The sequence below is a fragment of the Barbus barbus genome (genome assembly GCF_936440315.1).
Source record: "Barbus barbus genome assembly, chromosome: 25".
Taxonomy (NCBI): Eukaryota; Metazoa; Chordata; class Actinopteri; order Cypriniformes; family Cyprinidae; genus Barbus; species Barbus barbus.
The window spans coordinates 23,898,400-24,042,578 of NC_136753.1; the positions used below are offsets into that span (position 1 = coordinate 23,898,400).

At 36.7% G+C, this 144,179-nt stretch overlaps 1 protein-coding gene across 6 annotated transcripts; it reads left to right on the forward strand.

The window, feature by feature from the left end:
- Nucleotides 1-4,970: 4,970 nt before the first annotated feature.
- LOC306844655 (neural cell adhesion molecule L1-like protein) lies at nt 4,971-91,765 on the forward strand (the record flags this gene model as incomplete). 6 transcript variants are annotated; one of them, XM_079376950.1, is made up of 30 exons in its annotated part: nt 55,830-55,923; nt 57,094-57,111; nt 58,023-58,131; nt 59,241-59,431; nt 59,967-60,089; nt 60,963-61,133; nt 61,440-61,484; nt 61,880-61,991; nt 62,327-62,511; nt 63,067-63,198; nt 63,517-63,660; nt 64,626-64,737; nt 65,800-65,966; nt 66,085-66,244; nt 66,325-66,449; nt 66,868-66,969; nt 67,954-68,151; nt 68,382-68,452; nt 74,654-74,876; nt 76,602-76,717; nt 76,911-77,115; nt 78,433-78,555; nt 82,225-82,401; nt 83,922-83,951; nt 84,422-84,496; nt 86,935-87,042; nt 87,446-87,607; nt 87,964-88,095; nt 89,226-89,298; nt 90,531-91,765. In XM_079376950.1, the coding sequence occupies 30 exons, from the start codon at nt 55,830-55,832 to the stop codon at nt 90,730-90,732; spliced, it is 3,885 nt and encodes a 1,294-aa protein (XP_079233076.1). In that variant the 3' UTR covers nt 90,733-91,765. The 6 variants fall into 6 exon arrangements, with proteins under 6 accessions (XP_079233073.1, XP_079233071.1, XP_079233072.1 ...); XM_079376946.1 differs by lacking the exons at nt 57,094-57,111; nt 83,922-83,951; nt 84,422-84,496; nt 86,935-87,042; nt 87,446-87,607 and adding exons at nt 43,252-43,422; nt 45,605-45,661 and having other exon boundaries at nt 55,729-55,923; XM_079376949.1 differs by lacking the exons at nt 57,094-57,111; nt 83,922-83,951; nt 84,422-84,496; ... (1 more) ...; nt 87,446-87,607; nt 90,531-91,765 and adding exons at nt 43,264-43,422; nt 45,605-45,661; nt 89,405-90,193 and having other exon boundaries at nt 55,729-55,923.
- Between the last annotated feature and the right edge of the window lie 52,414 nt (nt 91,766-144,179).

Sequence of the window (144,179 nt, forward strand, 5' to 3'; positions counted from 1 at the left end):
GGAGGGGGGAGGATTACAGGAAGGAGCATATGAAATGGTGATAAAGGTATTATGTGGTTATTAAGAGAACCTCTAGTCAATAGCCTGCCATATGAGAATCTCATAATCTGGTTGTAATCAGATGAGCATGCTGGAGCAAACGGACATTACATGGTGTTTCAGCAGGAAGATGATGTGAGATGATTATGTGGTATGAAATATGGTTATATTGGTTTTCAACCTTTCATTTTTTCAGTAAGCACAGACACATCCCAATATTCTGAAGTAGAATGTTTGACAGTATGTGTTTTTTGTTTTTATCTTTTTGTGTCTCCAGGTAATGGAGGATTTGACATCCACCCAGGGAACCAACAAGCTTTTAGCCTGATGAATCAGAAATCCTGCCTTGATCTACAACATACTCAGAGGGAATGAGAGGAAGAGACCATAGGTCTACTTAAAACCCTTCAAAGCTTCCTAATGGCAGATGAAAACAATAGAGTAATCCCTTTTACAAACCAGACATGCATGTTCTGCCAGTTGAGGCAAAGATACGTGATTATTTGTTAATTATGTGTGTAAAGACTCAGGGACAAATATTCAGTCCTGTGTTTTTGTATTACTGGATTTATAGAGACTAGGGGCTATTCTAATGGTGAATTATAAAGAGAGAGAAACTAGGCTATTGTAAATGTGAAATATATATATATATATATATATATATATATATATATATAGATAGATATTATATTATATTTTATTATATACATATAGGGTAAACGTACCAATTAAGTTCATGTACCCACACTTTCGTGAGCACTCTTTCATTTTTGAGCTCAGATTATAAAAATAAAAAATAATTTATTATCTGACTTGATGTCTTAACCAGTTGATATGTTTGTTACTATATACCTCTTATAATTTCAAGTCAATCAGATCATTGCACACTGAGATATGACTCTCCATGTGTTCACGCGGTCTGGCGGCCATTTTGAAAGCTGTCTAAAAACTTTCACCAAAACAGGAGCCCTTTAAATGTGCATTTTTTAGATGTTTAAGCCTTTATTTTGGGTAAGTTTCACTACTTACTGTAAAATTAAGAGATTAATGTTTAGCCGTTTGCATATTATAACCTGGAACTTGGATGTGGGAAATAATTACATTAGATCCAAAAGAGAGTTTTAGCAACATAGCGCAGATGCTACAGAATACAGTTAGCTGACTAGCTGTATAAGATTGTGTGCTACGCTAATATATTACTTCACAGGCATTACTGGCTTTTACTTTTACATCCATAATATTATACATTGACAGTTTATTGCTGTGGTTTTACACTGCTGTGATTTTTAAAGGTTTTCATATTATTTTAAGGTGAGCTTAAAGGGTGCACTACTATGAAAATCACACAGCTTCAGTGTGACATCAATAAGAAAAAGTATAATTTCATAGATATTGTTAGTAATAGTTGTTCATATTAAAATTTGTATGAACTTAATACATGAACTAAATTATTTATTTAGCAAAATCTTGTAATTTTAATAAATATTACATGAAATGTATTAAACATTGTTGCTGCTCCAATTAAGCTCAGTGTGCTCTCTTTAAGATCGTAAACGCTTCATAAACAGACTTTAAATATTAACTGATGGTTATCACTTTAAGTTAATCTTTATAAAATGTCTAATAACTTATTTTAACAGCTTTAAGTTGACAAAATTGAGACATAACTATAGTTTATGCCCAAAGGTGAAAGAGGCATGTCATCCATCAGTCATCGTATCTGTCCAGGAAACAAACAACTAAAGGCTGGAATAAACTACACAACTATTCAAATGTGAACAGATTTTTAAAACACCAGGCATCATACACTTAACGACGATGAATATTTAACTGATCAAATTGAATGCCCTGTTGCTTGATTTTAGTTTTTAGTGTTTTTATTTATTTATTTAATTTTTATTTTTCGATTGACTTTGTACCTTCAAATAAAACATTTTTTCAATTATTCTTTAAAAAGTTTTTTTTTTTAAATAAACAAGAATTTTTAATAAAACATGATGTGAGCTTAATGGGAACAGGGGTGTGCTTAAAGGGTACACAAATGTACCCATTAAGCGCAGCCAGACTTTTTGCATTAAATGATGTATATCTTAATCAAAATTAGTTTGTCATTTAAAATAAAAATAAATATTTTTATGTGAGAGATTAATATTTTCTTTTAACATAACTTTTTGTACCGAAACCAATATCTTGTGCACTAAAAATGTCTCAGTGTAGATTTTGGTGAGCTTAATAGGTACATTTACCCAATATATATATATATATATATATATATATATATATATATATATATATATATATATATATATATATATATATATATATATATTAGGCTCCCCTGTTACAAATGTAAAATATTGATGTCTAATTGCAGTATACCTCCAGGGTCACATATAACCGTCTTTAAAGTCCAGCATTTTCTTTACTTCAGATGGAAATGCATATTCAGACCTAGCATACGGTCAGCAGACCGCAAACAGGCTGCATATTTATTTCCACATCATTTATTCTCATTACACAGTCCTCAGGATGTCAATGGAGCCATTTCTGCTCCATTGATACACCAGTGTGTGAGAGAGGGAGGGAGAGAGAGAGAGGCAAGATAAAAGGTATTATTGTGTTCAGGTTGAACTGGTGAACTCTGACACTTTTGAAAGCGGTTGTAACTATTTGCTAGCCCAGCGATGATTGTTCATTTCTCCATTTGTCACTGGAAAAATCTCTAAAAGATGTTTTAATTTGGCAATTGATACTGGAATAGTAGAAAACAGATATGTTAATAGTACAATTTAAATGTTTGACTCATATATGCTGTATATCAGTATTTCAGGTTGTTCATTTTACTTTACACACCCTCTAAATCCACAGCGATATTCACACCGCAATTAAGCTTGACTAACAAAAACCCTACTGAGATACTGTTACCAATCTGCTTCCAGCTGAGCAACATGTTCTACTACATTGGCCATAAGTCTAACCTTTTAGTCATCACATGTCTGATACTCATCACTATAGATTGGTGTAGTGCAAGCACTTTCCTGCCCCTGCAGTAGATGCTTAGATGTGACAGGTGTCCGCCGGCTGACAATAAATCAATTTGGATTTAAGAGAGCACCTACTGAGGAGCAGTGGGCCTCATAAAACGATCCAATTACATTTTGTGCTGGGTGAATCTATGATCTTGTAAGCCTCTCAATTAGATTAGATCGGCCCAAATTAGATTAGTTTAGATTTTCACTGGTCATTTGCTGCCTTTGAGGGGATCCACCAGAATGAGCTAGGCACTCATTTACCAGTTTAGCAGGTATGAATTTCCTCTGTTAATTCTGATGTGTTGGCTATAATAAATAAACTCAACTAAATGGGTTCAAATAGGGGTATAACTGACAAAAACTGTCAACACCAGTGTTAGCAAGGTAAACTGTAAGGGTATGGGCCGTGGCTTGTAGATATTACTACAATGGCCCATTTTAGACATTTAATATCTATTTTGTAAAGAAAGATAGATAGATAGATAGATAGATAGATAGATAGATAGATAGATAGATAGATAGATAGATAGATAGATAGATAACAAATGTAATGCTACACCAAAAATCACAGTTCAGTTTGTACCTTTGACTTTTCTTTTAATAAGTGATAAGTGATAAGTGAAGTGACATTCAGCCAAGTATGGTGACCCATACTCGGAATTCGTGCTCTGCATTTAACCCATCCAACGTGCACACACACAGCAGTGAACACACACACACCGTGAACATACACCCGGAGCAGTGGGCAGCCATTTTATGCTGCGGCGCCCGGGGAGCAGTTGGGGGTTCGGTGCCTTGCTCAAGGGCACCTCAGTCGTGGTATTGAGGGTGGAGAGAGCGCTGGACATTCACTCCCCCCACCTACAATTCCTGCCGGCCGGAGACTCGAACCCGCAACCTTTGGATCACGAGTCCAACTCTCTAACCATTAGGCCACGACTTCCCCACGACTTAAAGTCACTGTTCAGGAAAAACTAAATAAACTATATGAAAAACTATAGATTTAGATTTATAAATATATATATATATACAGTATATATGTATTAAACAGTGCTTTACTAAAATAATTGTGGCCCTGTAGCCTATTTAAATAAACTATATTATAAATAATATTTACCAGGGTAAAAAACTATTTCAGCTAATGTTGTAAACTATAGGGAGTCATACTTGTGCATTACCATGATATTGTCTGTTTATAAACGTATATATGTTTCTGCTCCAATTTGTTGTTGAAATATAATCATTTAAAATTCAGCTATATACAATAAGTGTTATTGTGTTATCTTTCTTTATAAATGTCACTTGGTTCAATATTTTTTGTAATGCAAATTAAATTTAGCATTTTAATTGTCCTTCTTGAGACTTTATTCACTGTATGTAACCTTAAACCTTAAATTTCCATGACAATATAGTGCTCTTAAATGTTAAGGCACACTAGACATAATCCAGAAGCCACCAATTGTGCTGCTGTCTAAGGTGCTGAAAACACAACAGGGGCATTTTTTTAAGTACTTTCCATTAACATAACAGTATTTTGACTCTGCTGGTCTTAGCTGGTTTAAGCAGGTCTCCCAGCTTGGTCAAGCTGGTCTTCAGGCACTCCCATCCTGAAAAGCCCCTCTAAAACCAACCAACCAGCTACTGTAAGACCAAACAAGCTTTAAACTGTTTTTTTTTTTTTTTTTTTTAAAGCAACAGCATTTTAAGTTATGTTTTATTCCCATTTGATTTAATAAAAGTGTATATATTTATACATATTAGAACTGTAATAACCGTTTAACACAAAAGTGAGGAAAGAGGAGCATTATACAGTGATTCAGTGCACTATTAATACCCCTAAGTCTTCTGAGAAATTCATAGTCAATTGGCATATTGTCGGCGAGTAGAGTCACTGTCATTGAGGAAGGGGGTGTGTTAACCCCGGTCACAGTGTAGCGAAGTTGTGGAGGGTTTTCTCGGTTGCCATGGATTTGTAAAAGCTATTGACTGCGTTCAGCCTTTCACTGAACGCATTTGTAAGAGAAACGCACCACTGAAGGGAAAGCATCATCGCGCGAGACATTCCGCTGTCTAACAGCTCGAGCTCTGCGCGTTTCGCACACAAACTACAGCGAAAGGTAAGCATTTCTTTATTTCTTGGCGAGGCGAGGTCATAAGATACGCGTGTTTAAACACTTTGAAAACCTGTTATGGGATGTTTGAGAGTTATAGCAAAGCGCATCTGACAGGTGAAATCAAATCTGGTTATTTCCTATTCCGACGAGGAGCGTACTTGCTCTGGAGTCCAGCTGTTATAGGAAACCCTACTGTTAGTCTTTTTTGATATAACGTGTGCTTTAACGGATATTAAGGATGTTTAGATGATTCAGATATGGAGACAGAACTATGTTTGATGTGTCTGGCATCGTTTCAGTGTAGTAGGTATTATAGTCAGAATTGCATCATGTGTACTTAAAGATGGATTTAAGTGGCCGTATGCATATTGTAAATTGCATTGCTTTTTGCTTGAGCCATACAGATGTATAGAGAATGAAGCTATTAGATTCGCAACTCTTTTTCTCTTGGTTTATAGCATAACAGTGTATCTCATGAGACTTAAGGATGTAGTACAATCTGTGAATCTAAAATTGATGCTGGCTTGCAGTTCTTTTTATGCGGCACATGTAGTACTTTCATTGCACTTGTGGTGCTTTAAGCATATTGTGCTTTTGAAAACATGCCCTTGGTAGCCCTTGACATCCTTACCACCAACATTAGATCTTGAATAGATGCTAATTTTCCTCTACAGGATTGATCTCTTGTGTTTTTGGAGTGCTTGGCTTCCTCTCGGGTTCTTACTTAACCCCAGGCTATATATGGTCTTAAAATAAACGTTTCGGTTAAAAGGAAAAAGGGTTTTAGAGCAAGCTGGTGAAGTTCCACAGTGTTTTTTTTTTCTATTCTCTAGTTGAGAAAATCATCTACAGAATGTATTGCAGTGGCATATGGTGATCTTATGATTCCATTTGATGGTGAAATGATTTCCAGGTTAATGAAACAGGTTATGAAATAACATTTATATTACATTACATTATAAAACAGTGAGCTTTTTGAGTGAATAGTCATCAAACCCTCCGCAGGTGGATGCCATTTATATAGTAAGTAATTTCAGATCAATTTTGATTCAGATGTGCCCAAAAGTGAAGATTGGGTAAGTTGTTTTCATTGTCTATTTTTGCCAGTATCAGGCTGATATGCACACCTTTTTTGAACAACATAGGCAGGTATTATTAAGCTGACAGTGTGATTAATAACCAACTCGTTATCCATTCTTATTAGATTCTTTTAGAGAAGGCAACACTACCTTTTCTTCCTTTGAGAAACCCTTGATGTATTGGTATTTTCAAGAACACAGAAACTAATATGTTGTTTGAAAGAACTTATAACCTGATAAAACATCAAAAACCATTGAAGAAATTTTAAGACTTTAGTTATACAGAATCCATTTACATAACATGTAGGCTTTGTGAACTCCTCAAGTAGTCTCTTTAATGTAAAACATATTGAATGCAGCCTTCAGAGTTGAATTTTGATGTGATTATGAAGCCTTTCTGCCTATTATGAAAATCAGATTCTTTCTAAATCTGTGTCATGACAGCAAGATAAGTTACTCTACAGTAATGAAAACAATTAAAGTCGCATTAGAGACAGAGGGCAGCCTCGCGTGCTTTGAGACTTCACAAGTGAATTTGGTAGGATGAATTAGCACAATGATTGGTCTCTTCTTCGGTCCACAGTAAAAAGTGTGGAAAAACTAGATAAGAAATGAGTTGGATGTTCCTCCATTGAGACAGTGGGTGTGATTTGCTTCTAATGAGTGGTGGCAGAGGAATGAATATTGTGCTCATCTGAGCTTGTGAGAACACCATAGATTGCTGGTTTTCTATTAAACATTTTTAAAATCCCACTTCCAGGAACAATAGGCCTCATTTATTTCAAATTCAAATCTTGCTTATGTATGATATCCAGTAGGGCTGATTATCATTATTATGCAACAGATAAATTGGGTTGGGTCACACATTTGTGTGTTTATTTACTGGGTGATTTAACTGCAAAATTATAAATCATTAGGCCTGCACATAGTTTGAAAGCATTATGATTCATTTTATGAAATATATTTTACAATAGCAAAGTTCAGTGCACTTTATAGTAACAAAGTTCAAGGTTTCAGAGCTCATAAGAAGTTCTAATGAACATTATCAACCTTTTGAACCAATGGGTGATGTTTCTTTTTGGATTTGTTAACCAAGAATTATCATACCCATTTAAGTAATTCAAATTTTAATGGAAAAGATTAAATGTTGAGATTAAAAGAAACAGTTGATTAAATGATCAAATGTTGTTACTTTTTATGTTCATAATGTCTTATCTAAGTCTAAACTGGAATTCTTTTATGGCATAATGGCCAATTATTTGCCACATTATGCCAATTGAGGCCACTGTGAGGAAACTAGGGCAAATTCCTCTCACCAACAGTCCACAAATAGAACAATGCAGGACGCCATCATTATTCTGTGCCTATCAGATGCCTGCCATCCAATAAAATGATTTTCAGTGCATACAGTTTATGTGAGGATCAAGTAGTGTCGCTTGTTGAGGAGAGGTGTGCTGTTTTTTAAACATTCAGATTTATGATTTACCCTGGCGGATGATAAAATTACTAGAGAAGAAAGTACTTAAGCATTTCTAGGGACCAGAACACCTTAGCAACTGCATAGGAACCACCCTAGTTTCATGCTAGCGGGTCGTGGGGTCAAGCACCAGAAATCTAGTTCTTTATACTCTTTGAGGATCACTGTAAATCGATGTGTGATAAGACCTTTTTCTTATTCATAACAAACTTTTATCTTATTCAAAGGTTGCAAAAACAATCCAGATTTCATTTTGTGTGGGAGATAACCTCTGTGGCCGAGCGCAGTCTAGGCTAACTGATTTTCACTGTGGATTCGAACCATCGCAGCAAGGCCTCTCATCTCCATATGTGATGCCATATTCACTCAATTCATTCAATTGAGGAACACCTGCGCCCTAAGCTAAAAAATATGCTGGATCTTGCTTTTCATTTTCATGCAAGCTTAATGCAGGCGCCAAAGTTTTCTAAAGCAGAATGACACTAAATAAATAAATAAATGAATGAGGGTGGCATGCCTGAAAAGAAGTGCAGCTATGATGTGAATCCGTGTGAAAGGGAATATGAGAGGGAGGAAAAGTTATTCAGAATGAGCTTTTTAGTCTGGTTTGCAAATGTAACATTACTGGAAATGTCACAGAGTTGACATTTGCAAACTTTGCAAATTGGATTTGGTTTGAAAGTGAAAGTGTCGTGACATACGGCCAAGTATGGTGACCCATACTCGGAATTCGGACCCATACTCGGAATTCGTGCTCTGCATTTACCCATCCAAAGTGCACACACACAGCAGTGAACACACACACACACCGTGAACACACACCCGGAGCAGTGGGCAGCCATTTATGCTGCGGCGCCCGGGGAGCAGTTGGGGGTTCGGTACCTTGCTCAAGGGCACCTCAGTCGTGGTATTGAGGGTGGAGAGAGCGCTGTGCATTCACTCCCCCCCACCTACAATCCCTGCCGGCCCGAGACTCGAACTTGCAACTTTTGGATTACAAGTCTGAGTCTCTAGCCATTAGGCCACAACTGTTTTTCTCAGGGACTAAGTTAGAGAGTATTGTTAATTAACATTCTGTCATTACTTATTTATCCTCAAGAATAAATCTGTATGACTTTAAGCATATAGTGGACTCTCCAAAAAAGTAACAAAATACTCTGAATGACATGCTCACTGTGTGTGGAAACGAAATTTAAATATTAACCAAATTTAAATATTTATTCACTATTTGTTGTCATTGGCTTGAAATCTGTTTTTTATATATTAATATATAATATATTCAAACAAAGTTTGAATATATTAAGGCATGAAAAAATTTAAGAGATACAGCTCGTAAAAAAAATAATGGTTTATTTATAAAGTACCTTTTAAAACCATGTTTAAAAGAGTTTTATAAAAAAAATTAAACGAGTAAAAACAAAATATGATTAATATAAGATGTTTTTTTAACGTTATTAAATTTTATAAAAAAAAAAAATATATATATGCATATATACATATATATATATATATATATATATATATATATATATATATATATATATATATGTGTATATATATATATATATATATATATATATATTTCCATTTTATAATGGCATTACTACATATCTTGAAGATTTAAAAAATAATATTAATTTATTAAAATTAATTCAAAATAATATTTTTTGTAATAATATTATAATATTCTATATTCTATATATTTAATTATTGTGCTTTTTTGTACTTCAGAATTTGGTTTATCAGTAGAAAAGAGAAAGTCCTATAGGTTTGAAACATGACACAAGAGGGTCATAAATTGTGACTGAATTTTTAATTTTTTACTATCCCTTTCATAATTAGAACACCTTGAACCTATGCTATACATAAGCCTTTGCTTAAGGTTTTCTATTGCATGAAATTACAATATAAGCTTCAGTTGTCAATTCTGAAAACATTCCTCACAGTGGCAGCACCTTTAGAAACTATTTTTCTTGATTACTAGCTTGAAGCCTGAATCTCTGAGATCCACTTATTTTTTATTAAATTATTTTCTCTGAAGGAGTGGGCAGCGCCTGTGTGTTTGTGTGTAGCCTGTGTGTTCTGTGGTTTTGAATTTGGGTGTGAAATAGATCAATTCTGTCTGTTCAGCATTGGGGGAGGGGAGTAACGGTAGCTGTAGTAAAGATGCGGTGATTATAGGGATGGAGATTCTCCCCCATACCTTATTTAACTGGTTGGTTGTCATTGGAGTTGCTCGGTCACCGTCATCAGTTACACCAAAAGGATAATTAATATGATGAGGTAATACTGAAGGACAAACCTGAAAAGGAGGTCAGCCTTATCAGACATGTTCAGGGTTCCCTTTATCCATCCTTTCCCAAGAGGTAAACAGAAAGCAGGGAGAAAACCAGGCCTGAACATTTCTGAAATGCCTAAGGCAGTAGGAAAGCACAGTTTCTGTACAATTCATCTAGCGGTAGATGTTGTTTGATCATTCAGATCATTAACTATTGGAGATAACAGTTTTTTATGATTGTGAGGAAATGCCCTTTGGCTGTTTGTGTATTTAAGTAATATAAGTAATATAATATATTCTGCACACAGACTGTATTTCAGAGAAATTTCTTTTTTTTTAGTTTGAAGTCAACATACAATTATAATCGACCCTGTTTACTTCTCTTTAATGCACATTCCTGGTCTTATTGTGCACGTTTAATCATAATTTAACATAATCATCTTTTATTAATCATAAAAGCCTATAATCATAATTTTCCAAATGTAACAATTACTTTTTCTTTTTTTACATTAATGCTAGTCAAGATCAAAATAGAGTGCTGCAGCCATGATGTCATAACCCAGAAGACAAATTTGCCATAGGTTCCCTCAAAATTTTCCTATGGGTTTTTATAATGCGCTTTTTCAGTTTATGAGTAAAACAAGGTCTGTGGAAAATATAAACTGACAATACTTGAATGTTTTGTAAATTACGCACACCTATATTAAAAATGTAAACACTGAAGCAGTTGCTACATAAGAATGTTTGAGTGTGAGTGTGTGCAGTTTATGTTGTACAACAAATGATCCAAGTATTGTCAAGTTCTGTTTACCACTGAACTTATTTTACTCATGAATTTAAAAACCCAAATGAAAAGCTGGCGAATTAATCAACTAGGTTTTGATAATTTAATTTAATTTAATTTTATATAGCTTTTTTTATGGATGTTTATTTATTTATTCTAGTGTAGAATGCCCATTATTCATTAATATCCAGTCAGTTCTCGATTGATAAAATGTCCCTGTATATATACTTTTTTTATCTGAAGATCCCATTTCATTCAGACTTATGCCACAAGTATGTTTCTTGTAATTTCAACTTTATATCTAGCAATTGGGATTTTTAGCTCTTAGTGTAAAATATATCTCAATAAGAATTTATTACTGATTTCAAACTTTTTTTTTACTATTATTTTTTATGTGTTTTACCAACCATACCTCTCAACAGTATAATTGGAGTCAAGTAAAAAAAAAGAGAGAGAGATTTGCCTAGAATGAATAAGGGTAACGAAAAAGGCAATAGCTTCCTATTAATGTCATGGCTTTGCATTCTTATTCATGTGTAACCTTATCAAGCTTGGACATAGGAAGTTGAAAGATCAGCATCTTTTTAAAAATAAAACATCACATTGTTGCACAGGGCAGTGAGGCAAAATAACGCCAGCGGCAACATTTCCTGCAGGTGCCCATCCCCCTGCATGCCTGTGGTCAGAGTATGATTAATGGTCCTATCTCTTTCACAAATCTCCACTTCCATAGATGCACTTTAAATCTTATTCATGAGGCAGGACATATCAGTTAAACAACAGGAGATCCAATTCTGAACTTTTCAAGACAGATCTCGTACTGCACCGCAGGGTGCTGCATTAAAAAATCATGCTAGTATATGTCCCATAACATGGTGTGAAATATAGCATGCTCTTGATGTCTACAATATAATGTTCCCTGTGATAGAGATATGAAACGCAAAGCATGTGACACTGATGGAATTTATTATGATGGAGCCATTATTCAAATCAGCAAGATCCAAACTGTTAAGGGAGCGGATTATATAAATAAAGACAAAAAAAATAATAAAATGATGAATGGGTTTTAACCGCTTATGGAATAGCGACATCTTTGTCCCTGGGGTTCTCATAAAGGAGGTTGTGTTTCAGGGAATGGGCAAGCCTGGAAAGACACTGCAAAAATGGAGTGGAGGGAAAGAAAGGATGAAGGAGGATAGATGTGACAGCCATGGGGACCTAAAAGTTCATGGCAGTGAAAAGGCTCATTGTGTCCGGGGACGTGATATGAAACATGCAGAGGTTTGCTTTTGCGCCAGTTTGTCCCTCTCGCTATGTAAACAAGGATGTACCAGTCACAGGACCTGCAAGAAGACCTTTAATGAAGAAACATTTAGCTCTTGGGTTAACAAGCTCCTTTATAAATTTAAATGGACAGATCACCCCAAAATGAAAATTCTGTCATGTTCTTCCAAATCTGTATGGATTTTTTTCTTCTGTATAACACATTGTAAATAGCATTTGTAAGTTAAAATAAAATGTGCACTAAGTAGAAATGTATGCACTACTAATTATTTGAGAGTTTAACTTAAATGAAACATTTAAACAAAAACAAAAAAAAAACATTCAATAAACATTTTTTAACTCTGTTTTTCTTTTTCTTGTACACCGTAACCCATATACAATTTTTCGATCACTAATCAGTTAAAACACATCAACTTAACATTTCATACAGGTATAGAATAACACAAGGGTGAATAAATTATGAAAAGATAATTTTTTTAAGCATGGCTGCTATTTAAATCGACAGAGCAGCCAAAACTAAGCTAAATAATTTAGCAAGGGCTTGTGGGTCATTAACTTGTTTTATTGTCTGAGGTCAACCTTCATGCCAGAGCTAAGGACTTCAGCTTGTCTTGCATCACATTGTAAATCAGTTCTAATGGGTATGAACTCTACATGTGCACACATAAACAAAAAAAAGACCAGCAGGTGCATTCCCCATGTTAATGAAGCCATTTCTGCCTTCTCTAATGCCCACTTCAATTTGTTTAGCATGCGCTATGGTCTTAACAAGCCTCTCTATACAGTATATCCAACTCGGAAAACATGTCTATGAGAATGACAGAGTGTGAGACCCATATATACCACCCCCACTGGGACCCATTACATTGAAGGTGTTACAAAGAGACACGTAAATGCACAAAAAAAAAGCACAACACAAATACTGCTAATATATGTGCATGCCCTGCATAGAGAGAAGATTTTTACTGGCTAAGAGCAGTAAAATGCTATTAGCCGGGCATCAGAGGGTTGATGAGCATTGATTAGAAAGAAGCATGGAAGGCATAATAAATGGCTCACAAAATGAACTTCAGTCTCTGTCAGTCTCTCAATGTGCACTTAAACCTTAAAGACACTGTTGCAAAGAAAAGCGTCTTAAAGTAATTAGATTCAGCCTTTTATACGTGAAGTGTTGCACAAATCTCAACATATGGCCAAAGTTTGTGTGGAAATGTAATTGGATTTAACCCAACACTAATCGAATTAGCTAGTTAAATTATCTAAATAATTACATTTGAGTCATTCGGGAAACGTAGATGTGAAAAGAACTTGCATCAGTCTTCAAAACATGATGAAACTACATGCATCCCAATAAAGCCATAAAAGCATTATCTTGAATGTAAATTTGTGTTTTTAACCAACCAACCAGAACATTTTGTCGATATCTATCTGTCTAGCTATTGCTCTGTCTGTCTGTTGTTCTGTACGTCTATCTATCTATCTATCTATCTATCTATCTATCTATCTATCTATCTATCTATCTATCTATCTATCTATCTATCTATCTATCTATCTATCTATCTATCTATCTATCTATCTATCTATCTATCTATCTATCTATCAACATTCAAATTTGAAAGCTTTAAAAAAACAAAATTCCTAAAAAAAACAACTTTCAAACAAGGCTTTGTTTTGTAAAAAAACAAAAACAAAAAAGCATTGCTTTTTCTAGTTAATAATTGCAGTCATAAGAATTTATTTTAATAATAAAAAAAGAAAATTACATTTAAATTTGAATTGCAATTCAACATCCTGTTTGATACCTCAATCTGAATAATTTCATAATACAGCAATAGAATCGTAATGTAAAAGACATTCTTTATGTGACAAATTTCTCTGGAAATTTACTTTGTTCCTCCTTGTTAGGACACCGTTTAATCTCTGACAAAGAGTTTGCGGAAGGATAAGACAATCTTTGTGTCTGTCCTTGGCACTGTGCACACCTAATCGTGCTTAGGGCCAGAAGCACAGCGATATTCAAGATCTCAATGTTCACATCCTGCAGGAACAGCAACTGTTGTACAAGAACGCTGCCAAACCTATAATTCAACACTGCATTCTGGGACCAAAACCCCATGTCCCTTACTGACCCCTCTGAGAGCCCACAGCCCTGTGACCTCATTACGATTTCTTCTGCAGGTCCCAGTGAAATCCCTTAAATTCAAGACAGATTCCAATTTGTTCAATTTATCTTTGTATTTAGAGGAAATACAGATGTGCTGTTAGTTCCCATATGGGTGATTGGTCGCTAATTTGGGAAGCCTTGCAAAATACGGAAACTGGGTTCTTGAGTTACTTGGGTAACAAGCTTTTGCTTGCAGTTAATTGTGATGAAAAATGATGTCTTTGCTTTAATTTCCTACATCCCATTCCTGTAGCTCAACTGGTGCTATAGCTTGATTTTAATCCACAAACTGATAAAATATATATTTTTTATGCACTTGAACAAAAGCATGTAAATATACATCTCAAAAGCTTAAACCCTGCTGCAGTTACCTTATTTCAAATGTCATTATTGCAGAACTCAGGAGGTGATAGCATTCAATGTAGACTTTATTTGAAGAAATGTAATCACTATGCTTAGTGGCAATTGCTGCATGGCAGATTTAGGTACATAAAGTACCAGAAAACAGAGCATAAGTGATGGTAATTTCATCTTAATTGTTTTAGCTAATTACAGACATGCAGGTACATCAGCAGAATGCTTTAGTACAAACAAAGTGTACTGATGCAAGATGTTCACATTTGACATAACTGTACAGTTGCTAACTTTGCAGTAGTGCTTTCATAGGCTACAAATAGAGACAGAATGATGTAAGCAAAAGCAGGAGACTCAGGTTTAGTTTCTTTTTTTGTGTTTTTAGAAATATACTATTGTGTTTAAGAAGCACATTTCCATCGCATAGGGAAAAAAATATACATTTGGTACAATAATTTTGAAATTATGATTTCATCTCACGATTTTGCCTTATTTTTTACTTTTTGTAAATTAATTATTACTCAGTATATCATTATGATGATTTATCATAGCATGCTTTTTTTAATTATGTGGCAGAAATGGGCTTAATGTTTACATGCAAAATTTTACTTTTATGTAGTTCTTTTGTAAAAATGACTTTGAAGTGTGTTGAAATGTGGAAAATTCGAAGGCTCCAAAAACATCTGAAGAAGCTGAAAATCTGAAGATACTTCAGACTGTTTTGGCTCAAGAGACGTTAAATGGTAAAAACAGTTCAGAGTTACATTTAATGTTATGTATCCTGGGAAACGATTGTCCTACTTTAGACTGAGAATATATTTGAACTATTATCAGACACAATGGCAATGAAATAAGTTGCTTAGAAGCAGAAACTATGGCATGCTGAGTGCCAAGTCTTGTTTGTTGTTGTGTTGTTTACTAGTAGGCTAGTAGTAGCTACTCAGCTGTTGTGTTCAACCTTGTGTGAACACCCCTTAGCAGTCAGATTTAAGTGTGAACGACCATGTTTGTATGGTTATTTTAAGAAACGTATAGAATACTAACTGCTTCTTTATCACTCTCAGGCCAAGAAAATGACAAAAAAGAGAGCTATAATTGGTTTTCATTACGTGCTGTCCCTGACAAAATAATTTCAAGCAAAACATCTCACAATTAACCCTAATTAGTGCATACTGATCCTTTTTTGCCATTCTGCAATACATCTTCTCTTTTTCTTCGACGCTTTAGCTGTCTACCCATTACCTGTGTCTTGCGGAGGTTTCCTAATTAGCATCTAGCTGGGAAAGCGAGCGCAGATGCGTTACTGTTAGCTCCGAAGCCCCTCAGAGACCTGCTGTTATATGACTCACCTCAAATATGGCTGCCAAAGTGGTTTCACTTCTTTGTCAGTCATTGTACCGGTTGACATGGATGAGAAGAGACACGAACAAAGCAGTTTTGCACACTTCTTTCCCACTAACGATGTTTGAGGAGAATGGTTATGTTAGCTTTCAACATAGTCTTTTTCTATATGCTCATGTGTCTACATGCATAGAGAGGCTTTTTGTTGGGCTAAATGTGTATGACAGCATAACAATAACCGTTAGGCATTTCGTCAACATCATTTGCATAGATTGTTCAGATCAAAAAAAGGTCTTTTGTGTCACTGACAAGCGTCATTGTAACCGTCGATTTATATTTTAATTATTTATATAATTACTAAATAGTTTTTCTTTTCTTTTTTCTTTTTCCATAATTACAAACCAGTTTCTGCCTGTCGTATAGTGTATGTTTCAAACATTCAGCAAAGGTTATCCGAACCCCCCTTGTTTAGAAATGTCACAGATCCAGAACTGTCAACAAACCCAGTGGTAAATTGCACGATGCAGGTGTTCTTCCTGCACCCGAGGTCTGTTAAATGCGACCCTTGTGGTGATCTGGCAGCGTGTGGTGGTAATTGGACGACGGGGCTGTCCATCATACAAATGGGGTCGAGAATCAAAAAAAGACCTGCTTACGTTTTCACAGACCATCAGCTATGATTGACACGTTGAGCTCTGCTGTGTAATAACAGCCTCGAGCGGTTTGTATCTGATTCATTACATCCACTAACTGAATCTTTCAAGACTGCTGTGTTTGAAGTTGTTTTCACTACTCTTTAATGTATTATTTTCCATTGACTGCAGCTAAGCCGGTTACTATGGGCAACCTGTGTCACATGGGACCCTTGATAGAACTACTAGCGTGTGAGGTGCCTGTGGCGTAAATACACCGTTTCTCCACACGTGCACGCAACAGAAGGAGAGGAACACTATTTCATCTGGCTGCTACCATGAGAGAGAATTCATAATTTAAGTATTGTTCAATAATATTGATAAGAGCTGTTTGTATTGATAAGAGTTTTGGCAATTTAGTGCCATTTTGGAGCAAAAATTATAATTCTTTCATCTTTTATTCACCCTCGTGTTGCTTCTAATCCATATGAATTTCTTTCTTCTATGCAACCCTAATAGGAAAAAATTCTGCACTACAAAAAAATATTTTTCAAAGTTAAAAAAACCCCCAAAGATTATTGCTATTACTTCAGAATTTCATGTTTAATCAAATGTGTTACTTGCTGTTTTTGTAATAATTTATGAAATGTAGTAGCAATTTCTGAATAAAAAATGTCCATTCTACACCAAATATTTTTTTCTGTGTGGAAACTGTGCCAGTCACTCTTTTCCAAGTGTGTATAATCAGGACTGGAGCTTTTCAGCTTCTAAAAATGATGCAAAATCTCCATAAAAATTGCCTAAAATTGCTATTTTTAAGTCTTTTGAAGTCATATGATAAATTTGTGTGATATACTGACTCAAATTTGCATCATTTTTCACTGATAATCTTCCCTTCCAGCTGTTAACGACTGTAATCGGATCATTGAGTGATTCAGAACTACTAACCAGATTAGTCAGGTTTCCTGAAAGAATTGAGCAAACTGAATTATTTTGTGAATTAAATCATTCGTTCAAGAACTCAAAGAATGAATCATTCACAAATTAAACATTGCTACCTCGCTCATGAACATACCTATAGGATAGGAGAAATAGGGCAGATGTAAATGATTTTAAGCTCATGGCTTTAGAAGATTTTGAATGTAAGATGAATTTGTGCAGATTTTGCATCATTTTTTGAAGTTTGAATAGTCTAGTCAATTTTAATTGCATGGAAAGAGTTGTTGCATGGACCTGTTGTGTCCTACAGTAAAAAAAAAAAAAAAAAAAAGTCCATGGATTTGGGTGAAATGGGTTGATTAAATAATGTAATAATTTTCTTTTTAAGACTTCCATGATCAACATGCCATCACACAGTAACCCAAAATGGTCACCAACTAAAAACAAAGAAATAAAGAAGGAGAGATTGGAAGTGGAAGGCATAAGAATAGTGAGGGAACATACTCGTGTTCATCTCCCGCTGATCCGTATCTAATGTCATTACCATCATACAACAGCACCATATATAATATCACTTTTTGTTTGGACAAAGACAGAAAAACAATCCCGCTCCAATGTCCCCCTCCCTCCACCTGTGGCAGGAGAGGCTTTGAGCTCCGGTGTGCCAGCTCATCCATTAAAACTCACATTCCACTAAGTCTTTTATGCCACCTTATAAAGGGCACTTGGGCAAGCTCTTCTCCATTCACTCCCAAGTGCTCAGCATTCCTCTCACTTGACATGAACATCCTTTGCTGGACCCAAGCGGCCTTTTATTTGAATTGTGTCTTCAAACAGAAGCTACGCTGTTATGGTCTTGTTAGTAACTTTCTCAACCAGCCTAATTTGGAATAGATGCACTTCTACTTGCTTTCCATCAAAGGCATTCTGAAGAACTTCAATATTCTTGAAACATTTTCAGTATTCCAATTTGCAACCAAATTAGCAACCAAAAACCCCACTAAAATTAATGTTAGTTGACATTTGCAACCCATTTTACTGCAGCAATATGACATAAAAAGAAAGAAAGAAAGATAAATAACCAGAAAGGACCATCATTTTAGAGGTAGATAAAGTTAATAAAGTACATGTAATGATAACAATATTTCCATTCACATAACGCTATGTCATTTTGGGAGTGTTGGATAAAAAGGCTGGATGGAAACAGTAATATGCATATCATATTGCAAAATTCATATGGAAAATATAAAAAACAAAAAACGTGCATAAACCATGATGAAATCACATTTACGAATACATTTCTAGATGTGAATCAGAAAGGTCATTTGACTGAATAATTCACTCAAAGAAGATATTGATGTTAGCAATATTCATTTTTTTATTAAAATTTCTACTTGTATTTAATGAAATGTGCACAGTAATTGAGGTATGGTTAGCAACCTGTTTGTCAAGTGTGAAATCACAGAGTATGTGATTGTGTTTATGATATTCTATTCATAAGTATCAGTCTATTAATAATGTAGAAAGTGCTCTATAATGATAAATTATGTATTGACTTAAACATAGTTATTGTATGTGCTGTGGTAGTCAGAATGACCTCTTTTGTGACTGCAGTATAAATAATAGAAAATGGCCTTGTTGCTGTACACTGCTGTGAGTAATTTATCATTAGCAGTGGAGTCACGTCACCAAATTGCTTTTGTGCTGTGAAGTGTGGATGACATACAGTGAGCTTAACCAAACCTAGCAGTGAATGCTAACAACAGACTTCACCTTCACTAGACCGTTGAACACAAATATCATCCGTTTGCAGAGCGAAACCACAGTTTTTGGGATACAACAGCTTTAGCAGATTAGCATAGCGACACCTAGCAGATCAGTGTAAAGACTTCAGTCTTAAGGTTATCGCTCCATGCATTACTAGTATGATTGTTGCCATTTTAACCCCCACTTCACATATTATCACATACACAGTTTCTTTGGTACTAAAGCTGAAGGAGATGTGGCATTGCAAATGGATTTGTCTTAAATCTACTAGCAGTTCAGAACAAAGTAAAAAGGAGTGTGTCAAAAAGGGCAAGATATGATTTTTTTCATGTTTTTATGTAGTGAACGTACATATTTGTCCACTTGGTCTTGTCCACCCTGCACAGACCGTGAGGGGGAATGATAATGGTTTGAAAGAACTGTGTCTACCTGACGTTATCAATGGAAGACAGCTGGTGTGAGGAGATACGCTGGGAATTCATAAAGGTCCCAAGCTTGGCAAGATGATTGCTCTCCACACTGCCTGAAATGAAACCCCTCCCCCTTGTATTATTTTATACAGACATGTACATCTGTAAAGGAAATTGAATTTGAGAATGCAGCTGGCAAGATCCGGTGTGATTTCAGCAAAACAATCATATCTTTAGGTAAAATTGGGAAAATGACTAATTCTGAGAACAGATGTTCATAACAAAATGGCAGTACTTGAGTCTTTCTACAAAACAGTCTTTCTACATTTGCTAATGTAACAATATTACAACATTGTATTTAAAGACCCGATCAAATGGAACCTGTTTCATATAGTGACTCATTTTGATCTTCAGAATGATTTCTGCCATTGTCATTACAAAAAAAAAAGCCATATTCAGTAGATCTTGATGTGTCAGCTAATTGGTTAAACATTGAACGGGTGCACAATTAACTGGTCTGATCAATTCTCTTTCACAAAATGAGAAGAATACTTAATCATGTGAAGTGCACCAGTGACCAGAGGCATGAAATCTGTCTCATGTGGCACAAAAACTAGAGGCCTATCAATACTAGCTGAACATGCAAAGATGAAAAAGACAGGCAGCGAGAATGCGCCCAATGCGTGTAGCATCACAGACATTTAGGGACAGTTTCCTGTTTCCCTGCATGCTTAAAGCTTGAATTAAGACAGGCAGCACAATCAGCAACCTTGCTCGCCAGGAGTGGAGGGATGCAATCCCAAGGCTACCACGAAGTAGAAACTCTACAGCCATCATCATTAAAACGCCACCAAAGGCCCAGAGACCATAATGCGTCCTTTCTGCAAGCGCTGCAGTTTTATCTGGCTCATTTGAGACCGAGGAGACCATAGCACTATGAATTATCGGCTATGGGATGTTCCTTCCCGCTAGCTCTTGGTGGTATCCAGGAACAACCACAAGAAGGAAGCATGTCATCCTACTGCAGCAGTTTTTTGCCCTTTCTTTTCAACCCTACCACCCGTCAGCCATCTAATAGGGGTTTTAGTCTTCATTTATCTTCATTTAGGGTGGGGAGAGGGGATGGTTTTGTTTACTGTTCGAAATATTATGCGTTTGGACAAGGGAGGAGGGGTGGCCAATGTAGGCTGTGTTTGATTGGGGGGGAAGGGTGCTTTCGAGAGACACCTAGACTCGCTTTTCCCCCAGACTCCTAATTACTCTGAAACATTCTTCCATCGTCTCATAGTCAGTGCTGACAACGGTTCAGAATTAAAGATCCTGGATGCCCACAAATGGTATTAACATGTAGATACAACAATGCTGTGTGCATTTATCATGCTGTCGACAGTGCTATTGAAAATGGAGTTGGAAATGGAGTCAGTGCAATAAGATGACAATACACATTAATCAATTTATATATATATAAATTTAAAATACTATTATATTATATTATATTTGCATAAGTTTTGTTGCAGTTGCTCATTGCAAACCGTAGATCCTACCAAAGTTTGTTTGTTTGATCCTACCAAAGTTTGTCAAATAAAACCTTGGATCCTACCAAAGGTTTTAGTTGACCACAAACAAATAGTTAATTGGTCCCCAGTTCTACCCTCCCCCATCCAATTGAATCCCACACAATCAATGACAGTTTGATTTAACACTTGCAGCTCCAGAAGCTATGAGGGAGCTTTGGCCTGTCCTGTACGGCTGATCAATTCAAGCAGCTATAGTGCACAGAGTGTGTCAGATATTGACAGTGTATTTCAAGCTGAGGCAGACTCTTAAACAAATTAAATGTGCTCATATGGATCTCTTGCTTAGCATTAGAAGTATTGGAGTAACTCTTTATTTCGGCCCACTTCGATCAGACCATGGATTCCTCATCAAATGCTTAGATAAGAGACATTGCAGAGTTCAAGTGAACAGTTCCACTTGCACACATTCCTTTGGCTATTTCCTGTCTTGGCTTGTAATCGATAAGCTGTATATCAATTCCTAGATGGACCCTGTTCCTTTAAAACCCTTTCAGGTTCAGTAGTGAAAACTGTTTTAAACTGTTTATTTGAGGAAACTTTTGATTTGTTAAGTAAAGTGCACATGAGGTGATGGCAAACAATGCAAAAATACATTCCTTATAAGTTGTTCTGTCTGATTTTTCACTTAAAATGTTTAAAAAATCTTTGCAATATTACATAAGATATTAGATTTATTTACAGATATATGCATCTTTATTATGAGTGTGTTTTCTCTTACTGTACTGGCAGACTTTTTCACCTTTACGTATAAACAAGTAAAAAGCAGAGAATCTGCGATTATAGAGCAGTAAAAAAACATACTAAATATTTAATATACTATATATGAAAACATCTTAATGTCTTGTGCAATTTTGCCTCTGAAGTAAATGTATATAGTTTAAGGATTTTTAGATTAAAAACTAAAAAGTTTGTTTTATTAAAAAGTAGCCTCTAAAAATAGTTTACCAGTAGAAGTAGGCTGATTTTTCACATTCAATGGAAGTGTTATTGAAGGTAACACTTTAGAAGGGGAGTTTATAAATATTGAAGCAAGAACTACAAGATATTACACGTTTGATAATTTAAAAATAAGTGGTTTGGTAATAATATAGGAAAAGTACAGGAAATACAAAATTACATAGCAAAAATATTAGAAACCATTCTGTGTTTAATGAAAACACATCTTTGCAGTACACAAAATATGGTGATACGTATCATATTGACAAATGAGTTTAATAAGTCGGAGCTGTACTGTTTACAACACAGTTGGAAGACTGATAGTTTCCCACTACTTAAGAGATTAAAATTTTATGCTAATCAGTGCACCAAATAAATGCACACTAAGTGCACTGTGATGGTCAAAACCACCTCAAAATCATCTATACATTACTGTATACTGTAATGCTTAAACATTAAGTCTGTGTCTGTGCCTGAAAGGGATAACTGAAGCTATGAGCCATCAATTATGATTAGCCTGTGGCTGCTCATTGTCACTAATCGATATATATTTTTTTCCTAATCAACAAGCGGCTTTGCCATGCAGAACGAGGCCTGACAGTGCGCCAGTAATGGCACTCGCTCCTTTGATTCGTGACCCCTCGTTTTGTGTTATCGTATCAGAGACATAATGCCTTTCTGTGGTTTCGCTTCATTGGTGCTTCTGTTTTGTACCAACAAACGGTGATTGCTCATTTGTTCCTGTCCTTTCTCTGTGTTGTCGCTCATTTCTCATATCGTTCTCCTTCAGGACATATGTTTGGTTGGAAAATGCATAACCCTGTGATGGACTGGCCACCTGTCCAGGGTGTTTCCCTGCCTTTGGCCGAGATTCTAGAGTAGGATCCAGGAACCATGTGACCCTACAGATGAGAAGCAGTATAGAGAATAGATAGATGGATTGATGGACAATGTCTATTTGGTTAGGAATTGTTCAAGGAATAGTTCAACCCAAAATGAAAATTCGCTCATTATTCATGCCCTCATGCTGTAAAATCTTTTTCTTTTTTTTTGAAAGACAAAAGCAGACATATTTAAAGAATTGTTATGCACTTCTATTTTCAGGTTTGTGCAAAATTCAAAACTGAATTGAGAATGCGTTTAAAATTCAGATAAATTCCTTAATTTGAGTTGAATTTGAATTCAAATTGGAAGTTGAATGTAAGTTAGTATAATTAATTGAACTGAAGTTGAAAGAAAGGCAGCGGCTATTTGCACTAAGTGTAAATAGCGACAGATGCTATAAGTGAAAATAACATTTTTTTTTTAGCAATAGATACTATTTACACCAAGTGCAAATAGTTATAGATTCTATTTACACTATTAAAATACTTATTGTAAATATTGGCAATTATCTGCACCTCAGTATTGTAGTACATTATAAAACAGTACACAATAATAACGTATTGAGTGTAAATTATAGTTTTAATTCAAATTATTAAATGGATGCCACCTTATTGGGACAATAAAGGCCTCCCTACACCTACCCTAACACTACTCAATACTTTTATTTTTATCTTTTTGATCATTTCCTTAATTTTTATTGAAAATAAATGCCTTTCTGATGCGATATGAGATTTGAAAAGGGAGAAAAAAAAAGTTTGGCAAAAGGCGAACTCGAACTCGGGTTGATCGCGCCAAAAAGTACTCACTTTACCATCTAAGCCACTGAAACTGATGCTAAATAAGCGTCTTTTTTCAGTATTGACTAACCCAATCACACATTAGTGGGCGGAGTTAGTGTAAATAGCCTTTGCCAACAAGGTGGGCTATTTGCACTTAGTGTAAATAGACACTCTGTAAAATAAATTTCAGTAACGCTTTATTTTAAGGAGTCCTTGTTGCACATGTTTACATGTACTTATTATTAGAATAACATAACATTTTGCATAATTGCAATCAAGTAAACCCAAGCCAAACCCTAAACCCCGCTCACACCAAGAACAATAACTATAATGATAACAATAAAGATAAAAAATATTAGCATCCACACCTGCAGACAATATCGTCAGTTTATTCTAAGTGCACATGCGTCTGCCGCTTTAAATTCTCGAGCTCATGATGGTAGGATTGATTGATTCTGATTGGGTGTCAATGATTTTTATCATTCATCAGCTGAAAAATGAAAGTGATTCCAACAATGTTGTTTCTCTGTGCCTTTATTGTTATAGCTGTGGTGTGAATTCTGCTATTCTTTAATATTGAGAACGATTTTTTGAACTATATCTTTATTGTTATCTTAATTGTTATCGTCCTTGGTGTGAACAGGCCTTAATCCTAACCCTAACCATGTAGTAAGTGCATTATAACTCAGTACTTGTATAAATGTATAATTGCACTGCAACAAGGACACCTTAAAATAAAGTGTAATCAAAATGTATGACTGTATTTTCAAATACTATAAAAGCCCTTTATAATAAGGTTCCATTAGTTGTCTAATTAGCCCATTATTATCTAATAATGAATGATACTTTTGTTACAGTATTTATGTATTCATGTTTGTAAATTTTAATAAAAATACAAATTGTTAGTCATGTTTGCTCAAGTCCACTAAATAATATTAACAGATGTAATAGTAACTGTTGAAATTAACATTTACTAAGATTAATAAATGCTTTAGAAGTTTATTGTTGTTTCATGTTATCTAATATTTATTAAATATGTTATCTAAAGTTACATAACTAATTAAATAATACAACTTATTGTAAAGTCAAAAGTAGGTTCAGACTTCAAGTCTTCAAAGTCTTGTTTAAAAGTGTGGTAGATGGATGAATGGATGGATTAATTTTTGTATTAAATATCTCTTTAAAATGCAACACGGCCATGCTGTACTTTACCAACATGCTGACTAAAACAGAGCAAACTGTGCACAAAAAAAGATGTCACCTTAAGGGTAAATCCCCATTTTCTTTTATTTAATACACCTGTCACATTTGATGGGTGAACAGCTGGGTTTGGGAGATATTAAAACCTGAATGCAGCATCCTCCAAAGAAAGAGTTCCCGTCTATCCTTTAAATGGCTCAGCTCTGGCACAATAAATCTGCTAGACCTCTGTATCACTCTGTAATCTTCTTATCTAAAGAGCAGGGGCCCTACCCTGTCAGCAGTAAAAGATGGACCATTTCCAGAATCACGAGGCTCCTCTCGTAGGTTTCTGGATAAGTCAATAACTAGTCTGCAGCCAATCAATTGTATCTCTCCCACTAACCTCATTTTAGATCTGAGATCATGATGTGAATCAAAGCATCCTCACAAATGTAAATTCAGGTGAATCTCTAACCTTTCATGCCATTATCACTTTGGTTACTAGAGTATGACATACATTATGCATGTTTTGGGGGTAAAACAACAAAGCAGATTTGCTGACTTGAACTTTTGAGTGTTACCGGATGAAAGCTGTGGGCAATATAGGGTGTGACGCGCTGCTCAACTGAACAAACTGTCCCGCTGTGTTACACAGCGTGGGTTTGCATCCCAGGTCAGTAGCAACCATCATTAGTGCCAAAACCAGTCAGATGGGATGCCAGCCTTGTCTCTTTCAGAACTTCCAAAGGATATCGGGATCAAATCCATTAAAAACTACACTGTGGTGGGGTACGTTTTATTCGGTGTGAAAGTGGAATATAATGGGGAAGTGTACCATGCCATCTGAGTGGATGAGTATATTCATAAGCATGGAAATGACATCATGTGTGACTTTCTGCCTGTGCCTTTTCAAGCTTGATAGACTGAAAACACGGTGTGTTGTAGATTTTAGTGTTATTTTAAAATTTGATGTTCAGATTTGTTCAGTTTTTACATTATACATGCAACAAAACGAATTAGATTTGTGGTGATCTGAGTATTTTTGTGTGAGTATGTGTGTTGAAAAGTGGTTGTTCGGTAGCTTACTGCTTTTATCAAGTATTTGACATTCGTGTATTATTTTAAACCTATATATATATATATAGAGAGAGAGAGAGAGAGAGAGAGAGAGAGAGAAATAGAGAGAGAGAAAGAGAGAGAGAGACTAATGTGTGTGTGTGGGTGTGTTATGTATTATGTGTTGCTATGTGGTTGCTAAGGTGTTCAGAGTGTTTTTAGTGTTGCAAAATGGTTGTTTGGTAGTTGCTTACTGGTTTCTACACTGTAAAATTATTTGTAAACAAAACAAAGAATATTGTAGTACATTATACAAGAAAATACTAACTTATTTTTTCTACTTCAAAATTGTTAAATTCAATGTATAGCTTGCCATTTGATTGTTATCATTTATGAAAGTTACTAGTTAATCAATTTTGTGAAATGTTTCTACACCAAGTTTTTTCATTATATGAAGTATTAAGTTATTATTTTATTATTGTATTATGTTAGTACAGTAGTCTAGTTTTAAAAAGATTTAATTTTGTGCATTTGTTTTTTAATTTAAAAAGTACACATAAGATACATTTTTATGTATCATGTTGTGTCTATTGATTCCTGATCAAGTGTGTTAATGTAAATGTAATACTTTCATAATTCCTTCTAACCTATCCTAAATATGTCAAAGACAATGCACTTGCATAGCTTTCTGCACTAACAAGTGCTTTAACTAGCATTAAAGTGGATTTCAAAATACTGCCACCTTGTGAACCTTGAAACTATTTCTATGAAGGGCACGATGAAAAGACCTGACATTTGCATTCATATAAACAGCCAGGAAGTGTTTGTCCTTTTCGCTTGCGATTTTCCCCTTATAATTTTAAGATAAAGCCCCCGTTTCTAGGACACGTCAAGCGACCTGCCAGAGAACGTAATTGACTGATGAACTAATAGGGAGGAAAAGCAGGGGTAAAAACCACAGTGCTTGATTTACTGCCTGACTTTAAAAGTATCACAGAGGCAAACATACATCAATTGTCAGACTTATCATCCTCATAATCCTGACTTCTGAATATAAGCAAGAATCTATAAACCATCTTAGACTTAACGGAGTCTTTCAGTGAGGCGCAGGAAGAACAAATACTTTCATTCAGCGGCTTCCAAAATGCAAATTCCCCTGGCTCTTAACATCTTTTCTTTTTTTTTTATTGGGGTTCCCATGTCACAATATGGCCTCAGTGTGTCCTGCGTGTGGTGCCTCAGTCCTGTGGTAAACATGAATGTGTTTTCAGGGTGAAAACAAGACTCTTGGTTTCCTGTGGTGGTGAGAGGTCTGGTGACATTCTTCACTTGGACAGAGCTGAACTTTTATTCATGCTACAGCAGATAAAGGTAACTTTTTGTTGTTGTTGTTTTTTAAGTGATGCATTTATGATCTGACTTTTTTTTTATTTTTAGGTTTATTTTTTATTTTTTTCATTATCAAATCTTTTGCATCAGCTGTAGGTTTGAGCTGCAATTTCATTACATTTGGTTAATCAACAGATAAATCTGTTATTGCATTTATGGATTTATTGGATTTATGAATGCAGCAATAAAAATGCAGAATGACCAGTGTAGTCCGATTCCAATGAATGACTCTTATGCACTGGATCTTTTATAATAAATCTCAGAAAGACTCATGAATCAGTTTTGAACAGTCTGGAAAAGTGTTTGAATCAGTCAAATTACTCAATTTGAATCAGAGTGGTTCTTGACTTGCTCGCTACACTTGTCTCTGTCTTCTGTTTAATTAGTCTAGGACTTGAAACCAAAATCATTTATGAAACAGTGGAAAAAATGAAACAGAAACTTCAGTGTGGATCTGAACAATACCTGGTGGCTCAGTCACACTCAGGTAGCCTCTTAGTTCATTGTCTCTGACTTTTGAAAACCTTGTCAGGAGAGGTGCTTTGCACGCTTGATGAGAGAACATTCAGTCATGAAATGGAAAGTTAAAGTAATTATGTCCTTATCTGGGACTCTTCAAACCAAGACTTCCTCTTCATTGAAAGGCAGATGTGACTTTAGCATCACAGCCTGACTCTGCTTATTTTTGCTGCCCCAGATTCACGTTTTCCCCTTCCAGCTCTTCATTGAAATGAGCTTAGTAAGTTTTTACATAACTTGATATTCTAAGTGCTAAATGCAAGAGCAAAATCTAATTTCCTACATTATAAAAGGTTGGAACCCTGATAGTAGACTTCAAAGCTATCCGTCTGGAAGTTCTGTGGCCTCTGGTTGCCCTCCAGAGGACATGACTACATTATTTTAATATATGAGTGTGCATTCCCACACTCTAGATCAGGGTTTCCTGAACTTTTATGTCAGCTGAACTCCTGTGATCTCAATGAATTTACTTGAAGTTCCCCAGAGATTTTAAGTCATGTTAACTAAATATAATGAATTTTGCAACCTCTTTGCATATTCACTTTTGAAATCTATTTTTAAGCCAGTACAGTTGTCTACTTTTATATAGACTTAATATTGTACATTTTTATTTTATTCATTTTTTAAAATGAGTTTTATTTAAATAAAATTCAATTTAGTCCCTCACACAAACTTCTATGTAGGGCCTCAGATCAATCAGTGACTCATTTTAGTGAATCATTTAGGCCTGTTTTGACAAAATTTGATTTACATGAACCACCTGAAGGAACTGTTTCATAAATATGAAAAACTATACATTTAGGTTAGTTACTCTCTGTGCCAGCATCATATTTTGCACAAGAATGTGCATACACTGGCCCATATCATATTTTTTTCTTTGTAGCCCTATCTTTTTCATTGTGGCATTAAGCTCCATTTATGTGAAATGGTTCTTCTGAAACAACAACAATGAACATCTGACATCATTGGCAAACACTCAGGAGGAGTGCGCTCACGTGTCATGTGCCTTTCATCTGTCATACGCAAAAACCATGCCAGTCAGTTGTAGAATATAAATACATAAATATTCTAAGCAGGGTATTTACTTTCTGTTTTTCTCCATTCAAATGTCTTTTATTCAATGAACTGAAGTACTCAAAGCTTTCTCTTTCAGCATATATGAATTTTAATGTGTGTCAACAAGGGACCTAACCTATTTTTTTTCTTTTCAATACACCACGTTTTACTCAAGAGGGCAAACATACATTTTTGGGATATTTTGCATTGTTTGAAGATGGAGTACTTAGAAAGTTTAACATGGCTGCTGGGTGTGTCTAGAGTAAGTATTAGACTGTCTGGCGGTTTTAAAGAGTTTTACATCAAGGAAACAATTCACCACGCACATTACCACTGCTCACTTTATCAACAGCCTGCAACAATATGCATTTTTCTGTTTTCCACCATAGACGAACATGTTACTTATGTCTGGTAACATCTGTTCCGTTGCTGTCACTCTTATATTTATTTTGTATATGGCTTTCATCTTTGAAGTCTTTGTTGGAGGGTACACAATGAGCACTTTAGAGAATGCTGGGTAGATGATTGCTCAGCTGAACAGTCCAAATAACTGCACTTAGTCAATGTCCATCTATCCTTTCATTTCCTGACACACTTTGAAAGCAGGAAGTGTGCATGAAGAAGTCTTCATGATATTGCTGAAAACCGTTCAGAAAAAGATCAAATAATTGGTTTTAAATGAATGGCTCGGATTATGAGTGAATGCATATGGGCTGAATGGACTAAAACTGCTTGGCCACATGATGTGTTTAGATCCGTGTTCAGAAACAATGCTTTTATCCATTATTTGAAAATCATTTAAATGATGATTTTCTCGCTAAAAGAAAATTCAGCATACTGCCCATTTTCCACAGCCTTAGTTCCACCAGACAAATAGCGCTTAGTTCTGGGAACAATCTATAATTAATGTAATTTGCATAAAGGAGGCGTGTTTTGGGCTTTAAAAGAATGAGAATTCATTTTTATATGCAGCTTAGTGTAATTGAAATGCATTTAAGGTGCGGTTAAACTGAATTGTGGGTGGTTAGGCAGAAATACCATTCACACAACTCTTCAGTAGATTTATCCCATAATGCCCCTTAAAATCTTGTGTTATTCCAGTGCAATGTCTATCCCCACTATCCCCATGACTGTTATGCATTATTGTAAACATGATTTTTTGATTGTTTTAACATAACGAAGGTTGAGTCAAAACTATTTCCTGTGGTAACCGACATAATAATATAATATAATTATATGACATAATTCTTCTGCAAAATAAACATTACTTCTATTGAATTCTGAACTCTCTTTTAATGTTTGATGGTTGTCTTTTGGTATATCTGTTTTTATTCAAATTGTTATATTTTACAGTTTCTTTCCTGTCATTTGGCACATACTGTAGTTCATAGACTGTTTTGCCACAGGAAACCATTTACACAAATTTCAGTTCCATGTTAATGACATGTAGGCGTAACATCCTATGCTATCATTCATTTCCTAATCAAGTAAATGTGAATTAGTACATGGGAGTGTATATTGTCTTCAGATCAGATTTCAAATGTGATTAACAAACCCTGTGTCTTGTTGGACGTATTGCAAGGACACAATGTCCTTTAAACCAGTAACACAAAGACTCTCGAGAATTCCATTCATTAGCGTCCATTCAGAGTACATGCTAATTGCAGCCAAGATAACCCTTCTTTGCTCTTTAACCTTCTGACCAGCGTTCATCGAATTCATTCAGCACTCCTTAATTCAATCCACACTTTGGTTGAGGATGCAGACGTCACCAAGAAGGGTAATATATTTAGGCTTCACTATCAGGGTTTTAACATCTGCTCTCCAAATGACATTGTATACGAGAGCTGGAGGTCTCATGTTAATAATGAAGAGAGGATATGGTTTGAACTCAATGTGTTGGCAGCAAGCTATAGCCTTAGGCTGAACAATGACAGCACATTCTGAAGGGATGCCAGTTGAAGTGCCCCCATGTGATATTGTCCTCATTTTGGCGAGTAATGTCCATGAATTATACAGTGGGTAATGTGTTGCCACTATGAGACGGGTTTAAGCTTGTGATTTAAAGTTTTAGAAAAAAATTCATTGCGAGTTAGGTTTTGATTAATAAAATGACATGTAGTTTTAATAATAACTGCAGGTATATTAATAATAAAAATATTAATTTAACGAAAAATGCATGTAAAGTGGACAAAAGATCAGTCTGAGGTCCATTGACTAAAAAAATGAAGCCCTATTAAAACAGGAACAGTCTTCCCTGAAGAGGTTGTAATTTTAATTTTAATCCTGACCTAATCATCCATATTTTTAAAAATGCTTTCTGTTAACATTCTTATAACATTGTTATATATAGATGCATATAATATATCAAATCATAGATAACAATTCCAATTCAAGCAGCCATTAGAAAATATTTATTTGCATATTATATTTTATATGTGTGTAAATGTAATATTATTATATATAAAATATAGAAAAGTCGTATATGTCCTATCTTAACAATTCTAGTTTAAAGTAATCCTGTCCAAATAGTGCTTTAGACTTACATTTAAGGTTCTTTAAAGATATCAAACCATGATATCATGCAGTGAGGAACAGTCTTGGTTAAAGAGCCGTAAAATGTTGGAGATTTCCCAATAGCTCTTTCAATAGGGTTAGCTCTGCGTGTACACAGGGATATCTCGACACCACAACAAACTCCCACCCATGCACTGCGAAACACAAAGCTAAACTATTCACTTTCCAGACGCAGCCTTTGATATGAGTTTGACAAAGACGCCTCTGTAAAAGCCCTCTTTTCACTGGGCTCTTTAATGCCGTGGCTCTCCTTTCAAGCATCCCGAAAGATAACTTTCAATGTTCTTGAGTGAAACAGGCACATGTGTCATCTGTGAGACGCCCCGCAGGCCGCCAATGAGAGAGTCTAAAGCCTCTTACATATGTTAAGCTTAGAGATTACTTTACATTATTTGAAATCATCAGGGTGGAGGAGACTGTTGAGATTTGCGGAATAAACTGCATAAAAACACAATCTCTTTTTTATCACACAGTGTGGAGAAGATAAGGTGTTGAATTTCACACTCAGGCTGTTTTAGGGTCATATAATAAACCAAGATGATTTTTTTTTTTTTTTTTGGAGTAGGAGGAATCCAGCATGTGGACCGTAAAACTACATGATACCTTACCCTCTGAAATGGCTTAAGTGGACAATTACAAAGTTATATGTCCATGTCCCATAGTGCTAGTAAGGAAACCTGCACTTTTAGCCCAGGGGGTTCACAAATACCAGATGTGCACTGCAGGTGCTGCTATATTTTCAGTCATGACTTCTCAAATGTATCTGCAGTGTAAAACATAGATGGCTCGGTTACCAAAAGCATTTAAGGATGTCTGAAATGTTGGCAATTCTATCAAATATAGGCTGTTACGAATGTTCAAATGTAGATTTGAATCATGGGTGAATCTCAAGGGGAACATTACTACAAATGAGGGAGATTTCATTACAAGTCTTAACACATTATTGAATTAATTTTAGTACCATAGTTTGTAAAAATAGCAAATTCAGTTTCTTCTGCTAAAATATTTAAATTTTTTATAAACAAATGTTAGGCAGGATTTAAGACCAAGAACATTCTCTTAAAGGGCCAGTCACATATCATATACCAGTGTTTCCCAATCCTAGTCCCCCCACCCCCCCACTCTGCATATTTCGTATGTATCTCTTATCATGTACAACGTTTCTTCTATTCGACCTTAAGTGCCCTGCAAATTGGACATCACTGACTGGATATTTCGCCATGATTCCAGTTCAAAACGAGTGTATATGTTCCATTCAAAGGGCATTAAAGTATGCGAGACGTGAATTTAAATTGTATTTATTTACAAAGGTATATGATGTCCACTCGTCTGTGTGTGAAGACGGCACAGTGTAAATCAGTGAATAAATGTTCCGAAGTGAAGTAAACTTCAACGGATTTCCCCTGCTCAGGGAGTAGGGAGCAATGAACACGGTGTAGGGATCATATCAATCGGAACACAGTTCATGCACGTAGCTCTCTTCTAATGAGTTGGTTATCTGAATCAGGTGTGTTAACTAAGAGAGACATGCAAAATATGCAGAGCAGGGGGGCATGGGGACTGGGATTGGGAACCGCTGCCATATACTGTACCATGATCTGCAGTGACCAGAAGCCATTTTCAGTTCATGTCAATTGCAGTGCTGACTTATAGAGACGGTTAGGAATGCAGTGTAAAATCGCTGTATATGTAAACATGACATAAGGAAGCACTTAACTTTACCACAAATTCTTGTTGTTTAGTGCATCATTAAAATACCTCTGTCGCTCTCACTTTTCAGGTTTTCTGTGAAATTTTTCTTAAACAAGCGTATGCATTAGATTCTGTTGCTTGCAGAGTAATTGATCGATTTAATGAATCTTGGGATGTCAGTAGGTACATTTGCATAGTAATGCAGTTTTCTAAAGCATCTTATAAACTTAGCCTGTGGCTTCTTTCATTCGCTATTTATTAATTGGCTTTGGGGAAGAAAAAAAATTACACCTTGTTGAGAAAGACGAGACTGTAACTTTCCCACCATTAAATTGCACCTGAGGCTAAGAACTACTGGATTTTTTATTTTATTGTTGCTCTGGGCACTTTCACAGGATTCCTAATTATAATTTCATAATTGAATTTGCTGTTTTCTTTATCCTGTTAATAACCTACAGTATGTATCCTATCATTTCATTTTCATTTATATATATACAAATTATTTTTTATATTATATGTTTTAATATAACTGAAGAATATTTTTATAATGTTTACAATATATGAAGTTTTTTAAAAATTATTTCATATGTCAGGCTTTACAGGGTAAATTATTTAATGTTACCAAGATTCCCACGCTGTTCTCACGACAAAGAGTGGGTGTTTATGTAATATTTCAGCTGCATTTCCAAGATATTGAATCTTCTCAAGCATTCTCTCTATAGGCAGAACAAGCTAAATTCTCTGAGGGAAGTTTACATCTTCTCCACACTGTTCCTCTGTAGTCTGACTGAAGAACACGTGTGCATTCCAGAGGCATACACGACTGTGACCCGCATGTCAATGCAACACCTTGCGTTCCTTCTGAGTGTGGAGACCTCCACCTCATCAGGAGAAACTTGCTCATGCGAAGCTGATCCTTGATACATTATCCGTCGCGGGATTAGAGCAGTATTACAACCTGCCCTTCCATTCCCCTGCCGCAACCCCCCGGCCTCCAAAGACAGACCGCTGCTTACCCTCTCCTTAAAAGGCATTAGCTAGATGCTTTGCCTTATCAGGGGCTTACTAACCGCTGTGTTTTATCTTATTAAGGGAAGAGGAAGAGAAGGATTGATATAGAGGCCTCCCAGAAACACGCATCTCACTTGTGAATCTGATTTAACAGGAACTGAGGTGTCTGTAGGAGTGGTATGGATTCCACCTGGAGTGCTTTATGATAGAATTTTTCTGTGATGATAGAGCCTGCAGATTCATTCCATTAAATTACTATCGACCAGCTTTTTTTTTTTTTCTTGTAGGAAACTTGAAAATCAGCCCTTGAAGTTTTTTGTACATGCACAGGCGGTTTAAGTGAGGATAGGTTGCCATGTACACCCATTCGTTTGGAAGAGACATGGTGGTTATTTTAATGAATTTGTCTTTGCAGCTTTGTGTTTGTATTGCACTCAGACGGCTTGTGTACACATTCAGAGTACTTCAGGATGGCAGACCCTCTTCATTGTTGAGCCTGACCCAGGGGGAAATAGTTTATTGATTTCTGGGGTAACATGATTAAAATGGGTTTCAGGAAGACCCTGACTTGTCAACTAGATGAGAGACTTGGGGCAATAAAGAGAGCCACAGAGGAGCTACGTATTAGATAGGACACTACTGACCCTTTTCTTTCCCTTTACGCTTAAAAGTGCTTTGTAAGAAAGTGTTAATACAGGTCCTTCTCAAAAAATTAGCATATTGTGATAAAGTTCATTATTTTCTGTAATGTACTGATAAACATTAGACTTTCATATATTTTAGATTCATTACAACACAACTGAAGTAGTTCAAGCCTTTTATTGTTTTAATATTGATGATTTTGGCATACAGCTCATGAAAACCCAAAATTCCTATCTCAAAAAATTAGCATATTTCATCCAACCAATAAAAGAAAAGTGTTTTTAATACAAAAAAAAAAGTCAACCTTCAAATAATTATGTTCAGTTATGCACTCAATACTTGGTCGGGAATCCTTTTGCAGAAATGACTGCTTCAATGCGGCGTGGCATGGAGGCAATCAGCCTGTGGCACTGCTGAGGTGTTATGGAGGCCCAGGATGCTTCGATAGCGGCCTTAAGCTCATCCAGAGTGTTGGGTCTTGCATCCCACAGATTCTCTATGGGGTTCAGGTCAGGAGAGTTGGCAGGCCAATTGAGCACAGTAATACCATGGTCAGTAAACCATTTACCAGTGGTTTTGGCACTGTGAGCAGGTGCCAGGTCGTGCTGAAAAATGAAATCTTCATCTCCATAAAGCTTTTCAGCAGATGGAAGCATGAAGTGCTCCAAAATCTCCTGATAGCTAGCTGCATTGACCCTGCCCTTGATAAAACACAGTGGACCAACACCAGCATCACTGACTGTGGGTACTTGACACTGGACTTCAGGCATTTTGGCATTTCCCTCTCCCCAGTCTTCCTCTAGACTCTGGCACCTTGATTTCCGAATGACATGCAAAATTTGCTTTCATCCGAAAAAAGTACTTTGGACCACTGAGCAACAGTCCAGTGCTGCTTCTCTGTAGCCCAGGTCAGGCGCTTCTGCCGCTGTTTCTGGTTCAAAAGTGACTTGACCTGGGGAATGCGGCACCTGTAGCCCATTTCCTGCACACGCCTGTACACTAGGCTCTGGATGTTTCTACTCCAGACTCAGTCCACTGCTTCCGCAGGTCCCCCAAGGTCTGGAATCGGTCCTTCTCCACAATCTTCCTCAGGGTCCGGTCACCTCTTCTCGTTGTGCTGCGTTTTCTGCCACACTTTTTCCTTCCCACAGACTTCCCACTGAGGTGCCTTGATACAGCACTCTGGGAACAGCCTATTCGTTCAGAAATTTCTTTCTGTGTCTTACCCTCTTGCTTAAGGGTGTCAATGATGGCCTTCTGGACAGCAGTCAAGTCGGCAGTCTTACCCATGATTGCGGTTTTGAGTAATGAACCAGGCTGGGAGTTTTTAAAAGCCTCAGGAATCTTTTGCAGGTGTTTAGAGTTAATTAGTTGATTCAGATGATTAGGTTAATAGCTCATTTAGAGAACCTTTTCATGATATGCTAATTTTTTGAGATAGGAATTTTGGGTTTTCATGAGCTGTATGCCAAAATCATCAATATTAAAACAATAAAAGGCTTGAACTACTTCAGTTGTGTTGTAATGAATCTAAAATATATGAAAGTCTAATGTTTATCAGTACATTACAGAAAATAATGAACTTTATCACAATATGCAAATTTTTTGAGAAGGACCTGTACATGTAGTCTAATATGTTTAGTTTTTTAGCCACTATACAATATAAAGCTTGCAAAATATAAACTTTTAAATCTCAATTCAAGACATTTTGACAAGTTAACTTGCCTATTTTGACACCCCAACCAGGATATCTCAGCGAAAGACGTTTGTTGAATTGACATATGTTTGCACAAGATTTTTGGTGGGGCGGCTAATCAGGAAGAATGATCACATGCTCACTGATGCCAGTGATTGCAGAGAGTGCCATCTGTGAATAAGGCGGCCAGAAAGAGTCTGAGCTCTCTCGACCTCTCTCTCTCTCTCAGGTTGAGTTATGCTAACCATATGGCACACTAAGCCTCACCAAAACCTCACCGAGCACTTAAACACGCTTAGCTTTGTTAATTCCATTTTGAAGAAGAACATGGCTATGAGTTGATGGCTTTCTAAACAGCTGTGGCGAGCATACTATATATTAGTCTCGGCACACTTGTAGATTGTATAATGAATACCTACAGTAAATTGTGTCCTGTATGTTGCTGCTTCTATAAAGTTGCATCTGGAAACAATTTAGATGCTATCAAAGTGTCAAGGCTAATGGGGAATTGCATATAAACAGGCAATCAAGACAATAGGTATTTTATTAGAACGGCATATGGTGTTAGAGTTCATGGAGTGCTACACATCAGATAAACGATAATTATGACATGTTTGAAAGAGTTCAAAAGGAGGTACTTGGTGGCAAACCAAATGAACTTCTGGAGCTCTGGAGTGAATCAATCTGATAAATTATTTGAGTAAATTGACCTTACTTAAAATAAATACTTAGGAGAGCATTTTCTACAACTCCACAGGAGGCCACTGATCAGTGTTGTTTGATTTCAGTGACTCGATCAATGGTAACTAGAGCATGTCAAACAAGGTAATTCATGCTAACTTTCTTTTGTATCAGCAACTGTTTTACTCTAAAGACTAGCTTGAGAATTAAAATATATTAGGGAAGCACTGAAAACTGGAAGTGCATGAAAACATGTAAAAAGTTATGTGAAGATTATTCAAAGGCATTACAGTACTGTGATGAGTAAATGATACAGAAATTGGCTTTAAAAGTCAATATGTTATTCATTGTTACCTAAAATTATTAATTGCACTATTAAATTACATTATATTTAATTATGTAAATGTAACAATAAAAATGTATATAAATTACATTTTAGCAGCTTAAATGCTTTTACAATGACCGTGCATAAATCTAATTTTCCTCAAAATTAAAACTTGTACACACATGCTGCTCACATATTATTGTAGCGCAGTTTGAGCTGAATCAGACTTGAACTGAATCACACTGTATGTAAGATGTAAGAAATATGTAAGAAACTGAAAAAAGCACAGATGTCAGGGCATGTCAACCCCCCACCCCGAAGATTAAATATGTCTGTTGCACAACATGTCATGACATATGCATAAAGCATTATCAAAAGCAGTGAATATGTCTAATTACTGTTTGTTTAGATTATAAAAGTAGTGTAATTTGGCGGTTCTGTAGGTCTGGAAAGAGTTCAGTTCAGTAATCAGTGCACGCTGGATTAGCGTTCAGTCAGCAGGAGACTGTCCTTATTCGGTCTGGTGAGCTGGGTTCGTCCTGGCACATGCCTTACAGCGGTCTTTATGCCTAAGCCTATATCACCAGCTCTGAGACACATGTAAATGCTGGTGCATATATCATCTTGACATGCGGGAGGGCATTGATCAGGGCCCAGGTGAGCTCATTGTGTCGGTTGTCAGCACTGCCTGAAGGTTACAGGGGGTTATTTCCTATAGAGGAATGCACCTGTGCTTCACTCTTCTGTGCCCTTCACTGTTTTGTGGTTTTTGCAGGTTGTGCATTTTCCCCTCTCTGTCTATACAGTTATGTCTATGGGCAAATGTTAAATGGACTATCCTCAGACAAGGTTTGGACATGCGCATGTTGCTATATATTACTGTATATAGGGGAAGTAAAAATCAAGAATGTTTTCTACACTAATAGATGACAAAAGCCACTTCAGTTACATTTTAAATTGATGATGCAAATTAATCATTGAGTTGATTCATTTGAACCGACACTGGTTTGTGTAAATAAATCTAACTTGCTAACTATGGTATCAAAGTTTAATTAACTTAATGACTAAATCTTAAAACACACACATTTATGTGCTTTTTGGAGCTTGACATTTACAATGACCATTCTCTCATTCCTGTATCATGAATGAAAACGTCATATGACTTCGTGAGCCAAATTTCATAGTTTTTTTTCTTACTGTTCTACATTGAATATGATGTCTGCTACACTTTATTGATACCTTGCATCAGTATTATTAATTTCTGTATATTTATATTACTTTCATAATTGTAATTCTTGTACATTTATACTATGTGTATGCTGCTAAAACTCTAAAAGCAGCAGCCCTAGTAGAAAAATTTAGAAGACATTTTGTGTGTGAGTGCCTAAGTATGTCCATGTGCTCTAACGGTATTGTATGAGCATTATGCTACGTAATCATATTTGCTTCTAAATGGTCTTGTATCAAGTAAAAGCATTTTTAAATAGTCATTGTTACGCCTAGTACAGGCATGTTAACCGCAGCACTCAATGTTGTTTTTGTTTGACTCCTTTTCATAAGTGAGGTTATTCAGTCATTTATAGTTTATTAAATTACAAAGCAAGAAAACAAACAACATAAGTGGGCGTAGAACATGATAATGACAGATCAAACAACCTCAACCGAATCCTCCAAAAGCGGAAAAGCGAGAGAGGTTTCTGACTGAACAGTGAACGAAATTGAGGAGTGGAGGAAAAGAAAAAGAAAGAATGGATGTGATCCCCTAGGCAGTGCCCAAAACAATGTCAGGTTTGTTCGGCCTGGTTGCGTGAAGACTAAGCTTGGTGGAACTGGCAGCTCGCCCTCCCATTCACTCTCTATACTCCCTCCCGCCACTCTTTTCTAACCCTGTTGCTTTCAGGAAGAAGCATTCCTATGAAGTTCATCAGCCGTCTTTCTGTTTGTGTGGCCATAATGGCAGCTTCATCCTCCGAGCACTTAAAAAGGACACGCTGGGGACTGGAAGGGCCCTGTCAGTTCAGCACCGGCACAGTGGCGCTTTGAGTGTTCTCTCTGTCTGGCAATCTGCTCACGCTATCAAACAACACTCTCTTCCTGCCAAAACCTGCCTCTGTCCCTCCTTTAGCCAGTAAAGAGGGGCATTTTAAGGGTCTTGTTCATATTATCGCCCAAGTTCAGATGAATGGCCTCTTTGCAGAACAGCTTAGCATCAATAATAGATGTTATATTTGTTCGCTCTGCTTATTAAGACAAACATTACTGTTATTGCGCATAACTCATTTAACTCAGTACTTAGTATTTAGCCTATCTCTTCCTTGTTTGTGCTGATTGTTTGAATGATAATTTTGATGATTGACAGCCACCCAGAATACTCTAACAACCTTCATAACACCACAGCAACACCATAGCAACATTATAAAACTACTCCAAACAGCAATAGTACCCGACCACTTTTTTAACAACCTTGATTCCGAAAGTATCTTTTCCAGTAATTTTTTTCCAGTAGGGATTTAAAAAAAAAAATCTCATTAAAGAGATAGAAGACATGAACCAGCTATGAGCTGAACCACAATATTATAACCTTTGATTTAAAACAAAAAATATTAGAAAATTAGATGAAACTACAAAGGTGCAAGGCTTTGGTTTTAATGAGGAAAAGAACTACAATCCCATGAAGCACTGCAAATGATATAAAATGCAAATAGATGGCTTCAGCAAAAACATACTGAAAACATTGGTGCAGATCTGTCTTTAAGATTTATAAGTTATTGTCAAAAATATATTAAACCTTATAGAAGTTTTTACAACAGGAACCTGACTGTTGCAATCTATTGGTAGAGATTTTTGCAGAATCATGGGTAATGTAGTTTTTCGCCATGACCTTTTGACATTAAACATGATTATTTAAAAAAAAAATTGAAGTAATACAAATGCGGATTACCAAAACCACATACAATTAAAAAAATAAATAGATAAATATTAAAAAAAGTGATTTTTACTTTCTGAAACCCTAAGTAATCATTCCTTTGTTATCCAATTAAAATTCTGAGCAGGTTAAATAGGAAAGGGGAAATGGTTTTGGCTTAACAAAAACATACTTAAGTGATTAATTATCCTAATTTGAAGCAGATCAAAACATTTGCCAGACACTGAGTAAGAATCTTGCATGGAAAAATGTGTAAAAGTCCTTTATGCATTTCAGATAATCTTGTGCCCTGTAGTGAGTAAGAGTCACAGATAATGAAATTAATGGTACATTTAAACAGCAAGAACATGAAAGAATCAATTTTAATTGAATTTTAATTAGGAATGTTTATGGTGCCTGTACGTTTAATGATGTTTCCTGTAATTGATGGCACATCGTGTGATCTCACCTCACACGGAGAGCACTTGACATATGGAGAGCATCATTTCCTGGAAACCTGAAAGACTAATTATTCCTTTACCTGTATGGGCACTCTTCCATTTGACAGACACGTCAGCGGCACCTACATCAGCATAAGTGAAGCAAACATGTCAAGCCTCCCTGATTTCAAGCTCTCCCCACACCCATTCACCCAATTCCACATCACACATGACGGCGAGCCTGTTCCAACTCAGCACTGCAGGATGGGGTGGGGCTTTTGTGTTTAGATTGTGTGACCATGTCCTGCCCTGTGCTATTTACTCTGTCGGCAAATCTCATGATCCCCAGAGATCCATTCCTATTTGTGAGGTACAAATGAACTGTTGCTGTCCACTGGCTTATATCAATCAAGTGGATTTGAGACAGAGGTTATCATCATTATTTGGTCCAGGGTGACCCATTTTTGAGTTTCAAAATTCTTGCATCCCCCTAATGCAGGAGCTATAGTGTATATGTTATGATCTCACATGCTCTAAATGAATTTATTAAGAATGGAATCTTATTGCTATCTATGATGTAATTTAAAATAGATTTTTCAGCTTCATTTCAGTTATTCAATCCATTAGAATTTTTCTGATTGATTATAGTTGAAAGTGCACAATCTGAATCAAGTAGCAATAAAAGTATGCTGAAAAAAAATATGTATTGTGACGAGTTGGCTGCCTCAACCTTATTACCAGCACCACCCCTCCCTTATTCGCCGCCCTTCACCAGGCTCCCAACGGGAGTGGGTGTGTGAGAGAGGAGGGGCACTGAATCAGCCAGGGCTGGCGACGTGTGATGAGGCGCACCTGAACCAAATAGGGCCTCATCACCGCCTCTGTTTAAATGCCGAGCGCGCCTCTCCTCGAGAGACCGGTCTCTTCCCCGTGCATGCACGCTGGTGTCCTCGTGGGTCTAGAAAGGGAGCGTCGAGGAGGGACCGAGTTCTGCACCCGCGAGACGACTGACGGGCCAGGATGCCGGGCTGTATAACCCCCGGAAGCGCCACGGGCCAAAGGAGGACGAAGCCGCTAAACGAAGTCGCCGCCCCTCGCGTCCCAGACAGAGGGGAGCGCGTGCGACCGCCGGACTCAGCCTCTTACCTGGACCCTTCCTTTCAGAACACTGCCCTCCTTCACAAACCCCGCAGCACAATGAGGACACCAGATCCCCTGTTTATTTTGGACACTTTAACCCCTTTTGGACACTTTATTTTATTATTTTGTTTAATAAAAGCCTCTCCGAGGCCTGACGCCACACCCACTGTTTCTGTCGTTTGCTCTTCCTGCCACAGTATGTACAATAAGCTGGATGCAGTGTATAGAAATCTTCTGCAGTCCCATTTCCATCTCTGGCGACCCTATGTGGGGTCATGACCCCTAAGGTTGTGAACCTATAGGTTAAAGGGGTAGTTCACCAAAACATGAAAATTCTGTGATCATTTACTTAACCTGGTTTTGTTCTATGCCTTTTCATTCTTTTTAGGAACACACACACACACACACTAAAACACAAAAAGATATTTTAACGTTGTGGCCCAACCCATATCTGTAGACCAGCATATCATAGTCTAGGGGGTGGGCCCTTTTGATCACCCAGTACAAGCTAGCAGCCGCATAGCAACTAAAAAACATACTAAACACCTTAGCAACTGCGTAGCAACGCCCTTGCAATCACCCAGAACATCATAATGGCTACTCTTGCACCAGCAAGTACTGCTCACATTGCCTTAAAATATGAAATGTAAAAGACTAAACTAATAGCTTTCTCAAAATATGTATATTTATCCTTTCTTTTTAATATCAAACAATGCTCAAACAAACTTCAGATTAACCCTATTTAACCATACTGACAGCGTTACAAAAGGCAAAACATGGCCCTTGACATCCATGGCACAATACATGGACAAGTCTCCCCATGCATGAGTGCTTTAAATGCAACTTCTTCCATCCAGAATTCCTTCACTATCTTTCATTCTCTCTCACTCATTCATTCATTCATTCTCTCTCTCTCTCTCTCTCTCTGTATCTCTCCTTCTTTGTACACTCCATGTGAAAAGCGCTCAGATCTGGCTTTGTGGGAGTGATTGTCACTCGTTTAATTAGCTTCTTTGCCAGGCGAGAGGCTTTGGCAGCATATGTCTCCCCAGTGCCTCTCTCGCTCCGCACCATTCTGCGCACTAGTGGTGGGGCTTCTCTCCCGCGGCTGCTGTGATAGACGTTTCTCTGGATTTCCTCAGCACTCTCTGTGTTTCACGCCTGTGGGATTAGACTGTGCAGAAGAGGAAGGTTCTTCTGTCTTTTTGAGGACGAGTGGACAAGAATGAAGCAGATTCCTGTGAGTATTTAGGCTTCTGTTTGATGGGTTTGTTTGAGCTTCATATAAAAGTGTGCCGGTAGAGGGAATTACTACTGTAGTAGTGTGTGCTTTGACACCCACACGTGTTACAGAAAGCCTTTGGAGGAACAGTGAAGCAGTGTGTGATATGCAAAATTATTTTATTTTTATCCAGTGCTTATATAGAATTTAAAATTAAGTGCGACCTTTTATATTTTTGCTCTTTATTTTTTTTCTTGCATGTTTCCTGTGACTAATGTCCATGTCAGATGAATTTTACTTTTTATTTCACCCTCATATTAATGTTTTGGCTTATTAGCTCTCGTGTTCTGTTATCTATTAAAAACAAAAATTTAACAGCTAGCATGCTTCAAACATCTTATGTCTGCAACCGTAGAGACCAATTTCTGTAAGTAAATAATTGAATACATATAATTATTTTTCAAATGCTTCTATAAAGATATACTACTGATTTTGATCCCAAATTTCCCTCCAATAGAAAGAATGTTACATTTCTAAATAAGTACATGTCAACTTTGTGGTACAACAGAGGGTTAAAAATTTGAGTAATATCTGCCTAATGGGTTTTGATTCAGTCCAAAAAAACATTTTTGGGGGTGGAAATTATTAGTATTATTATTATTTTGAGGAAAATAAGTGTTTAATTCAAAAACAATACTTTTAATAAATAATTATGCTTATTTGTACACATGCATTCTTAGGGTCTCTGAGACCCCAAAAATAAAAACAGTGAAGTCAATCTTAACAGTACATGAATGTTCAACCTTTTTTTTCTTGATTATTTGAATGCATTTTTCTGTTATTATTATAATGTTGGTTATTTGGTATGATAAGAGTTGCAGAAATGGTTTATTTGCTCTGTAACTTCATTCTTTAATCTTTGGGATTTTCTTAATAAGCATCTGAGGTCATGCAAGTGTGTCCAATATGCACCTTTTTTGGATTTCGCAGTTTTGTGTCAGGTTCTGTTTCATAACATGCTAATAAAAAGGCCAGTAGTTTATTATAGCATTGAAATGTTAAAGAACTCCAGATTGTTTTAGTGCTTCCGACAGAACTGTCAAATAGCTTATTTAAAACAAGATTATCTAGATGTTAAGGAACAAATTGTAACATATTTTACATTGATAGCTCATATGAATCACCTTCTACACACCACAAAAGTCAATAGACACAGGTGTGCCATTGTTTGGAAAATATACAGAGGGGAATTAGTGCTGTATTTACTCTATGACAAACACTTCATATTTCTTTGCCTTAGGAATAAAAAATTCTGCCTACAAGAGGAAAAAAGTAAATTATCTTTAGATTTGTCAGGGGAAGAAGATAATCTTGGGCACAAGTTCCATTTATCTTGTCTGGCTACAGCCAAGTTTCATCCTGGGAGATTGCCAACATCTGTCAGATCTGAATGAACGTAGCCAGGACTCTTGCTGTGTCAGTTCCCACAAAATAACACTCCTGTCCCCCTGGTGTGCCTGTTTCCAATCCCTCTACTTCAGGCCACTCAACACGGATAACAGCCTAATATGATCGCTGTCCAGGGCACGTAGGCTTCCACTCATCTCAAAGACTTCAAAGAAAGAGGGTAATGAAAAAAAAATATTATAAAAGCTGAGACACAAAAGGGAATTTCTCAGTTCCTTCTCACGTGTACTTGAAGTGGCACATATAGGGACATTTTTACGCTCTCTGTCTCTCTCTCTCTCTATCCCTCCCCCTCCTCCCTACTTGACAGCACATCTGTGATTGCCGAGCATTTGAACGATCTCTTTCATTCTTCACAGCCGTCTTCTGTGACCTTAGCTGTGCGGACAATTTGTTTCTTTCTCGCTCTCATATTGGGCTCTTTGCATTTGGACCCAACAACACATGTGTAGAACATTGCATTCTGGTTATGAACTTGTTTTTAAATAGCTGAAATTGTGAAATACTGACTAGCAATGCAAGATGCCTGCTGTATTTCAGGGTACTTGAACTTTACAGCTTTTTGTGTGGATCTGATACTTCACAGTTCAGTTCATTTGGTTAGTAGAAATGCAATCTGGCCTAATTTCCGTTAGTGAATACTGAGTATAATGAATTTCTCATTACTGCTTGTTTTCACTGAAATTGCCTTTCGCAAGCAACATTGTTCGTTTCTTTTTCATTTGTTTTGCAGCAGACAGAAGCGAGTGCCAATCTGTATGTGTTTTGGTTTGGTAGTAAAACCAGTAAGGTAAGAACATGAATAAAACAGTGAAGCTTGTACATTCTCCTGAGTCATTATATATTTACAGCTGTAAAAAGTTGGCAGTTGGACTTGAGTTGATGACGTAAATGTATTGTAATTTGGATACAACAGATACTTGTGAGGGCAGAAGGAGGGAATCTGTTCCAGGAGAGTATAGCTGAGGTCTTTGATTCCTCTAAGTGGCTCTTTTGAATCTGTTTACAAAAAAATTTAGTTCATTAATTCTACAGGTTAAGTCAGTGAGTTATGCCAGTGAGTCTTTTAGCTGTTATGAGTAATGTCAATGAATCATTTACTCAACTGAAAATTGACTCACATGCTTGATCTTGAAAGAACAACATGCCCTACAGATCCCTTGTTCAGTTCGTTCACAAACAAGTTCATTCATTTAGTTCACAAACAAGATTTATTCTCATTCAGTCTCATTCAGTGACTCTCTGAGTCTTGTTTAGTGAAGGGCTGTGATCGTTTGATTGTTCCAACCAATCAAAAGATCCTTCACAACCCACATTTAAAATGTTTGCTCACTTTAAAGTCTTTAAAGACAGGAAAGCAGTCACATGTTTCAAAATTGAGAGACTTCAGTTAACGTTCATTTGATCACTTGTTCAAAAGATTGTTTAGTAGACTATCGACTTATTAGAAAACATTAGTAGATACACTGTATTTAAACCATTCATTTTGAAACGCAGACCTGAACAATGAAAACAATATGGACTATAATTCATATGTCCTTTGGTTATTCATCTGGTGTGTATTTTTGCCCCGACAAGAACATTTATGAGGGGAAGTGAGACCTTTTCCACTAGGGACCCACTCCATAAAATCAAGAACAGCATGTAACAGGTTAATACTCAGGAACTGGTCTTGGTTTGATGGCACTTTTAAAATAAATTGCACTGTTGACCAGGGGCACGTTAATCTCTGTCATAGCAGTTCACAGGGGTTACAAGATCATCCACCATCTCTCCAATGGGGACTTAAGGTTAGGAGCTCATTTCATTGATTATAGCTCTCTCACTCTCTTTTCTCATATTTTTTCACATTTCGTCTTCTCGATAATCCATCTGTACGTCTCGGTCAATACACCTTCACGTCATTCTACGTTTTGCTCATCCACTCTCCCACTCCATCAAAAAACAATCTCTCCACTTCTCCGTATAGCAAGTTCATGATCCACGCCCACAACATTCCTTGCCCCCATCCATCAACGTTCTGTCTCCTTCATTCACTGCCACATCCCTCTCCCATCCCCTGTCAATGACAGAGACGGTTTATGACTTCTGCTTCCCACTATCCTATTCCAAAGCTGTCTTCCACCTGCCCACATCTTTTTCTATTCTTGCCCAAATGCTTGCTTTCTGCCTCTGAGCGCAAAGCATCCCTGCATTCCTTACTCGTCCCCCTGTCCCATTCCCCCCTCGAAGCCTCTTTCAGGCTACTGTATTATTGATGGGCTGGTAATTGAACCGTTTAGTCTCTGGCATGCATGTTAAAGGAAATTGAAGCGGAGTCAAATCTCAGTTAGCTATAGTTATTATTTAATATCGCTTACATGTTTTAATCTCATTTAGAATTATGTCTCTGCTTAGCCAAAACAGAAGTTTTAATAATTTATTTTGTGTAGCTGATGCCTGTTGAAGGTGGTATTTATGCAGTATTTATGCTGATTTATAACAGTTTAGCAGCACCTTGAAGTGTTAGAATTGCAGATATTTTTAAGATTAATAGATATTATATTGTAGAATGATAAGGAGAGACAGGTGCTCATAATTGTTACATGTCGGGTTTTCTGTTTTCCCCTGTGACCTAGTTTTTCCCATTCAGTTTGATTAGTCATTGTGTGCACCTGTCCATCCTCGTTACCTGTCCCTTTATAAGTTCCTGTGTTAGTATGTCTGATTTGTCGGTTATTAGTTCATTTATAGATGTGTGTGCTGTTCCTTCTGTGTATCTGCTCCTGGATTATCTATTAAAAGAGAGTTTAATTGTCTTTGCTCGTCGTGCGCTCCCTGCTCCGCACAGCATCCGTAACAATAATAAAGAAAAAAAATCACAAATCTCTTTTAATAATAACATCTTTGTTTCTCCAAGAGAGTAATGAGATAACATTTTTGTGTTAGTTCCCCACTTCTCTATGAAAAAGCCCCCAGTCAACTCTTCTGAGAAATCTCAACGTCTCAAACTGTGCTCAGGACAAAAAGTCATATTTCCCATAACGTGATTCAGTTCAAATTAGTTGTGCTATGAGCAGCAACATTTACTTGATAGTTCTATACTCTTACTGCAGTCTGCATGCAATGAATAAAAAGTTCAATAGAATTTTTTTTTAAAATTGAAATATTTTGTAACATTTTTGCTGATCTTTCTTTCTTTCTTTGTTTCCACAATATATTCCGCAAAAACTCTTTTCAATATTGATAACAATAAAAACAGTTATTACAATTTAAAGTATATTAAAATAAAGTATACATTTACTATGCTCATTCACATAACATGTGATTGTACCCTAAATGTAACATCTTTATCCATGTTTTTGTTCTCACTGTAATCAAGCTAAGCGAGAGATTAAAGTGACTAAATGGATGAAACACTCTAATTAGAGCACAAAATGAGGTGAATTTGCTAATTGCTCTTCAGTGTGAGTAATCTCACCAATTTTTTTTAAATGTGCTGGAGAGATTAAATCAGAATCGGGGTCTTTTCCAAAGGTTTGAGGAGGATACACAGCCATCAAGACTCTTCAGGCAGCAGAATATATTAATCCAGTTTGACAAGACAGGGATGGAGCTAATCCCATTAGTGGCCTTCACAGTGTGCACACAAAGTTTTCATACTAAAAGGCACTTAAATGCTGAGCTTGTGCTGAATAGCAGATATCTGTCTACTTATTGACAATGCAGTGGTACTGAGACCATTTGAAGTATAATTACTGTAAACAGGCAGCTTTGCTTGCATTGACTCTTTCCTTGCCAGTTGTTAAGAGCGCCACCATTCACTCTTAAAGAGATAGTTCACCCAAAAATTAAAGTTCTGTTACAATTTACTCACTGTTTTGTTGTTCCAAACCTGTATTTGTATTGGATGTCTTATGTCTGATGTAAAAATGTCTTATACAATGAAAGTCAATGGAATCCAATATTGTTTGGACCCCAACTTTTGGCTACACTTTATTTCACAGTACGTGTACTTATGGTGTTTAACCCAAGAAAGTAGTGGGAGGTACAAGGTAATTACATGGGTTAATGTTAGGTTTAGGGGTAGGTTCAGTGTTAGTACCTAGTTATTACCCAGTTATTGTAATTGTTATACACAGTATGTAGTGTACATGCGGAACAGGAATGACAAATAAAGTGCTACCCAGCTTTCTTCACAATGTTTTTGTTCCACACAAGTTAGAAAGTCATGCAGGTTTGGAACAACATCTCTTTAAATTGAAAACACTTTCATAGAATAATAATATTTTCTAATATTTCTCTCTATTACTATATTAGATGCTGGTTTAATCTGGGAATTGGCTGGGCGATAAATATCCAATATAAATTCATTTAAAAAATATAGCTACAAGCAGCAATTACAGGGCCAAGCACATCAGCGACAAAATGAGGAGCTAAGCATAGTAAGGAGCATTAGACCAACTGCAGAAATGAGTAATTGAAGCCATTTAGGATTATTTTAGTCAAAACGGCTGAAAAACCATAAATAAACCTCTAGTAATATGATTTATTGGCGTATCACGTTTGACCAACAGGTGGCACCATTATCAAATCGATGTGGTGTGTTCTGTTTGAGGTGACAATGACACACAGAAAGTTTGGTGTCAATATCCAAAAGCACTGCAGAGATACAGCCTCAAGTGTCATTTTGGCATCATGCCTCAAATTCGTTGTTGTGGTATGTGAAAACTGTTTTGTCTATCAACACAAAATCCATAACTTTTTGTCAGCATGGTCTGAAGCTGATACAAGTCGATTTTGGTGAAAATAAAGGAGGTAAAAAAAAAAGTAGGTTTTTAAAGAAAATCAAAACAGCGGACAGGAAGTTTGGCTGACTACAGCAACATTGGTATCACTGTTCTCAGCATGACCCGAGGAATCTATTAATGCCAATCTCATTATAATAGGCAAAATTCACAGAAAGCTATTAGCATTTATTTGAAATTTCATTATAACTTTTGACCACAAGGTGGCACTGTCTCAAAACGTTTTGAGTACTTTCAGGTCATGGTCTCAATGGTACATATAAAGTTTCGTAATGGTACACCAATGCATTCAAATATCTCGAAAATATCTAGAATATCTAGAAAATATATAGACCTATTTGTATATGAGTAGATGAAAAATGACTGACTGTTGACTTTGTTTGTTCAAAATTTTGGCAACTGGGCATTAGAGTTCAATCGGGATGATATGTTTCCGAATTTCCTACGGTGGTTTCGTGTCGATTGGAGTAACAATTTGTAAGATATTGGCAAATGTTTTTTAAGCGCTAAAATGCAAAGTTGGACAAACCATAAGGCAAAATCTGGCAAATCTGGACTCAGCAAGGATTCAGGAGTCTAAAAAGGTGACTCCCGTGAAATTAAGTTGACCACACCCAAAGTTATAAGCATGTGAATATTTGATTTTACAATTAGGTGGCGCTGTTTCGAAACGTCTCAGTTTCCGTCAGGGCATCGTGCTGATTAACCATACCGAGTTTCTTAACTATACGTCAATGCGTTCATAAATTATAGCATTTTAATACAAAATTCAAAATGGGCTGACGTCCAAAATGGCTGACATGGGAAAGTTGGATATGGTTCGACTCGGCATGATGCACCAAATCTAAAGAGACCAGTATCGTGTATCAAACCACTGAGAAGTTATAAGCAAAAATAGCCATTTTTTTGTATCTCCTGACCACTAGGTGGCACTGCGCTTAAACACTGCAGGTAGCCTCAGGTCATGCTTGTTATAATACACAACAAGTTTGGTCTCAATACTCCAAACTGTTGTGGAGCTATCGCCTCGCATCCATTTTTGCATGCTTTTCGTAGAATTTGTTCGCTCATTATTCGAAAACTGCTAAGCGAATCATCTTGAATTCCATAACTTTTTGCCAGCATTGTCTGAAGATGATCTGAGCCAATTTTGGTGTAAATCGGATGAACCGTCTAGGACGAGTTCAAAAAAGTAGGTTTTACGAACAATTGAAAATAGCGAAAAAACTAAACCTTACGATTTTTGAAAAATTAATTTTTATTTTGTGGCTTACAGTTCAAAAGTTAGTAGCATAAACATGAGTGAAAGTTTGGACAAGTGGTGGCCCTAGAGAGTTTGAGTTAGAGACTCCAAATTTGCTGTGGTTCGTATTGAGACCGTCTTCTATCAGTGTGCCAAATTTTACAACTTTCCCGCAATCGGTTCTATGGGCTGCCATAGACTTCCACAGCGGAATAAAAAAAAAAGAACGCTAATGGATACAATAGGTGCCTTCGCACCTTCGGTGCTTGGCCCCTAAAAACACTGATATTAGTTCATAACCAGCATATGAATTGTGTCTCTCTACATGTAAGCATCAGATGCATTTCTTCTGGTTGTTTATTAAAATACGGGTAGTAATGATCAGATAAATGGCGATGCTTTGGCAGTCACGGATCCTGTTGTGTGAGGAATAGATGTGATTGTTTTTCCTCATAGAGTTGAACAGCCACCTGCTTCCCTTCCACTGCCAGTTTGCTTCCTATTTTTTCACTGTCCAGATTTACGCTTATCCTCCATGCTAAATGAGTCTTCACAGTGGGCGAGGCGAGTGCACGAGGGGCAGGATGCCATCAGTCAATTGGGGAGAAAAGCTTGCTCTTGATTTCTCTCGGCCCGGATTCTACCTTCTCCTCCTCCTCTGGCTCTTACTCTAGACCGCTTTGCCCAGGCAATGCCAGGTCAGAGTTCACACTGGCCTTCCCACGCTGGGCAGCTTTTACGCCTTGCCAGTATCATTAGACTGAGATGTGGGGATTAAGAGTAGGCTGTAGTTGTTAAGAAAGTCCCACTTTGTTGTTTACAGAGTATTTCTTAGGTAGGCTGTATGGGGATGTGCTTTGTTTTGTTTGTTTAAATGTTGCAGACTGAAACATTTAGAGTAGCTCTCTTTGGTTGCAATGTTGTCTTACTGACATTTCCTCACAAATCCACTTACGAGTGGATAGAGTTGATCTGATTCATGCTGATCTATTTGTAAGTGCAAGATTTATGATTTATTTATAACTGAAATGGTCTTTCATAGGCCTTCAGGCAGTCTGGTTTGAATATTCCTATGAAGACATTTAATGACAAGAGGCTCAGTATAATTTGTGATTTACAATGTTAGGAACCAAGCGAAGTAGCAAAGCTACTAACCTTATAATGTATTTTTCAATAGTGTGACTTCAGTTGTTTTTAAAATAAGAAAGTATTACTTTTCGAAACTTAGCTACTTTTTTGGTGAGAGGTGGTGTAGTCTGATTCATTCAAGTGATCGGTTTCTACGACATAACTCTTACACATGTTGCACTTTTACAAATGTTTGTACTAAATGACTCTTTCTTTCACATATAGGAAAATCTGATTCATTCTTGTCAATCGATTCATACTAAATTATTCTCTCTCATATACTGTATGTTGCAATGGAAAGTGTATTCTAGTGAATAGGTTCATACTAAAGTTCCTCACATATTTTACTATGGAAAGACTGGTTTATTTTGCTGAATTAGTTCATACTAAATTACTCTCTCACATATATCGCTACTGTATGGAAAGACCAATGCATTTTAGTGAATCAGTTTATACTAAATTACTTCAATGTTGTGATGGAAAGTCTGATTCATGAAATGTTCTCTCAAACATGTTACTATGGAAAGTAATTCTAGTGAATGAGTTCTAAACAACTCTTTCTTGTTCATTTTTGTGATTGAATCATACTAAGTGACTTTTTTCTTTTGTACGTTGACATGGAAAGTGGTTGTCACAGTTGGTACAAAACAACTCTTTCTCACACGTTGCAATTGAATGTCTGATTCATTCTGGTGAATTGATTAATTATAAAGGACTCTCATATTTTGTGACATAAAGTCATTGTAGTGAATTGTTTTCATCAGATGGTTCATGTAAATGAGTGTAGCACTTCAGGTTTCATTGTGACTAGTGCAGTAGTGAAAATTCTGGGTGTATTGTACCGGATCAGGATGATAAACATATGCCACCAGTAACACATCGCACAGGCCAGTAAATCACAATCCAATTAGCTTAGCGCTTTACCTTTTGATTTTAATCTGGCCTCCAAAGCTAGACACCATCTGTGGGAGATTGAGCAGTCTCGGGGCAAGCAGTAGAGCCTCAGGCATTGTCTTTGGCTCGAAGAAATGCATCCAAGTCCGACAGACCGTAGCCACAAGCCTTTCAGTATGACAGTCAAGGGGTGCAGAAACCCATCCTTTCTAGTGACATCACAGAGGTCATCTCAGAGGTCACCATAACCAGTACTAAATCAGCTCTCCCCGGCAGAGTTAATACCATTATGAAGAAATGCAGGCATGTGGAGCAGAGTTCAAGCCCATCAGAAAACAAGAGCCCCCACTGAGGAATGAAGCGAATCGACTCATTCACACAGTGGTCAATTATTCAATTACTTCTCCGCTTACTGATGTTTGACCTCTGTGTTTCCTATCGGATTTGTTAAGCAGAGGAGAAGATTAAGGGGAGGATGGGCTTCAGAAGTCTGGCAGGAAAAGTTGGTAGGGAGAGGTTAAGATGGAGGGGCAGCGAAGAATGGTTATCTCTCATGACTGGCCCTGAACGCTGAAATAAAGAGAACATAACAGTCCTGCATCAACCAAATCCTTCTTTGGACTTTAATTAGATGCATGAATAAATGACCTCACATGGTATCAAAGAGTCATCAATGGTTTTCTGTGAAAATGTAGCTCCTGAAGGGGTGGGAATGGCTGATAAAGTATTTTGTGAGTTTTGAGCCTCCTTTTTTCCCTCCTTTTCTCTATCTGCCTTCCTCCCTGATACTCTTTTGTTGTCAGAGTTAAGCACGGATCTATTTTATTGTGTGTTTTACTAATTAAAGTAAAAAAGGAAGTGACTTAATGAGCCCGGGGCTCCAACCTACATGAGAACAGCTATTGAGCCATTGCGATAAAGTCTTTGAAAGTAGTCATTAACAGACAATTATATTTAAAGTGACTTCCAGTACAGGGACAATCCCCTGAAGCAAACTCCCCCAGGACTAAGTGCCTTAGGTGCACAATGGTGATGGATCGAGGTTTGGTTCTTAGGGGCCTCAAACTAACGGGTACAGTAATGTATATACTATATCACAATAATTGGGCACAGTGCATTACACACAGTAGTTCAATGTTGAATATGACAAAATATTTTAAAATATGAAATAAGTATATAATATATTGAAGATATTTCATTTCAATTAAGTTGACACTGTATTTGTGTACAGTACTGTATTTTATTTGTCAATAGAATATTTTTTATTTTCAATGTTTTTTCTTTACATTTTTGGCACTGGCATCAGCAACTGGTATGCCCATTATTTCTCATTTACCACACATGCCTTGTCTGCATGTTTGTCTTGCATACAAATCACATTGTATTTTCTTTATTTTAACTGTCAATAAAATAAAATAGTGATTAATCAAATTTTTCATTTTTGTTTACTTTTTTGTACATAATCTGATACTACTATGCCTATTAATCATATTATTGTAATTTTTGTTTATATTTTCCCACATAATCAGCAACTGGTATGCCCATTTTTTGTTATTCATCACACCTTGCCCTGTGTTTTTGCCTTTCATGCAAATGACACTGTCTTATATTGTGCATAATCCACTATTGGTATGCCCTATACACTATTGGTTATTCATCATTCATCACACATTCCCTGTGCTGTGAGTTCAGTAAATAATGTGACAACCAATAGGTGCTCTTTGCTCTGTTTAACATATATGTATATTTATATGAAAAAAAAAATTATATATATATATATATATATATATATATATATATATATATATATAAATTTTTTTTTTTCACAAAATCCCATAGATTTTTCTACCAAACTCACTATAGAAAAAATCTACAGACCAACATGCACCAGATGTCGTATTGTAGTTTTCGAAGTACAAGGCTGATTCCCAGTACACCATGTAAGGTGACCTCCATTAAAGTTACTCCGATCAACTGCAGCATTTTATTGCCAGCGCTCTTATGAATCTGATGGGAAAATGGGCGTGAACTCTATTTGTCTCCAGCCAGATGTCTAGATTCCAAAAGGTTAAAGCAACTACTGATCCCTTACCACACATGACATCACGAGAGACTGCTCAAGATGACTTTAATGGCAGCAAACATGACATTTAACTCAAAGTTCATCCACTTTGATATAACAAAGCGGCACATTTCTTACTGCATATTTAAGCACATCTGCAAGCTTTGTGATTTAACATCCGTGCTGTTCTGCTCTCTCTACTGCATCCAGCTAATCAAAATCTGTCACTGTTATAGTGCCATGAATTCATAATTCATAATAATTTCTGCAACAGCTGCTGCGCATTACCATAACTGCAGGGGGGCTCCATTTATTTTATTTTTTTAAGGTTTCATTTTTTGTATTCAGCGTTACGAAGGAGAAACGGAGGGAAGAAATGTGCCTGCCTCGCATACACCGACAAACAATTTGCAGAAATACAATTCTCATGTCTCCAGGGACTCGGTGATAGAGAGCTTTAATATGGAGATTCCTCTCACAGATGCATTTCAAGTAAATACAAGTTGGGATAGACATTGACGCAAGTTACTCAGCAGGAGACATGCAGAATATGCAAGTCTTTGTGTCTGTGCAGGTGACAGGGTTGTTTTTATATGTGATGTTGTGGGCCAACCGTAAGCATATGGTTACTCGGAAGTCTGTGTATTGTTTATACTCACGTGGGTGTGCATGTGTGTGGCAATGATTTCTTGTTTGCAGCTGACGTCTGGGTGCCAGTAAGATCTGTGTTGTGTTTTGTGCAGGTAGATAGACCCCAGACTGTGTTGGAGTGAGATGCACTGACTCCTGGCAAACTGCAGCGTTCCTTGTCATCCTCCGCTCTCCTCCGAGGCTTTGGCCAGTCATGCTGTTGCTCTGGAAAATCCTCCTCCTTTTGGGCGCTTGCCTTAATATGAGCTGCAGGTATCAGAGTAATGCCTTGGATATTCCACTTGAAGGTAAGTTGAATAAATTACTTTCTGTTCTATGTTTTATTTCTGTAGTATTTTTCTATCTCTGTAGTTCTTACTGGTTTATATATTTGATCAGATTTTTAGCACTGTTTCAGTTTAGTTGTTTGCCATTTGCACAATTTGGCCTGTTTTTCTTGCCCTCCGGAGAAAAATGATCTATGGAAGCCTTTTCCATCCTCAGATTAAAAAATAAAAAGCAACTTTATTTATTATTATTTATTTATTTTTTTTAATTGCAACTTTATATTACACAATTGCACTTTATTTATTTTTTTCTCACAATTCAAACTTATCTCACAAATGTGACTTCATATTTCACAATTGAGACTTTCGGTCTCAAAACTGTAAAATCATATCTCACAATTACGAAAATTATGACTTCTTATATTAATTGCAATTTTATCACACTTTTGATTCTTCAATATTTTCGTATCTCACGGCTGCAGCTTCATATTCTGACAAATGTGGTTATCTCATAATAATGAATGTATATCACAATTGCGACTTCATATCCCACAAATGTGACTTTATATCTCAGAATTGCTAGTTCATATTGCACAATCCCAAATTCATAACTCAATTGTTATTCCAAATATAACTTTAACTTCATTTTCATATCAGTCGTGACTCTATATCTCACAATATATCTCATAATTGCAGCTTTATTTCTCATAAGTTTATCTTGTAATTACAATTTTTTCTATCACAATCTGATATTATTATTATTTTACGTCTATTACATAATTGTTTGTTTTATTTTTTACTCTGTGTGGAAAGCAGGCTTCCAAATTGAGCTCACTGTTCTGTTTTGAAACTGGATGTTTGTATGCAGGTTCACTCAAGCTGAGAGCAGGTAATAATTTATTGCTCGGGCTATGTATTTCACCGTTTCCATGGAAACCAGATACAAGTGTATTTTATTACTGTTAAATTATTCACCATATATCTTTAGGGCCTGAAAGATATCTTATGGGAACATAGCACTGCTCTTTTTTTCTGCTCTACTTTTATTTAGTCAATCATGGACCTGAATTTAATTGTTTGATTACAATAAATAATTTTTTAGCAGTTCAAATGAAGTCATATCTATATGGTTCTAACAAATCCCTGCACATTTGTTTCTCTGTGTTCTTCCTGCTGCGGTGGATTTGTTAGTTTTAGCACGCATGAACAGTAAGTTTAATGCCAAGCCATCCATAGAACTAGTAACTTCATCCATAGAGGCCATTATCATCCACCAACCATCAGATTTCTTTTGAAAATCATGCATAAATGCAGAGATTTGCTCTATTGCTGGGGACATTTACAACGAACTAGCTCCTACCTTGATACTATGGTATCAGATTGGGGATACCATAGTACTTCATAATTATCGTATCCATGTTCCTTGATGGTATTTGGATACCATGGTACTACTATGGTACATCCTGGAATGTATTTTTTTTAATCATAAAATCCTATTTTTTTTAAAAGTGTACTTTTTGTAAACACAGTCTAATTCAAATGAGTTATTTTTCATAGACAGAAACAAATTAAATGCTCTTTTGTTGTCGTGGTAATAGAGTAGACATGTTAACCTGAGTGTTCCTTCAAATCAAAGCATTTAGATGATTTTAAAGTGGTGTGTGTGTGTGTGTGTGCATAGTGGATAACCTACATCCGAGCCAGCAAAACACTTTACATTTGTTCAAATTGTAACTCATACCATCACTCCATCATGATTTTGATAATGCATATCCAATTTTTCACTCAAACTGTATTAGCCATTAGTTTCTTCCTGTTCTAAACCACAAACAAACTTTCATTGACATTATTTGACCGGATCATTTGCCATTGCCTGATAACAACTCACTCTTTGGCCAACAACACAATCAATGATTCAATATCTAATTATGTTCTCCAACAAACATTTTGTTTACCTGTTGTCTTGTATTCATTGGTCAAAACAGTTGACCTGATTGTGGAAAATCATTACGATTGAGCTAAAGCAATTTCACATCACCATTTGCTGCATGCAGGTTGCATGCACAATTTTTCCTCTTCAGTCTACTGAGCGCTTCCTCTCTGGCTGTTTCTTTATCTAGTGGAGCAGCTGCCCACAATTATAGAGCACTCACCTGCTTCTCTGATCGCCTTCCCTTTCGAAGAGAGCTTTCCTATGAAGTGTGAGGCCACAGGAAATCCTGGACCAGAGTAAGCAACACACATACACACACACGCACACGCACACACACACACACTCACAAATGCACTACTATTCAAAAGTTTAGTGCATTTGAAAGTCTCTCCAAGGCTACGTTAATTTGATTTAAAAAATACAGTAAATTGTAAAATTATACTGCAATTTGCACTATTTGTTTTCTACTTTAATATATTCTAAAATTGTATTATGTGATGGTAAAGCTGAATTTACAGCAGTCGTACTCCAATCTTCAATATCACATGATCTGATGTTCAAGAAGAATTTTATTATTATCAGTGTTGAAAATAGATTTGGTGTGTGGTTCTGGAGTTTGAGTGTCAGTTTTCAGAAATTGCGTGACAAGTAAAGGTTTTGTGTGTAAGCACTTGAAAAAAAAAGTAATATTTTGGTAGAAACCATGGTTTATTTCAAGATTTTTTAAGGACTCTGATGAATAGAAAGTTCAAAAGAACATAATTTGTATTTAAATTTCTTTCAATTTTGAATTTCTTTAACAAACTTCTGTTTTTCCAGCCTCAATCTTATTATAACAATTGTATTAATTTGTTCCAAACTGATCAAATTGTATCAGATTCAGTCATGAGATAATCATATGTAATCATATGGTATGTAATCGTAATAAATGCATCTTCAGCTTGAAGTTGTCTTATCATTTGTCTTGCTTTACTAATTACTTGCTTGTGCCAGTTTTGCATCGAATACTAGACCAGAGATGGAGGGAACGACCTTCAGGATCGACCTCAAGAGCATCTTCATAGTGCTTCCATGCTGGTTGATCAGCATCACCAGCTATTTTTGTGGGTGAACAGTGCAGCTGTGCTAGATCAGCACCAAAGCAGCATGGAAATTCATCAGGGTAGCTAGATCATAGCAGCTCATAATATATGGAAGAAAAAAAAAACATCAGAAACACCCCACTGGCATTTCAAAGCACGTTTCAAAGCCTTGTCTGAGTATTTGATGTCATTTTAAATTTGAAAACCTCAGCGTGGAAATCCTCTTTGCATCTTGTGTTGTTTTCATCATATTTCAAATGACGCACGATGAGTGGTATAATGTCATTTAATTACTGATTATCTCTGTTTTATTCTTTTTTCAGATTCAGGTGGACAAAAAATGGTCAAAACTTTGATCCTTATCAGGACCCCAGATTGATAACATTAGAAGATTCCGGAACATTCATCATTCCCAATAATGGGAATCTCACAGAATTCCAGGGCAGCTATCGCTGCTTTGCAACCAACAAGTTAGGAACGGCCATGTCGGAAGAGATTGAATTCATTGTTCCGAGTAAGTAATGTATAACTTTGTGCTGTATGCTCCGTAACGACTCTTTCGGAATGATTTAGAGAGCAGTGTCCAATAAAACAACCGCTCTGCGCCTTAGTGGGATATCCATTTTACTTGCCCGCTACAAACCCTGGAGCTTTTCTTTCCCTTTCGTCACAGTGTGTATGGACCGTGAGGAGAGGTCTGATGAAAAATGAGTTTTCTCCTCTCTCTCCATCATTTTTTCGACGTCACATTTCTCATTGTGTTCTGAAATACACCACATAAATCTCCCCAGATGTAACCAGAGCAAAGAGTCATCAGTTACCAAACAAGACCGGTTTTCAATCACTCATTTGACACGTACAGTTTCAGCAGCAGAGTGAAGCGATATTGGCAGATTTTTGGACTAAATTTGAGAAATTGGAATGAATAATCTTTCCAGGAATGCCTTAAGAGACAAAGTCTGTGTTGTACTGCCACCTAATGGTGATTTAATTTATAAAATGGTACATAATGGTAGATATCGATTATTTTTGCTTGTTTATTTCTGCAGATGTTCCAAAGTTCCCTAAAGAGATCATCGATCCGATTGAGGTTATGGAAGGTCAGTCAGTCATTCTAGAGTGCAACCCACCTAAAGGAATCCCTCCGCTGCAAATCTACTGGATGACAATGAGTAAGTTCAAGTTAGGTTATCTGGGTTAAAATAGTCTAAATCACACCCACAGTCTGCCCACAGTGTATTCAGCGATCATCTGATCAATATTGCACAGTTAAAATTGTTAACAATTGTTTCTGAATAATTTTTATTTTATTTATTGTTTATAAAAACATACACATTGAAATTCAAAATAAAATATTTATTTTAATGATGTAATCTTTAAATAATTTATTACCTTTGAAAAGACAAATGTGTGTAACAGTGGAAAACCTGGCCATGTGACACTAAAGAAACTTTAATAATGTTACACTTTATATTACTTACTTGAAGGAATAGTTCACCCAAAGCTTTTCAAAAATGTTCTCACCCTCAGGCCATCCAAGATGTAAATGAGTTTGTTTATTCATTGGAACAGATTTTGAGAAATTAAGCATTACATCACTTGTTCACCAATGGATCCTCTGCAGTGAATGGCTGCCGTCAGAATGAAAGTCCAAAGAGCTGATAAAAACATTACAATAATCCACATTAATCATTTCTCAACCATTGTTTGTGGCTTCACAAGATGTTAACTGGTGGACTGGAGCCTTGTCGATGTTTCTATGAGCTGGTGGACTTTCATTCTGATGGCACCGATCCATTTCTTAACAAGTGATGTAATGATAAATTTATCTAATTCTATTCTGATGAAGACCCAAATTCATCTACATTTTGGATGGCCCAAGGGTGTACAAATTTAAATTTGTAGGTGAACTATTCCTTAAATTGTCTACATCTATTAATGCTCATTAAAGTAATCATATTATTACTCTAATGTCCTTGTTAATAAGCTAAAAGTGTATTGAGCTTCATTCATTTTTTTTTCTGAATTTCTGTGAAACATCACAGGTCTACAGCACATCGGGCAGGACGAGAGAGTATCAGTGGGTCTGAACGGGAACCTGTACTTCTCAAACGCCATCGAGACGGACAGTCGCAGAGATTACTGCTGCTTTGCTGCCTTCCCACGCATACGAACCATCGTCCAGAAAACCGCCATGTCTGTCGTGGTCAAAAGTAGTACGTTAAAATACTCCTTTTTAAGAGTTTGATTGCATAACATGATCATGTCTTTACATGACTAGCATCAATTTCAAACATGTCGGTCATGTGCATCTGATACATCCCTGCAGTTTCTCATATAGTCAATCTCCAAGCGCTTGCTGGACTTCAGCAAATCAGCTTGGAAGATATTGATGCTTCCCGTACTGTCATTATACTTCCTGTGAAAACTTGTTTGTGTATTTCATGTCCATATTATCTATTGTTTTATCTGTTTTTGCATTTGCCACACATATTTTATTTGTCTCCATTTCTTCATCCAAGACAAGTTAATGAAGGACTCAGACTCTGCTAGCGGCAGAGGTTACGGTGAGTGACATTCATTAGGGATGCTACATGGGTGTAGATCAGCTTCGTTGTTTTGAATTAGTTTTGATTAATTATCTCATTCCATGTCACATCATGCCTACTCTTTAGCCTAGATTTGAAAATCTCAAAGGTTTTCTGTAATCAATGGGAATAATTCATAGGTTCATCCATGACTCATTCTCTATACTTGTTTTTTTTCTATGTTAAAACACTTTTCATGAGTTATTTATTAATGCAAAACAGTGTTTTGGTGATGCTAGTCTTGCAGTAATTAAAGCATTTAAATCAACACAACTGAGACAACTTGACACAACTGAGCATGATAACTCTATTATATTATATATATATTATTTTTCATGCATATTTATATATGTAATCTTTTAACTGTTATAAAGCAAACTCTCTCTTGGAGAGGAAGCCCAGTTTACTGACGTCCACAGGAAAGGAGTCACATACATATCTGGTGAAAGGCGAAGATCTTCAGTTGGAGTGTATCGCAGAGGGCTTGTAAGTGTCATTGTCTAATTCATTTTATTAATTTAGTAAATTTGTTAATATAATTAAGAGCTTGGCATTCATCAATTATACTACTTGAAATGCATTTGAAATCTAGTGGGAATATTTAAAATGATTTAAAAAAAAAAAAAAAATGTATTAAAAGTATTTAGATCAGGGGTGCGGCCCTCCAGGAACTGAGTTTGACACCCCTGATTTAGATGAATTCATTAAAAATATGAATTTAACAATAAAAAAATTATTGAATAGGTCATCTCTATTTGATCACCAAACACAAAACATTTATTACTAGACTTTAAAATGTTTTGAATGTGTCTGTCTTTCAGCCCCACACCAAAGGTGGAGTGGGTTAAAATAGGCTCCCACAAGCTTCCAGAAAGAGCTGTGGTGGAGAGTCATGGGAAGCTGCTTACTGTAGAGATGGTGAATGAGGAGGATGAAGGGAAATATATGTGCAGAGCCAAAAATCCCCATGGAGAGGTTGTGCATTATTTTCATGTTACAGTAGAGGGTGAGTCATATTATTGATCACAGTGTTGCTTTATAAATGGTTTCGATATCATGTCTGTATTAAATACACTGTTTGTGGTAAAAGAGCGCCATCTTCTGGTCAAATACAAAGTATGCATGAATAGGACAACTAGAATTAGAGTCCTAACATAATACAAGGACACAGTGATAATTGTGGGGATGATAAATGATCATTTTCAGGTTATTAAGAGAACATTTATGCATGCATATAACAGATTACTGTTCACAGCTGATAACCTTATATTTAGTGTTTCTGTATTTTCATCACATATAGTGTCTGTACTTTTTCAATATAGACCTGAGTTAGAGTAAATGCCATATTGAATTTAACACAGAAAAAATGAGACTGTGAGGGATAGATGTATCTATATTTTCAAGCAACTAGAAAGGTCAGGCCACATGATTTCCAACAACAACAACATCTCGACCTTTAACAACTGTGTTCAAACTATGGTGACTATTAGGAAATATCCAACCACTGAATGCCACAATTGACTAATCAGAATTATGTCATGTGATTCTTCTGCATGAACAGAGCCTCCTGAGTTTGAGATTGAACCTCAAAGTCAACTGGTGACGATTGGAGCCGATGTGGTTATTAAGTGTGTTGTGAAAGGAAGTCCTCTACCTAGTGTTGCATGGAGGGTCAACAGCCAACCTCTGAACGGTAAACATTCCTAATGTTTCAAATTACTGAACCTTCCATTAACAATATAAAATTCAGATTATATTGATTTCAAATTATTGTGCCAACTAGCTTCAAAAATGGCTTTTTAAATGGCCCGGCAAGCATTGTACTATATAATGTACCAATGTTTGTTCATTAAAACTATAATTGTCACCACTTTTTTGTTTTGTTTATGTAAATGGATGTCATCGCATTTAAATAATCAATTTACTTATGATGATAATTTTACAGTGATAGTTTTTATAAAGATATCCTGCCATAATGTACTTTAACTAATCATTTAACCCACATTTTCAGAGGTCCCATCATCCAATAGGAAAGTCTTAAAAGATGGCACCATTTCCATCCACAACACAAAGCCCGAAAACAGCGCTGTTTACCAGTGTGAGGCCACAAACAGACACGGCACCATCCTAGCCAATGCCAACATCATGATTATGAGTAAGTAAACTGTACACGGCTGTAACTATTTGCATTCAAATGAAATATGGTGTCTTCCTGGTTTGAGATGATTGCTAAAATTGTGATTGCATTCATTAATACACAGATCTGCATGTTGAAAATAAATTTCTGCTGATATGCAAAAAAAGACGTGTATATGTAAGTGTAACATGCTAGAACAAAACAGGCATGATTTTTGGAATCAGCATCCCAAAGTACGTATGATGCAGGGCAGTGTTATCATTTGCTTGTAGAGATGTCTTGTTCCATGCTTAAATGCTGTTCAGAGTATAGCTAAATATTTTTAAGCTCGGCCTCCATCCATGAGAGACCCGTTGCATTATTCCTTGCCTACTTATGGGTTATTCATGGTTTCATTCAAAAATCACACAAAAACAAGCATGGCTGCCTGGCTGTGAACAAGCATCTGTTTTTTTGTTAGTGTGGACAGAGCCATAAGCTGCGGTGTGATATAGACAGTGGACGGCCCTTGGGTTTGTTCAGAGAGCGTAAAGGTTCTCATGATAGCACACAGGCTTCAGGGTGGCGCTCTTCTGTCAGTTCTGATCTCCAGACACACTCTCCCTGAGGCAGCCAGACGCTTTTATGTGCGAACAATTTCGCCTTCCTCCATTCATATTCAGTTGCTAGAACCAAAGCATGTGTTGCTTTCATCTGGGAGATAAAATAAGCTGCTAAGGATCCTCACTTTTAAAAAAAAACATGAAAAGGAAAAATGTAATCAAATAAAGAAGCAGCAGAAAAACATATCTCAACTCCCTCTACGTAACCCTACAAACCTGCTTACCGCGCCTGATAGAGCAGGAAGCTGTTTTTCCAAGGACAAGGACTTTTTTTTTTTACTAAACTGATAGCAACGTGCATCGCAAAAAAAGAGATAAAGAGACTAATCCAATCGTGTTTTGTCGTGTTTAATGGAGCAATGCTGATAACTCTCTCCCCAGACATCCAGCCCCTGATCTTAACAGAGAACAATCTGCAATATATGGCAGTGGAGGGGAAAGGTGTGGTCATGCACTGTAAGGTCTTCAGCTCACCAGAATCCAGTATCACATGGTGAGTAGAGTATTTGCACAGGCCAGCAGAGGGCAGCACAGCCCTAGAGGTGTTAGTGCTGCAGTGGTAGAGTGTCTTGCATGTGGTTTCGCGCTAGTGAAGTAGTTTACTCAAGGGTGGGTCCTCAGGCTGTGTTCAGCACTGTGATAATGAGGTAAACTACTCATGTGGATCTGTAAGTATGCGACAGTTAAGTTAAAGCAGTAACATCAGAAGTGTTGACTGTGGTGGCACACAAGAGAAAGCAAACAGAGCATTTTATTGAATTCATAAAATGTACACTATTTTTTAAAAGTTTGGGGTTGGCAATATTTTTTAATGTTTGTAAAAAAGCTCTTATGCTCATCAAGGCTAGATTTATTTGATTTTTTAAATATAGTTTTACAATTAAAATATTTTTTTCTATTTGAATGTAATATATTCTTGTAAAGGCAAAGCTGAAAGTGCAGCAAATCTGATTTAGTAGAAACCATTTTTTTTCTAGTCCAAAAAACAGCATTTATTTGAAAAGAAATATTTTGTTACATTATAAATATTGTTACTTTTGAGTGATTTAAAGTGTCCTTGTTGAGATAAGAAAAAAGTATTAATTAATTTATTTAAAATCTTATGGACCTTACATTTTTGAACAGCAAAAAGCAGTATTTCTAAAAATAAAATGTTTTATTTTAAAAGTTCTGTTCCTTACACACTAAAGAGAATGAAATCTATTAAATAATGTATGTTTTGTGTCCTGTGATTTATGTTTAGTACAAAGTTGCAAAAATGACCTGCAAACACTGAAAATGAAAAAAAGACAACACTAAAAGCCAATGCAAATGATTAACAATGTTTTGGTCACCTTCTTTAGTGCTAATTAGGCACTGTTTTTTTTTTGTTTTTTTTTTCAGGCCTTTTCCACAATTTTTTGTCTATTCGGATTATTGTGGTTTACAGGCTTTTAGGTGCAGTGAGTTTTTTTTTTTTTTTTTCTCTCTGAAATTTTAGAAAGATGGGAACACTAATATGCACACAGTTGGTGCTGTTTTCTGAAAATGACCCAGTTGGTTTATGGTTGCACAGGAGTAAAGCTGACAGTGCCAGTGCAGTGGAAGGAGAAAGGTTTTCTGTTAATAAGAATGGTTCGCTGGAGATCCACAATGTGATGAAAGAAGACATGGGGGAGTATTCCTGTTTTGCTCAAAACACTGAGGGAAAAGTTGCCATTGCCGCAACACTTGAAGTCAAAGGTAAGAGAAACAGATACTCTTGTAAATCAGTCAAGTTCAAGGGGTTTACTAAATTCAGAAAATCAATCAAATTAAGTTAATCCATATAATCCAAAATGAGTTTTGTTTTCCTTGTCAGAGCCCACCAGAATAGTCGATCCTCCACGCGATTTACGGGTTTTAGCCGGAACCACTATCCAGTTTTCATGCCAGGCAGAGTTCGATCCCTCCATTGGTGATGACTTTCAGATACTATGGGAAAAAGATGGCATGGCCATCAATGGCAGCGAGAACGCACGGTAAGATACAGCAGGATGTCATTCCTTTACAGTAGCGAATATCAGAGCTTTCTAATCAGTATCTTTGCTGGTGTCTGTAGATATATCCTGGACGATGGAGTGCTTGAAATCATTAATGTGAGCTTTGGAGACCAGGGCTTTTATGTTTGTGTGGCCAGAACACCAGTTGATCAGGACATGGCAGTTGCACAGCTTTCAGTTGTGGGTAAGTTATGTGCTTTTGGTCTTCACGGTTTAGGAAAGTAAAGATGGACAGAAGTTTTGAGAGCTGAAATGGGTTCAGCACACGACACAGGCGGGATTCGGATACCTGCTGCAGCACGGCAGGAATTATACCCTTAATGAGACAGCACCATGTAGTATTTGTACAAATGAACTAGCTGGAGACATGGCATGGCAGGTAGTGCATGAGCTCTGACATGTTTGAAACCAGCTGGAGTCATTTCCCAGACCCAAACTTCCTCTTCTCCCTATAATTTCCTTCTTTTCTCCCGCTGTCTCCAAAATATCTCCAAAATGGCAACAAAAACAAAAAAAAAGCAACAATATCATGTAATGAATCTGATTGAACTCGAGATGCTTGATCGATTGACAGCCCTAAATAAAATTTGTTGTTTCCTTAGATGTTCCTGATCCACCAGAGGATGTGATCCTTTCCGAACACAATGGCAGAAGTGTGAAACTGCAGTGGATTCCAGGAGATGACCATAATAGCTCTATTACTGGTAACATAGTCTTAATAGTCATATTGTCCGTATACTGCATTACTAAATTTGGATACACTAGGACCTAATCTCTTGGTGTTACTCGTCGAATTGTCATCTAGAAAAGTGTTCAGTTAGTTTGGTCAGTGTTTATGTTATATAAAAGACTTGACATATGCAAATTACACTACTGTTCAAAAGTTTGGGTTGGTATTTTTTTTATGTTTATGAAGTCTCTTATGCTCACCAAGGATGCATTTGTTATCACTGTAAAAACAATACTAGAGTGAAATACTATTACAATTTAAAATAACTCTTTTCTATTTTAATATATTTTAAAATGTAATTTATTCCTGTGATAGCAAAGCTAAGTTTTCATCAACCATTACTCCATTGATCTATTAGAAATCATTCTAATATGTTGATTTGATGCTCAAGAATAATATTTTATCATTTTGATAATAAAAATATTTGTGGTGCTTTTATTTTCATTTTTTTCCCCAGGATTCTTTGATGAACAGAAAGTTCAAAAGAAAATATTTTATTTTAAATTTAAATCTTTTATGACATTATAAATGTGTTACTTTCACTTTGTAAATTAATGCATTTTTGCTAAAAGTATTAATTTCTTTAAAAAAAAGAAGTCTTACTGACCCCAAACTTTTTAAATGGTGGTGTAAAATGTAATTAAAATTATATTTAAATTTGGGGCGTTACAAAGTATTATACAAAATTAATATCACACAGCTACACTGGGATGCAGTTTATGGACAGATTAATTTTTCTCACGCACTATAAAAGCTTGGAAATGCACAGTTGTTACTGTTTTGTTATTGTTACTGGTATGTTTTCTATCTTATTTACCCTTCAACAACAAATTTCATTTGTGTTACCTAATGGAGTCAGTTTGAGTCAGTCAATTTAAACAATATTTCCTGACAAAATCCAGTTAATTAAAATGTTGTGCATGTGTTGACTCCAGTTCTAATTTCAAACTTTGTGCAGAGTTTGTTATAGAGTTTGAGGAAAGCCAACATGAGCCAGGCAGCTGGAGGGAGATGATGACAGTCCCGGGAAACCATCACTACGCTCTGTTGAAGCTTCACGGACACGTGGACTACCGATTTAGAGTCTATGCCATCAATGAGTTGGGAAGAGGTCGGCCAAGCCAGGCCACTGAAAGATACAAAACTCCAGCATCAGGTATCTATGAGCTCTCCTACTGTTTCTCCTAACCACATCGCCTTTACAGATAGCAGTAAGGCCAACTTCATCACCTACTGAACTTTAAAACATTCAAACATTGTGAGATAATTGATTTTCCCTGTCGTTTAAGCTCCAGTCCAGTCAAGTGCATATTTCACAGGCCATTTTTCTTTCTTCCACTAACAATTTCTCCTCCAACAAAATTCATATTTCTGCTCTTTCCAAAGCACCTGACAAGAACCCAGAAAATATCAAGATCGAAGGTCATTTGCCACATGAAATGGATATCAACTGGGAGGTACGATGCTAAACGTTCAATTCCAATAGTCTTCGGGAATATGTAACATTCAAAGCACTGGAAGGGCTGCACAGATAAAGAAGTACTCTCAAATACGGAATTTAATTTAGTTCTCAGAGGGGAAGAGAAAACTAACAGTGCCAGTTGTTAGGTTCCAATTATCGATAAGCGCATTACCCAAGATAGGAGTTTTTGCATAGCAAAACACAGCAATCTCTATTGCCGTGCTGTTGGGAAAGTTACAAAGCCCTGCTGAAATGGATCTCTCTGGACACAGGTTCCCATCAAAAGGAGCCCAGAGTGAGTCTTTGATCAAAAAGTAAAAGAAAGGGGATACATCAATTTAGATTTTCACTTTAGGGTGAAACTCTTTTACAGTTTCTAAGCTATTACTCGGCCATCTTTTCATGCTAATACACCTACTTTCTAGAATTACGAGGAATTTCATTGTTAATGGTGGATGTTAATGCATAATTGCATTTTGTTCGGTCTTTTGCTGCAAGATGATTGTAAAAGCATAGCTGTTAGAGCTTTGCTAATAAAAGTCAATTGTTAAAATGTTTGACATCATGAAAATATATCATCACTGAACATTCTGCACAATAATAGACCTACATAGACAAAAATGAACTATAAAATCAATTAATTATAAAAAGAAAAAAAAAAAAGAAAACTGAGTAATCAAAAGTTTGGGGAATAAAAAGCAAACGTTAAGGTAGGAAATGCTTCTTGAGCAAAATGGCTGCTGAAATTCAACTTGGCCATTGCTGGAATAAATTACATTTTAAAATGAATTAAAGTGGAAGAGTTATTTTAATTACTGTTGTTTATAGAGTTGTTTTTGATCAAACGAGAGACTTCTAAGGCCACGTTCACACAGCAGCAGAATACGGTTGTCAGTCCTGTATTTGAGTCCTTAACATGGTTACGTTCACACACAGTTCGGTTATTTACGGGTGTGACAACCGCATTCTGTAACCGAACTCACACCCGTAAATTTTCAGGACTCACAACCGCATTCTTGGAACACTCACACTGTGTAAACGGAACATGACTGGACAACTACAAGTGCATCTCAGAAAATTAGAATATGGTGAAAAAGTTCATTTTTTCTTGTAACTTATTTCAAAAAGTGAAACTTTCATATTTTTTAGATTCTTCAGTTCACTCCATGTGAAGCTCTCCCAAGTGTTTGAATCGGCTTTGCTTGACAGTATTCTCAAGCTTGCGGTCATCCCTGTTGCTTGTGCACCTTTTCCTACCCAAATTCTTCCTTCCAGTCAACTTTGCATTTAATATGCTTTGATACAGCACTCTGTAAACAGCCACAACTTTCAGTAATGGCCCTCTGTGACTTACCCTGTTTGTGGAGGGTGTCAATGATTTTCTTCTGGACCATTGCCAAGTCAGCAGTAATCAAGTTTCCATCCATATTTTGCGCTGTTTTGTTATCGACAAAGAGATATGCGTAAAAAAAAAACTTTGCGAAATTTGCTGTCTACAGCCTGTTTCCATCCAACTGGCCTTTTACCGATAAAATGGTGTGCGTTATGACGTCATCCCTAAAAAAACTAATTGTTGCATAAGTTTTGGTGTATCTAAAAAAAATGTTGCCCTTGAGCTGTTTCCATACATAATTTATCCTATTGAGTAAATTATAGGCTAGGCTAGCTGTTCTTCATCCGTTTGAAAAAAAAAAAAGCCTATATTAAATTGTAATAAAATTATTTTTATTAAGTGTCACGAGTGTTTTTTTTTTTTTTTTGCACTTTGTTATATACTAGATAGATAGGCCATTGTTGATAATCAAGCAGTGATCATAAACAGTTGCAGTTGTATTCAGTTTTCTGATTAACGTTTATAGGAAATATGAATGTTCATTCCGGTTATTTTATTTCTCCTAACCGACAGTCGTTAAGCCATATTAACCGTTAAACGACAAGATTGTTAAATTACATTTAAATTGATAGGTGGCTTGACCCATTACAAATGCCTAAATTTGTTTTCCAGGTATTAATTTTATACACGCAAAACGCAGCATAAACAACATGAAGGTGAGGATTCACGCACCTGCAGCGCTTCTGTGAACGGAGAACAACATAAGCTAAACATAAAAGAAACAGGCCCATATGCAAAATATATTTTTCTAAATAATTAATTAATTAATTAACAAAACAAAAGAAAAAATCTGCAACAATTAACAGCCTATATGCAGAATTTCGGTTCATTTTTGTGATGCACTCTTGAGAAAGTGGCAGTTTTCCTTTATTTCACAAAAGTGCGTTTTGTTTTTTATTGTGAATGTACACAAATAAAATAAATGTTTTGAATAATGTCTTACTCTTATATGACCACAAATGAAGGAGTGCAAGTTGTTTCCACTTTTACAAGGGGGAAAAAAAACAAAAAACACAAGCGATCCTGCCGGCGCCTTGAGCGCAGTTAAGCATAGCCCCCACAATGCAGCCTGTTCATGTCATAATAAAATACAGTCAGTCAAAAATATTGAAGAAACATGAATACAAATATTTTATTTCCCCTCACTCCACAACAAATCATTTAAATTTAACGGTAGAAAGAACTCAGAACAAAGCAAGCCAAAATGAATTAATTTAAACTTTTGTACTTCACGTTCCAATATGTAAAACAAAATATGCTTGGCATAATATCACGGGGTTATGGTGGTCAAGCTGAAAGGCACGGACTACAGGCTATTTAAACTGAACAGTGCACTGTAAAAAAAATAATAATAATAATGTAAACGTAGGCTAGCCTACTAACACCAAATTAAGATAAGTATGTTTGAGAGGTAACTCGTCTTTTTCTTACCATGTATAAAATAATTTTAGATACAATTTAATAATATGAATATGATTTAATGCGCTTTTGAACTACAGGGAAACGGTGCTTTTAATGTGAGCAACACCATGAACACGGATGCTGCCTATAGGCTAATTCTGTCATGTGACACCACATATATTTGCCCCTTTTCTCAACAAAGTGTTTCCAAACTAATTTTTGCTACATTTGAAGTATCGATATGGAATTTATGCGCTAAAGTTAAACGGAAAAAGATTTTGTCGACACGAGAAATTTAATCGATAATTGGCATTTCCATCAGCTATATCGTAAATATTTTAAAGCGCTAAATATTTTTTCGCAAACAAATCCTTGGATGGATTCCCCATTATTATCCTTAGTGTTCCGCATTATTGTGGTTTCAAAGAACAAGAGATACCCAGAATTTATACTGTATGGATGGTCATTAATTTAAACTCAACTGTAAATATTCTAATATTTTGAGATACTGATTTTTGACTGATTTTTTTCATTAGCTGTAAGCTCTAATCATCAAAATTAAAACAAAACAACTTTTGAAGTGTTTTACTTTACATGTAATGAATCTAAAATATATGAAAGTTTCACTTTTTGAAATAAGTTAACCTTTTCACCATATTAAAATTTTTTGAGATGCGCCTGTAGTTGTCAGGTCATACAGCACGCTCTGCCACACAAAAACCTGTCTACCGTGTGTTTCGTGTTTTCGTGTGTTTTCGGTAACTTACAGTGACGGAGAAATGAGCTGTGTGTCATCTGACATTTTTAGATCTGGTCAATTTTCCACCGGAGCCGCTCCCATCAGTTCTGTGTTCTTAACACAACTGTAAGCTGCTGTGTGAACGGGACATTTCAAGACTCACGCCTGTAAAGAAAATGCAGTTGTCAATCCCAAAAACTGACAGTGTGAATGTTGCCATAGAACTATCAAGAAGTGAACTATCACTTTTAATAACAATGTGATGCAGAGGTTAGAAACATATTCCAGACAGAATGAATTAATGAGGAGAGTCATAGGATTAAAACATACAACATTAACGTTTTGAAAGGCCACTTTTTTGTGTGTTGTCTACGTCACTGTCTAAGGATAATTCATCTTTTAATTGTTTATTTGGGTCATTTTTATTTGGGCTTTTTCTCAGAAAATATTGCTACATAATTATTAGTGACTAATTAAAGGAATTAATGAGCAAATCATGTTATTGTTAAGATTAAAAAAATATTAATTGAGAGTCCAAATTCCTACTCAATGTGTCACATAATGACATTATAAAAACAACGTATCCACTACCTGGTAAGAACATCACAACATGAATTACAATTAACTAAACATACAATGTTCATTTAAACACTTTTTTTGGAGATTTGTAACATTTAATAAAAAATAAAATTCCCACAAAAAGGTAAATTATATTAAAATTTTCATCATTTGCTCACAATATTGTGCATTCAGCCAATATATTACACAGCTAATGGCTCTATCAAAACTGAAAGAATAATGAATAAACTTTTGTGGGGGAACACTTGGCATGCCTCCTCAGATTTTGAACCCAGAAAATACTTTTGATATTTACCTGATGAAAGTCATAACTGAAGTAGAACTGTGTGTGTGCTTGATGCATGAAAACAATGATCATTGGTTCTCACGTCAAGCATGCACTTTTGAGCTTCCGTTTACCATATTTAATGTGCATAGATAAAATACAAATGTAATGTACTTTAAGTTCAAATAAAATTGTAAGGAGTAAAAAGTGTTTTCTCTTCAGAAATGTAAGCAAGTAAAAGTACAAGTAGTCAGTTTAAATTGTACTTGAATAAAGTAAAAATCCCCCAAAATAATACTTAAGTAAAGTAATCAAGTAAAATTACTCAAGTATTTTACATCTCTGGACATATTTAACAAAACATAAATATACAGTTCCATACTATCTATCTTGAACAAAACCGTCTAATCTTCCTCAGAAGTGCTCATTACATAAACTTAACATGCACCCTTACTCCTGGAAACTGTGTAAAGCCAGATAGTCTAATTGTAAGTGTCGATTTCTGCCAGTGTTTGCCATTTTTTGTGAGTAATATTACCCAGATGAAAAACAAGTACACTTCCATAATGTACTTAAAGTTCTCTATTTTCACACACTAATTTTGTACTTAATATACTAAAACTGATACTTTAGTACTTCTTAAAGGGATACTCCACCCCAAAATGAAAATTTTGACATTAATCACTTACCCCCCATGTCATTCATAAAAGCTTAGTTCGTCCTCGGAACACAATTTAAGATATTCTGGATGAAAGCCGGGAGGCTTCTGACTGTCCCATTGACTGCATAGTAAATTACACTGTCAATGTCCAGAAAAGTATCGTCAGAATAGTCCATCTTCCATCAGTGGTTCAATCTGAATTTTATGAAGCGACGAGAATACTTCTTGTACGCAAAGAAAGAGAATAGCGTACGCACTTTGCGTCCATCAGATGCTTTTCAAAATGGCGCTACGCCGACACAGAGAGCCAGAGAGGAGACGAATTGTTGAATAAATGTCGTTATTTTTTATTTTCTTTGCATACAAAAAGTATTCTCGTTGCTTCAGAAAATTCAGATTGAACTACTGATGGCAGATGGACTATTTTGACTATCTTTTTTATACTTTTATGGACCTTGACAGTGTAATTTACTATGCAGTCAATGGTACAGTCACAAGCCTCCCGGTTTTCATCCAAAATATCTTAAATTGTGTTCAGAGGACGAACAAAGCTTTTACGGGTTTGGAACGACATGGGGGTAAGTGAATATTGATAAAATTGTCATTTTGGGGTGGAGATAAACTTAAGATCACCTAAGTGTACTCAACTGTGCTATTTTTGAGACACCATGAATATGAACTAAAATGCACTTTTAACATACTATCTTTGTGTTTAAAAAAATTATTTATTTACCACTTGTAGTACACTTGAGTGCACTAGTGTATGAAAGATGGGTTCAAGTGTGCTAAATGTGGTAACTAAGTACAGTTTTTAAATACAGAGATAGTGTGTGAAAAGCGCATTTTAGTTCATATTCATGGTGTCTCAAAATAGCACAGTTGAGTACACTTACATGATTTTAAGTTTATCTTAAGAAGTACTAAAGAATCATTTTCAGAATATTAAGTAAAAAATGAGTGTGTGAAAATAGAGCACTTTAAGTACATTATGGAAGTGCACTTGTTTTTCACCTGGGTAATCATACGGTCAGCAACAAAAGGTCTGTTAGCATGTCCTCTGAGACAATAAAAACACCTTTTGTTTGAGAACTAAATGCTATTTCCTTTGATTTACTGTTTCCTGTCAACTTGCTGAGCTCTTTTGTTCTCCTTTGACAGCCACTGTCACCTATTGAACACAATGGGCCTGGTCTGGAGTACAAAGTAAGCTACAGAAGACAAGGCAATGGAGAGGACTGGACGGAGCACATGGTGAAGAGGCACTCATTTCTGGTTCAAAACACCCCAACGTTCGTCCTTTACGAGATCAAAATTCAGGCCAAGAACCACGCGGGTTGGGGTCCGGACCCCAAAATAATAACAGCGTACTCAGGAGAGGATTGTAAGTAGGAAGAACCTCTATTGTGTCTGAGCTGTGGAGATGAGCATGCATTCAAATAAGCCAATACCACTGACATTTCATTCACTGTCAACGCAGTGTGCATGTTTACCTTTGAGAGCATACAAAGCAAGTGAAGATTTTGAAAGACACATTTTATTTTTTTCTAACCTTTTCTTTGTCTGTAAGGGTCTTGTTACATTGCAAATAAGCATTGCCTGTAAACAGACCCCCCCCCCCCCCCCCCCCCCCCCCCAGCGAATGTGCAGTACATGTGTGATAAGAATATCAACAAACCTAGAGGGCAGAAAACGCTGATGAAATACCATCTTGCCTTTTACACAGTATCCAAACAGTTGCACTGATATGCCGATTTGTTTTGCCTTATTGAGGATATTAAATTGCACAAGGGGGAACGATTTCCTCACTCAGAGTCTTTGTAGACTAACAAATGAAATGTTATCATGGCTATGAGCTATTTACATTTGTGGCTATAATTATTCTCTTGCCTTCAGTTTTCTTTTGGAGTTGCCCTCCCGATGTTATCTCAGGTCACTACGTCTCTGGGCAGTACGATTAGTTTAGTCTCCTTTTCTCTCTCAGTATCTGCCTCTTTTTTATTTCTCTCTTATCTTAGCACATGTTTGCCGGTGTTGGGGAGTAACTTTTTATAAAACTAGCGCATGAATAATAAATTGCACATGCAGCTTTAAAGCTGAGCAAGCTGGTGGAATGAAAGTATGATTCATTCTAGTGAATCAGTTCATTTGGACAGTTAATGTACGGTAAAGGAGCACATTCAAAAAATGAGTCACCTGTCTGAATCCCTGTATGGCTTTTTTTAATTAAGGAATCTTTTCTGATTCCTTAATTGTTCTGTTTACAATTCTAGTTACACTTTAGAATAGGGAACACACATTCATTATTATTTAAGAGTTTTAAGGGATCTAAAATATGGTCATGCAGAACAAAGCATTATTATGTGCTTTATAAGTACTAATAAACATATGATAATAAGCAACTGGTTTATAGTGAGAACTTGTCCTTAAAATAAAGTGTCACCACAATTCCTTTAATACTTTTAAAGGGATTGTCCACAAAAAACAAAACAAAAAAAACATCTGTCTACAGAAATTCAGTCTATTGGTATGATATAAAAAGGTAAAATGTATTAATCATAACATGCACATTTTTTAAACAAAACATAAATATTACTCTAGAGTGTACTGAAAAATGATATTGCTTCCTTCAGTACACCTAGCAACTTTTCTAAAAGAACAGCTTAATATAATTATGTTTAATTTATATTATGAAGCTTAGCTTGGCAAGGTAGATTTTCAATGTTGCTTCTCCAACACTGGTGTTTACTAGATTTTATTCCATTATAATCAAATCTCTTCCCATTAGCAAGTGTCATATATGGTGTCTGTGAGATTGTGAATGTGATATGTTGTTTATATAGATTACTTAGATCGTGTATGGTAAATCACTGTTGTGTAGGCAATTTGCCAAGTGTTTGATAATGGAATGTAGTTACAAAGCATAAAAACAATATGATAGTCCACATAAAAAACTATTACCCCCGCCTCAGTTTTTCCCATGATTACCCACAAAATTACACCACATTTTCTGGTCCTTATTTCGTGGATATAGCTTACTCTAATGTAATTTGAAAGCAGCTATATAGAGCCATTTGTAATATTTCATTTGCATGTGATTCGTCCATAGTCCCCTCGGCTGCTCCAGAGGATGTAGCCGTAGATGTGATGAACAACACCATGGTGAAGGTCAGATGGGGCCATGTTCACAAGGACAAACTCAATGGACATCTGGGGGGCTACAGGGTAATTCCGCACCAACATGTGTTTTGCTTTTTAGCCATGGTTTAAAGGCCAGTGACCCCTTTTTTGACCTTGAAGCTCCTCTTGTTTCCCAGCAAGCTCTCAAAGCTATCCACACGTATTAAACGGTGGTGTTTTTTTACTCGTCAGTTGTATTTCACTACCTATGGACTAATCTAATCTCTTGTACTTATAGATAAGCTTTTGGAGGCTTCGTAGTCTGCTGGACTCAAAGAAAACACATGGTGACAAACACACATTGACATTCTCAGGCGAGAGGAAACATGAGGTGGTCTCAGGGCTTAGGCCGTTCTCTGAATACAGCCTCATTGTCATGGCCTTTAACAGCAGAGGAAACGGGCCTGGCAGTCATCCGGTCAGCTTCAAAACCCCTGAGGGAGGTGAGTGAGGAGAGGATGTGTGTGAACACTTGAGCTAAACATAATAAATTTGGTTCTGTGAAGTTAAGGCTTTTGCACAATTTCCCCCTGATTTGCAGTCAGGAAGAGTAGATGCTAGTTGATGAAAGTCAGAGCCAGTCTGCAGGTTTTGGGCAGTTGGATTTGACAGATTTCATAGAAAATCGCATCATGTACTTCGGGCACAGACTTTTTCACAGATTTTTTAGCTTCAGACTATCTGTCCAGTCAGAGAATATCAAACACATTTGTTTTTTGAGGCGATTTTAGCACACACATTCTTTTCATTTGTCATGTTTCTGTGAGTTTATTGCTTTTGAAAATTCTAGAAGTATGTAATCCAGTCATTATACAGTATGATGCCAAGTTGTTCTATGTACCATTGCCAAAGTCGACAAGTGTATGATGCCTAGTGTTATATTCCAATTTTAAAATTTGTGTAGTGTGTTCCAGCCTTTAGTTTACCTAAAAAGACATGTGCTATGTCCCAATTTGCATACTATAATGCTAAATATTTTTCAAAATTATAATTGTGTTCTAAATCACAGTATGCTGCAAATCTGTGCACATGCTAATAGCTAGTATTGCCCACAACCCTTTGCATATTGGACAAAAATTTGATTACAACTTACAAACATGACATATGCGCGAGACCTACGGTTAAGTAGAGAGATTTAAATAAAGGGGTTTGAGTAATGAAGAAAATATTTATTCAGTTTATCTGCATCTGCAACAACATTGGGAACATTTATAAAGATACGTTTGGTCATTAACTGCGTCATGCACATGTTACTGACTGTCAGATCAACATGCTGCTTAATTTTTCTCCAATATGGCAAGGAAATTATATGAAATTAAAGATCTTGACTGTGACAAGATGATGACAGGGCAGTTTAAATGGTGGCATTATGCATGTAACTAAACAACAGTGCGGTCTGTTAAAGATGCAATTATCATGAAGTAGGTTACCTGTTCTTCTGCTACACACTCAAAACTATGTCCTTTTTCTTCATAAAAAGAGTACATACTTTTAAGGAATAAGTGTAAGTAGGTGAATTTGGATGCAGCAGTTAGTTCTGATTTGTCACGTGACCATTCTAGTGACAGCAAGTTTGAATATTTGGAAATGCAAATGAGATGCAAGACCTTTGATATATAGGGGAAAATGTCTTTCACAGAAGAAAGAAAGTTACAAAGTTTTGGAATGAACAAATGAATAATAATGACCATTTTTGTGTGAAATGTTCCTTTAAATTATTAATATAACTGTCAACTCTTTGTTTCTTTCTCTACCTTTAGTTCCTGGTCAAGTAGCTGCTTTCAGTGTTACAAACATTCAGAAACACAAGGTCACCTTGACATGGTCTCCTCCGGTTGACGCAAATGGACTCATAATTGGCTACATCCTCCAATATCAGCTAAGTATGTGAACATTGCATTTCCAATTTGTTCATAACCCTCACTATAAACGTCTGCATCTTGCTGTGAGGGTTATGCGCTGGGGTTTGAGTAAACAGCTTTTATTACTGATATTCATTTCTGACGTGGCCCATGACACAGCGGCATTATTGGTCATTACAGCGATTCTACAGTGAAAGCACAAACAACTGGATTTGCATTGAAAGTTTTTAGGACTCCGCTCATGTCACTTAAAGGGCCAGACTACAGAACATAAAAAAGCTATTGCCCTGTGTCAACATGTTACCTGTGATGCAGATGCAGATTTGGACATACAAAAATTTTCACAAAATTCTTTGATGGTTCATGTCTCATTACATCGAGTGATGCCTACGTCTCACCACTAGGAGATATTGTTGTGCCACCTACCTTAGGGTTGGCAGCTGCATCTTAAATTCAACAGAGACTACAGTATTATGCAAATAACTGCACAGGACCTCAATAAGACACAGTTGTATATTTGCTAAATGATTTATGGAAAACAATTACTTTGACTTGTTAAAGTTGCCTCACTCAATTTGCTTATTTTTATTTAAGTCCTGTTATAGCAAACTGAAGGCACACTAGTGAATTAAACAGCTATTTACTGCATGTCATTAGAGTATGCTTTGGTTTTAATTAGGATTTACAGTGAGAAACACTGCTGATTACATAAACAGAGTGGGTTAACAATGCACATCGTATTAATAGGTAAGTGATGAACTGTAGGGAAAAGCAAAACATTGTGAAGCATATCTGTAAATATCAGAGGATTTCTTTTCAAAATATAGGTTTTGATATTCAAAGTATGGCAATAATTACAGCCGACCACATAAACACTTTTAGGCTGATGATACACAGGGCAACTTTTTAAGCAATGTTGCTGGGTAACTTTGAGCAATATTGCCTTTTATGGGCAACCAGATGAGACACAGGGCCCACGGCCGATCTTAAGCATCCAGATAAAAGATCTTAAGTTACCCATTTGTTACCCTAAAAAGTTGCCCGTCAAAATTGCTCAAAAAGTTGCCCCGTGTATCATCAGCTTTAGACCAATCAGAAGCCACTGTAAACCAGTAGCATGCACGCATCATCAGCACTCAAGCCTTGTTTATACTATGGCTACAACACTGCAGTGAGTCTTAATTAGTATTTTTATATTTTAGTTAAAGTAAAATTCAATAAATTCTTGAAACAAGAAAGCAAATTCATGTAATATATTAAAAAAAATTGAAAAATGATCTTATTTTGAAAGATATTTTAATTAAAAAAATTTAATTAAAATATTATTGCAGTATGTTCCTACTTAAAGTCAAATCAATTAGACTTGTGGGTGAAAAACCACATGCAATTAATATTGATATGCAAAGCTAATAAGTTTTACAATGTGCTATCCCACCACTTTTCAGATTGTTTTTATGCCCCTAGGGAAAATGTTTTTGAAAAATTGGTTTCCCTTTATTTTTCTGAGAAATATAAGGTCTGCTCGTTGGTTCGTTGTCTGAAGTTCTCTTATGTCACTTAGTGGTCACATGACATGCAGGTAAACAAATAAAAATATTGAAGTATTTTTAGTAAGCATTTTATTTTGAATTGATTTTAAATTAATTTTTAATTTTATATTTTTATGGTTTAATAATTATTCACTTTCCAAAATCACTGCAGTTCCCTCACAAACCTTCACAATCCCCAGTATGGGAAATCCTGGTCTACACAATCCTGGCACATAGGTATTACAAAGCGTTCATGGGAAGGACATTCGTGACCTGGTATACCATTGTGATCAAGCCAACCCGCTTTCTCGCGCTGACCCTACGGTGTTCTACATGCACCGTATTACAACAGCAGGCTGGGCACGTGCACTGCTCAACACGCAAACAGATCCCAGCAGGAGTGATGACGGAGCTGATTATGATGAGTACAGTCTGGGAGGCCTCGTCAGCTAATTGTGTTTGATGCTGCGGCTGATCATTGAGGCCAAGTGTCAGGTTGCGTGTTAAAAGAAGCAACATTTTCATCAGGAGAGCTTGCTAGAACCATTGTGCTCCCTTTGAAGTGGGCTCATTGAAGTCCCCTTGAAGAAAGTTGCGTGTAAAATGCTGGCGAGAGAGTGCACAGCTGTACTCGTCGAATGGAAAATAGCAACTGGGATTAAAGAGCCACTGCACAGATGGCCCGCAGCCAGATCCAACTACGCTGAAATCGCACAGAGTTAACAATTCACACATTATGAGTTACTTATGGAGGATTTAGAAATAGTGTTTTTTATTTATTTTATTTGACTAATTGGGAATTATTTGAAGGAAAGGGGGACTCTAGAACATGTTGCAGTGCCGACCCAAACGTGTTTTCACAACATAAGCATAATAGCTCAATAACACATCATTAGCACATGGATAAGAAATTATGTTTTAATTGGTAGCACCCAATTCAGTACACAAATGCTGTCTACTTTCAAATGCACACATGCTTATGTGTGTGCATCATCTGTAAATAATGCTCGTCCCTTGCTGTGAAGCGTGAAAGGTCAACTGCAGTTCTTGCCAGGGTTATTAATGCAAACAGAAGTGGTTTGTCACGAGTGAATGCAAAAAAGAGAGAAAGAGAGAGAAAATCTGGTTTGTGTCAAAATATTTAAAATTTGTGTCTACATGCTATACTCAATTTAGAGATTTTGGGTTATTTTTCTAGCATAACATTTCTTCAGACTAGTGGAAAGAAACCACCCAAAATACACATTTAAGTGTATTTTATTACACTTTGTCTATTTGCGATTTAAATTACAGTAAAGGCTCATTTTATGAGCATGCACTGAGCCAGAAATCTCCACTTCAGTACATACACTTACATACACTAAACTTTGCAGTTTTATTCTTGTCTATATTCTGAGAGTTTTTACTGAAGGGTTTGTTCATAAACCATTTGCCTGAATTTTTCCCCTAAAAATATGGTGAAAATGTATTTTGAACCTGGCTTGATCCAATGTTCAGATTTCTGTCCTGGAAATGTACTGTATGCAAATTAGTGCATTATTTAATAAATAATCTCTTAGTTATATAAACATAATATTTGAGAAAACTTGCATTACAAAATTAAATGTTTTAATGTACTGTGATAAATTAACTAGTGTGACCATATCTATTACAGTAGATAGTATTCAGCTGTGGTGTTTAGCCTTTATTTATTTCTTTGTTCCCTATTGCTGACTGTTTACCAATAATTGCTTGGAAAAAACTTTTTTTATATTTATTGATATTTACTAATGAAAGAAGTGTGTTCAGTTGCAATTTGGGTAAAATATCAAAATAAGTCATAGAATAAAATAAATGTTGAAATATTTATTTATGTTTAAATATTTAAATATTTATTTATTGTATTGTGACAATCCTAGTGCAATATGTCAGTCTGAGTCTGTGTCAGGAAAAGGAAAAAAATAAAATAAAAATAAACCTTGAATTTGACCTCTGGCTGACTAAACACATCTGACATTTCGATGACATGGCCTTCCTGCTACCAGTCCAGCTGAGCAACCAACCATAACACATGATGAACACATTTTTGGTTTATGTGATCATCAATGGATTCTAATATGTGGAACTATATAAATAGTTTAGATTGCATTGACCGTATGCTCTTTTTCCTTTTCCTGTTTAGTAAATGACACAAATGAACTAGGTTCTCTGATGACCCTCAACATCTCTGCTGACAACAATAAGCTGCACCTCCAGGATCTGGAAGCACTGAGCAAATACAAGTTTTACCTACAGTGCTGCACGCGGGTGGGCTGCGGACCAACTGTCAGCGAGGAGCGCACCACTGTCCCCGAAGCGAGTGAGTATGGGCAGCAGCTGCTCAGGGGTGGGGGCGCCTCGGGGGAGTCAGCCTGTGGCATTCCAAAGGACAGGGAATCTGGCGCTCTGACATGGATGACCAAGTTGCTGTTGTTATGAGCATCGACCCGGCGAATGCAGGGGACATTATTTCGACCTCTCATCTCACCAAGCTTTTCATATGCCCATCTAAGCATTTCTTTATACCTAAACAATATCATAACAGTGTGCGACTAGGCTGCATTCATCACTGTCTTGGAAGACTAAGCGCTTATTGATTTGAGGGTAAAAGCTTCCCTGCAAAAAGGAAGAAGAAATGATATGTTGCCTTCGGGATGGAAATGCTGGATTGTTATTAATACAGACGTAGAAATAAGTTGGTAATCAACATAAAAATATATATTAAAAGAAAAAAACACACAACTGTGAATTCACAGCACATTTATCATGATTAATGGTTGACGCTGCCATACTTATCATCGGCAGTTAGCAGATTGTTGATAAAGTGCTGTTTATTTCCGTTTCCGAGGGTTCGTGAGGAAGTTGTGTTTATGGAAGAAATATGATCAAGATGAAAATCCCAAGGCGTAATTCCAATATTCGGCAGAGTAATAGAAAACAGTCAAGAAAACAAATGACTGCTCTGATGTGACGGGAGATATCTTTATGTGTCAATGGGAAACAACCGCCTAAACATGACCAGTATACATAGAGAAAATCAAGTGATTTCAAATACAGTTAGTAAAAATGTTTTGTTTATGTACAACTGGGAGCATATGATAGATAATGTCTTATTTTAAAAGGTATCATGGTTTTTTTCATGTATTTCTGGACATGTTACCATAGCAATACCATGTTTTTTGGCCATGAAACATGGTGAAACCATGTGCCTTGTACATTCCATAGTAAATTAATATGTGGAATATATAATATCAAACAACAAAGCTGCCAAGAAAATTATTTTAAGGACGGCACTACATGCTAAAAAAAATTTTTCTTTCATGCACTGTCAGATTTGAGATATTGGGTGTACTTTATCTCTTTGCATTTGTAGATTTTAGTTATAGTTACAATTTAAAAGTATCTTGGTATTTCCATGTATTTCTGGACGTTACCATGGCAATGTCCTGTTTTTTGGACACAAAACATGGTGAAACCATTGAATTTTTTGAAGTACCTTAGTTTCCATGCACATACCATGGTACAGTAAATAAATATGGCAGTTTTTCCCTACTATATATATCACATACCATGGTATTTCCATCTGATGCCTTTCATAACCCTTTAATACTTTGATATTGCTGGTGAGACATTTAAAAATATGACATCATATTTTTAAATACTTTGGAATGGAATTTTCCAAGCTTCTTGCTATTGCTTTCTCTCTTTAATGCTTCGGTAACAGGCACTGCTCTCTTATAAACAAGCTGTCTTATGAACTAAAGTTGTCGTGATTTCAGTGTCTTTCTGTCGTCCTTGCAATATGTCATTTTCATTGCTTTATTGCTTTTGTTTTGCCAGCTTCAACAGATGTGGCCTCTTTCAACATCAGTATGAAGTCTTCTGTTTTCTTTAGTACTAGAAATAGCTAACACACTAGACTAGAAGATACAATTGTAGCTGTATTGTAGGACTCTATCTTGAAAATGCATGTGTTCATAATAGGTTAATCATTTCATTTTCATATACCGTAGAAGCATAATGCTTTTTTTTTTCTTTTGCCCTGTCCTTGTGTGAGTCTAGCTGACAGTATAGGTCTTGATGGTTGCTAAATTAGATAAATCTCACTATTAACCTGTCATCTGTTTTTTGTTGGTAGCTGAAACTAATTGATTTATTCCATTTAATCCTGTTCAATCCTGAAATATTTCTTGCATAATGCTATGGTTCAGCTAACATAGACACTTTTTATATTTCATTTATCATCCGCTTGTTTAGTACATCACATGGCTGCTTCTTTCTTAGCCACATCACTCCCTTAGAATAGTTCAAACCATTTAAAATACTGTCTTTCTTTCCAGGAAAATCCGGCTCACGATTTCCTCCAAGAAAAAACACTGTTTCCCCTGTGGCTAATGCTACTCTTTCTTCTATAGGTACTAAACCACACAAAAAATAAGTCTCAAAAGAACAAATGAGAAACAAATTGGGCTTTTTATGCCAGTAAACTCTACAAATATTCAGTTATGTAAAAACAAACACATTCAGAAGTTTGGGGTTTATAAGATTGTTTTTTAATATACAGTATGATCACCTAAACTGCGTTAATTTGATCAAAAACACAATAAAAATCTAATATTGTGAAATATAATTATAGATGTTTTCTATTTTAATGCATTTAATTTACAAAGCTGAATTTTCACCAGTTCAGTGTCACTTGATCCTTCAGAAATCATTGTAATATATTGATTTGATGCTAAAGAAACATTTCCTATTGCTGTCACAGTTGAAAACCGTGATTAATATGTATGTGAAAACCATGGTATAATTTCTGATAAACCAAAAAGTTCAAATCTTTACTGTCGGAATGCTGAATAAAGTATTAGTTTCTTTAAAATAAGTGAATAAATAAAAATCTTACTGACCCCAAACATTAGTGTTTTTATGGATACATTGTCAAGGTCTGATTTATTGGGGCTTATCAGGGGACAGAGGAGGAGAACAGCTGATGTAGCCCAGAAGTGGTTTTTAAATGGATAAGAGGAAGCCGTTTAAATTCCATTGCTAAATTTCCCCACAAAAATGGCTTTCGGGACCAGTCTCGCAGGACACATGTGGTGCAAGCTTTCCTCCTTCCTGCTGTGGCGGCAGATGTGGACTGACAAACCTCCAGCTAGCTCGCTCAATATTTATAGCGCCATTTCTGTGTCAAGCAAAGGTGTCACACCACACCGATGATTAACACAATTTCTAGGATAACAGGGTGGATGGAAACGCATCACGATTAGAGGATGTCATTCAAACATTGGGCGATGGGCAGGATAGCTGCGGTCCTTCGGTGCAGATGGATTCCTGAAAAGAGCCTGAGAATAAATGTGTTCCATTTGCATGTTTTGCCCAAAGGGAGAGGAGTTGTGTGATTGAGATGTGTGGTAATGAGTTTTGACAGCAGACAACAGTCTGCCTAATTGCTACACCTGAAGGTGATGAAAACACAAGTTATCTGTGATTGATATAGCTCCGGTGGCACGCCGTGAAGGTAGCAATTCGAATACTTTTAGCTTCCTGAATAAAAACAGTGTACGCTGTATTTAGGTCTTTCTGCGGCTCTCAGAATTTGGGGACTGTGTAATTATTACTCTGCGACTGTCTAAAATGATCTCCTATTATTTCCTCTTATTTCACCCAGTGTAACGAGCACATCATTATTTCAGGTCGTTAATTAGTCATTTAATTACAGAAGACTTGCAGCTACGTTTCTGATGGAAATGAAACCACACTCCATTCTATCATCTAAAGATCCTCCATTTGTTTGTGCCATCCCATCACGTTAATTTCCTTACGCTGTGCCCTAACCAGCCGCGACACTCGGGTTTCCAGTGACAAGTAATTAGTCTGACCACAATGAAATTAAAAATGCTCTGCGACGTAACAAGCTACCAGCCAATCAAAACATATTTAGTGTTCACATGAAAAAATTACAGTAATTACGAGCTCCTAAGTAGGAAAAAAATGCCTTTGTCAAACTGGTAATTACTTTGAGTTAGTTTGGACGCTCCAGTGTTTCTTACTTCACTGGTAATGTCACATACTAGTAAAATGTATTTATTAATAAATTAATTATTATGAAAGTTTCCATCAAAGCACATTATTTTGTCCAGTGATGTGAACAACTCACAGTTGTATTATTATTATTATTATTATGATAATTCCAAGTTAACATGAAGCTGCACAGTATTTTGTTATGCAAAGTACTTTGGACCTATTAGGTTTCCTTGTGGGCGGGGCTAGCAAATTAAAAAACAGTTGCGTAAAGAACTTTACATAGAAAATTAGCTTTTATTATTTTTATCTCTGGTTTCATGCCTGGTTAGGACAGTGTTAAGGACCGTTCACACCAAGAACAATAACTAAAAAGATAAAGATAACTATAACTATATAATACATTGCTGCATTGTGTTCCATTTTGCTTGAGCACTTTAATGTAGGATGGATTCTGATTGGCTGTCAATGTTTTTAATGTTAATTTTCAAAGTGATTTTAACAATATCCTTTCTCTGTTTCGTTATTGCTATAGTTGTGGTGTGGACTGCTATTCTTTTAAATTTGGAATGATTTCTAAACTCTAACTTTATAGTTATCGTCCTTGGTGTGAACGGGCCTTTTCTGCAATACCTTTTTCTTTTGCAGTGCATTGCAACTCTAATGCATTAGAAAGCATTTTGTTGAAGTTATATCTGGCAAAATTCATGTAATACAGTGAATATAAAGAACATAAAGAAGGCACTCTTTCTCCTTTAAGTCATCTAACAAACAACCCTTCCTCGTGTCATTTACAGTACTAACCCTCTATGTCATTTCTCTCTTTTCTCAGCTGTGTTGAATATTAGCACCTCAGTTAGTCACAACTTTGCAAATATCAGCTGGATTCCAGGCACAGAACAGACGGAGTCAGAGTTATATGTTGCCTTTATGAACATCCGTAAGCTTTTCTTACTGTTCTCCATCCTTGTTTTTGTAAATTAAACCATGAGGTTTGTGTAGTTTAATCAATTCAATCAAAAATAAAATAGTTCATTAGTTATATGTGTAGCATTTAGAGCATTATCATAGATTTACAAATAGCTATATATCTTTATATCTATGTATCCTCATTTTCTTAGTAATGCTTTTTTTAGTAGCTGTCTTTTTTGAGTATATTGCATAATGTAATCTTAATGGGATTTACAAATACCTGTAGGTTCAATTTTCAATTGCATTACTTAACACATTTGGCAGCCATAATAATTGTTCACCTTCCCCCATATACAGTTTAATTATGTGTATATATAGTAGAGATTTCTTAGAATACTAACACCACTTCACCCACTATGTACATCCTGTAGGTGAAGGTAACTGGAAGATTTCCGATGCGCTAAATTCTTCTAAGACTTTCCACATCATTGAAGGGCTCGAACCTGGGACTGAATACACAGTGCGTCTTATGACTAAAAGCTGGGTTGATAATTCTAGTATTTTTGAAGACGTTATCAGGACCAGTGCCAAAGGTGAGGGGAACATAGTCTCCGAGATGACAAAAATGCAAAGCAAAATCGTCTTTGTCTCTTCTTTTCCAATCTCATCAAAAGTGCGAGCAACATCCTTTGATAAAATTATCATGCGTAGTGTGTCTCATGTCCATTCCAGAGCATGTGTTCTTGATAAAAGGAATTATGCTTTATCAGCCTCTGCCGTTGATTAATTAGACGTGCTGTCTGGCAGTTTAATATTAATATCTGCACATTTCCATTCTAGAGTTTGACTGGTGTCGCTCATTTAGTGTAAGATGTTCTTGGTGGATGTCGACATTCGGTGAAGTGTCCTCAGGAAACGTCAAACTAAGAGGATGTTTTGTCTCTCGCAGGTTTGGCCAGTATTCATGGAGGCATCTCCAACCAGGGCTGGTTCATCGGGCTCATGTGCGCCATAGCTCTGCTCACCCTCATTGTGCTCATAGCGTGCTTCGTGAACCGAAATAAAGGCGGAAAGTACTCAGGTATTCTCTCACACAATGAAACAAATAAGTTGCTGGGGAAAATTGCAGAGTTCTTTTGTGAATGTGAACTGAATCCGCTAAATGGCACTCAGAAAACCCTAACAAATGTCTAAACTGTCTGGAGATATTCTTTTAAGTATAAAAAAGCCGAAAGGTTTAACTAGAAGTAAAAAAAACACACACTGAAAATAAGATGGAAAAACATTGTATATCAAATTCACAGCTTGATCATCAAAGCAGCACATGGAACGTGTTACTGCGTTTATATTTAGAACATTTTGCACATCTTCGTTGGGGGCTGCAAATTGGTTATGATTCAAGGTTCTACCCAATAACGTTGTATTTTTAACTAGCTTTTCTAAACCGCTGTAACCTTTACAACTGTGAACATTTTCTAATTACTCTACAGAAACAGCATGAGGTAGATCTGTTCATTTACATGTGTTAATATGAACTTGCTGATGTGCTTGCTGATGCAGTATAATTGTAATAATAAAAATCATAATGAATGAGAAAAAAATAATGGAACAGCTTGTATGAAAGTAGTTACAGGCTAACCTTAAATTACCTTAATATATGTAAAGGTAATTTAAGGTTAGCATATTTGCAGCATTTCTTCATAATTTCTTGATCAGTAATACATTACATTTGCATAAATTGTTTTACACACTACTTTTCAAAAGTTTGGGGGTTAGTGCAATTTTTAATTAAATAATTAAACAAATAAATAAACAAATACATAAGATATTAAATATTAAGGAGCACAACATGTTTTCACCCTTAATAATAAGAAATATTTCCAATCAGCATATTAGAATGATTTCTGAGGGATAATGTGACAGTAAAGACTTGAAAAATGGCTGCTCAACATTAAACATTTTTCTGAAATATTATTACAATTTAACAGTTTTACTGTATTTGTGATCAAATAAATGCAGCTTTGAGATTTTTGTCAAATACTTTAAAAAGTCTTACCTACCCCACATTTTGAATGGTAGTGTATTTAATACATAAATAGTATATACAGTACACAGTGTATATATATTATATTAATAAATGTATGTTAATAGAAAGATAAAGAATATTTGTTAGTCTCTCTAAATTTACAGTGCTCTCTTGTGTTGATTCAGTGAAAGAGAAAGAGGACCTGCACCCCGACTTGGAGTCCCAGGGCATAAATGATGATACCTTCTGTGAATACAGGTATTTCAAACCACCACCAAGATTTACTGCACACATAGTGGCAGAATGACGGCAACCTCTGACACTGTTTCCTTGTAATCTGTGCATTTTTTCTTTGGTTTGAAAGCCAGCACCAAACCAGCCTGAGCTCTGGACGTGCAGCAAGCTAAAGTAACCACCACACGTATGTGCTAAACAATAACAACAAAACCGATGTTGTTCACACATCAGTGCCACTGATGTGTTTCTGTTTCACGTGGTGCTTTGTGAGTAGCTAGAACACATGTAGCACTTTAGAAACAATGGCTTTGCTGTAAAAATGAAACTGATGTTGTATTGAGATGGAGCGACCAAAAGATTTCCCGGTAGGATGATGGTAAACAATCCAGTTTAGTTGAAAGACACTTATCTTGAGGCCGGGAATAAATGTGTTTCTTGTTTCACTAATCATTCGGCGATCCAATAACAGTCTCTTCAAGAACAGTGTGTGTATTGACAATTATGAATCTGAAATATGTTGAGCAGATTATCTGAGACGTGTTCATGATGATGGCTGAACTCTAGATGTGCCCGGCTCAGTGTCTTGTGTTTCACTATTGAAACACAAGGCTTGTTTTATGCAGACGTCAAACAGTGTGTGAATGCATGCGCTTCACGGTTTGAGTGAAGATAATGCATGCTCAAATGCACCCATCCACCTTCAGAATTTTTTATATTTCTATCATATTAGTCATTCCATTGGGTTTGGGGCTGGTGGTTTCATAGGGAATGAGTTGTCTTGCTGTAGTGTTTCTCTATTGCTCTTTTTAAAGGAGTTGTTCACACAATACTGCCAATATTGTTGTTATTTACTCACCATTAGTGTGACTTTTGAACAATTCAATGCATCCTTGCTAAATAAAAGTATTCATTTCTTACCTTTGCATTCATTCATTCATTCTTTTTTTTTTTGTTTTTTACTGACCCCAAACTTTTAAATGATAGTGTATATAATTGGAATAAAATGCACATATTGACTATCTATGTCATATGCGCTAATTTTATACTTTATTATGCTTTTTTGTTTCATTTTGGATATTGACAGATCACTATTACTTATATATGGAAAGAGCTGCATTAAGATTATTCATAAATTATACATTATCTAGCTCCTCTGTATCTACTAGAGGAAGGTACTGGTTTAGCAATAGACCAACCGAACATAACAAGGACAAGGCAGCCAAACTCAGTTTTGTTTCCCATGTCTTACACAGCGATAATGATGAGAAACCATTGAAAAGCAGCCAGCATTCGTTGAATGGCGACTTGAAAGGAGGGGACAGCGGAGACAGCATGGTGGACTATGGCGACGAGGACGCTCACTTCAACGAGGACGGCTCTTTTATCGGAGAATACTCTGGGCGTAAGGAGAGGGTCTCCATGGAAATCAAGGGAAACAATCAGAGCACAGCATAATGGACCACGGACAATTTATTTGTTGGACAAGCTCTCACAAAAGGTCAGTCAAAAGGAAACGGAAGGAAAAAAGCACGGCATAGCGGCACCTGAAGGACATTTTTGTAATTAATGTGTTATTGTCAAACTCTCAGTCATACTCACATCATTTTACAAAGCTTAGTTTGTTGCGTGTGCTGTAACTGATCAATCATGTCAGTTGTGTGTACTTTTGTGGGGTGTTTTTGTATTAAATCTTTGCAAATCATTGGTGACTTTGGAGCTGCTAGAAAGTTTGCTTTTTTGTAAGTGCAAACTCTGTACACCGTTTTTGCTTTCTTCGTGTCATCATGTAGCCAAGCAAGTTTTATGTCAGGGTATGAACTTTGTATTTTTATTTTTCGTTCAAAGCAAATATTATTGACATTTTATATTTCAGATACTGTATACTGTGTATTCATTAAATGTGGGTTATTATGTGTACAAAGGAGTTGTTGCTTAAATAATCATAATTTCTGTTGAAATCCAAAAAGCGTAAGGCAACATAAGGGTTGACTCACAATTACTCACATGCTTTTTTTGAAAGTTTTTGCATTGAAATGAATATTATTAATGGTCCGGGCTATACTAACAACTGCATAGCCATATTCAGTACCACATAAACCCTACAGTGAGTCTGCTGCTCTTAACCCATTAGCCATAATACAGTATATCATCAAATAGGCAAATACTCAATGTTCATTTGTTTAAAAAAAAAAAAAACACCTCTTTTGCCTTAGAATGACCTTGATGTTCTGGTAAGTATGACTAAATGAATTCTCATGGATTCCGTGATACAGGGTTGGAATTCCAAAATTCCACATTGGTATTAAATCCTATCAAATAAGTCCTCCATGAAATGCAATGTTCATTTATGTATGTTTTTAGAACGGCTCCACATAGAGTCAAACCCAGATTCTGTACAATGTTTCTGTAAATTCTGTTTGCATGTTTAAGGATGTTGAATGAGGTTTGTGTGCAGATTTTACATTAAATTGAATCATTTTTTCTCTTCACTCTGGACTTGCTAAATGCAGCATCACAGCCTTTTTGCTTCTTGAACCTTCTGTGCTGATTAATGCCTTAACGCATGCATCCTATTGTGGGGCTTTTATGAACGTACAGAAAACATTTTACGCGGCTTTCATATTCCAGGCCCACCACTGGATACATTAAGGTAAAAACAGACTGAAGATGACAAGGACTTTAAAAAAAACTCTGACTTAACTCAGCAAAAAGTATTATATACTGAAGGCAGAGTCTGTGAAAAGATATATCGTAAGTAAAGATCTATAAAATAGTACATCTGTCTGAGAGCTACGCACCATAGATTCTGCTATATTCCTTTTACCAAGCATATCAGACATTGTGCTCAATAAGCTTTCATCCCAGAGGAAATCTATGTATTTGGCTGTAAGAACACGGATGTACTCTGTCAGGGAAATAACCTCGGTGAAAGTGGTGGAGCAGTTGGAAATGAGACAATGAGAAGAAATACGGAGGGGTCAGCCACTCTTATGATGTGTTCAGCATATACAGATATGGCATCGCGCAGCAACACAAAGATATCAATAATGCAACATTTTTACTGAGTGGGTAGCCTGAGGATACAATAGATGAAATACACTAAATAAAAAGCTGATATTGTATTAGAAAGCCCAAAGATCAGCCTCTGTGGAGCAGCACAATAAAATGAAAATATCTGCAACTTCAATTATAAGGTAGGATGGATAAACGGACGGACGGACGGACGGACGGACGGACGGATAGATAGATAGATAGATAGATAGATAGATAGATAGATAGATAGATAGATAGATAGATAGATAGATAGATAGATAGATAGATAGATAGATAGATAGATAGATAGATAGATAGATAGATAGATAGATAGATAGATAGATAGATATAATTTTTTTGCTGGACATCTGAAAGAATAATCTCAGCATATTGCAACTTCGCAGCAAATGAATTGGTCCCCAAATCTAAAGGGCCGCCAGCTATTCACTTCAGATGAAAGCTTCATTCATCATCATTTTTCTTCTATGTACTGCAACTTCAGCAAAGTAAAGAAGAGGTGTTTTCATAGCAGTTTTTAAAAATACAGTATGTGAAAGTGCACTCTCTTTTTTGCTTCTGAGATAAAGTGAGTAGTATTTGCTGGTAACATGATCTCAGAATAGTGGCTACCTGAGCTGACCCCTCCATGGAGAACACAATAGCTTTTATTTGGCTACTGATTCAACTGAAGATTAACTCAATGAAACATTTAGTGCTTGGGTGTTTTGGTCAAGGTTTGGGACCCAGTTTGCCCCTGCTGAGACCATGCTCATTCTTGTAGCACCATCAACCAATCACTTCCTTGCTGTTGCAGAAATATCAGAACATTTTTATTTTTTTTTATTTTTGTAAAGCTATTTTGTCGGATCTTTACAAAAACTTATTTCAAACACTGAGTCAACTGTTTGTAAAAACTCTGAAAAAGTATCAGCGTTTTAGTTTCTTAAAGTTATCTAACCCTTAGCTTGAGACTCACGCATTGGCTTAACAGTACACAAGATATCTGCATCTCTTTATACTGTATCTCTATAATTCACAACGTCACATTTCACACTCCCCAAATTCCCACATTTTCTATGTGAGCTGAATTTCATTACTGCTATCTTTCAAATATGTAAACAGAAATATAATTGCTCTTTCCCCTGTTAACATTTATTTCGCTTTTGGAAACTGAAACACATACTAGTGTAATGCTTACATTTTCTATAATGAGGGTTTGCATTACATAGAGAGACATTAGATGAAGCTTCTTTAGCATCCAATCAACGGCCATCTCGTTTTTACAATTAGGAGTCTAGACAGCAGCCTGACCCTGAGATGCTGAAATATTTGTGTATTTAATTAATTTCTGTTTCTCACGTGTAGCTAGAGACAGACCTCAAGTGAAGATGGGGCCACAGCGCAGTGCTCACAGAGACAGTGTATTGATTGGATTTTCTGCAGTCTCTGTCTTCATTACTTGCTGGAGCTTAGCAATGCATATTTTCTTTTGCTTTAAAATGTGATACCTAAAATAAAAGTGCAAGCTTCAAATTAATGATGAATATGGGTAAAAGTTCAGTATTATTTATGGTAGCACTGAGGCATGTTTAGCTGGCATATTAGTATTTATAAACATAATGTTTTAGGTGACTTTAAGTACGTATTTAAATTTAAGAATACATGAATCAAAAGGTTTGCCAGCCAAGTTAGTTTAAATCTGAATAAATAAGCTTTCCATTGATGTATGGTTTGTTATGGACAATATTTGGCAATATAGGACCATATTTGGCCGAGATACAGCTATTTGAAAATCTGGAATCTAAGGGTGAAAAAAAAAAAATATATATATATATATAGTGAAAATCACCTTTAAAGTTGTCAAATGAAGTTCTTGGCAATGCATTTTACTAATCAGAAATTAAGTTTTGATATATTTACAGTAGGACATTTACAAAATATCTTCATGGAACATGATCTTTAATGATTTTTGGCATAAAAGAAAAATCAATAATGTTGACCTGTGCAATGTAGTTTTGGCTATTGCTACAAATATACCCCAGTGACTTAAGACTGGTTTTGTGGTACAGGGTCACATATTAAGGCTAATAATACTGAAGTCCTCTGAGGTCATTGTCACTACACCCCAGAGAGTGAGCAGTGTTGGGGAAAGTTACTTTTAAAAGTAATGCATTGCAATATTGTATTACTCCATAGAAAATAACCAGCTGCATTACTTTAGCTTTACTTTTTGTCACCTCAGCTGGGCTTGATTATTCATTTTTAATAACAAATGTTATATTTTTGGCATCTGTGAAGGCCCTTCCACATCAAAAGTGAAATTAATATGCCTCAGCCTGAAGAAAGTGCCTCTGCCTCTGCAATTCACTCCCAATTTCTCTCAACATGGGAACAGGAGAGGCAACTTGTGATAGCCTACTTATTTGAAAAAGTCATTTAGATATTTTCTTGTAATTTTAAAAGTAATGCATTACTTTACTAGTTACTTTCAAAAAAGTAATCTGATTACGTAACTTGTGTTCAAGTTGGTCATGCAAATTCGCAAATTTTTCTAATGTGACCACACCACCTTCATGTGCGAATCATGAAAGTTGTTTGCGTATTTAATTAGCTGGATGAATGACAGCCAATAGTTAGAAATATCAGAATGTCATGACTGACCAATAGAGATGTTTCAGTAAAATTTGTCTGGAAAAAGGTTTAAAGTTAATAGTATAGCTATTCTTAAAGGATTAGTTCACTTTCAAATTAAAATGTCCTTATAATTTACTCACCCCCATGTCATCCAAGATGTTTATGCATTTCTTTCTTCAATCGAAAAGAAATTAAGGAATCTTCTCCATATCGTTAGTTTCAATGAACCGCGCATCGCAGAACAGGCGAGCATTTCTGTTTATAAAGCATACTTTTTTTTTTTAAATGACCGACCTTATTCATCGTCTGGTATCGTTTATAGCCCTTTGAAGCTGCACTGAAACTGTAATTTTCACCTTCAACCGTTTGGAGTCCATTGAAACACTACTGTGATCATGCAGATTTGTCACGTTGACAAACAGAAAACTTCTTGTCTTGAAAGTTACTTCTGTGTGAGATGTGCTACACTGTTGACAACAGGCTGTGGACCTTTTTTGGTGCAAAATTTGGGTAATGTGACCGCATTTCAAGTGTGACTGCACCTTTAGAATCGAGTATTATGATGTTGCTGATAATCCAAAATCGTGGTTTGTATAAAGGGACCAGACTGCAACCAACAATTTGTTACAGAGCACATGGCGTGGCTAACACAAACCAGGCGCTTATGGTGAGGTGAGAATTGATTCAACAATAGCAGCGTAAGACTAACGAGAACTGCAGAACCGCCTGAGGCAGGTTAAACTTCTTGAGAAGTCTCCGGGAATACAACCTTTTTAGTTCTGAAGACAAGTGTTACTTTTCCATTTGAGGTTTAGTAATGATGCCTCCAAGGAACCTTAAATTCTAGACTGTGGCAACAGTTTTGGTCATCGAGACCATAAGATTGAGAAGCTCTGGAGATCTTCTGAAGTGTTTGATCATCTCTACAGACTTCTTGGCATTTATCTGCACCAGGACACCAGATGTTCTACCTCCTTTCTTTATAAACAGGTTCATTACAGTCACTTATAAGGCCAATCAGAGTGATTATGATTATTTCTGATTATGTGTCAACATAAACAATTTACCATGCTACCTGAATATAATTATTATTAATTATAATGTTGATAGGCAGCTGATTAAAAGTCCCCAGGTTATGGGAGATGATGTTGGTTGTATATGTAATGTACTTTGATTAATCCAACCAGTGCCTAATGACAAATCCGTTTCTTCTAGTATGGTGTATGGCATATACGAAAAATCACCTGTGTTTATTTGACAAATGACTTGACAACAAGACTAGCGAATTATTTCATTATACTGCCTTCAAAAAACAGGGAGCATATATAGATTTATATACTGTAGCCATATCATTCCAATATTTTCTCCTTGTTGATTCACAGGGGAAATTGAATGAAATGTAGTCAGACTCTGCTGCCATATGCATACCTCGCTGCCTCGATGGAGTGGGAAGGGCAGACTCGGTAAAATACCATTACTCAGATAAATAGAGCTAATTGAGCAAAACAGGACCTGGCTTTATTGAACAATAAATCAGATGCCGACCCCCCTCCTCCCCTCCTCACCTCCTCACCTCCTCACCACTTCTAAGAAGCAAAGGAGGAATTTAGAGACCACTACTCCCTGCGACAACACTACTTAATTCATGCAATTAATGTGTGTGCCCGGTCAAAATATTAAGGGTTTATGAATGTTCTATGGAGAGACAAGCAGAATATATGAGTCACAGTCATAAACTGAAACCCAAGTGAGTGTGTTTTCAACAGGGTTTTTCAATGCATTATTGTGCTTTGAAGAAACAAGCTATCGACAATTCAAAGCAATTTCCAGCCTTTTCAAGTTCTGTAGGAAGTCCTTAGCACCAGCAATCAGTTGCTCTGCTCTAAAATTTAGTGAGCTGTGTATGGAGGCAATATTTTAAGCCATCAAAAATGTAGGAAAATACTCATGCTGATTCTAAAGTAGGTGAGCTCAGTGGAAAAAACAAACAAAACAATTATCAAGTATGAATGTTAAAAAAAAACTACTGTAACATTCAATACAACACTGAAATCTCATTTATGATTTTTTTTTTTAAATACAACTACTGTAGCATTCAATGCAAGACTAAAACGTTCTATGAAATTTAAAAAAAATATATATATATTTTAAATTAATTTGTGTGATATGCATTTCGTTTAATAGAAGGCAATATATTAAACCATTATATATTTTTTAAATAATTTAACATAATACCATTCAACTATTGGAATCAATTAAATTATATAGATCATTTGCTAAAAAAAATAAATAAAGAGGGTCTGTGGTATAAAGACTTTTTTATTGAAGATCTCAATGCTGCCACACTGACTTACGCACACAGCCCTTATAGAGATGTACTTACTTTTACCCAGGAAACACAGAATGCCCGCCTAACGGTAATGTATGGTTGGTCTTTTGGGGTTTCATTTTTATAACCATAAACTAAGACTTTGGCTGTGTTTGGAATCAGAGGGCCGTGGCTACAACATTAGGGGCCAGTCACACAGAATGTGTTTTTGCTTTGAAAAACACTAGACGTGGGCAGGGGAATGGGAGAAAGAATGCAAGGTTTCAAGGTCTTTTTTTAAAAGCTGAACTTCTTATAACTTGTGCTTCTTTGGACTTTTGCAACATCTTGTGCATGACATTGAATTTTTAGAATGCTGTTTCAAGCACGAGACACGATGTTAGTGGTGAACACAATGGTCAAAGACGTCTGTTTAGATAGAAAAACAATCGGAAAGTAGCACAGTGGAATAGGGAAAAAAAAGCATTCTGTGTGAATGGCTCCCTAAGTGGCAAAAAAAGAAGGTTCTCCTTTCACAGCATACAGTATTTTGGAAATATAGATTTGCAAGCATATAAATCAGAAAATCATTATATTACAGAAGATGTTTCACCAGTGACCGGTTTTTGGGGGCTCTTATAACAGCGTGAAATTGACTTGTGTTTTTTCCTGTCTGCTGCAAGCAGTTGTAATATAGAGTAATCAGTCACATGGAATTAACGGCTCAGGTGATTTGCTCTAGACGAATTGCATCCAGAATTGATTACCCTTGAAGCAAAGATGGAAGATATCAGGTCACATGCTTCAAGCACTGCATGTGCCAGACGAGCAACTGCCATTGATTTAAATAGGCCTAGTTCTCACCAGGAATTGTAGACCTCTTTGAGGTCCTCTTTATATTATACAGTAGCTAATATACAGCTTGTTTAGTGTATTGTTCCTCCATGGTAACAGTAACTTATGATCTGTGGGTAATGAGTTTATGCAGAGATCATTATGATGGTGTCAAACTCACATTCATATAAGTAGCTCATCCGCTTCAAACCAATGTTTTTCCAGTAAAAATATTTTTATTAGGGGTGTACCATAACAATCAATGTCACATGCTGCCAAACGAGGGGAGGCAAATAACCACAGAGTCTCTCTTGTATGTATTAGTGCTGGTAAATTCGATTAATTCTAGTGAGTCAGTAATCTGATTCATTCTAGTGAATCGCTTCATTCAGTCCTTGGAATATTAAAGGTAATTTTTTAAAAATAGTATTGCTATAACTATTATAGCCTGTCTTGTTTTCAATATCCTGAAAATAAGGAAAAACATTTTATTTGAAGTAATAATTACCTTAAAAACCACGCTACAGCGTTAGCTGTAATTTTATAATGGAGGAAATGTTCGTGGAGCTATGGCAATAATACTCCGGTATTTATGATGGGATTCCAATCCAGTTTTTTTTTTAGGCTTTTCGTAAAATCGTGTAATCCAGCACAGTGACTGTCGTAACCGACAGAAAAATCGTGTAGTCTGAACCGGGCTTTAATGATTGCTATCGGGATGTGAAGAGACCTTCAACCAGCATAATAAAAGGCAGGGTAGGTGATTTGATACAAAAACTCTTTTAAGTCTTATAAACAATGTGCATATATCTGCACATATATTTAAGCGCTGAGTTTTGCATGTGACTTGTCGCAATGCGCCACAGTTTATCTTATCTATTTAGAAATTATTTGTTCGTCATGTTTTATACTGCAATATATGCAACTCTGTTTAGGGTACAAGCCTGTCACTACAGAGATAATGACACCTGAATTCCTGAAATTCTATTTACTATGTATTTACAACATGAAGGCAGTAAGACAGTGTCACAGAGACGTACATGTCAGCTTCATTATGTCTGGCACAATGTTTCACAGGTTGGAAATCCCGCATCTGACCTTCATGGTGAAATGACGCTATTAGATGCGACAAAGCCATTGTAGAGAAAATTGCTGGGAAAATGGAATGTAATGCCTACACACACTGTCTGCCCACAGCACCTCTGACAAGGAACATTTAAGAATGTGCTGTGAGCATCAGGGGTTAGGGTTTGACTGGATAGCTTTGACAGCTATTTCCTGCTGGCAGGTGCTGTAACTGCACCATTATGGGGGCAGAAAGCACGTTTCTTTATTGACGATGATTGAAAACTTGATGTGTATTGATAAAATGAGCATATATTTGGTTAAATTATGGTCGAATATATATTTGAAATATCTTTAAAACTAGAGGTAGGATAAATTATTAATGTAGCTACGATATTACAGGAAAAAAAAAAATCTTAACTTAATTTCTTGCCTTGCTATTTTTTAAGGATTCACATTGTTGAAGTTAAAATAGAAATCAAATGTTTTAAGTTAAATCGAAAGCATTAGAAAGTTCATTAAGATTTGATGGTTGAACTTGCACATCAGTTGGACATTTATTATTTATTAAAGAACAATGGGTCTCCTTTACTAGCGGTGTGTGCATGAATTTGTGTGTGAGATCTGTGTATGAACATTTTCACAAACAAATCATGATTCATCAATCACACTAAAATCATACTTTCGTACTACAATTTATTCTAAATTTGTGAGAAACATGTTGGAACATCTGAGATCAAATGTATGCAAAAATCACATACTCTGGTTGGTCTTAAAGATGAACATATTTAGGAATATGTGTAGCTGGCTAATCAGAGGTCTGTAATCCGTGTCTGTATAAAAATGTGTGTGTGTGTGTGTGTGTGTGTTTGAACTGGTTTTGAGGATAGTACTTGGCTTTGAAGATCTTAGGCAAGAAAACATCTTTAAAGAGCATCACATGTTTGCTGAGAGTGATGAAAGACTAAACAAAGTTATGTGAAGATTGGGTGTGTTTTATGCAAATTATTAATTTAGAGCAAGCACATTTAGAATTCAAATTCATTAGAACCAAACATTTTTGTGCTCATGTACATTTTGTGAATTAAACGTAGGCTCATTTTTTGTGAAAAGTTCTCCATTGTGTATAAATATGAAAAATCCTAAAAACAAATATTAGTGAATGAGACACATCAGTGGTGACATTTCTGATACTATTTTAAATCACTGGTGGTGGTTACAGATGTTATTTACTGTTATTGTGAAAATACAAAACTTGTTTCTCAACTTTATTTGTTTGTACATACTATGTGAACATAGCCTGTGGTTATTATTCTTCATATTTTATTCTTACATAAATTATAATTCAAAAGAAGTAACGGTGAACAACTTTTGTCAGTTATTAAAACTTTCCATTATAAGTACAAAATGTAGTCTACTTCCACCTACCAAACACCTGAGGGAATCCAGAGGGTAATGTCACTATAGCCTAGTGCTGTCAAGATCCTGCCAAAGCCTAAAGCGTGTTTATATAGATCTGCATTGCAGCATTAGCTAAACAGTCAGCATGCGACAATCACTGACAAAAAAAAAAAAAAAATCTTCCATGTCAGCTCGAGGCAAAAATATCAATGTCAAAATGACAATGACAAAAGTATTACCTGTCTGAGTAGAAAACAGTGCATAACCAATTCCTCACCGTGTATCACATTGGGCTTTCTTTGATCCCTCTTTATGATGGACAGATCTTGTAAGCTGTGATTCCTCTAACAGATTTCAAAGGCAAGGTGTAAAAGTTAACTGGCTGAGCTTTAGCTTCACGTCCGGGTGCTTTGTGACATTTTTCATACACGGTTCTAAGCGAACACATTGCTCTGTGTAGTCTCAGGAGCTAAACGTAATGTGGCAAATTAAGTCAAACTTTTCACGTTCATGACCTGCAGCATAGCAACATTCATGAATGGCGTCTTAATTGGGAAACAGGGAGTTTCAAAGCTCTCATGTCATACACAATGAACAAGGCTTATGTCACCTCGCTTGTGTTAAATGCAGATGTACATGGTTTGTTTTATTCTATAGAACTTGTAACAGTTATTTTTTTCCATTGTAGATAGTGTAAGTGGATGACAGATACATAACTGTTTAGTCTGTACACTGTAAAAAAAGAAAAAACATTTCAAATTTGTAAATAAAACCTATTATTGGAGTATACTTTACAAAATCATTTGTCTCTCCTACTTTGAAATATCTTTAATTCAATGTGTTACTTTCCATTATCTTGCCATTTGTGAAGTTTACCAGCAACTTCTGTCAGAAATTTGTTTCTACACCATTTTTTCAGTGTACTCTAAAAAAAATCTGAAAGGTTTTCACAGCAATGCTATAGTAAACAGTTGTTAAAAGTTTTTCTTAGTGTGAAGAACATTTTAATAATCTGAAAGACTCTTTGCCTCTTTGTAAAATAGAAAACTAAAGGTTCCAAAAAAATATATTTTTCAGCTACCCAAATAAAATTATACATTGAATAAAAACTTGCGTTTAAATAATTTAACAATCACAAAATGTCATGTTAAAATATGGATGCTTTACATGTCAAAAAAGATGCTACCTATAAATATTTTTAGGTTTTCACTGTTACAGAAGAGGGACTCTGACGGATAGTTAAACAGGTATTTATTGACAGACAATGAACAATATGGAGTTGAACAGGTAAGTGATAATTCTGGATATCTTCGGAGATCTGGAGGAACGTTAACTTGAGTATCTTCTCTTGACAGGAGACAAGCAAAAGGAGCTGGACACACCTCACCAGTACGGCTGACAAGGACTGAACTCTGAAGCAGACAGACTAGGGGTCGCTGGAGGACACACTCGAGAGGAAAAACAGCAGGTAAGTAGACAAGGAGGTAAGTATCAGGCATAGAGTTTGTGATAGCAATGGTAGTCCTCTTCGTATGAACGAGACCAGACACTGGAGTGTTGTGAGGTGTGTGTATTTGAGGAGTGTGTAATTAGTGTCTTGATGATGTGCAGGTGCTGGTGATTAGAATTCAGGTGAGGGAGTGCGCTGTGACTGGCTGGTGGCAGAGCCTGGCCACTCTGTGACATTCACATTTTCCACCACAGTTTTGGTGCATTTTAACCTTTTATTCTTTAGTCTTCCAAAAGTGGGTTTTCTATGCAATAAGAACAATTTTTGGTTCCCAAAAGAACTTTTCAGTGAACAGTTCTTAAAAGAACCATTTTTAGCCTGAAAAGCGTTTTGACCTAAACCTAAAGGACCCTTTTCTACGGTAAAGAACCTTTTGTGCAATGGATGGTTAAACGTTCTTCGTGTAACCATATGCCAATAAAGACCCTTTATTTATTTGCATTCCACTGTAGACCTGATCAAGATTAAAGTTCATTTGTAAACAAAAGCTAAAGTGTAAAGAGCTTGTTCATTCAGCAAAATAATGAGCAGGTTTGCTTGTTATGAGAATCAAATGAGAAATATTACCTTCTTTCAATGTTTGAGGCACATTTCATTGATAAGGTAATGAAGTGTGATGCAGGTCGATTGCAGAAAGACAGTCATTTACCATCTCTTGATGTATTTCAGGGCCACCATCTGTAATTTTACGCTTGATCTGGAGTCCCTTTATCCTCTCTTTACAGCTGAGCCTTCACTATCAAATGTACATCAGGCGTCTTTCCTCGAACGCAGATTCTGCCACAGCAGCAAGATGGATTTAATTGCCATGGCAGAGATGCTCCGTGAGGGACAATGCAGAGGATATGGCTGGGAGGCTCGGTAATAACGTCAAGAGCAGTGATGAATTGTGACTCTAAACAGAGTAACAGCTGATAGAGTATTTAATTTGTTTATATTTGCAATGATAGATATAATCCTAGGTATGAGGAGGCCAGTGCAGAGTACGAATGATAAATTCTAGGGACATTGGCTTTCTTATTGATTTCATGTATTATTTTTTATTATTATTGCAGGCAGTAAGATCAGCCAGAAGATTATGGATTACTTTGATCTGCTTCTTCAGTTTAATAGTATGCCCTGCTTTGCAATGGTGAAGAAACAGTTTTGAAGTGTTTGCAAGTGTGCCAAGAATTGTAATCTTTGTTGATTACTAGACTTTTTATAGACCTAATCTGATTGAATGGTCTTTAAAAATGTCAGCTTCCAATGTATATTTGAATATACTGAAGTTTTCTTGGAGTTATTCCATTTGAAAATAACCTTCCCATTTCAGGTTTCTTATATAAAAACTCTCCAACCTTAAAGTTTAGACAAGCAACATAATACATATTTCTTTAAATTATATCATATTTAATAATGAAATGGCATTATATTATTTTTAAGTATATATTTTAAAAATAGTTTCAAAGAAATAATATAAAATAATAATGTTTGATAAAATGTTATATTATTTTTTAGTTTTTTCTTCAGTTGAAAATGTGTGTGTGTGTATGTATATATATATATATATATATATATATATATATATATATATATATATATATATATATATATATATATTTTTTTTTTTTTTTTTTTTTTTTTTACAATACACAGGCACATTTGTTTGAGAATCTGTAGATATGATTGGTTGTTGTGATGCTAAAACACTATCAGCATAAAGGCAGCAGAATAATAATGGTTTGTTATTTATACTTCTTTCTCCCCCAAAGTATTCTGAATGAAATCACAGTGCCGACTGTACAGTCTGAGCATGTAAAGCAGAAGAATTGGTCATCATTTTCTAAACTGCTAACAGAGATATGAGTTTATAGCCATTACAACTGCAAATAGAGAAATTACACAAATGATCTCAAGCCACTTCTTTAATATGTCATAGAATAGTTATATATTTCATGTGGTAATAATTATGTCGTCTCAATTTAAAGCCTTTAAAATTAAGGACTTCTATAAACAAGCTGATGGAAAAACATAGCAGGCAGATCCTGATTTCAATCACGAGCTCGCTCTCTACGCACAGAAGACACTCAGCCAAAGCTTATTTTGTGTGTGGTTTGATGCTTGACTCTAGAATGATTGCGTTTACCATCCTTATTATTTCCTCAACAAATAGCTAAATATTAATCATCCTTATTTGCATGGCTCGCAGTAGGATTCCATACACGTCTCTAATGAGATTTGATTACGCGAGATGTGACTCCATGGCACCCCGCCACATTTCTACCTCTCACACCTGTTTACTGTGTAAATGGCTTGACTTCTGATTAAGATTACAGGGAGCAAACGTCTGCATAGAAAGCACAGATCAAGTAGTAAGTGGAAAATAACTTTAGCATATTGACACTGGTTTTAATGGAAATGGTTTTGCTTGTTTGTTTTGTCATCCGTTTTTCCAGCTGCATTCAAGCCGATGTGTTTACGCCGTGTTTAGCAGTTGCTTATTTTAAAGGATTTTTCTGTTCTTTTTAAATGAGTTCAATTCAACTTAAGCTCAGACATACATAAAAACTATCCATCAACTGGGTAAAAATATTTAAAATAGCCCAATAAAATGACCCAACAAGCTGGACCATTTGGGTAAAAAAAAAAATAACCCAGTACCTGGGTAAATATATTAAAAACAACCCAATAAAATGACCCAACTGGCTGAACCCAGCATTTTTTAGAGTGAAGATGTAAATGAGTTTGTGTTCTCATTGGAACTGATTCGGAGAAATTTATCATTACGTCACTTGGTCAGTAATGGGTCTATTAAAATAGGTGCCGTCGGAATGAAAATCCAAACAGCTGATAAAAACATCACAATAATCCACAAGTAATCCACACGACTCCTGTCTATCATTTAACATCTTGTGGAACTGTTCTTTTAAATTGTTTTTACAAACTGATTATATTATTATTTTAATGCATCATGCTGTTGTTGTTGATAGAGTTGAACTTGTGTTGGAGCTTTCCTTTAACTACATCATTCACCATTACTGATTTTCTACAAAGCCTACGACTTGATTATTGATTCCCAACACACAATTAAATGCATGACCATGGGAAAAAAACAAAAACAAAAAAAACAGAAACTGTGAAGAAAAAAAAAAGGAAGTTCAGTCATTTTCCATAACTGGGTCTGGGTGACTGAAAATGAAATTGCTTTTTCTTTTATTTTTTTCTGTTCAAAGTGAGACCTATGCTCACCCTAATTATACATTTGAAAGTGCTGCGGCAATAGACATCACTTCTCTCTGGTATTCTTTTCATATTTGCATCTCAAAGATAAGATGGCCTTGCCCAGATAGCCTTAATTGGTACAGACAGGAGCTTTCTTTCTCTTTGGGGATAACAGAGAATAAAGGAACATATAGATATGGTCTGCCCAGTTGCTCTACTGAAATATGACATTCTGGGGAAAATTGGATCCTGACATTGCCTTCAAAAGCAGATAACTGTGAGTGAAAAGATCAAGGTAAAAGCTTCCAATAAAGTCAAGCTTTTAACAATACATCTGTGATCATTCAGCTTAGAACATTATGCCAAAATTTCCTGTAATAGAATATTTAAATGTTTAGTAGTTTTTTTTTCTTCTTCCAGAAACAGAATCAGAATTAGCTTTATTGCCAGGTATGTTTGCACATACGAGGAATTTGTTTTAGTGCCAGTATCTCCACAGTGCGACAGAATGACAGCAACAGGACAGGACACAGATAGTAAAAATAAAATAATGTACAAATATACAAAAATGGACAATGTGCCAAATAGCACAAACACAATATACAAAATAGACAATTCAGTATGTACAGGTATGTTAGGTGCAAATTTGAAATGTAATAAGTATGTGTGTAAAATAAAAATAAAAAGTGTGATAGTGTTGTGTGTTTCATGTTTATTGTTAAGAGTTCAAGTGTTCATGAGATGGATTGCCTGAGGGAAGAAACTGTTCCTATGTCTGGTCGTTCTGGTGCTCAGAGCTCTGTAGCGTTGACCAGACGGCAACAGTTCAAAGAGTGAGTGTGCTGGATGTGAGGGGTCCAGAGTGATTTTACCAGCCCTTTTGCTCACTCTGGATAAGTACAGTACTTGGAGAGTGGGGAGGGTTGTACCAATGATTCGCCTGACGGAGCTGTCTGAGTTTTGCAGTGAACCACGGTTTGTCGTTGTTATAAGTCAGATGAGTCCTGGTAGGAATGCACATATCCTCACAGAAACTGATGTATGATGTTACAGTCTCTGTGAGCTCATCCAGATCATCAGCAGCTTCAAAAACACTCCAATCAGTAAGGTCGAGACAGGCTTGTAAAACCCGCTCTGTCTCATTAGTCCATCTCTTTACAGTCCTTAATACAGGTTTAACAGATTTAAGTTGCTGCCTGTAGGTTGGAATAAGATGAACCAAACAGTGATCAGAGAGTCCTAAAGCTGCTCGTGGAACAGAGTGATAGCCGTCCTTTATCGCTGTGTAACAGTGATCCCATATTACTGTCTCTGGTGGGACATGTAACATGCTGTCTGTATTTTGGCAGTTCGCGGGAGAGATTTGCTTTATTAAAAGTCCCCGAGAATGATTAAAACAGAGTCCGGGTGTTGTTGTTCTGTGTCTGTGATCAGATCAGTGAGTTTCTGTAAAGTTGTGCTCACGTGCGCTTGCGGTGGAATGTAGACACTCACGAGAATGAACCAGCAGAACTCCCGCGGCGAATAGAAAGGTTTACAGTTGATGAAAAGCGTTTCTAGATCTGAAGAGCACATCTTCTTTAACACAGTAGCATCTGTACACCACCTCTCATTGATGTAAAAGCATGTCCCGCCGCTGCGTGATTTCCCCGTTGATTCCACGTCGCGATCTGCTCTGATCTGGAATGATGTCGTTCAGCCAGGTTTCCGTGAAACACGGAGCAGCAGAGTTTGAAAATTCCTTGTTAAACCGGGAAAGCAGAAGGAGTTCGTCCGTTTTGTTGGGTAGAGAGTGGAGATGAACTAGATGGATGCTAGGCAACGGCATTTGAAATCCACGCTGTCTGAGCTTCACAAGCACGCAGGCTCACTTGCCCTGTCTGCACATCCTGAAGCGTCTAAACAGCGCTGCAGCTCCGCCGACTACTATGTTCAGCAAAACATCCGAATAATCGAAAACCGGTTGGAGATTTTGTGGAGTGTTCTGCCGAATGTTCAGCAGTTCTTCCTTGGTGAAACTGATCGAGACAAACAAAAAACAGTAAAAACTAACAAAAACAATAAAATAACTGGAGAGTCAAGCACAATGGCTGCGATGCACGGCACCATCTTGATTTGATTTTTAGTCCTCTGATACATGATGTTCTCTTATTCTCAATTTAAGTTTGCTATTAAGTTTGCTTATGCGATATGATGTATTTCTATGTGAAAAAAATTGTAGATGTAGGCCAGAACTTGATATTATTAATTGGGAATGGATTTGATTTGAAAAAAAAAGAAAATTATGTTGGTTAACAAAGTAAATAGCACTAATTTTTATTTCATTTTTAAAAGTTTAAAAACTTTCAACTATAAACCAACTTTTAAAACATTATTTAATCATTCAGGATAATGTGTAAGTTATGGAGCAACTATAAAAATGTCTCTGTCCAATTCTTTGGCTCTTTATAACTCATGCCTGTTTGACAATATTTCCGCAAGGTCACATGAAAATATATTGTAAGTCATAAAACACCCAAAATGAAAATGTTCCAAAACAAGTACATCTTAATCATGTCTACAATACCTGGCTTTACGATTGATATTAGTTTCCCTAAACCCAAGGATAGTCATTTTCTTTTGAGGGCAGTTGTGAATCCCTTGAGACTGAAGGTCCTTCAAAGCTCGTTCTCAGAAGCTTTTCAAAACTCTGAAATGTCAAAGATTCATCCTGTCTAATTCAATTTATTGAAGTTATATGTTTTTATGCTTTGAGACTCCTACAGACCTTGATGGAAATGAACTCTGTGCTTCTGCATTCACAATTCAGATATGCAATCATGATCTGACTAATTGAGAATGTGGCTTTTTAGGGTGGATGGAGGGTGCCAGGGTTTGGGACATGGCTCCCTCTTGACAATGGTCATGTTTTTGAGTGAACTGTTCCTTTAAATTGATTTCAGTTAAGTGATATATTCCAATTCCAAGATAAGTTTAGTGATGGGTTTCAGATCAAGACCTAAACTATTTCTGTGCTGGCCTTTCATTGCTCTGTTGCGAGATAAAGGTCATTTGCTGCACTAATCCTCACATTGTCTGGGATTAGTTCTTTATCCTGTGTAAAATTGCTTTCCCTGTGGTAAAGAAGAGCTCACCGGATCCTGACAAGAGAGCTTGCCCTTGAGCTTTACAAGTTTGGCCTTGACTTTAATCTGGCTAGTTAAAAGATTAAGTCAGAAATCACAGTGCTGCCCCAAATCGTGTGATCTTACACCAAGAGGAGCATTTCAAACATCATTTAATGAAACAAAAATTGCCCTCACATTATTTTAAGTTCATAAGTCAAAGCAGCAAAGGAATAGTTTCTGCAAAAATGAAACTTGAACCCACTTTACAATATGGGTGCACAAATATGCATTAAATAATGCTTTACTGCACAGATAATCATGAGTTAATACCTCATGAAAAACTAAACCATTTATTAATAATTACTGCATCAGCAACGACTGAACATTCTATATGATTCATAGATTAAGTAATCAATAATTTGTTATGATTATCCATGCATTAATGCATATTAGTGCCACCGTATTGTAAAGTGTTACCGAAACTTCTATCAAAGTTCACTCACACAAATCTACATGATTTTGTTTCTTCTGTGGAAAAGGAGAAATTTTGAAGAATCTACTGTAGTTGTGACAATGAATGAAAACTGGACATTTAAATTCAAATAAAACCTCTTAAAACATCATAAAAAATGTAAATGTTTCATAAAAGTCTGTGCACGTCCGTGCTGTATCAGCTGATTCCGCAACATTTACTAGAAAGAATGATTTGTACATGAATTTTTGTACAGAAATTATTACTTCTTCCATCAATGTGCAAATAAGAGCTAAGGCATTCATTAATAATAATTATGCCCTACATTTCAGCATCTGCTTCTCATACAACTAGTATATGAGTAAGGTGGACAATTTTTGTACTACTTTGTCTAGTTATTTATGTGTGCTTGTCATTTCATAGTAGTTCACCTGTCACAGACTTTGGCCTGCAGGTGTTTATAGGTTGATGCAAACATTTAGAGAGTGAACAAGACTTATTTTTTCTTCCCTCAGTGCTGTCAGCTTTCATTCACCGTGTGATTCTGCATCCATAACAGAGATAATAAACTCGGAGGAATCTCCTCTGAAAATAATTTACTGAGCTGATAGTTGTCAAGAACATCCTACTGCCTCTTTTCTGATGTAATCCCTTCCACAAATGTTTGTGCAGGAATTACACTGATTGTGTGCGAGTTTGTGTGTGAATGATGTTTTGTAGTCCTGGGACAGTAATGAAACGAATGAAAATATATAAATGGCTTCAGGCTGAAAGATTGGATGTGAAAGTCAAGATAAATGACACCATCATTTTAGGGAACAATAGTAATTCCTTGGATGAAAACATTCTTGATCACTCATCAACTGAAGCACACCTTAGAGATAATTAGTGTTATGTGGCCAGCTATGATGGATGATAGGAATGCTTTTCTTCATACATTATAATAATTTTAGAAAACACTCTCCACTCGAATTTCTTTGACCTTCTTTATATTTCACATTGCAGAAAAGCTTCTCTGCTTTTCCTTCTCTCATAAAATATTATTTTGGTGCTTAGAAGTCTACTTTATAATGTTTGTAACCCTCTATGGCATTAATTAAATTAATATTATGTTTCAGGAATGTGTTTTTTTTAATGTTTTTACAACATTTGAAAAATGTCAGAACTGAAAAAAGGTCCAAACTATTCTATTTTTCATCTTTAATTAATATATATATATATATATATATATATATATATATATATATATATATATATATATATATATATTCATTTGCAACTCCTACAACAATGAATAATTTTAAAAGTTTCTTTATAATGTTCTCATTTAGTTTATCCTCTCTGCTAAACCATTGCTGCACACTGTTTTAATTATATAATATAAATAGACTTTTTTCCATCCATAGCTTAAAAACACAGATATTATTGGGTACTGAAAAGTGTCATTTCTGTTTGACGTTACAGTAAAAATACAAAGAAACTGAAGAAGAATTCTAGCTTTTCATATGTTTAATATAGTATGTAGTGTTTTGTTGCTTTCTCTCCCTAGCCATTAGTCCTGTGCCTACACCTGCTCCATCGCTCTGTCTGCTCTCTAGTGTAAAGCCTATTGAAGCACCAGCTGTGTCAAATGTCAAATTTGCAGAGACATAACTTGTATGAAGGATTCCGTATTGGCCTCTCGCTATGGCAGTAAGCAGATTAGAAGTGTGAACAGGGATTTAATTTGTTTTACAACCTAGCAGTGACATGGGACATTTTGGGTATGAGCATAGACTGAGAGAACACTGCAACGCTCACCGCGTCTTAGCACGTTGACCTTGAAAAGGAGCTTTGGAAATCGGTGAGCAAATAACAATAGAAAGAAACAAACAGCAGATGGCTGTCAATCCACTGTGTACACTTTTGTTTTCCAAATATGCTATGTGACCTAAATTGCAGTACTTCTCATAAAATCTTCAATCTGCCCCATCGGAAGTCCAACCAAAAAACTACAGCAATAAAAGGGCAAACAGAGAAATGTTTGTTCTTTTATTGCTATAGGCTCACTCCAGGGACGGGATGAATATCATATAGCACTGGTCGAAGTAAAAGTCTGTAATGTTGGACTTTGGAGTTTCTGAATTGGATACTTTGTTGATTATCCTCTGAGACTGAAGAAAATCAAACACATTTTTTTAATAACATCAGTGTTAATTTCATTACTGATGAAAATGTCCCTTGAGCAAGTTTTGTTGTTGTTGTTGTTGCTAAACTATAGTGGTCTTTGCTTATGCAAGTAAATTGCCTTTGCAGTTAATTTCCTCAAATGCATCCTACATGACCCAAAAGGGAAGGGCATTCAAGATGTAAATAAGTTTGTTTCTTAATCAGAACAGATTTTGAGAAATTTAGCATTAAATCACTTGCTCACCAGTGGATCCTTTGCAGTTGAATGGGTGTTGTTAAAATGAGAGTCCAAACAGCTGACTAAAAACCCAAGTAATCCACACCACTCCAGTCCAACCCATCATTTAATGTCTCGTGAAGCTAAAAAGCGGAATGTTTGTAAAAACAAATCCATTATTAAGGCGTTTTAACTTCCATAATCCATAATAAGAGTTTATCCAGTGGAAAAAGTCCATCCCTTGTTGTCCTCTCACTTTTGGACTGTTTTTAAACTTGATCTGTGCATATTTCTCTTCACTTCAGATGAGACAACTTCACTGGTGAAAGCAATATTATAGATAGAGGATCCAATATTTTAGCCGGAAGCAGCTACAAACACGTAGCTTTCCACTTCAAAATACGTTAATTTAACTCTCATTGAGACGGCACCCATTCACTGCTACATTTCTCCAAATCTGTTCTGACAAACAAAGAAACTTCTCTACATCTTGGATGACTAAATTTAAAGCTATTTTTTTGTTTGTTTTTGAACTATTCCTTTAGTATCTAAAGCATAAATTTTATGTTTTTCGCATTTGAACATTCAGTGAATTGAATGATGGTCACATAAGAGCTGTAACAACTTGTATATTATGGGTGCATTTTATTTTCTCTTTGACCACCCTCTTTAGCATATTATGCAACCCTTCTAGAATCCTAGACGAAAATCATTCATCCATCCAATTTATAAAATAATTTCCAACACACTAGTTTCTGGGTGTATAATGATGCAGACAGGCAATAAACCCTGTGGTTGCAAAATGCTGTTTACATTCTATTGATTATGTCCACACTGTAAGTAATCTTGCTTTCCTTGAGTTTAGTTTCTAGGCTGCTTTGTGTTTGATTTTTAATTTGTGGGCCACGTTTGTTGTGTTGGGACAATGCAGTCAATGTAATGCACAACAGCAGCTTTGAATCCAAATCGTCTCACCTACCTGCAGTGTAAGACGTGGAATATATTGCTTAAACACAGAATGTCAATGACTATAAGAATTTCTTAGACAACTCAATGTTCACGTTCACTAGACCTCTAGTTTTGAAAAACAATCTTAGTGTTATGATGTATGATAGAGCCGCCCGGGTTCTGCTCGTCGCCACATCAGAAACTGTGACGAATGAGCCTCGGGCTGGTGATTGGAAAGCACAGTCGATAGTGCTGCTGCTGCTATAGCTTTATCCAGATGTCCCATCCTTCGGTCAACGCCCATTCATCTTATTCATGCAATGATGAAACTGTTGAAAACATAAGGGATATATTGTGGTATAGCTCATATGGGCAGAGGGTGCCAGATGGACAGCCCATTTGTTCTCTAACTGTCTCCTAGCAGAGGACCACAATCAACACTCTGAAGCCCTGAACCTGAAATAGAAAACAAAAAGCCATTTTCTCATGAAACTAATGCAATGAGAACTGATGAGTGAGAATTTACCATTATTTCACAGCTAGAAAATACATGCAATTGGCTCGCCACCTTTTATAGAGCTGCAATTTCCTGTAAAGGCTTGGGAATAACCAAACTTCACAGACAATCAATAAAATTGAAATATGACTTTTTTGTCATTTTCAGGCTCATTAGGCTGTATAAAATCACATTAGAGAGGTAGCAGCTCATGAATGGATCAATGAGATCGGTGTTGAAATTGGGCTCAGGTGTTGCATCATGTTTTAAGAAAAAAAAAAACCTAAATCTGTTGCATGTCTTTTGCTTTTGTTTCCTTTTCTTATACTGGTTTCCGGGCTGAAAACTTGTTTTTGTTTGTTTGTTTGTTTGTTTTAAATAGACATAATAGCTTGAATTTATATATGATTGATTTGTTGGCATGATTTGTTGGCACAAGTGATGATAGTAAAGCAGTGTGGCAAAAAATAAAATAAAAAGACTTCTGCCCAAAGTACCTGTTATTAATGTTAAACTGCACAGTATAAGATCTGTTTCAGACTACATTTACAAATGGAGCAGAACAACTGCCACTGAGATGAATGGGAATGATAGCTCTCTAGGTATTATAAACCTCCTTGGTGGCAACAAGGTTTTTGAAAGACGTTCCGAACCTCGGTTTCAGTAGAGACTCAGATGCTGGTGGCTGTTCTATTTCTCTGATTCTTTTATTGCCTTTTACTATTTGTTGTGGATTTTTGTATAGGGTAGACTGAGTACAGTAGACATTTGGTCCCCATAATGTAGGTAATATCAGTACACAAATACACAGCCTGTCATGAATCTGGTCTATGAACTTCCGTTAACTCACCACCAGAGGTCACTCGCTCATCACATGGACTCTTGCACCACACTAACTGTTGCACGCCACCTCAGACTACAATTCCCATCATCCATTGCACTGACAACACACACAGCTGATTGCACTGATCACACACCCTACATAAACCATGGACTTCCTCTTCCTCTCTGCCGAGTAGTGTACAGCGTATATCACTCTCCTAGCGATAGCTACTCTACGGAGCCCAGTTGTTATGGTCTTGCCTTGCCTTGTCTTGTCTTGTGTTTTCTAGTGTGTTGATTCTTGCCCGTGTTTCCTTTATTAACCCTTTGCCTTGCCATTCGGACTCTGTTTGCACCTCTCTTGGACTACTGCTCGTGTACCTAGATTATCTCTCTGCCTTGGCCTGTTGGATATTGTTCGCCGATCGTCGCCCACGCTTGCCCTAGGATTACTCTTTGTCTTGCCTGTGATGTTCCTGTTTGCCATTGCATGAACCTCGCCTTTGAATAAAGCCTTGCAAATGGATCCGCACATCTCATGTCTTGTTCGCCCCGTTACACAGCCTCTGTATTCATTTTATTTTCTATAATTGGACTGTTACTGTATACAGTACAAAACAACCTATAAAGGGTGTCTCAACTGTACCCACTTTACCACCTTGTATATTTCTTAAAATGCTATGTAATCCTTTTAACATTCATGTTAGAAAATATATCCATTAATAATAGACAGTTGAAATATCACAAATATAAATCTTTAACAGAATTTGCATAGTGTAAATGTGACTTTTATCCTATTATCATAACACTGTACAATTAAACATCATCTGAAGCAATAGGACACCAATCCGGGTTGAGTTGATGCACTGTGTCTAAACCGAACCCCACTGACATGCGCGCACATTTTTCTAGATTAAGAAAAGACCTTGCATGGCACAATGTCATGAAATAGGTCTATTTTAGAGCACAGTGTAACGTCTGCAAAGATATATGTTAAGTTTCACAATCATAAAAGAATAATAAGCTATTCACTGTGGAAGGGACATGGTGAAATTAAAATCTCACCTTGGAAAAAAAAAACAACTTTTGCCGATATCTTCGGAGTGGAAAGACGCACACATTTCAAATTCCCCACGATTAAAGAGAACACTAAAACACATATGTGGAGCAAAAAGCACGCCTCGGGGTTCTTGTGTAAGCAAGCTATTTAAGGTGTTTCAACTGTACACGTCTCAAATGTACGTAGTCCACCCCTATGTGTTCTTAAAATACATATTTTATGTGGACACAGATGTGTATGGCATGGGTATTACAACGTCAACATGGTTAATGAGGACACGTCCTCAAATGGTTTAAAAAACATACTAAACAGAGTTTTTTTTTAAGATATATTATAATTAAAATATATATATAAATATATAGGCTTATGGTATGAAATATCCTGAATTCTGTGAATAGCCATCATAGATCACATCATATATCACTGTAATTAGAAGTACATTTATTTAGAGGTAATTTTTATTAGAAGTGTTTTTTTTTTTATTTTCACTGTAATTGTATCCTCTGCTGAAGCAAGAAACTAGTCCAATAGTTTTGCATATTGTAATGAACTATTTTCATGCTTGTCTACAAGTAAGACAAGTATTTAAAATCTAAATTTATGTCCATATATATACAGATATATATACAGATGTATATATAGTTATTTGGTAGATGGCAATGGAATAAGCAGGATAATTTATATTCAGTAAGTTATTATTGCAAAATAAACTCAGGGTGATCAGAACCCAGTTACAATGCAGATAATGACTGGCTTACTGTACATTATACATTGCACATTACATAATTATACAAACAACGGGATAGTTGCCCAGAGCTAAGTACAAGACTAATTAGTAATTATTTTTACTCTGTTGATTTTACTAGTTATTTTTAATAATAACTATTGTTGTTCCTATAGTCTGAACAAGTGTAGTGATTGGGATACACAGACTTAATATTCTTGCTAAAGGCATCTTTATTCTCCTAATTAAACTATCACAAAATGTAAACACATTCCAAAATTTTCCTCCGAGGCGTAAACACGGGCAGAGCTGGTTTAAATTCACAGTAAATCACAATTTTCGCTCTATTAGAGGATGCAGCTATTGTGAGTTGAGTCATGGTGATGTTTCTTTCATTGGTGACAAAACACAAGGTTACAGTGAGATTTTTTTCAAAATGCAATGTTCTGGCTGTATTATGAAATATACAGACCTTTTCTTCCTAAGAAATGCTCATTATAATCTTTCCTGTAGCTCAAATAGTAGAGCATGGCTCTAGCAATGCCAAGGTCATGGGTTCGATTCCCAGGTAAAGCAAGAGCTGATAAAATGTAAAAAAAAAAAAAAACTGTAACTTGAATACAATGTAAGTCGCTTTGGATAAAAGCGTCTGCTAAATGCATAAATGTAAATGTAATCCTTTCATTAAAGACCATTGTGTTCTCAAGCAGGTGGTTTTTCAAGTTTCCTTAGTTACCGCTTGTGAAGAGGTAGTCTTTTTATGGTGGCTTTTGAGAGACTGCTGTATTCAGAAATCAAGGCCCAGATGATGCATGCTAAACTGTATATTGCTCATAGTGATGCTCTGTATTCAGTCTTGCAATAAAAGTGAGACCTTTTCAATCAACACCTACTTATTAAAGCACATTTAACATGATGACAATTATCAAACAACTGAGATTACATACAATACAGCATATTTTCAGTGGTAAAAATGTATTTCAGTTTGAGAGAATTTGAAACTACCAAGGTTTTTGGAAACTGTCTAGATTCTCCAGCAGATCTCCAGACTTTTCCTGTGTGCTGTCAAAGAGTTGACGTTAATTTATCTCACTTCTCTTTGAGAGTTGTTGATATTGAAACATGCTGGGCTTGTCACTTTCCTCTTTTGAGAAGATGAAAAAAGCAACATTTTTCACCTGGCCAAATAGTATATGCTGCATGCTTGTCAGATTATGTTTGATGTGTGCTCTTGCTAGTAAGGAGGTGGAGCAGAGGCATTCGACAGGGAAAGGAGAGCTGTGGCTCAAATTTACTGAGGTATGGTAGATATTTTTGGATTTTGGCTTACACACATAGACTCTAGGAGTCCTTTTTCTCTCATGCCCTGGTCTTGTCTGATACAAAGATTAAGGAAGGAGACGGAGCAAGGGGTAAGCCACACTTTATTGCACACTGGGAGCAGAAGTGGTTTGCTCTAGGGCACAACAGCAGTGGAAAGGAATCTGAACCACCATGTTTTTGCGCTGTGGTGTGAAACCCATGTAGAGCTGTCAAAAAACACAGATGTACAAATCGATGTTTTGCCTTTAGTGGTCGGGGAGACTAGGAAGTGTTGAAACACATTGTGTTTCAGCATCTGTAATGTTTTTTTTTTTGTTGTTTTTTTTTTTTTTGTCTTGAACTTTGATATAATATTCCCATTCTGATATTATCCTAATTAGCCTAGAAATCTGCTACTTGTCCTTAATAGTGTAAATGAATGTTAAGAGTGTTAAAACCTACCCTGCTGCCATAATAGATTATAGATGTGTGATAATAATGAAAATTATAATAATGATAATAATAAGATAATAAGGAAAATTATTATTATTATTATTAGAAATCTCTCCTATCTCTTACTCTGGCTACTGTGTATAGACCGCCAGGGCCATATATAGATTTCCTAAAAGAATTTGCAGATTTCCTCTCAGATCCATTGGTTAATGTTGATAAAGCACTAATTGTCGGAAATTTTAACATTCATATTGATAATACAAATGATGTATTAGGACTTGTGTTTACTGACCTAATAAACTCTTTTGGAGTCAAGCAAAACGTCACCGGGTCCACTCATCATTTTAATCATACGCTAGATTTAATTATATCGCATGGAATTGATCTTACTGATATAGATATCGTACCTCAAAGTGATGATGTTACTGACCACTACCTTGTATTGTGCATTCTGCCTATTACTGATATTAACTATATGGCTCCACGTTATCGTCCGGGTAGAACTATTGTTCCAGCCACTGAAGACAGATTCACAAATAGCCTGCCTGATTTATCTCAACTGCTCTGTGTACCCATAAATACACATGAATTAGATTAAATGACTAGCTACATGGGCACTATCTTCTCTAATACATTAGAACCTGTTGCCCCCATCAAATTGAAAAAAGGTTAGAGAAAAACGTACTACACCATGGTACAACAGTAATACCCATTCTCTCAAGAAAGAAACCCATAATCTAGAGCGCAAATGGAGAGAAACTAACTTGGAAGTTTTTAGAATTGCGTGGAAAAACAGTATGTCCAGCTATAGACAGGCTCCCCAGTCAACATGTGAGATCATTTGTTATGACAAGGAATACCAAAAAGAGATTTCAACCAGGTGATATTGATTTGTTGTTGTTGATGATAACAACAAAATCATCACCTAGATTCAGTATGCAGTCTTTGTGAGATGTTATTAATCTAAACTTTTTAATTATAACAGCTTTTTGATTATACAGTGTAGGATCAAGCAGTGTAATAATTTATGAAGGATTTTAAAAGCATGATAAGTCACAAACATTTTGAACAACGGCGTCATTTAAAACAAAGTGAGACATCAAGAATCGGTGTATGAATCTCAACAATGGTGACAATCAAAAGCTTCATGCTGCAATGCATGCTGGGTATCTAGTCTCTGTGCAGTGAGTACACTTTGACCTTACATTGTGACCATAGTATGAGCTCACAATCAGGGCGCTGTGAGGCTACACTTTTAGATCACTGTTACCTCACACTGTGACCACATCACGAGTATCCTGGGAGATCATGGTGAGATCACTGTGAGATTAAATTGGTGACTGGGTCTAAAAGCTGCCAGGACCGAGCATACCCGCAAACTCATAGAAAATTGCCAAAACAATCCAAGGTTTTTATTTAGCACAGTGGCTAGATTAACAAATAACCAGACACCACCTGATCTAAATATTCCCTCACAGTTTGATAATAATAACTTGAATTTCTTCACTGATAAAATAGAACTATGAATTTCTTCACTGATAAAATAGATAACATCAGAAATACCATAACAAATGTAGCTCCTACTGCGTCTAGTCCTTCAGCTTCATTCATTGCACCCAAAGAAAAACTGCAGTGCTTTACAACTACAGGACAGGAAGAGCTAAATAAACTTATCAGTGCGTCTAAACCAACAACGTGTTTATTAGATCCTCTACCCACTAAACTACTGAAAGAGTTGTGACCTGTAGCAGAAGAACTCCTTCTCAATATAATTAACTCATCATTATCTTTAGGTCATGTCCCAAAACCATTCAAGCTGGCGGTTATTAAGCCTCTTATTAAACCACAACTAGATCCTAGTGAACTGGCAAATTACAGACCTATTTCAAATCTTCTGTTTATGTCTAAAATTTAAGAAAAGTTGTGTCTGCTCAATTGTGCTTCTTGCATCAGACCAAGGCTGCATCTCATTGCTAGTTTTACTTGATCGTAATGCTGTGTTTGATATAGATCACGGCATACTCAGACCGATTACAAAACTATACGGGTATTCAAGGGCAGGCTTTAAGATGGTTTAGATCCTACCTGTCCGATCGCTACCACTTTGTTTATTTAAACGGGAAATCATCTAAATTATCACCAGTATGGAGTGCCACAAGGATCTGTCCTAGGTCCTCTGCTATTTTCAATATACATGTTGCCCCATGGTAATATTATTAGAAAATACAGGATTCGTTTTTATTGTTATGCTGATGATACTCAACTATCTCAACAAGACCAGATTAAACTTCTAAATTATCTTCTAAATTAACAGAGTGTGTTAAAAATGTAAAAAAAGATTGGATGACCAATAATTTTCTCTTATTAAATTCAGATAAGACAGAGATAATACTTATTGGACCAAAACATAGTACACAGAATCTCTTGGATTTCAATTTGCAACTAGACTGATGTACTGTTTCTTCCTCTACAGTCAAAAATCTGGGTGCTATATTTGACAGGAACTTGTCCTTTGAAAATTATATTTCCCATGTTACAAAAACAGCATTCTTCCATCTTAGAATACTGGACTATTGTAATGCACTGCTAGCTGGTTGTCCTGCATCTTCAATAAACAAGCTACAGGAAGTCCAAAATGCAGCGGCTACAGTCCTTATCAAGTCAAGAAAGTATGATCATATTACCCCAATTTTACAGTCTCTGCACTGGCTACCTGTTAAGTTCCGTATCAGTTAATAAATACAATTACTTATAAGGCCCTTAATAGTTTAGCTCCTGCTTACCTAACTAGTCTTCTATCTCGCTGCAATCCATCACGCTCCCTAAGGTAGCAAAAATTTGGACTTTTGGTAGTACCTAGGATAGCAAAGTCCACTAAAGGAGGTAGAGCTTTTTCGCATTTGGTTCCCAAACTCTGGAATAGCCTTCCTGATAATGTTCAGGGTTCAGACACACTCTCTCTGTTTAAATCTAAATTAAAGACATATATCTTTAGCCAAGCATTCATATAATGCATCTTATAATCTTGTACTGCATCGTATATCTGATCAAATGCACATTATTATTCCTTAGCTTGGGTTGAACAAATAATTTTTGCTTGTTTGGAACAGCAGCTATGCTAATTATGCCTATTTGTTTCTCTGTTTCTGCCAGGAATTACACAAGCTTCAGTCTGGATCCAACCCTTAAAAGATCTGAGATGACCGAACACCTGAGCAGAGATGATACCAACCCCTCACAGGACCTCAGATGATGCCAACTCTGAAACAACACATAGAACTACCAAATTTTGCTTTAAGTTTGATTGCAACATATAATCATTGCTGTTAATAATGTTCATCATCTGTTTGATTACGTCATTACCTGATTTTTACCGTACATTTCTACTATATTTACATCAAACTGACATAGTCACCACTGATAAGCTATTAATTATAATAATTATAATAATAACAACAACAATAATAATATATTCTTATTTTTCTTCTTCTTATTATTATTATTATTAACTTATACATATTTATACACATTCATTACACATAAAATGTTTTAAGTAAAACTCTGAAGCTGTTCATCTCCAAAACAAAAGCAAAATGAAAACCTGTGTGCTTGTTGCCAGAAATGATGCACACATGCAGTTCCCAGGGAGCCCGTCTTAGATTTGGCTGTTCGTTCCACATTAGCGTGGGAGCCATCTTGGATCTGGCGGAGAATTATCACCCTCCTGCTGTTCGCAGCTGATTTGCCTCATGCCACTTATCAGGATTGCTGCAATCACAGCTTCAGCCAGATTAAGCATTCATCACATCTCTTACTGAAGTTTTATGAAACATCTCGCTTTTTTCCTGAGACCTTGTGTAGCCTCTTGCAGTCCACTATAAACTACCATAATGAGCTGCTTTCAAGTGAAATTCAGACCTTTAAGACCTTTGGATTCATATTCTAGGTGAAAGAACACGTCATTACTGTACTCTTTTGAACAGTGTTCAGGAAAAGTTTTAAAAGTAACATTGTTTTTCTGTACCTAAAGACCTAAAATGTATACCCGAAGTGTGGTTCCAAGAGTACTCATATGTAATTGTATTATTTTATATTTCATATTTTTCTTATTTATTTATAATATTAATAATATATATATATATTTTTAAACATATAGACCAAGTTTGTGCTATTTACAGTGTTATTAGACTTTAGCCATTTATATTTTTCTAAGCAATTGAAAAAAGCACAAATGTCATGGCATGTCGAAAGTTCTCCAGGCCGCCAAAACACCCTCAGACCCCAGAGGGTTAAAGTACATCTCATTCAAGTTATGTTCTCTGAGAATCTTATATTCATATAAGAATAGAGTTATTAAGTAGAGACAACCAGGTTGACTGTATCACTGCCTTTTAAACAGTTTAAGCCTCAATTCTCTGAGCAAATGTTTACATTATGATCATTTCAGTCACTTATTTCATTATTAGCATTAGCAGTGCTTTCAAGCCTCTCAGGAGATGATACCCACATACACTCCTACAAAAATATGGACTTATGAATTAAAATCCTCCAAATACCCTCAATCTGGAGTTTGACTAAACTTTGGCTATTGGGCTGCAGTCCCAGGTTTTTTCAGTTGCCCCAGATCTTTGTTTTAAATGCATAGCATATCTTTCTTTTTTATGTGTGCATTTAATTGCAGTGGCAGTTGGTATAATATGCTTGTATTTGATGATTTAGTCCAGGACTCAATTTATTTTTAACAGTCTTGTGAAAGGAAGACCCATCAGTGTGAAATTATCCTTACTTTTTCTTGTATGAAGTTCAATCACCAGTTTCATAGATAATAATAATAAATGTAATATAAAGGTCTCTTTGTTATTAAACTGGCAAATTTTCCTCAGCCTAGATTTGGTTATATTTTAGTTTAAAGAGTGGATATCATTCATTATGGTGCATGATCAGAGTTTAAAAAGCAAGCCTGTCTATTGTAAGCAAAATGAACAGGATTAGAAACATATTCAGTGCATAATTTAACTGAGATATCTTGGATGCCTAAAATGGTCCATGAGCTCAGCTCTTAATGTATAATAGAAGAGCCATAAACCTTGGCCACACATGATGTTCTTTTGATGCTTGTTTTATATCCTATTCATTTGGTTCATATACAGTAAGCCACATCTAGACCAGCCCCCCTGCTGAGACTGTATACAAGCTGACAAAACTTAGTGAAACTGTGATTTGCGAAGTATCAAGGGCCATTCCCTCACTAGCATGATTTGTCTTGTAAATATAGCGCAGTAATTGCCGTCCTAAAGAACAGCAGCCAAAATAGCCTTCAGATGGTCCAGGGTTGAAGCACTCTTCTTATTACAGGAGCAAAGAGATAAACAACTGCCAAGTGGTAAAATTCAAAGACTGTTTTGTTCTTCTCAGAATAAGCTATTAACCTTGCACTCTCAAACATTAATTATGAATTCTCTCCGTCACTTGAAGAAGAAAAGTGTTCATTAGGGCACAAAGTTACACTTGGCAGCTCGTCAAAGGCTACGTGAAAGGACCCTCTGCAGGTTTTTAAATTGGGCAAACGAAGCAAACAATGCGTTTGAAAAAGCTACTCTGCAACTTCATTTTCAGAACAATAGCGGCCGTGTTCCCAGAGGTGGCATTTCTCATTTTTCTTATCTGTGCACCTTGAAGGCTGTCAGAGCGGTGAGCGCTGTGCCTCTGTTGTTCAGCATGGATCGGAGAAGTCTCCTGAGGTGAAGGACCCAGCGCTGGTATTGAGTCGTGGCCCTTTTGAATTTCATCTACAGCTAGGCCTTTCCTCTCAGACTTATTTGAGAGTGGGGTTTCAGATGGAAAGAGTAACACTCTACCCTCCCAAGCTCTGACTGGATGTCGGCGCATTGTGACGTTGTAAGTATGCTCTGTGATGCCCGTGAATTGCTTTCCTAGGGGATGTCAAGAGGGTAGAAAATTGCAGCACTTTACCTCGACTTTAACAGGCTTTTCCTCTCTTATTCCAGCTTGCTGAGAGATCCCATTTATCCTGTTATGGAACCTGCATTGCATGGGAAAGATAATTCCTTATGGGCAATGTATGGATTGTGATGATGCATCTGCAGGAAAAAGCATTAAACATAATGATTGACTTTTGGGGGACGGTGCCTCATGGGTATAATTAGCAATCAGCAGTAATGAATTTAAGGTTTCTGAAAGTTTCCTCTTGTTCTCACTTTTTCCTTTTAATTATGAGGAAATAGATGCACAATTTTGTAAGAATAGTCTTGAGTACGATTTGTAAACAAATATCCCCAGAATGGCAATATACATTATATAAAGTATCTATTTTAGATTTATATAAAAGATGTGTAATATCATATACACTTTTTGGGGATGTGTACATGTGTGTGTACATATACAAATTACAAGTCAAAACTTTTTTGAACTATTTTTTACTCCCCATGGCAGAATTTATTTGATAAAAAATACAGAAAAAGTGTGATACTGTAAAATACTACAATTTAAAATAACTTGTATTTTTATGCATTTTAAATGTAATTTATTGATGCAAAGCTGAAGAGGCTAAAGAAAGAAAGAAATAAAGATTAAGTAATTAAAATATATAAATATGACATTGAGACATATTTAAGCCCAAAATAATTTTGGAATCAATGTATAGATAAAACATAGATACAACATATTTGAAATGACTTTTACATTTGTGTTCTTCTCAATTATCCAGTTTTGCCGTCATGATGTAATTAACGACCATGATCCAAAAATACTGTCTTCACAGCAGGATATATATGTGTCTTTTGTTTTTGAAGTATGAAAATTATGGCCCATGATTTATAATCGGTAGTGATTCTAAGCACCTTTATTTTTGTAAACATAATTGCTTACTTTTGTAGTGTTTCAGCATTGTCTTCCAATCAAATCAGTGACAGCCACGATAGTTATAATGTTAGCTTGTTTGCTGTTTATAATTGCTTTTTAATTATACTCTTCTTGTATGATTGTAATTTCCCTCTCTTCTTTCTCTAACTTTGTAACTTTGAGGAGAAAAAAAAAACTTGCTCCATACTCTGATGAATTAAAGGCTTCATTCTTGGTGACGTGAGTCTACAGGGGAAGTGGCATCATATGCATTAGCTATGTTCAGAGTTGCATGCTATCATACTACATGTACTTTGTCTGCAGTATGTTTATTCTGCGGTTCATCTAATTATTTGATTAGACAGACAAAATGTATATATTTGTATAAATATATTCATTTCACCTGTCCAGTCATGAATGCTATATTTCCTCTTTTTTTCTATTATTGCTAATGCTATTATTTCCAAGTGTATAGTGCGCAGTATGCAGCACACTATAGTAGGCTATTCCATTCTGAACATAGACAGTGTCTTTATATGAAGGGCTATCAAAACATGGTACGTTTAAATGAAACCGTGCTGGACTAAACAGACATATACTTCAAAAGCAAAAGGCAAAACAAGACTTTCAAATGCCATTTTGAAGTTCACTTGGAGTGCATTTGTGGTTTAAGGCAATGCATGGTGAGTGATTGAAGAAGTGTCTAGAGATAGATCTTTTATTACACACAAACGCACCCACAGAAATGATCCCACGAGCATCAGGGAATGAATTAAATATTATAATGCAAATTAAGCCTTTAAACCAGTAGTTCATCAAATATTCTGTATTGTTGGGCCTTCGGAGTTCTAGGAATAACCACATCTGAAATATTAAGCAGAGATTGGCAAGGGTTCAGTGAATGTTGTCTGCCATGAACATTTTTATAAAATAGATTATTAAATAGTCTTGTGCATAAAACTACTGTTTTGACTGTCTTTTGTCTATAAATAGACAACAGAGAATGTGATGTATTTTAAAACATCTTGCTCATACTAAGACCTGATTATATTTTAAGCATCTTTGAACTTATAGAGAACTTATATCAATGCCATATCTATGCATGCTATATACATAGTTTATACACTACCATTCAGTCAGCATGATTTTTAGAATTAGTTAGATGTGTATATATAATTTTTTATCAACAATAGCACATTTTTTTAAATCAGATTTGATCAAAAGTGACAGTAAAACATTTAAAATATAAAAAAAGAGTTCAAATAAATGCTGTTCTTTTGAACTTTTTCATTCATCCAAGAATCCTAAAAAAAAAAAATTCTGTTTTTGCACAAAAATATTAAGCAGCTCTATTTTCAACATTCATGATAATTAAAATGTTTCTTGCATATTATAATGATTTCTGAATGATCATGTGAGACTGAAGACTGGAGCATACTCTGATAAATATTCAGCTTTGCCTTCACATTAATAAATTACATTTTAAGTATTTAAAAATAGAAAACAGTCATTTTAAATAGTAATATTCCACATTATTACTGTTTTTTATTTTTAATCTCAAATCTAAAATCTGATCTCAGATAAATGCAGCCTTGGTGGCATAAGATACTACTTTCAAAAATACTAAAAACAGGAACAATAGTGTTTATTCAGATTTATTTGCCTTTAGGTGGTGCTGCTGCCAAGCCTGCCATGTCCCCTCAGTGCATGACGTCTGTGACACCTACCAGGTTTCATTTCAATATTTCAAAGTGTGTGAGAGCTCATTCACAAAAGGAAATTTGTATGTGCCCCCAGACTGCATGAGAGCTTCTGAGGCAGCCGTGCCTAAATTAAACTGTTTACATCTTATAATGCTAAAAACTTCTGTGCTTGAGTACGTAGATATTGGTGGCACTGCTCAATCATTAAATCACTCAGGTGAGAAATTAACTGAATTGCTTTTTTAATGTGAAAAATAAGGGACGCTAATAAACAAAATCATAACATACCCTTGAGTTTCTGATAATGAAGGACTGTTAACAATCATATTGATCAACTTTATCAACACTTAGGAGAGATTCACGAAGTCAGGAGAGGTAACAAACAGTAAATGTTTAAAAAGGGACATTTTGCAGCCAAACACAAATTAGCTTCCGTTCATTATTTTAGTTTCAATAGCTAAAGAGTCTAGTGTCAAAGGTGAACGTCATATTGACTCGGGGCCCCCCGCGATCACTTTCCGGGGGGAGGGGGGCGTCTCCCTCGGTAAAAATCGCGATCCGGGCCCCCTATTCCTCGCCGGGCCCTTGAAATCATCGTGACCTTCCCAACGTTACGGCACCCCTGTCTAGAGTACACTTGAACACTCTAATATCAGTGTTGACTGCATTAGAATAGGTCAGATAATGCTGACCGAATGTCTGGCGTCTGCATATTTGCTTTAAGTAATATATGATTTTAAGTATATAATTGGTGTATTATAGTGGATTATAGCTTTTTCATGTTGTATTGCTGCATTATTTGACCTGATGTTGTTTCAAACTAGAAACAGGCTTTCAAGCTCTAATCTCCCATTGGCTATATTTTATTTTATATATAAATATATATATAGAAGTTATGGAGGTCAGCTGTGGTCCAGCATTTTTCAGCTAAGGTTTGAGGTCAAAAACAATGTGTAAGGCTTTAATGTCCCTTGACGACATTTGATCTGCATTTGTCAACCTCTGATTTGACTCTGTAAAATACAACCTTGAAAAACCAATACTGTACATGACTGTGTTACTGCGACCCCAGTTTAGAATAACTTAGTTTTTGTCTTCTTTCAGCTCGTACCCAATCATTTTGATCTCAATGGGGGATTTACCTTGACTTCTTCACTTTTACTTTTCTGATCAAAAGTGGTGGATTTGGTTTGAACTATGTCAGTTTGAATGGAAATGATTTCCTGAAAATGAAGATGCAAAATAAGTCCTACAGTATTTGTTTAACAGGAACATCCTGAGATTAAAGAATTCAATTTAAAAGACTATTTGCTGTGGTAAGTTCAAGGTTAATGGCTAAATTTATATGCGTCGCATAACAAAATTTCTAATTTATTACTTTGTATATGACAACCTTATATTTCTTTTGAAGTCATTAGGTGTTAAAAATAAAATAATTAAAGATAAACAAACACCTCCCAAACAATAAAGTAAAAAGTATGCCGTTTTTATGCTAAAGCCTAAGGCAAGGGCATCTTATGTAGTCCACAAGGCAAAAGCCATCAAGGAACGTATCAACACCTGGGTTATAATGTAAATGAATAAAAAATAATTATATGCAAGGCTGTAATTTGCAAGAGTCCCAATGGTGACCAAGTATGACAAATACAATACTCACCAGTGTTTCTCAAGATGAAACTTATGAAACTCAGAGTTAAAGACTTTCACATTGTAAGCAAAAATGTATATTTCAAATAAATGTTGCTCTTTTGAACTTTCTGTTCATTAAAGAATCCACCAAAATATTAAGCCACACCACCGTTTTCAACATTGATGATAATAATAAGAAAAGTTTCTTGAGCATCTTTTTTTTACACTATATCTTTTGTTGCAAATCTGAGTCTGACGACGTGAGAGTTAAAAGGATAGTTCACCCAAAAATGAAAATCCTGTCATTAATTACTCACACTCATGTCGTTCCAAACCTGTAAGACCTTCGTTCATCTTCGGAACACAAATTAAGGTATTTTGGATGAAATCCGAGAGCTTTCTGACCCTGCATATACAGCAACACAACTACCACGTTCAAGGACTTTTGAACTTATTTGCAGTCACAATTTTAATATAAAGCATTTCTCACTGCTGCTTGTCCCTATATCAAATGTCCTCAGAGAGCTTCTCAGATTCTTTGCATCTCTTGCAATGCACCGAATGCATGTGTGTTTAAAGTTTTGGTGCTAAATCCAAAGGGACAAAAACTTCAATAACTCTGAAACTGGGATCTTCTCTCTTCACTGATGATGCAAGCCCCAAAAATACAATGTTAAAAGCGACCAGCAGTGGGTGGATTCAAATTGATCAAACTGAAACAAAGTTATGGAGACTGAAAGTTTTCTCCCCCCCCCAAATTGTTATTTCTTTGTACATCTTTCACAGTTGCATCAGAATGAATGCAGTTTGATTTTTATGGTACATTTGATTTGCAAAATCGCAATTTCAAGAGGTTAATTATTGCTGATATTGACCAGCTGAGGTAATCAGCGGACTCAATCACTTCCGGTGACTTGCGCTGGAGTGTCGTTCTCTTCTGCCCTCCCCCACAGTCAGGCCTCATTGCGGATTCTGCAGAGAGATCAGTCTTTTAATGGGCTATCATTAGCTTCTCTTCATCTGCTCAGTGAAAGCGAAAAGAGGGGGAGTGAGTGGTGCTAGAACCAGAAAGCCGCGGCCGAAGTGACGACTTGCTTGACCATGAAAGAAAATGAATGGGACATGCATGGGTAATGAGACTACAGAGCTGTATCTCGCTGACCGGAGAACAAGATCACCAGGTACTCCGGTTTAGGAATGCATAGTCAAGCCTGTGCTGCTTTAAACCAGAGATGGAAACAAAGCAGGCTATGCACATATGTGATAAACCCATAGAGGTATGTTCGCAGCGGGTGTCTATGCTCATTTGATGATCTGCTAGACTCTCTTTCTCTCTGTCTGCTGGCAGTATGTTGGGAGTGTGACAGGGCAGGCTATTGGTCGCAGCTGTCAGGGGTTCTCTGAGGGCCCGTGCCATACGGTCGGCATGAGAACTAGAGTGGCCCGAAGTCCTGTAGGATCATTCTGACCATATTCTGCGTCCATTCTAGTGGTTAATATCAGGCACAGCCTGCCGTGTGGCTTGTTTCCCCAGGAAGAACGGCAGAAAGATCAGATTAGTTGTAAATTGACTTGGAAATGGCACAAAAGCTGTTTGAGAATAAAAGGAGTGTTTAATGCGGCGTGCATAACTCCAGAAACCCAAGGGTTAGTTCATGGGAAAAGGACAATTCTGTTCATTTACTCACCTTCATTTTATTCTAGACCTGTGTGGAAACTACCTCTATGAAATACCTGTATACTACACATAGATCAGGCTCCTTTTCATTTTATAAAAAAGATGACAAAATACATTTTTGTCTGGGATTACTTCATTCATTCATATACAGTATTGTTCAAATTTTTGGGGTCAGTAAGACTTTTTATAAAGAAATTAATATTTTTATTCAGCAAAGATGCATTAAATTGATCAAAAGTGACACTAAAGACATAGTTACAGAAAATCGTTCCACTGTTTCATTTTTTTTTTTTTTAAATACATTTCAAAATGTATTAAAATGAAAAACAGTTATTTTCAATTGTAATAATATTTCACTATATTGTTGTTTTTACCTACTAACCAGTATTTTTGATCAAATAAATGCAGCCTTGGTAAGCAAGCATAAAAGACTACTTTCAAAAACATTAAACAAATTTACCGACCACAAACTTCTGGACAGTAGTGAAGCTGAAACTCTTGGCCTACTGTAGGAGAACATTTATTTTTGGCCATTATTTATGGGTATATATGGGTAGTGTGCAATTTAGTTGTTTTATTGTAGTTTATCTATTAACTGTATATTGTGGGTAGGGTAGTGGTGGGTTGCTGTATATATTATGTGTTTGTAATATGTTACTGTGTTAAAATGTATCTTCTCTTATCATATCTTATGATCCACAAATAAATGTAAAGAGGTTAACAAAAATTAAACATATTGTTGAGGAGATTTGCAATAAAAAACATTCAGATCATCTGATTTTTTTTTTAAGTCATGTTTGTGAAACTAAGATTTATTTGTGGATCACAATCTATTCATTTGGAGTATTGCAACAAAAATATCTCCATAGTTGTGTGCCATTCAAAATTGAATTGAATAGGAGCAGTGGTGTGATGCAACAAGTGCTGTAGTTTCTCAAGACAAAAACATTTGGCTTCCTCCATTGTATAAATTACCCTTGCGAATGTTCTTTAATTCCTGAACTGTGGGCAGCAACAGGCAAGACGATGCACTGACCTTTGAATGTTCCATCATATGTGTTACTATCCATCCTATCAAATATTTATCACGCTGCACTTCGCTGTGAGCCATTATCCCGTTTGATATTGCAAAGGTGGGGAGAAATAACAGCTGTGTTTTTTTCAGCTATGTGTGTCGGCTGTGTCTGTCACAGAGACCTGTAGGGTGTGTTCAAAAATGAATGAGCTGTGCTTACAGTGTAAATAAGCAGTGGGACGACACCGGAAGATGTTTAAAATGCAAACACCTGCTGTTACTGCTTTGATTGGTTGTTTCTGTGCAGCGGATTGCTTCCGATCACCGAGCTGGGCAGGGTGCCCGCTTATCAAATGTAATATGCGTATACAGGCATGTTCCTTAAGTTTATAGGATTGATTTTGTTTTTGTTTTACATGAGGCTGGATAATGCAATCGTTGTTCTTGATCTGTAAGAAATGGGTAAAAAATAAATTATATTAGAGCCCCCCCATATCCTGGTACAGTGTTCTTTTAAACTTTTTACTGAATAAGAAGTTTAAAAGAACAGCATTTATTCAAAATAGTCTTTACTACAACTTCTATCCATTTAACACATCCTTGCTGAATATAAGTATTAATTTCTTAAAAAGAAATAAAGAAATTACTGACCCCAAACTTTTGAATAGATGTGTATATTGTAACAAAAAAATTATATTTTGAATAAACACTGTTCTTTTTACCTTTCCTGATCCTGAAAATCCTGAAAAAAGGGTAAAAAGAACAGTGTTTATTCAAAATATAAATTTTGTGTAAATCACAGGTCCCCACGTTTTTATTTAAACTTTATTTTTTCAAAATAAATATCCATATTTATTGTGCTCTCTTTCATGGTTTTAAATATAGAATTTATACTGTATATACCGTATAAATATTAGTGCTGTCAAATGATTAATAATTTTTGATGAAAATCATGTTTGATGAAAACAAAATAAAAGTTTTCGTTTTCATAATATGTGTGTGTTCTGTTTATATGTATTATGCATACATAAATACACCCACATACAGTATATATTTTGAAAATATTTACATGTCTATATTTATATTCATAATTTATATTACAAATAAATGTATTTAATATATAAACATAGCCTATTTTTCTGAAATATATACATGCATGTGTGTGTATTTATATAAACATAATAAATATGCACAGCACACATACATATATTTTGTAAACAAAAACTTTTATTTTGGATGCGATTAATCTTTTGACAGCACTAATAAATATATAATTTCCCCCCCAAAATTTTCATATTTTAGGATTTGAAGTGGATAAACATTCAAATCTGTAAATACAAGGCCTACAAAATATACAAAATAAAACATTTTCATCTCAATGTGATCTTCATCTTCATAAAACAAAAAGGAAACAGATATATGTTGTAGGCAGGGACTAACCTAATAAAACTTTTGAAATTGGTAACTTTGGGTGGGCTCAGTCTCACATATTTGCTGAATATGCTTCCCGGTCTCATGAAAATGCGTATAAATAGTACGCCAAATAAAATTGAAAATTTGTGGTATTGATACGCAAAAATGGACTTTGGCGTGCATATGATACAAACGTGTTTGGCGTGCATAAATACGCAGTTTTCGTAAACATGTGATACGCATCTACCCCACAACCCTAATCCTACGCATCGCGTAACATATACCATATTTATATACCACATATACCATTTTTCCATATCAATACCACAAGTTTTCATTTTTATTTGTTGTATTATTTATATGCACTTTCATGAGATCGGGTTGGAATATCACTCGAGACTCCATTATGTTCAGGCTAATCGGTCACCCAGTTGTGCTAGGGAGCTGACGTTATCCTGGATAAGTTTCTCAGTTGAGGAGATCTTTTTGCATAAAACATTGACAGACATATCAATTGCATCTGGGAAAGCGTTATGTTGTTGATAACCCACTGATTCCAGCTATCAGAGCATCTGCATCATTAGCCGATGCCATGCTAGGCCACTTTGGTGTTGTCTTTTTCAGTATTGTTTGGAGAATTCTTGCATTACTCTGTGAAAGTGATCACAAATCAGACAGAGACGTGTTTGGCTTTTGTTTATTGCATCTAGTCAAAGTTTGTGGACATTATACATGAGACCTCGTCGAACACATTCAGCTTAGTCGTCTCACTGCATTACACCTCAAAGTGCATCATGACCTCACGTCGGACTGTGTCTGTTTATCTCGTGTACATTTTCTATAAGCTTGGTTGGGTTTATCTTGCCAGGTAATTTCAGAAGACAAGCATTCTCATCCACTGATCAGTAATCAATGTTCTCCACTTTATTTTCCCCCAATCTGAGACGGTGCTGACATAGAGGAATCTCTTTTGGGACTGAGAGGATTAAACAGAGAGTGAAAAACCTGGGCCATCAATCACAGTGTCACTCCAGCATAGTTTTACGACGGATATATCCCTAAACAAGCGCAGCGGCTCGTCTGCTTAATTGCATGCCCCAGTGCTGATAGCATGGGAGTAATTGATTGGGGTATATTAGGTTGGCCTAACTTGTTTTCGTACTTGTCTCACAGTCAGTTCCTTGTTTCTCACCGTGGCCCGGCATGGTCTATTTTCTGCAGTGCATCAATATTTCATTTCAGCCCATTTTTTCTTGGCAAGGATTGTCATCTCAGGAAAAGGTTGGACCTGTTTTTGATTATCTTTCTTTTCACCTGTTTCTCAGTGAAGATTAAGATGACTTAGACTGTCACAACTATCACAAAATGTATGTTTTGTTTTACAAAAAGGCACATGGATAGGCAGTACAAGTTTCTGTTTCTACTAATGACAAGCATAGGCAGCCGAATATTTTTGGTTATATTTATTCATATATTTAAAATTGCATAGAAAAGGACATATACATTGCCATTAGAGTAAAATTGTTGAACCTAAACATAGGATCCTGATAAAAATGCAAATTTTCAATGACAATTTCATATATATATATATATATATATATATATATATATATATATATATATATATATATATATATATATAATTTTTAGTGTATGTGCTTGTTTGTATACATATAATATTTTTTAATTAATAATTATTTTTTAATTAATTGTTGATTTTCTATATTGTAATGCATTTTAAATGGCTAATTGTCTATAATTCTATGCTTTCTTTAATATAAAATTTTAAAAATAATATATTGCAATGAAAACAATTTTAATTTTAATCATTTTTACATCTTTTAATTATATTCTTATTTCTTTTCAAATTTTTATTTGTTAACTTTTTATATAACTACATATACATGTAATTATATATACATATAATAAATATAATACACATATCATTAAAAAAAACAATCATCAGTTAATTTGCCTCTTTGGCAAATCCACTATTATAACATTCCTTTGTTAATTGCAAGTGGATGAATCCAGAACACAACAAAGGACAGTACAGTCAATGAGAAACTAAGTCAACATTCATTTAGCATAATGCAATAATGTTGCTCATGTTGTTAACAATGTTAATTAAGAAAATCAAGAATTTTACAGTCAGGAGTCCATGGTTTTGCTGAAAGTGTGAGGGGGAGATCTCTGGGTCAGGAAAGGTTCAAAACCCCCTGAGCTCACAAAGTCAACCTTGTGGCCACAGGAAGAGCAGAGCTACAATTCATGTGATTGGAAAGTAGTGCACCATACAAGCTCAAGCTCATGTAGTGTACTGTAATTCTGAAATAGCTGTGCACTAATTAGATGCGTCATCTTTATTGCAACAGGTTAAATCAGCAGTTTTGCATATGCACCCAGATAATCAGATACACTCACGAGTTGCCTGCTCACAAGGTTCAGATATAAGACAGCGCAACCGCTGGTGGTCTACAGAGGATACCTCATTATGTAGAACTGAGCTCGGGGTAGCAGAGCTAGCTGCAATAATCCCATGCCTCACTGCTGAGCTCATTCCAGGATAACACTCCTAATGAGCTCACATCTTCCCCCTGTGCTCATGCTGAGATTGCTGGCAGCATGTGTGTGTAATATGTGTGTCTCGCTCTCTCTCCATGTTTCATCACAGGATCAGAGAGAGAAGGTAGGAGTCGAGCCCCCTGAAGTGAACGGCCTCAGTCTCTCGGATGCGTTTTCGCTGTGCAGTTGACACGCTAACCCAATTGTGCCTCCAGGATACGGAATCAAATGAGGCAGTCAGACACTGGCAGCAATGCAATGCAAATAGTTAGTTCTCATTTAAAGGTGCTTTTATGAACGCTAACATCAATATTTCAGTAATCTCCGCATCAGACGGCACACTAACAGCCCATTCAATGACCGACTGATGTATATTACTCTTAAAAATGGCAAGCGCTGACTGAAATTGCCAGTTCCAATCTTATTTGCTGGCTTTATACAACTTCCACAGGGTTTTTTCACCAGTTTGCCTATAGCAACAAGTTGGGTTGATGCAATGTGCACTATTTAGGGAAACCTAAGTGCTAGAAGTTTAGTTCCAGTGTCCTGAAACTATACACATCAAAACACCTCAGTTTAATTTTTATCACTTATTCCGTAAAACTTTGGTGGTCCTGCTCTGTTTTAACACCTAGCCTACATGACAATGATCAGCAGTGTTCCATGAACTTTGCTTGATGTATCACCATCCATCTGTTTGCTTGTCTCTAGTGACATGCTTGATAATTAGTTATAAACACAGCTAACATGTGCGACAGAAGTGCTAACATGGGCGACAGTTCCTTTTTTAGGTTGTGGCTAACATAAGCAATTGTTTAAAAGGAAAGTTGTCTTGTACATAAAGTAGACTTTTAGGGCTATTGCGGTGAAGAAATCTATCTATCTATCTATCTATCTATCTATCTATCTATCTATCTATCTATCTATCTATCTATCTATCTATCTATCTATCTATCTATCTATCTATCTATCTATCTATTTATATACTGTATAGGCCTATACATATATATATACATACATCTAAATTAAATGTGTGTATCTCTGTTCATTTGCTTTCCCCATCAGTGTTACTAGTCAGATTAAACCTTTAAGATAAAAAGCGTAATAAGTTGTGGCGGCTGCTTGTCATACTCTGTGGCTGGCTTATCATTATCGTGATATTACAATATTGCAGTTATAGTGACAGCCCTAGTCACTTAAAAATATATATATTTTAAATAATTGTCAATTACAAAAAAAATACATTTAACTACATGTTTGCCTAGAAATAGGTAACCATTTTTTTGTAGTGCATGGAAAGTAGTTCTCATAAGGGTGCAAGTCTCGTGCATGTGATGTTGTTGAAGCTTTCCTCTGACAGTCCTTTCCTCTGACAAATTCTGGCAGCCTGAATGAGTATGAAGTGCTTGTATTTTGTAGATAAGAAGATCAAAGGCTGAGGAAACTGTTGCCCACTGACTTGCCGGTGGGATTTACGAAGGGTCTCTTTTGTATATGCTGGTCGCACGTGAGATCTTCAGGTATGTTTCGCTGCATGTTCAACCATCCATCTGTGAGCAGCTTGTTCCTGGCAGCACGAAGTCAATGGTTTTCCACAATGGTGGCGCTAAATTTTTTACACATCGCCGCTGTCCGTGGTGCTGAAAGATTGATAATATGGCCACCTGATATGCCTGTTACCCAGAGCAATTTATTTCTGGTCGATGGGTCCCATCATCAAGGCGGCTGCCGTACTGGACCGTGCTATAACGTAGTGAAATGCTTTGAACGAGGTCTGTACTTTTAAAAAGACATAAAAGGCAGTAAAGGATGGGAAACTGGCTTGGATATAATTACTTTGAACTTGGAGTTGCCACTTGGCTGCAACAAGTAATGCTGAGCTACACTAGCCTTGCATTCAAAATGAAGGTGAAGATTTTGTAACCACCATCTTTCAGTTTCATAATATTTGGTTTAATCTGTGTTTTGGTATGATTCATTAAATGTGAGCATCTCTGTTCATTTGCCTTCCGCATCTGCAAGACAGATCAAACCTGTAAGAGAGAGTACAAACATTTGAGTCAAATATATCAGCTTTTCTGACAGGATAATTTATGATTCGCACCTCAAGAAAATCATGTCATATTACTTGCACAAGGAAGATTTCCCTGATTGCTCTGCGACCACTTTTAACTTCCATTAGCAAGTTATCACTCTTGTCAACTCACTTGAAACATCTGAGAGAGACAAAGGAAGTTGTAAAGAGATATTTAATTGAGTTTTCCTCTAGACTAGAGATTTTTAAAGACATGTTCAAAAAATAAGCATGAATGGGTCTGAAATTGTCTATATTTACTGCCATTTCATAAACGTTTAGAGTAAAAAGTTTTTTATTTGTATTAAGAAATTAATATTTTAAATAATATTCATCAATGATGCATCACAACAAATAACAGTGACAGTAAAGACATGTAAAGTTGCAAGTTAAAATTCTACTTATGATAAATTTGGTTGATTAATGAATGCTAAAAAAGAAGTAGCATAGTTTTCACTACAATATTAAGCAGGACTGCTGTTTGCAACATTGTATAGAAATATTTTTCTATAGCAGAAAATCAGCATATCAGAAGGATTTCTGAGGGATCATGTGACACTGAAGCCTGGAGTAATGTCTGCTGAAAATTCAGCTTCGCCATGGCAGGAATAAATTACATAAATAACATTACATAAATCACATTAGTTTTGCTTAGATAAATGCATATTTCAAAGTTAAAATTTTCTATGAATTTGATAAACATGAAATTGTATACAGTAGCTTCATTTATATTTAAGAAGGGGATCATTATATTTGGAGGTCCTTGGCATTAAAAAGTTTGAAAATTTCATCTCAACCTGCTGCATTGGGCATTTTAATGAATAATATTTTCTCTTGAGAAAATTATCTGATATTCTGCAAGATCTTGATCATTTATCATTGAACATGTTTGCACAGTGGGCAGCCGGATGAAGAGTGGGGTGGTCCCGGGGTGCTGAGTGGCCCAGTTTACTGGCTTTCCAAAATGATAGTGTTACAGACATGCCAGGCTCTGCCACCTCCCAATCACAACGATCACATTCACCTGAGTTCTAATCACACTCACCTGTCCCGCATCATGTCCCTCATTACCGCCTAGCATAAAGCCACACACCACCCAGCACTAGATGTCCGATCTCGTTCATGAGAAGAGGACTTCCAGAGCGCTCACAAGCCTTTGCACTATTGCTGTGATACTACTTACCTGTCATTGTGAATATTACCTGTTCCCAGGATCCTGTTCCAAGTCTGCTCCAAGATCTCCGTGTTCCTGTCTCAACGGCTGCGGTGTGGGTGTGTGGCCAACGTTCACTCCTGGATTCCCCGTGAGAACCTGCAAGTAACAGATCAAGAGAACCGCTGTCAATTCCTGGATATCAACCCCGGGTTCATCACCACTGCTTACCTCTCAGCCATTCAGTCATTCAATAAACTCACCTGAACCTGCTAACCGTTTTGTGTCCTCCGTTCTGTAACAGAAGATCGGACCATAACAGACTTCTCCACCATGAGTTCTTCAGACCCCTTCCAGGAATTGGTGGAGTTATTAAAACAAACCCTCACCTCCGCCGCATCATCTGCTCCAGCGATCGCTTCCGGCATCAGCGCTCCGTCGACGGTTGCCACCCCCATGGCCGAACCAGCGCCCTACTCAGGCTCGGCGGAGGAGTGCAATGGGTTCCTTTTGCAATGTTCCCTTTCATTTGAACTTCAGCCTCACCTGTACCCTACCGAGAAGTCCAAGATCGCCTTCATTATCACCCATCTCCGAGGTCAGGCGCTTCGTTGGGCGGAGACCATCTGGGCACAAGGCGGTAACGTCACTCAGTCATCCCAGGAGTTCATACAACATTTCCGGGAAGTCTTTGGGAAGCCCGTCTATGACTCCTCGATCAGCGATCAGCTCTATAGCTTACGCCAGAGCTCATTACCCATCAAGGAGTATGCCCTGCAGTTCAGAACTCTCGCGGCAGCCAGTGGATGGAACGAGTGTGCTCTCCTCGCCGCCTATCGACAAGGTTTGGAACCCCATCTTCGCCTGCAATTGGCTGCTTTCGATGACTCTCTCGGCTTGGAGAGTCTCATCCAACATTCCATCCGCTGTGCCTCTCGAATGACCGCTTGTCTGGCTGAATTATCCTCCGACTCTTGCCGCCGCAGCTCGTTTCCCTTTCGCCTGGCCGAACAGCGCCCTCTGGAGGTAACCCACGAACCCATGCAGGTCGATACTTACCGCCTCTCTGCCCAAGAACGTTCCCGCCGATTCGCCCAGGGCCTTTGTTTGTACTGCGGAGAAAGGGGACATCTTCGCTCCACCTGTCCCACAAGACCACCTCGTCTGGGGGTGAGTGCGATCTCTTCAGACATTTTAAACGCCAAACCCCTGACTATAAAGGTTCTCCTCACCGGCCCTAAATGCTCTCTTCCAGCCACTGCCTTACTCGACACTGGGTCCGCAGGAAACTTCATCTCGGGCAACCTCTGCCGCCAGCTCCATATCGCCACCACCGCCACACCGCAGAGTTACCAGATCCAATCGGTCACTGGAACACCCGTAAGCCGCAGGTATGTCAACCGAAGGTCCGTGCCCATACGACTGCAAGTGGGAGCCTTGCATACGGAACACATCCGCCTATTAGTCCTAGAGGGCTCCACCGTAGACATCATTCTAGGCAGGCCATGGTTCCTCCAGCATGAACCCACCATCTCCTGGCAAAGTGGGGAGGTACTCAAATGGGGAACTCCCTGCTTTGATCAATGCTTCCCGGAAGTCCCCAGACCAACATCTGCACTACCAGGCCGATTAGCAGTGAATTCCACATCTATTGAAAGTCCCCCTGAAAGGCAATCGGTAGACATACCTGCCTGTTACCGCAGTTTCCACGATGACTTTTGCCCCAAGAAAGCCTCACAATTACCTCCTCACCGTCCCTGGGATTGCGCCATAAACCTCCATCCGGGTGAGTCAGTGCCCCGCGGCCGCATCTATCCCCTTTCAATTCCTGAGCAGAAGGCCATGGAGGAGTACATTGAAGAGGCTCTCAAGCAAGGCTATATCCGCCCTTCCACGTCCCCTGCCTCATCGAGCTTCTTCTTCGTAGCCAAGAAGGACGGCGGGCTACGGCCTTGCATTGACTATCGAGCCCTTAACCAAATTACCGTTAAGTTCCGGTACCCACTTCCCCTCGTTCCTGCGGCTTTAGAACATCTCCGAGGTGCCACTGTCTTTACCAAGCTGGACCTCCGCAGCGCCTACAACCTGATCCGAATACGTGAGGGGGACGAATGGAAGACCGCGTTTGTGACACCCACTGGCCACTATGAGTACCTCGTCATGCCATATGGACTAGCTAACGCCCCCTCCGTATTCCAGGACTTTATGCACGAGGTGCTCCGGGAGTTTCTCCACAAGTTTGTATTGGTGTATATCGACGACATCCTTATCTACTCCCGGAGTATGGCCGAACATCGTCGCCACGTTGCGGAGGTCCTCCAACGCCTGAGGGAGTGTAATCTGTTCCTCAAGGCAGAAAAATGCTCCTTTCATCTTCCCTCAGTGCAGTTTCTGGGCTACAACATCAGCAACAGTGGTATCCAGATGGACGAGGGGAAGGTGAGGGCGATTTAGGATTGGCCCACTCCTGATACCATCAAGGGACTCCAACGTTTCCTGGGGTTTGCAAACTTCTACCGCCGGTTCATTCAGAACTACAGCACCATCTCCAGCCCTCTCACCAACCTGCTCCAAGGAAAGCCTAAAGCCCTTATCTGGACCCCAGCAGCCACCCAAGCCTTCCGAGAATTAAAGGATGCATTCACCAAGGCCCCAGTCCTGATTCACCCAGACCCCAGGGAACCGTTCGTTGTAGAAGTCGATGCCTCCACGTCAGGAGTGGGCGCCGTCCTATCCCAACGGCAGGGGACACCATCTAGACTCCATCCATGTGCCTTCTTCTCCCGTAAGCTCAGCCCGGCGGAGCACAACTATGACATCGGCAACAGGGAGCTTCTGGCCATCAAGCTAGCCCTAGAGGAGTGGAGACATTGGTTGGAGGGTGCCCAACATCCATTCACCGTCTATACCGACCACAAAAACCTTCAATATCTCAGGGAAGCAAAACGACTAAACCCCCGTCAGGCCCGGTGGGCACTCTTCTTCACGCGGTTCAACTTCTCCATCTCATACCGCCCTGGATCCAAGAACGTAAAGGCTGACGCCCTTTCACGCCAATTTGACACCCAGGAGGATAGCCTTGAAAACCCTGAACCCGTGCTCCCTAAGCAGATGTTCGTTTGCCCCATCCAATGGGATACCGACTCAGCTCCCTCCACCAATGTTCCCACGAATCCGCCGCCGGGCTGTCCCCCAGAGCTACAATACATCCCCAGGTCCCAACGCACCCTGCTAATTCACTCTGCTCACACATCTCTGGGCACTGGCCACCCAGGGGCCAACAACACCCTCTCACTGCTTCGAGACCGCTTCTGGTGGCCCAACATGGCCAGGGATATTCGGAGGTTCGTTCAAGTTTGTGCAGATTGTGCCATGGCTAAGAACCCTCGCCGACTTCCAGCAGGCAAGCTCCTCCCTTTGCCCGTTCCGAATCGCCCCTGGTCACACCTAGGAGTAGACTTCGTCACGGATCTGCCTCCATCCGACGGCAACACCTGTATTCTAGTCGTTGTCGACAGATTCTCCAAGGCCTGCCGGCTACTCCCGCTCAGAAATCTGCCCACCGCCTTAACTACAGCAGAATTATTGTTCAACCACGTCTTCCGTTACTTTGGGATCCCGGAAGACATTGTCTCAGATCGTGGACCCCAGTTTATTTCTCGAGTGTGGAGATCCTTTTTCAAACTCCTAGGTGTGGCCGTCAGTCTCTCATCGGGCTACCATCCCCAAACTAACGGGCAAACGGAACGGAAGATCCAGGAGGTGGCCCGTTTCCTCCGAACCTTCTGCCATGGCCACCAGAACTCCTGGAACCAGTTCATTGGCTGGGCCGAGTATGCCCAGAACTCCCTTCGCCAGCCTACCACTGGTTTAACCCCATTTCAGTGCATACTCGGTTATCAGCCACCAATGTTCCCCTGGTCAGGTGACCCCTCGGATGTGCCTTCTGTGGATTTCTGGTTCCGGGAGAGCGAGAGGGTCTGGGACGCCGCTCACCACCACCTTCAGCGGGCAGTGCGTAGGCGCAGAATGACCACGGACCTTCGTAGATCAGAAGCCCCCGTTTACCATCCGGGTCAGAAGGTCTGGCTATCTACGAGGGACATCAGGATGCGCCTACCCTGCAAGAAACTAAGTCCCAGATTTGTTGGTCCCTTCCCCATTATCAAACAACTTAACCCTGTCACCTATCAACTTCAGCTCCCTCCCCGGTACAAGATCCACCCTACCTTTCACGTCTCATTATTGAAGCCTTATCACCCCTCTGTTCCTCTCTCCACAGAGCCTGGCCCTCCGGCAGAGCCCCCTCTCCCATTGATCCTAGAGGAAGGAACCATCTACCAGATCAAGGAGATATTGGACTCCCGACGCCGAGGCGGTCATCTAGAATACCTCATCGACTGGGAGGGATACGGCCCAGAGGAGAGATCGTGGGTAACCCGAGATGATGTACTGGACCCGATCCTCCTTGAGGAGTTCCACTTCAACCATCCTGATCACCCCGCTCCCAGAGGTAGAGGCAGACCGCCACGGCGTCGGGGTCCTCGGCCCTCGGGAGCGGGCCGTGGAGAGGGGGGTAATGTTACAGACATGCCAGGCTCTGCCACCTCCCAATCACAACGATCACATTCACCTGAGTTCTAATCGCACTCACCTGTCCCGCATCACGTCCCTCATTACCGCCTAGCATAAAGCCACACACCACCCAGCACTAGATGTCCGATCTCGTTCATGAGAAGAGGACTTCCAGAGCGCTCACAAGCCTTTGCACTATTGCTGTGATACTACTTACCTGTCATTGTGAATATTACCTGTTCCCAGGATCCTGTTCCAAGTCTGCTCCAAGATCTCCGTGTTCCTGTCTCAACGGCTGCGGTGTGGGTGTGTGGCCAACGTTCACTCCTGGATTCCCCGTGAGAACCTGCAAGTAACAGATCAAGAGAACCGCTGTCAATTCCTGGATATCAACCCCGGGTTCATCACCACTGCTTACCTCTCAGTCATTCAATAAACTCACCTGAACCTGCTGACCGTTTTGTGTCCTCCGTTCTGTAACAGATAGAGGACATGTGTTGCTTTAGAAACATTAGCGGAAACACGCATCTTATGTGGTATTTCATAATATTTACTATTTACTAATGCTATACTTCGTATAGCATTTAATTCAGCCCATAGTGACAAAGAAACAACCACAAGCACAAAACGGCTTAAAAAATCATTAAACGATGAACGAAATTGGAGCAAATCACGTTCGTGTTTGAAATTCAGGAACATTCTTTTCATATTCAGATTAGGGGCACTGCACAGCCCTCTTAATTACTTACAGCCAGATTCTCTTTTCAAGCCCCATTACCAGCAGGGGAATGAAAATCATAATGGGCCTGGAAGTAGAGTTTATCATTTCACTGCAACCTTGAGTAAGTGAGATGCACAGATAGATACGACACTCATAGGGCAAACTTCTACGCTGGATATAGCGAACACACATCCATCTACTGTTAGCGTCATTTGCATGAGCGAAGAAAGACAAATGTTTTCTCCAGAATGTGGTGCATCATTCATTTGCTTTTTAAAAAGTAGGGCAACCTTGACATGTTCCCTACATTAAAGAGAGATCCTGTAGTTGTCCTACTGACACTCAGGGCAATTTCTTTCTATTTCATGTATGCAGAGTGGAACGAAAATAATGAGACTCATTTGAGCTGCCACTAACCACTACAGAGAGAGTCTCATGCTTTTTACTTATTGTTGATATGAGGATTCTCTACATGCTTTTTGCTTTTGGCTTCAAACCTTGCTTTTGCTTTGATGTGTTTGATGCAGTTTCATATACTGTATATTAATCTTTATAAAGGCACAGATCCTCACTTGTAAAGGTGCATTAACTAAGTAAAATGTAAATCAAACATGTATATTATTTGCAGGGTAAAATGGCTGAAGATGCCATGTATATTTCAATATTTAGCATGTGCAGGATGATTATGCATCAGGCAATGTGTTATTACATATATATATATGATAATAACATTGGCTAATTTAGTATACATAGCACAAAATGTAAAATGATTTAGATGTTCCCCTAACTTGTTCATTTTCTTAATAATTCTAATTAGTATTTATGTATTAATGTATATAGTGTGATTAATATAAAATACTAAATCAACAATGTTATGTCATATGTAGACATTGTCACGGTGCACACACGAGGGAGGAACCAGGAACACGCAGACGAGGATATAAACTCAAATAACATACTTTACTGAGGACATCAAGGCAGGGCAAGACAAGGCAGGGCAAGATACAGACATCAAACACCGGGGAGTAACGAGTAGACCAGACAAAATGACACTACACAGACAGGACTATAAATACACAGGTAAATCATAGATAATGAGACGAACATGGCTGGACAAGAATTAAACTAATGATTACATTTAACAAGGACAGGAAACAAACCAAATATGGGCACAAGAGGCAGGAACACATGACACACACACACACAACAGTTCCCTTACAGACATACTGTATGTATTCTAACATATGTCATAATAACAACACTGTGAAAGCAAACACAGTCATTTTACTCTATTAGCCTATAGATTTTAATGAAAATCAAAGGTGTCTGAAATTTACATCTGCATTATGAAACATTAAATAATAACCCCATCAATTACAATAAGTATTACATTTAAATATAATAACACTAGTAACAACATGTCACTTAGGGCCAATTGTTTCAATTCTGGAGGCCTAACCCTAACCCTAATTTTTTCAGTTCAATTTTTACTCCACAAATCTAAAACATTAATGTGCCCACAAATCCATCATTAACAAACAGAGCAAAAAAACAAAAAACAAGTGAAATCCAGCCTAATGCAATAGATCAGTATTTTCCAGAGATACCATATTAAATTAATTAACCTCAAAACTGTCTAAAAACTGACTAAATCTCACAAATGTTTATATTCAGAAGACATGACAAAATTAAAAGTATTGAGATGAGATTTTGTGTCGTCTATGGTCTTACTCTTTTATATGTTTGAAAATAAAAT